Consider the following 144179-nt stretch of genomic DNA (forward strand, 5'->3'; position numbering starts at 1 on the left):
TCTCACCACAGGAACGCTCTTTCTCAGCCTCCGAGGCATCGAGACGGCCCACACAGAGAAAGAAGAAGAAAAAGCAGCGCCAAGGAGACGAATACAATGTACGTCCACACCACAAGAAACCATCGAGAGTTTTGTTTTCTAGCATTTTCTGTTTTTATACAAGTTTTCCAGCAGCTGCGGGATTTTGTTTTTATTTAATCATCAGCTTTACTTCCATTTTCTTTCTTCACTTCACCTTCCGTTCCCATCCGACTGCCTGGGACACGATCACTGTCCCGGAAAAGGGGGGAAGAGTGCATCACCTCTTAAACCGGTTCAGTAACAGTCAGGGGAGTGAAAGGCACATCCGGAGACTCCGGATATTTATAGAGAACAGACAGTCAGTCGGAATTTGGGAAGGGAAGGAAGAAGGCAACATCATTAATTCAACAATTTACTGACACACATCTCTCTGTCTCCCTTTCGATCCCTCGATCTGTTTCTGTCTCTTTCTGCTTTTCTCTCTCTTTGTCTCTCTCTGTCTCACACCCACTGTCACACTTCCTTTCTCAAAATCTTTGTCTCTCTCTGTCTTTTACTTTGAATCTGTCTACAGAGCACTAAATCTCTCTCTGTCCCTGACAACCTCTCTCTCTATCACTCTTTGCCTCCATTGGTGTCTCTCTCCCTCTCAATCTGTCTCTATCTCTCATTTCCCTCCATGTCTCTCTCTCTCTCTTTCTGTCTCTGTCCCTCTTTACCTCCATCTCCCTCTCTCTCTCTCTATTTCTCTATCTGGGCTGAATTTCTCTCTGGGTTCGGAGACATGTTTCAGTGTGTGAATGGCCACACTGCTTATTTTCTGAGGAAATCCGATTTTCCTCTGCATTCCCGAGCCCATGTCATTTTCCTCAGGTTTTTTTGTGGGTCAGGAACGCCGAGTGTGAAAAATACCGCCCCCCCCCCGCTCCCCGGCTGAGGTCAGTTTCCCCATTTAAAATGGGGGTGAAATCGGATTTCCGAACACTGTCAGGTGATTAATTTGCAGGATGGGGCAGGTTATAAAAGACCCCGGGACAAACATGCCCGCTCCACAGCCGGGAGCAGCTCAACTGGGGGCACAAATTTCAGAAAAGGAATTTTATTTTTTCAAGCGAAGAATTCACCCCCCGTTTGGGGCTGTCACACTCTCCCCCCCCCCACCATTCAAACCCTCGTAGTTTCATTTAATCCCCTTGGGAACCCCCTCAATCCCCTCCCCCACAATCCAATTACCTCAGGGGACACCCTCACTCCCCTCCCCCACAGCCCAGTCAGCTCCTGGGACCCCCTCACTCCCCTCCCCGACAGACCAATCACCTCCTGGGTTCCACTCACTCCCCTCCCCCACAGTCCAATCACCTCCTGGGTCCCCCTGCTTCCCCTCCCCCACAGTCCAATCACCTCCTGGGACCCCCTCACTCCCACCCCTGCTCAGTCATATGTCTGAGGTGAGACAAAGAGTGGCTCCATGGTTTAGTGATGCCTCCCTGCAGGTTCTCCTCCAGGCCGTCCGGGAACGGCAGGAGTTGCTCCGGGTGGAGGGAGGGTTGAGGCTGGCAGAGATGGGTGACCATTCTGAGGTGGCAATGGTTTACAGGTGATGGGGTGTGGCTCAGTTTGGTGCCTCATTTCTGCACAAGATGAGTCTCTGACATTCCTGGCACATCCCTCCATGGCCCTCACATCTTGGAAAGGTGCTGCAACATTCCTGGCCTCTTCCTCAGAATCCTCACCATCATCCTCACCTGAGTCAGAGAGCAGCTCCTCATGTCTTCATCTGGCAATTCCTCTCCTTCCTGCAATGCCACATTGTGCAATGCGCAGCCCTCGACTCACCCTCAGACACCATTAACCTGCCCTCCCTCAAGCTGCACCTGCCCTCCATCAAGCTTCAACTGCCCTCTCTGAGTGTGGATCTCCCCTGTGGGGTAATTGCCACCCAGGACACAATGACATCTGACAGGATGGACTCAACCCAGTATGCCAGACATTTGCTCCCCTCCCAATTCTTCACCCCTACCCACACCGTGCAACCCCCCAATGTCTTTCTGCTGCTCCCATTGATATCCCGACCCCACCTGCAATGCCCCCCTCTCCCCTCTTGCTGCTACTGACAGTACATGTCCGTGAACATTCTCCTCTCCCCCTCCTCTTTGCCTCAGAGTTCAGCAAAGAGAACCACTCACCGCTTGTCCAAATGGACCAGCTCACCTGGTGCATGCCACCTTTAACCAGCCCTAAATCAGGTGGCACAAGTTTCCCGTTCACCTCTGACTTAATCTTAATGGTCGGACTTAACGTGGAAAAGTTGTAATTTAATGAGTATTAGTGGGATGCTCATGTAGGGAAAAGAAGTTCCCGTCATCGGACACTGTGAATGCCGACCCACCACTGAAACGTCGCCAACTCAACCCATTAAACTCTTTTTTTTCATTCATTCATGGGATGTGGGCATCGCTGGCTGGGCCAGCATTTATTGCCCATCCCTAATTGCCCTTGTTCAGAGAGCATTAAGAGTCAGCCACATTGCTGTGGGTCTGGAGTCACATATAGGCCGACCAGGTAAGGACAGCAGATTTTCTTCCCTGAAGGACATTAGTGAACCAGATGGGTTTTTACAATAATCGACAATGGTTTTGGTGTCATCATCAGACTTTTAATTCCAGATTTTTATTGAATTCAAATTTCACCATCTGCCATGGTGGGATTTGAACCTGGGTTCCCAGAGCATTACCCTGGGTCTCGAGGATGCGAGTCCAGTGACAAATCCACGATGTCACCACCTTCTGCCATCGGGAAGATGAGATTTCGGTTCCTGCCAGATTAAGTCACTCCACCCACCATATTCCCACTCTCGATGGCCCCATTAAATTCTGCCCAATGTAAGAGAGAATGTGCAAGGTGACGGGGATAAGGCAGGGGAGTGGGACTAGGTGGAAAGCTCTTTCAGATAGCCAGTACAGGCTCGATGGGCCGAATGTCCACCTTCTGCACTCTAAAGATATTGTGATACTGTGAAACGTTTCAGCTCAATGACCCTTCAACTGTACAATTTTAATCCCGGTGATTCAGTTCTTTTCATCATTGAATTAATTGAACAATTAGATTTAATGGATATTTCAGCACATTCTTCAACTGTTCTCTGAACTTAGTCTGGGTCACGGTATAAATACAAGTGTTTGTGCAGCAACTCAGGAGCTGCAGCATGAAGCCTAACTCCTCTACAACTACATGAATATGTACAGACCTATACCGTAACAACCACATCCGGTACCACACAGAAAAAACCATTAACGTCGTCCATAACAGGATAAAATTTGCCGAGATAACAAACAGTAATATGATGGATTTCCTTCGACTCTCCATCTCTGGGTCTCTGGGACTCTCCCCACTGCTGTTAGCCCGGAGTCTCTTGCGGGCTCTGCTGCTCACTAAAATGTGTCTGACAGTGAAAACATTGAGCAGCAAAATCACAACAAATGGGATAAACGGGGTTATAATCTGATGCAGGAACTCAATTGATACCCAGACTGTAGAAAACCGAACAGACTCTGTTACGTAACAAAAGAAGGGGGAGTTGAAGAGCAAATACCGGCCTGTGCATATAAAATACCAGATAATATTCTTTAAACAGCTCAGAACAGTCACTGTTCCCAGAACCATAGCTGCCATTTTACTGGTGCAATATTTACTTTACAGCTTCTGTCCACAAATGGCCACGAAGCGATCAAAGGTGAAAGTGACGGTGAACCAGACAGAACAGTCAGTGGCTGCATGAAGCAGGATGCCATGGATATTACATATCAGCATGAACTTCAGGAAAAGAAACTGTTCCCAATAAACAATTGGAATGTGTCTCAATATCAGGTCCATGATAATTACCAGTAGATCTGCTGCTGCCATGGCCACCGGGTAGCATGTCACACATTTAGAGAGACCACATTTTCCCTTAGACAGCTTCACAATCGTCACTGAGTTAGCTGTGAGGAAGGGGAATAAATAGGAAAATTATTCTTCAGGGTTGGAACAAAGCTATCAGATTGATTCAAGAAATTGAGATTTTCAAAAGCACTGTGTCCAGGGATCTATTGCAATGATTCTACCTGAAAGATCAAACAAGCAATTTTATGATGTGGTGAAGGCAGGAGAGATTAATTGGCAAAAGCAATGACACTAAAATTAATAAACTAAATGTTGATCATGATCCTCCACTTCCTCCTTTCCCCCTCAAGACACTTCACAGGGGCAATATAAAACAAAATATGACACTGAGGCACATAAGGAGATATTAGGTCAAATGACTAAAAGCTTGGTCAAAGTGGTAAGTTTTATGGAGTGACTTTCAGGGAGCAAGGTGAGATTGAGAGGTGGAGATGTGTAGGGAGGGAATTCCAGAGCTTGATGGCCAGGCAGCCAACAATAATGGAGTGATTGAAGTGGTGATTCCATAATCAAAGGGAGAGAGAGAAAACCGATGGGGCAGGCGAACATTCCTCCTCTCAGCCTGAGTGAGGCGATGGTTCTCCTTATCTTGGGACCAGCTGTGACAGAGACTGGAGCATCCAGTGTCAGCGTGAGCATTTAGGGTAATGTTATGTTTCTGCCTTGACCCCTTCTTAACTCTCAGCTGCCCCTCATCCTGCTGTCTGGAATCATATCCAAGCTGCAGATAGTGGGACCATGGACCTTGTGCTTTCCATCCCACCCCAATTCCTCTCCCCAACATCCCTTTAAGGCAGCTAAACACGGTTTATCGAATAATTGCTGGAAACAGACTTACCAGGGACACCAACAATAGCGAGGATGGGGTAGTAACCTGCTTGAATAACCAGAAGTAGTCCATAAACTCGCCATGATAATGTCATATAATCAGAATTATTAGAAAGCCAGCCAAGCCCATCGGTTAAACTCCGATCCAGTGTTCTCAGATTCCGATCCATTGTTGTAACATTCCATTCCATTGTTCTCAGATTCCAATCCATTGTTGTAACATTCCAATCCATTGTTCTCTGAATCCGATCCATCCTCTCCCTCTCTCTGGAGCCGCTGATCCCTGTCAGTGCTGGTGGTGATGTTCCCGCTGACATTATGGGATAACACATTGAACGGATTCCCTTATTAACAGAAGAGGGAAACCCTCCAGTGACACAATTAGGATCCATGGAGAGTGACATTAATTACAGTCACTGAACAAACAAGTTCAGTTAACCCCTTCCAATCCAACACTTTTTGTACCACAATAAAGTAAAACATTTACCTGGTCTGGATGGGATGTGAGAGGGTCACTGAGGGAAGGAATGGTGGAAATATTGGGCTCACTGACCATAACCTTTCAACCCTCCTTGGATATGGGGGGTGATGCCAGAGAATTGGAGGGTTGTTAATGTTCCACCCGGTTTAAAAAAGGAGAGGGGGATAAACCCTGTAACTACAAACCAGCCAGTCTCACATCAGTGAAACATTGGGGGAAACTTCTAACTTCTAAAATCTGCAACAACTTAAAATGTGGCTTGGAAAACATGGGCTGAATTTTCCGTTCGGTGGGTGGGTGGAGCTGAAGCAATTGTGGGCAGCGCTGCCATTTTTCGCAGGGGGGCCAATTAAGGCCCACCCAGCGCATTTCACACTCTCGTGGAGAGCGGGACTTTTAAAATTGCTGCGGGCGTGTCCAGACCGCTGGTTCCAATGGGGAACCGGCAGTCTGTATAAAATAAGGCCAGGCAGCCTCCTTTAAGCTGATCACCATGGCCAGCTCCAGGTTGTACTGCAGGGGGTCTGCACAGCAGGCTGTGGTAGAGGGAAGGCCAGAGGAGGAGGGCAGGCTGCAGGGTGTGGGGCAGGAGCAGGGCAGGCTGCAGGGTGTGGGCCAGGAGCAGGGCAGGCTGCAGGGTGTGGGCCAGGAGCAGGGCAGGCTGCAGGGTGGGCCAGCAGGGGGCCAATGTGCCCCTCGCTTCTCTGATGACTGCCTTGCTGCCCTTGTTGAGGAGGTGGCAGCCCGGCGAGAGGTCGTGTTTCCCCAGGATGGGTGGAGGAGGGCCCCCCCACGTGATGAAGTGGGCCTGGCAGGAGGTGGCGGAGGTGGTCACTTCCAGGGATGTTGTGCAGTGAACATGGATCCAGTGTCACAAGCGCTTCAATGATTTGTTGAGCTTTGGAAGGGTGAGGACCATGTTGACCTTGGCCATTTAACCCAGCAGGTAGCCTTAGCCTTTGAGGGCCACCCCCCTCCATGTCTTAGTGTCGTTACTGCATTGGGCATTTGGCGTGAGCTGGGTGGTCAAGCAGATAGTGACCATGCTTACATCAGGCTTGGTAGTTGATGAGAAGATGGGTTCTCCCTGCACCATGTTCCTGTTCTGCTACCTTAACGGGCCTGCCCAGCAAGGTCCCTGTAATCATCCTTACTTTCCACGGTCCTACCATTTCTCCTGTATTCCCGTACCTTGTTTGTCCTGCCCAAGTGCATAACCTCAACACTTATCCACATAACATTCTATGTGGCATTCCTTAGGCCATCTGACCAGCCTGTCTGTATGCACCTGTAATGTTTGGGCCTCCGGGGAAAGGGATGAATTGTGTTTCTGACTGAACGCTAACTGACCCACTGTCCTTGTTAATTTCAGCATCATCAGAGCATGGCCGCAATGAGGATGTCCACATGCCCCCTTCCACACCTGAGGGGTATCAATTGTCACGAGCGTCACACCATTTCAGTGAGGCAGGCACCAGCGCAGCGACTACCACATCAGTGGGGAATGTAACATCGGCTAGTGTCCTGTAGCACTGTGGAGAGGGCACTACACAATCGCTGGAGGAGATGGCACAGACAGAGAGAGCCGATGGTGTCAGCAGCCGGAGGACTGCAGGGGACTAGGCACATGCTGAGTCCGGCAGTGATGATGTGCCTCTGGAGATGTCCGCCATGCAGCAGCTGCAGGACAAGTGGCCGGGTGCATGGGAACATCTGGGAGTGTTGCATGAGATTGTGCTTCACTTGTTCTCTGTGGTGGAGGAAACCAGGCAGAGTGTCAGTGATGGCATGAACCTCATGTCAGAGCGTCAGGCTTCTTACATGGAGAGATTGGCGACTCTCATGGAGAGGGGCTTCAAACAAATTGATCAGCTTCTGATGGGGTTACGCTCGGACCTGCAAGTCCTCACAACGCTACTGGCCACAGGTGGTCATTGGCAATGTGGAAGATGTTCTGGGCACCAACTGTCCCAGCACGGTGCCCATCCACCTGCGGTGAGCAGGGGGGTCCAAAGTGACCTCACATCAGCACAGCAGCTGCCTGTTGTCTGTGCGTGCTCCTCTCAGGGCGCTCCGGATGAGGGCAGCAGCTCTGCCCCTCTGCCAGTGACCGTTGCATCCGTTGAGGCTGCGACAACTGGGGAGGTGCCAGCTGTGGAACTGGCCACTCCCTCCCAGGCTGTGCCAGCACAGGCTCCACGGGCCAGAGGACGTCCGCCAAGGTCATCGAGGCCAACAGGACAGCAGAGTCAGCAGGCTGTCTCACAAGCCACTCCGAGCGATGGGGTGGGACCAAGACGTAGCACCCACAAACGTAAGCATAAGGCACGTTAGGCCCACGTCGGGTTTGTCACTGGTGCTTTTGTGTTGGCCCGAGATTAGGGAATTTCTATTTTTCAATGTTGGAGCAACATTTTGTTTTGATTTTTGCGGCACCATCTGATGGATGGAAATAAAGTCCACATGTGTTACCATGGCTGAGGGAGGCTCCTTTGTGCTGCATTTGTATGTTTCACAGACATATCATGAGTATTTGAGTGGACATTGATGTTTATGTAGGAAGGCCTTCGTTGCAGCTGATGAGGTGGAAGATGTAGCACCTAAGTGCCACTTATGGATGCGCCAGGCAATTCTGGTCCTGCAGATCCATGTGTGTGGAGCTAGCTGAAGGTTCGTTGGATTAAAGTCTCCCGGGTGTCCCTGCCTCCTTGGTGTAGTAGCGGGTTGGCGTGCTGCCCCTCATCATTGCCCTGTGCTTCCTCATCCTCTGAGGCACTGCTGGATTCATCGTGTGCAGCCTCATCCACTGCGTCAAGGTCTTCATCATCCACTGCATCCCCCCTTTCCAGTGCAAGATTGGGGCGAGTGCAGCATGCAACCACTATCACCAAGACACGATCTGGGGGGTACTGGAGTGTGGCCCCTGAGCGGTCCAGGCATCGGAAGCACATCTTGAGAAGACCGATGGCTCTCTCCGCCACAGCCCTTGAGGAGGCGTGGCTCCTATTGTAGCGCTGCTCAGCTTCTGTTCTTGGCTAGTGGAGAGGCAGCATGAGTCACCTTCTGAGGGGATAGCCCTTGTCACCCAGCAGCCATCCATCCAGCCGAGTCGGAGCACTGAAGAGCCCCGGCACCTGGGAGTGTCTGAGGGTGTAGGCGTCATGGGAGCTGCCTGGGTACCTTGCACAGACTTTCAGAATCAGCATCCTGTGATCACACACTATCTGCACGTTCATGGAGTGGAAGCCCTTCCTGTTGACAAAGGCACCGGGTTCACCTGCGGCGCCTTGATGGCCACATGTGTACAGTCTATAGCACCCTGGACGCGGGGGAAGCCAGCAATGGCCGCGAAGCCTTTGGTTATCTGTGTCTGACTTGCCTGGTCACAGCGGAAGTGGATGAAGGTCAATGCCCATCTGAACAGAGCGTGACAGAGTGTAACCTGCTTGACACAAGTGTGGACAGCTGATTGGGAGACACCACAAAGATCACCCACTGAGCCCTGGAAGGAGCCAGAGGCATAGAAGTAGAGGGCAACTGTGACCTTCAGAACCGCTGGCATGGGGTGTCCACCCACACAGTTAGGGGAGATCTCAGGGCCAAGCATCCGACAGATGCTGTTGACTGTTTCCTTTGACAGTCGGAGCCTCCTTCAGCACTGCACCTCAGTCATATTGAGGTAGCTGCTTCGCCGCCTGTATATCCTGGCAGTGGGATAGTGGCGTCTTCTGCGGCCCCTTCCACCTTGGACACCCTCTTGGACCTGCGCCTCTTGTGTCTGTGCCTGGCCTCCCAAAGGTGGCTCCCCTGGAGGCAGATTGCCCACTCCTGGCCTCCTCCTTATCCTATCCCTCCCTTCCTTCTCAGAGGAGCTGCCTCCAGTGGAGATGTCAGAACCCATACCCAGGCTGAATGGAGGCCTCTGGAAAGCTGCAGGCCCGATAAAGGTACCTGACTGGAGAGTGCTGAGCTGAAGCATCAAAGTACAGAGAATGCTGCTGGAATTCGTTCTGAGCTGCTACAGATCACACAGGCAAGTTTAAAAAACTTGCTGCAATAAATGCTTCACATAAAACACTGACAAACACACTGAGCCCACATATCCCGCCCGTGGATGAGTTTCATTAAAAAGTCACTTACCCGCCTGCCCGTTGAGCCCGTGCACCGAGCCGATGATCACACGGGCACCTCAAAATCAGCGTCAATTGCTGAGTTAAGGGGCTTAACAAGCCCTTTAATTAATGGCAGGTGAGTGTCACATTACATCGCGCGCCCGCCCAGCTAAATATCGCGATGGCGCGCGGTGACATCAGGACTCTCCCACGGCGTCACCGAGCGCCATTTTAAATGCTGATGTGTGGGGCCCGACCCCCCCGCTCGTCACCCAGAACATTCTGCCCCATGAGTTAATAAATGAGCAGCAGCACAGCTATGTTCATGGGAAATCGTGTCAGACCAACTTGGAGTTCTTTGAGGAAGTAATGGAGAGGGTTGATGAGCTCAGCCTGGTTCATGTTATGTATATGGACTTTCAATTGTCACATGTTAGGAAAGTGAAACCCATAGATTAAAGGGGCAGTGACATTGTGGATATGACACTGGCTATGGGACAGAAAGCAGACAGAAGTGGCGAATGGTGGCAAGATCGGCCGGGTGGTTAACAGTGAGGTCAAGTGTCTTGGGCTACAGGAAGATAGAGACGGGATGGTCAAATAGGCAGATAAGTGGCAGATGGAATTTAACCCTGAAAAGTGTGAGGTGATACACTTTGGAAGGAGTAATTTGACAAGGAAATATTCAATGAATAGCATGACACTAGGAAGTTGTGAGGAACAAAGGGACCTTGGTGTGTGTGTCCATAGATCTCTGAAGGCGGAGGGGCATGTTAGTGGGGTGGTGAAAAAGGCATATGGGACACTTGCCTTTATCAATCGAGACATAGATTACAAAAGTAGGGATTTCATGTTGGAATTGTATAGAACCTTGGTGAGGCCACAGCTGGAGTACTGTGTGCAGTTCTGATCGCCACATTATAGGAAGGATGTGATTGCACTGGATGGGGTACAGAGGAGATTCACCAGGATATTGCCTGGGATGAAACATTGAAGTTTTGAAGAGAGGTTGGATAGACTTGGGTTGTTTTCGTTGGAGCAGAGAAGACTGAGGGGCGACCTGATCGAGGTGTACAAGATTATGAGGGGCATGGACAGGATGGATAGGGAGCAGCTGTTCCCCATAGCTGAAAGGTCAGTCGTGAGGGAGAGGAGGTTTAGGGGGGATGTGAGGGAAAACTTTTTTACCCAGAGGGTTGTGACGGTCTGGAATTTGCTGCCTGGGAGGATGGTGGAGGCGGGTTACCTCACATCCTTTAAAATGAACCTGGATGGGCACTTTTATGGCCGTGACGGGGCCGAAATTTTCTGCCCATTGAGTTCAATCTTCAGCCTATTTGAGGCACCGTAAGAAGTTGTTTCGAACAACGGAGCCCAATATTCTGGAAAACCGTTCAAGGTGATGTGTGAAAAGTGGGGAGTTGACCATATTACCTCATCACCCACACTACCCCAGGCCCAATAGTATGGCGGAATGGATGGTCTGCACTGTAAAGTCTTTAATTATAAAATGTCAGCAAACTAAACAAGCTTTGCACATCGCAACAGGCACTATTTTAATATTAATCTGAGCTGTTACAGCTCTTTCTGAAATGCATTTTGAAATTTGAAATGTTTATTAATTAACTGTACAAATACCATACAAATTACTTGGTTTAGTTTAATCTAGTTTATTTTCTAAAATGGTTCCTATTAGCCAGTTGTCCATGTGCAGTGCAACCTGCAGAAACAGCTGCATTGTTTTCAGGAAAACGGATACAGCTCCACTGCCAATTCTGTTTTGTAGTGATTGAAATCACAACATCTGCCAGTTTCTGAGTGAGATCAGGGAGCCCATAAGCTGGAGGCAGAGGGCAGTGTCTGGCAGTAGAAAGTCCACCAGCTGACACAACCAGGAAGGGGGCAAAATGAAGAATTCGGCATCTTATTGAAAATGCTGCTCCAATCCACACTCGATAATCAAATAATCTGCTGTGTTTCACCATTAAAAATAAACCACCGAGCTCCTACAGAGGGAATGTGTCCAGGTTTAAAACTTAAACATGTACTTGATTCCCTGTTAATTTGATGGGATTGTTTCAGTTGGAAGTGTCTCTTATGATACAGACAGATTTGCTTTGTACAGGCAGTTTAAAACATTAACATCTCATAAAGTCCACCATTCACAAAAATACACAATCATGGTAAGCACTTACCCAATTTCTCAACATGCACTTTGAGCAGATGTGACTCCTCTCTGGGAATGTTCATCAGTAAAATATGATTGTTTATGTGTACAGAACTGTAGTGACTACACATTGAGCAGGGTGATGTTGCACAGACTGTTTCACCACTCCTCCAACTACCTTCCACATGATCCATCCAGCACCGGTGTCCAGTGTCAGGAGTGTGTGACATCTGCAACATGCAGTGCTGCCAAACCCCTCGGCTTCCCTGTGAACCCACAGCCTCTACCACCGAGAAGACAAATGCTTCAAGTGTAGTGGAGAAACCACACAAACATCCTTCCCTGGAACATACACGGCATCTTGACATGTGGGGAATCGTCTTTAGTCAGTGTCTAACAGTCGCGTGTGGATGACTGCCTTCAACACAGCACTCATGGCTGAAGTGCACCTGATAAACTCCATCTGATCTTTGAGTCTGATCACTGATGAACAAGAAATGCTGCAAGGAGCATCTCAATCCACAACCCTTGGTGTATTACAGCCTCATCTGAAGGTCTGGAGAAGGAAACAGCCTTCCACTGCTGGACATGCATGGGCACACCCTGGCTCCTGATGGTGTCAATGAGAGCTGGATTTCAGAATGCAGTCTTCAGTGCCAATGGTAAGGACCGCGTTCACTCTGTTAACATTCCCACCGAGGGTGCAAAAACAGACCTAAACATTCTTTGCAATAGATATGTGTGTTTACAGCTTGTGTAAGGGTGATGTTAATGAAGTGATTGAGGACAAGTTGCCTCAGAGGAGGTGGAGGAGGCTGCTCACCTCTCGTGCTGTACAGCATCGAGGAGTGTTGTGGCCTGTTACATCGAGCACGGACCCGTTACCCATTGGGGACTCATTCAGACTGCGGCCTCTGCATTTCCGCAGGGGCAGCCATTGTCACTGGGACAAGTACCGCGCATGAGTGCTCTGGTGGAGGGGCTGGGAGTTAGGAGAAGATGAGGGTCTGAGGTGCTCTCAGAACCTTCCCCTTCCTCACGAACCTCCACAGCCCTAGGTTGTCCTTCAGGTGGGTTAGGAGGAGCTGGCTGCTGGGGCGCAGCAGTCGCCCATTCCAGCAACCATTGTGCCACCAGTGTGAACATCCTGAGGAGGTCTGTAATAAGGTAGACAGAGGGGTTTAGATGGAGAAAAGCAAAAATACAGCTGAGGCTGGAAATCTGAAATAAAAACAGAAAGTGCTGGAAAAGTGCTGGTGTATAAGGGTGTTAGAGATATGGAATTCTAGAACGAACATATTAAGGTGCCACACAAAAGATTATTGGCAATAATAAGAGCAGATGGAATTGGAGGGAAGCTTTAGATGTGGGTTGGAAATTGGTTGTGAGGTAGGAAACAGAGAGTGGGGATACAGTGTCTGGTCTCAGATTGATGGGATGTGACAAGGGGTGTTTCACAGGAATCTGCACTGTGGCTCAACATACACCATTTTTATAGTGAGTTGCATCAGGATAGAGTTGTGTGTTCAGCTTGTACATGACACTGAATTAGGAGAATAGGAATTAGTGCAGATGGAGGCGGGGAGAGACATTGAAAGATGAAGTAAGAGAACAAAACCTTGGCAGATGGAGTTTGATGTGGGTGAGAGTGAGGTCATCCATTTTGGAATTGAAAAAATAAATTTCAAAATGTTCCAAATGGTTAGAAACCAGGAACTGGAGAGGAACAAAGTGGTTTGAGATTCCAAAGACACAAATCATTAAAAGCTGGTGGTCAGGTAAAGGTAGCAATAAAAAAACGATGAGTGGAATGTTGACTCTTACCTCAAGGAAGCTGGATTGTAAAAGGAATGAATTTCTGCTTCAGTTGTATTGAACCTTGGTCAAACCCCATCTGGATATTATATTCAGTTCTGGGCACCCAGCTCAGGAAGTGCCGGGTAGATTCACCAGAATGAAAACGGTGCTTCGAGGGTTAAATTATGAGGAGAGCTTGTATAAGCCTGGCTTGTATTCCATTGAGTTTAGAAGATTGAGCAATGATCAGATTGAGGTGTTTAGAATGTTAAAAGGATTGAAGAGGTCGATACGGAGAAACTATTTCCTCTGTTGGGGGAATGAAGAATGAGGGAACATATTGAGCTCAGTCATTTAGGAGGGAAATCAAGAAATAACTTTTCACACAAAGAAACCGGGAATTTACCCCCAAAAGGCTGTGGATGCTGGGACAACTGCAGATAACAAGACTGAGATTGAGAGATTTTTGGTGAGGAATGATTTCAAGGGATCTGGAGCTAAGGTGGGTAAATGGTGGTGAGGGACCAATCAGCTGTGATCTAACTGAATGGTGGGAGGGAAAACCACCTGCTCTTGTTCCAATGTTCCTAATCTTTATCAGTCCCTCCTCAGACAGGGGAAGCATTGCAGCAGAACGATGGTTTAACTTTGTTTTTCTATTAGTCAGGACTCATCAATTGACATGAAATGTTTCTCGATCACCCTTATCTCCTGAGGTTTTGTGGATAAGCACAGACATTAAAAACAAAATGAGGAAAAAGTTCAGATTTTCAAGTGGAAAATGCTGCGGACACCGATTTCCTTTACTTTCAATTTAGTATACGGTATTCACTGCTCCCGATGTGGTCTCCTCTACATTGGGGAGTTCAAATGCACACTGGGTGACCGCTTTGCAGACACCTCCGTTCAGTCCACAAGTATCACCCTGAGCTTCCTGTTGCTGGTCATTTCAATTCTCCACCTTGCTCCCACTCTGACCTTTCTGTCCTTGGCCTGCTACAGTTTTCCAATGAAGCTCAACACAAGCTCGAGGAACAGCACGTCATCTTTCGACTGGACACTCGACAGCCTTCTGGACTCAGCACTGAGGCTAACACTTTTAGATCAGACCCTCTGTCTTCATTTTGTTTTTTTTTGCTGGTTTGTTTGGGTCTCGTTTCTTTCTTTATTCCTTCATGTTACATTCAGACGGTAGCTATGCAGCCATTCACACCTCATCTGGACACCTTCTGTTTCTTTCCTTTACCCATTACCACTGCCTTTGGCTTTTATTCCATGAAACCTTTTATCCTTTAATCTCTCTTGCCCTCCTCCCTATCACACACCTTCCCTTCTGTTCTTCCACACCTCTCCCCGAACACTTGCTCAAAACCTATTACATTTCGAAACTTCCTGGGATTTATTAAAAGTTGTTGTTGTTGTTGTAGCAGTGTGAGAGTCTCCATTTCCCATCACTCCATTTATCAGTCTGCACGCCAAGCTCCCTGGGTCAGTGTGGGCAGTGCCCACCAGTCATCCTCATGGATCAATGAACAAAACCACGTGAGATGATTGGATTAATGGTGCCTTCAACATGAGAACTTGTGGAGCTGAATTCAGTCAGGTGACACCAGAGCAACTCAGAGTGATTCCCATTGGTCCAAATAAAATCGGCCCTCCTGGTAATAAACCCATGAGTTCTGTCATTGGTGGAGATTGTGGAGATTGGGGCTGGTTAATTGGTTCAACGTTGCTGCTTCTGGTCTCATTGGTGTCAGGTGAGTGCAGCTTGTGTGTATAAAAGGTGCTGCTCGGTGGCTGAAGGGATGGTTGAGTTGTTTGGTATCATGGGGGATTTTGTAGTGACGGCTTTGTTCCCAGTGCTGGTGCTAGTTGGAGCTGTTTGTGGCTCTGATACTGGGCAACAGTTTCTAGGCCAGAGTCAAAGCCACCCCTGTGACTCAGACAGTCTCTCCTCCTGGGCCTCCCTTTGGTTTCCATTTCCGTGTGTCTGAGGGTGGAAGTGTGTCTCCACTGCAGATTGTGATGGTGCCGTGTGGAGAGGACAAGCTGCTGCTCAGGGTCCAGCTGGATTTATTTGGAACCTGGCACCTGATCAAAGCTGCTGACCTGACCCCGGGGACAGCAGGTTGTTGGCCAACCAGGATCTACTCTCAGAACCACACTGTCCTCTTTGACTATGGACTCCATGAGTGTGGCAGCAGGTTGCAGGTAATGGGAATCCTCAGCTCTTGCTCTAAGCTTGGGCTGTAGGTTATTCCCCACTCTTCATTCCAACACTGGGTGAGATGTCAATGATATTGAGGAGATAGCTGTCTCCTGCTTTATAAAACTACAAATTAGCTTTCTAGACTGTTATGTACTTTACTTTAACTGGTTCCTGAGTCTCTCCAACGTATGACATCAGCCCCATTGGTCTTGAACTTTCTCTTTGGATCCTCCAAGCTTTTCCTTTTGTTGTTTTGAGGATTTTCATCTCTATTCCCCTCATTCAGATCAATTCAACTGGAGACTTCAGTTTCAGTCCAGTTTAATCCAATTTGATTGTCTCTTAAATGAAGAAAATGGAATAAGAATTAAGTCCTCTTTGACTGAAAAGTAACTCCACAATTCCCAGTTTCCCTGCCATTGGAATAAATGGGGCCCTGGCTTCAAACTGTTCTATTTCCATGCTCCATGTTATTGTCCACTTGTGGCTACTTTTACTGTTAACTGAAGCTGTCCTTTTGTTGAGAGACTTCCCGATTAATGGACCCTGATCTTGTGCGCATGATCTCTCTCCTTTGATAAGCACTGAGGTTACAAAGCAACAAATAACCAGATGAGGCCATACGGCCCCTCGAGCCTGTTCTCCAATCTCCCCACAACATATTCTTTGATGCCCCAAAGTAAATCCATCTGTCTAAAATATACTCAATAACTGAGCATTCACAGCTCTCTGGGGCAGTGAAGTCACAAAATGCATGACCTACAGGATGTTCTGGCAGTGTTACATGTGGGACTGAGCACACTACTGCCGACAGTGATTTAAGGCCCATGATCCAGACCCGGGGTCGGTTTGCTGCTGAACACAAATGTGGGTAGACCAAGCTGTACCTGTGAAAATAAATCAAACTGGGATAGAATTCCCAAGATTCTTTCCTTGCTGAATGAAGAAATTCCCTGTTACGTTAATCCTAAATGACTGGCGCCTGACCTGAACTGACAGCCCCTAATAGTAAACTCTCCAGTGATGGTGTAGCAGTCTCTTCACACTGACCCTGTCAATCCCCCTCAGAATTGTTTTCAGGGGATGGGATGACTTTATTGTTAACCCCTGTGTAGAACATTCTCATTTCAGAACAGCTCTTCATTCCTTAACCTGATTCTTTCAGATGATTGGAGATTTCCTCATCTACACCACCCACCTGAACCACACCCCAGAGTATCATGGATCTGTCATTGTGAGAACGAATGGAGCTGTCGTTGCCATTGAGTGTCGTTATTTGAGGTGAGAATCTTTATTCGCTTTGTCAATAAGATCTACAGCTGCTGGTGGTCTCTGAAGATGTCCTAAAATGACTCCCCTGCCTTTCCAGGAAGGGCAATGTGAGCAGTGACCCCATCAAGCCCACCTGGATCCCATTCAGCTCCACCAAGTCTGGAGAAGGGCATCTGTCATTCTCTCTGCGCCTAATGAATGGTATGTGATGGGTGGATGGGGAGTGATTTCCTGTAGTCACTCACTGGGAGTTACAGCCACTGTCTCTAACCCTTGTCCTCTTGTACTTCAGGTGACTGGCTTACAGAGCGCACTTCGACTGTCTACTACCTGGGTGAGCTCATTCACATTGAGGCCTCTGTTTCAATGACCAACCACATGCCCCTGAAGCTCTACATTGACCGCTGTGTAGCTACATTGAGCCCAGACAAGGACTCCACCCCGAGATACAGCTTCATTGACCACAATGGGTAAGGAGCTCTCTGCTTTCTCCAGCTGGTCCCATCTCAATGGCTTCACTTGATTCACTTCCTGTCCCTTTTTAATCTTTCTTCAGTTGCCTCCTGGACAGCAAAGCTGAAGACTCCTTTTCAACCTTTGTGTTGCCAAGAGACGAGCGGGAGCTGGACAAGCTCCGGTTTGACCTGGATGCGTTCCGTTTCCTTGGAGATGACCGTTCCTTGGTAAGAGGAAGCTGATCATTGGGGTCTCCATGTTGGGAGGGAGTCACTGAATCATGACTTGTGTTGAATGTGTCCCTCAGATTTTCATCACCTGTCACCTGAAAGTTGCTCCATTGGATCAGAGGGATTCCAGGAACAAAGCTTGTACTTTCCAGAAGGTGCAGAATGTGTCAGTTCCCCCTCTCTCCATCAGGGATTTGTTGTGTGGAGATGTGATGCACAACCTGGTTGATGGGCTCTTTCTCTTGTTTAGCTGGACCCCATTGGAGGAATCAAGCATTGACATTTGTGCCTGTTGCCATGTGGGTAACTGTGGTGCCACAAAGGAGTTGTGGTTTGGTCCCAGAGGAAGGAGAGATCTTGTACCTGAAGCTGGTGGGACATTGATCCTCTAGATGTTGGACGTCCCCCTTTCCCCTCTCTAACTGGAATGTTTGATGTTGCAGAGAGTGAAGCTGGATTAAAGTGGGAGGGTGAGGCCTCACTTGGAGCCCTGCTCATTCTGGATACTGATGTGACCAAGCTGGCAACAGAGTCCCTGAATGAGGCTGAGCGAAGGATGCAGGAGAGGTCTCCAGGTGGTGAGTTGGCCGACTGCTGGTTTCCATTTCCCCCTCAGTGTTTCCTTCACTAACCATTGGTTTCTCATTGCTTTGTAGGTGTGGAGTCTGAGGTGGTCCTGATCGTGGCCCTGACTGTGACAGCTGTCTCCCTGATCTCTGCTTCATTCTGGAGGTTATTAGCTATGAGGAGAGGTTGGAGAAACTCGGATTGTTCTCACTAGAGCGACGGAGATTGAGGGGCGACTTGATAGAAGTTTACAAAATTATGAGTGGCATGGACAGAGTAGATAGTCAGAAGCTTTTTCCCAGGGTGGAAGAGTCAATTACTTGGGGACATAGATTTAAGGTGAGAGGAGAAAACTATAGAGATGTGCGGGGCAAGTTTTTTTACACAGGGTAGTGAGTGTCTGGAATTCGCTGCCAGAGGAGGTGGTGGAAGCAGGTACGATAGTGGTGTTTAAGAGGCAGCTTGACAAATACATGAATAGGATGGGAATAGAGGGATACGGACCCCGGAAGTGCAAAATGTTTTAGTTGACGGGCAATATGATCGACGCAGGCTTGGAGGGCCGAAGGGCCTGTTCCTGTGCTGTACTTTTCTTTGTTCTTTTCTTTGTTCATTGCTGGCCTTGCTCCTGTACAGGAAACACAAGCAAACTCAGGTCAAACAGTGATCAAATGATCAATAAAGCAGAGACTCCTTCTACCTTGTGTCAGGGAGCTGAATGGTCTATGCATTCTCCTTGTTAATTAAATATCTCCATGGACCTAATGACTGGTGTTAGTCTATCCAAGCACAGAACTAGGCCTCCTGAATGATGGGTTTACGGAAGGTTGAGAGAAGCAGGAATTGCTCATTTTTTTTCTGGGTGCTTCAGACCCCAGGCTTGGTATCTATAGCCACCCAGTGTTGGGGAGGGGGTGTGAGCAGGCCTGGCATGTGGGGGAGGGGATGTGAGCAGATCTGGGGCCTCCTTGTGGACCTGTTCCTGAGCCTGGCTGGTGTTGGTGTTTACTCAGGCTGCCTCACTCTCTTCCATGGTGATGTTCACCCCCTGGAGAGGGGGCTCACTGTATTGGAGTGTTTGAGGTTTGCTGTCATCAGTGGTGCCAGAAGGACCGAGTGGATGATCCATCTCAGCCTCCTCCTGAGGTCTCCAGCATCAGATGCCAGTCTTCAGCCGAGTTGATTCACTCCTCATGATATCAAGAAATGGCTGAAGGCCCTGGATCTGCATCTGCACTGGCCCTTACAATATTCCAGCAATAGTACTGAAGGCTTGTGCTCCAGAACTTGCCGTTCCCCTGTTCAAGCTGTTCCAGTGCGGCTACAACACTGGCATCACCCAGCAAAGTGGAAAATTGCCCATATGTGACCTGTCCACAAAAAGCAGGACAAATCCAACCCAGCCAATTCCTGCCCCATCAGTCGACTCTCGATCATCAGCAAAGTGATGGAAGGGGTTGTAACAAGTGCTGCTTGATAGCACTGTTGCTGCTCACTAACACTCAGTTTGGGTTCTGCCAGGGCCACTCAGCTCCTGACCTCATTACAGCCTTGGTCCTCAGGGCGGTGTCCAAACCCCAACCATCTTCAGCTGCTTCATCAAAGACCTTCCCTTCATCATAAGGTCAAAAATGGGGATGTTCACTGATGATTGCACAATATTCAGCATCATTCAGGACTCCTCAGATACTGAAGCAGCCCATGTCCAAATGCAGCAAAACCTGGACAATATCCAGGCTTGGGCTGACAAGTGGCAAGTAACATTCGTGCCACATGAGTACCAGGCAATGAACACTTCCCACCAGAGAGAATCTAACCATCTCCCTTTGAAATTCAATGGCATTACCACCACTGAATTCCCCACTATCAACATCCTGTGGGTTACCATTGACCTGAAACTGAACTGGGCGAGCCACATAAATACTGTGGCTACAAGGGCAGGTCAGAAGCCATGAATCCTGCAGTGAGTATTTCACCTCCTGATTCCATTAAGCCTGTCCACCATCTACAAGTCAGGAGTGTGATGGAATAATCTCCCCTTGACTAGACAAGTACAGCTCCAACAACACTCGAGAAGCTTGACACCATCCAGGGCAAAGCAGCCCACTTGACTGGCACCCCATGCACAATCATTCGCTCCTTCCATCACCAATACACAGTGAACAAGATGCTCTGCAGAAACTCACCAAGGCTCCTAGAACAGCACCTTCAAAATCCACGACCACTACCATCTAGAAGGACAAGGCCAGCAGATAAATAGGAACACAACCAACTGGAAGTTCCCTGCTTAGCCACTCACCATCTGACTTGGAAATATATTGCCGTTCCTTCACTGTCACTGGGTCCAAATCCTGGAACTCCCTCCCTAACAGCAGTGTGGGTGTACCTACACCACAGGGACTGCAGTGGTTCAAGAGGGTAGCTTACCACCACCTTCACAAGGGCAATGAGGGACGGGCCATAAACGCTGGCTGAGCCAGTGATGCCCAAACCTCATGAATGAATAAAGTATTTTGTATCTGTTTTCATGGCAGACAACACGAACAACATCCCAATAATAGTGGAAGGTCAAGGGGCTACAGGGAGCAGGGATCTTAAAACAACCACTATCATGAAAGAAAGAGTAATGGGAATATTAATGGGACTTAAAGCTGACAAGTCCCCTGGACCTGATGGCCTGCATTCTAGGGTCCTATAAGAAGTGACTGCAGAGAGAGTTTATGCATGGGCTGTCATCTTACAAAATTCCACAGGTTCTGGAGATGTAATGAAGTCAGGAGCTGAGAGTCCCTGGCGAAATCCATACTGGGCATCAATGAGCAGGTTATTGCTCAGCAAGTGCTGCTTGATAGCACTGTTGATGACTCCTTCCATTGCTTTACTGATGATCGAGAGTAGACTGATGGGGCGGTAATTGGCTGGGTTGGATTGCCCTGCTTTTTGCGTACAGGACATACACGGGCAATTTTCCACATAGCCGGGTAGATGCCAGTGTTGAGCTGTACTGGAACAGCTTGGCTAGGGGTATGGCAAGTTCTGGAGCACAAGTCTTCAGTACTATTGCTGAAATATTGTCAGGGCCCATAGCCTTTGCAGTATCCAGGGTCTTCATCTGTTTCATCATATCATGTGGAGTGAATCGAATTGGCTGGAGACGGGCATCTGTGATGCTGGGGACTTCCGGAGGAGGCTGAGGTGGATCATCCACTCAGCACTTGTGGCTGAAAGTTGTTGCAAATGCTTCAGCCTTATCTTTTTCACTGATGTGCTGGGCTCCCCCATCATTGAGGATGGGGATATTTATGGAGCTGCCTCCTCCAGTGAGTTGTTTAATTGTCCACCACCATTCACAACTAGATGTGGCAGGACTGCAGAGCTTAGATCTCATCCGTTGGTTGTGGGATTGCTTAGCTCTGTCTATCACTTGTTGCTGATGCTGGTTGGTACGCAAGTAGTCCTGTGTTATAGCTTTACCAAGTTGACACCTCATTTTTAGGTATACCTGGTGTTGCTCCTGGCATGCCCTCCTGCACTCTTCATTGAACCAGGGTCAATCGCCTGGCTTGGTGATGATGGTAGAGTGGGGGATATGCAGGGCCATGAGGTTACAGGTTGTGTTCGAGTACAATTCTGCAGCTTCTGATGGCGCTCAGCGCCTTATGGAAGCCCAGTCTTGATTTGTTAGATCTGTTTGAAATCTATCCCATTTAGCACAGTGGTAGCGCCCCACAACACGATGGAGGGTATCCTTAATGTGAAGGCAGGACTTGGTCTCCACAATGATTGTGCAATGGTCACTCCTACCGATACTATCATGGACAGATGCATCTGCGACAGGCAGGTTGGTGAGGATGAGGTCAAGTATTTTTTTTTCCCCTTATTGGTTCCCTCACCACCTGCCGTAGACCCAGTCTAGCAGCTACGGCATTTAGGACTCAGCCAGAGGTGGTGCTAATGAGCCACTCTTGTGATGGACATGAAGGTCCCCCACCCAGAGTACATTCTGTGCCCTTGCCACCCTCCAGAGGTGCTCCCTCCATTTGGTGTTCGGTATGGAGGAGCACTGATTCTTCAGCCGAGGGAGGAGGGAACGTGGTAATCAGAAGGAGGTTTCCTTCATGTTTGACCTGATACCATGAGACTTCATGGGGTCCAGAGTCGACACTCCCTCCCGACTGTATACCACAGTGCCGCCACTTCTGCTGGGATGATGATGATGGTGGTGTCCGGGACCTAATCTGTAAGGTATGATTCCATTGCTTCACTAGCCCCCAGATGTTCGTTAGGAGGACTTTGCAGTGTTGACAAGGCTGAGTTTGCTGTTGTCATTTCCGGTGCCTAGGGGAATGCTGGGTGGCCCTTCCGGTTTCATTCCTTTGTTTGGTGCTTTGTTGTGGTTTGATACAACTGAGTCGCATGGAAGAGTCAACCACATTGTGCTCTGGAGTCACATGTCGGCCAGACCAGGTAAGGATAGCAGATCAGACGGGTTTTGACAACAATTGACAATGGCACCATGGTCATCGTTAGACTTTTAATTCCACATTTTTCATTGAATTCGAATTCCACCACCAACCATGGCAGGATTCAAACCCTGGTCCCCAGTGCATTACCCTGGGTCTCTGGGTTACTCGTCCAGTGACAATTCCACTACACCATCGCCTCTCCTCAACACTGAAACCCATTGTTAAGGAAGCAGGAGCAGAAAATTGAGAAAATCAGAATACAAATGGCAGATTAGTTTTGTGAAAAGGAAATTGTGTTGGACAAGTTCATGTGAGTTGTTTGAGGATGTAACAAGCAGGGTGGATAAAGGGGAACCAGTAGATGTAGTGTACTTGGATTTCCAGAAGATATTTGATAAGATGCCATATAAAAGGTTATTAGCCAAGGCAAGAGTTCCTGATGTTGGGAGTAATATATTTGGATGGATAGAGGTTTGGGTAACTAAAGGAAAGAGAGTCAGGAGAATTAGCTCATTTTCAAGTTGGCTAACGGTCACTAGAGGAGTGTCCCAGGGACCCGTGCTGGAATCTCAACTACTTACAATCCATATGAGCGACTTGGATGAAGGGACCGAGTGTATTATTGACAAATTTGCATCCAATACAAGGATAGGTGGGAAAGCAAATTGCCAGGACACACAGGTTGGGATTTTCCAGCACCACCTGTCACCAGGATCTTCCGGTCCCGCCAAAAGTTAATGGAACTTTGGCTGACCTGCCTGCCCCATCCCCTGAGATGGGCACTGCCACATGGGGCTGGAAAATCCCGGCAAAGGGATATCGATGGGTTAAGGGAGTCGGCCAATATTTCAGAGATGGATAAAAATGTGGGAAAACGTGAGGTTACCCACTTTGGCAGGAAGAACAGAAGAGCAGAATATTATTGAAATGCAGAGAGACTGCAGAATGCTGCAGTACAGAGGGAACTGGGTGTCCCTCATACATGAAACTCCAAAAGTTTGCATGCAAGTCCAGCCAGGAATTAGGAAGGCAAGTTGAATGCTGGGCTTCATTACAAGGGGGACAGAGTGTAAAAGTGGATTTCTTACCAGGAGGGCCGATTTCAATCCTTTTAACATTCTAAACACCTCAATCTGATCATTGCTCAATCTTCTAAACTCAATGGAATACAAGCCAGGCTTATACAACCTCTCCTCATAATTTAACCCTCGAAGCACCGTTTTCATTCTGGTGAATCTACCCGGCACTTCCTGAGCTGGGTGCCCAGAACTGAATATAATATCCAGATGGGGTTTGACCAAGGTTCAATACAACTGAAGCAGAAATTCATTCCTTTTACAATCCAGCTTCCTTGAGGTAAGAGTCAACATTCCACTCATCGTTTTTTTATTGCTACCTTTACCTGACCACCAGCTTTTAATGATTTGTGTCCTTGGAATCTCAAACCACTTTGTTCCTCTCCAGTTCCTGGTTTCTAACCATTTGGAACATTTTGAAATTTATTTTTTCAATTCCAAAATGGATGACCTCACTCTCACCCACATCAAACTCCATCTGCCAAGGTTTTGTTCTCTTACTTCATCTTTCAATGTCTCTTTACCACTCCCCGCCTCCATCTGCACTAATTCCTATTCTCCTAATTCAGTGTCATTTACAAGCTGAACACACAACTCTATCCTGATGCAACTCACTATAAAAATGGTGTATGTTGTGCCACAGTGCAGATTCCTGTGAAACACCCCTTGTCACATCCCATCAATCTGAGACCAGACACTGTATCCCCACTCTCTGTTTCCTACCTCACAACCAATTTCCAACCCACATCTAAAGCTTCCCTCCAATTCCATCTGCTCTTATTTTTGACAATAATCTTTTGTGTGGCACCTTAATATGTTCGTTCTAGAATTCCATATCTCTAACACCCATATACACCAGCACTTTTCCAGCATTTTCTGTTTTTATTTCAGATTTCCAGCCTCAGCTGTATTTTTGCTTTTCTCCATCTAAACCCCTCTGTCTACCTTATTACAGACCTCCTCAGGATGTTCACACTGGTGGCACAATGGTTGCTGGAATGGGCGACTGCTGCGCCCCAGCAGCCAGCTCCTCCTAACCCACCTGAAGGACAACCTAGGGCTGTGGAGGTTCGTGAGGAAGGGGAAGGTTCTGAGAGCACCTCAGACCCTCATCTTCTCATAACTCCCAGCCCCTCCACCAGAGCACTCATGCGCGGTACTTGTCCCAGTGACAATGGCTGCCCCTGCGGAAATGCAGAGTCCGCAGTCTGAATGGGTCCCCAAATCTGTAACGGGTCCATGTTCGATGTAACAGGCCACCACGCTCCTCGATGCTGTACAGCACGAGAGGTGAGCAGCCTCCTCCACCTCCTCTGAGGCAACTTGTCCTCAATCACTTCATTAACATCACACTTACACAAGTTGTAAACACACATATCTATTGCAAAGAATGTTTGGGTCTGTTTTTGCACCCTCAGTGAGAATGTTAACAGAGTGAACGCGGTCCTTACCATTGGCACTGAAGACTGCATTCTGAAATCCAGCTCTCATTGACGCCGTCAGGAGCCAGGGTGTGCCCATGCATGTCCAGCAGTGGAAGGCTGTTTCCTTCTCCAGAACTTCAGATAAGGCTGTAATACACCAAGGGTTGTGGATTGAGATGCTCCTTGCAGCATTTCTTGATCATCAATGATCAGACTCAAAGATCAGATGGAGTTTATCTGGTGCACTTCAATCATGAGTGCTGTGTTGAAGGCAGTCATCCACACGCGACTGTTAGACACTGACTAAAGACGATTCCCCACATGTCATGATGCCGTGTATGTTCCAGGGAAGGATGTTTGTGTGGTTTCTCCACTACACTTGAAGCCTTTGTCTTCTCGGTGGTAGAGGTTGTGGGTTCACAGGGAAGCCGAGGGGTTTGGCAGCACTGCATGTTGCAGATGTCACACACTCCTGACACTGGACACCGGTGCTGGATGGATCATGTGGAAGGTAGCTGGAGGAGTGGTGAAACAGTCTGTGCAACATCACCCTGCTCAATGTGTAGTCACTGCAGTTCTGTTCACATATACAATCATATTTTACTGATGAACATTCCCAGAGAGGAGTCACATCTGCTCAAAGTGCACGTTGAGAAATTGGGTAAGTGCTTACCATGATTGTGTATTTTTGTGAATGGTGGACTTTATGAGATGTTAATGTTTTAAACTGCCTGTACAAAGCAAATCTGTCTGTATCATAAGAGACGCTTCCAACTGAAACAATCCCATCAAATTAACAGGGAATCAAGTACATGTTTAAGTTTTAAACCTGGACACATTCCCTCTGTAGGAGCTCGTTGGTTTATTATTAATGGTGAAACACAGCAGATTATTTGATTATCGAGTGTGGATTGGAGCAGCATTTTCAATAAGATGCCGAATTCTTCATGCTGCCCCTTCCTGGTTGTGTCAGCTGGTGGACTTTCTGCTGCCAGACACTGCCCTCTGCCTCCAGCTTATGGGCTCCCTGATCTCACTCAGAAACAGGCAGATATTGTGATTTCAATCACTACAAAACAGAATTGGCAGTGGAGCTGTATCCGTTTTCCTGAAAACAATGCAGCTGTTTCTGCAGGTTGCACTGCACATGGACAACTGGCTAATGGGAACCATTTTAGAAAATAAACTAGATTAAACTAAACCAAGTAATTTGTATGGTATTTATACAGTTAATTAATAAACATTTCAAATTTCAAAATGCATTTCAGAAAGAGCTGTAACAGCTCAGCTTAATATTAAAATAGTGCCTGTTGCGATGTGCAAAGCTTGTTTAGTTTGCTGACATTTTATAATTAAAGACTTTACAGTGCAGACCATCCATTCCGCCATGCTGTTGGGCCTGGGGTAGTGTGGGTGATGAGGTAATATGGTCAACTCCCCACTTTTCACACATCACCTTGAACGGTTTTCCAGAATATTGGGCTCCGTTGTTCGAAACGACTTCTTACGGTGCCTCAAATAGTCTGAAGATTGAACTCAATGGGCAGAAAATTTCGGCCCTGTCACGGCCATAAAAGTGCCCATCCAGGTACTTTTTAAAGGATGTGAGGCAACCCGCCTCCACCATCCTCCCAGGCAGCAAATTCCAGACCGTCACCACCCTCTGGGTAAAAATGTTTTTCCTCACATCCCCCTAAACCTCCTCTCCCTCAATTTGAATTTGTGTCCCCTCATGACTGACCCTTCAGCTATGGGGAACAGCTGCTCCCTATCCACCCTGTCCATGCCCCTCTTGTACACCTCGATAGGTCGCCCCTCAGTCTTCTCTGCTCCAACAAACACAAACCAAGTCTATCCAACCTCTCTTCATAACTTAAATGTTTCATCCCAGGCAACATCCTGGTGAATCTCCTCTGTACCCCCTCCAGTGCAATCACATCCTTCCTATAATGTGGCGACCAGAACTGCACACAGTACTCCAGCTGTGGCCTCACCAAGGTTCTATACAATTACAACATGACCTCCCTACTTTTGTAATCTATGTCTCGATTGATAAAGGCAAGTGTCCCATATGCCTTTTTCACCACCCCACTAACATGCCCCTCCGCCTTCAGAGATCAATGGACACACACACCAAAGTCCCTTTGTTCCTCAGAACTTCCTAGTGTCATGCCGTTCATTGAATACTTCTTTGTCAAATTACTCCTTCCAAAGTGTATCACCTCACACTTTTCAGGGTTAAATTCCATCTGCCACTTATCTGCCTATTTGACCATCCCGTCTATATCTTCCTGTAGCCCAAGACACTTGACCTCACTGTTAACCACCCGGCCGATCTTGCCACCATTCGCCACTTCTGTCTGCTTTCTGTCCCATAGCCAGTGTCATATCCACAATGTCACTGCCCCTTTAATCTATGGGTTTCACTTTCCTAACATGTGACAATTGAAAGTCCATATACATAACATGAACCAGGCTGAGCTCATCAACCCTCTCCATTAATTCCTCAAAGAACTCCAAGTTGGTCAGACACGATTTCCCATGAACATAGCTGTGCTGCTGCTCATTTATTAACTCGTGGGGCAGAATTTTCTGGGTGACGAGCAGGGGGCTGGTCCCCACACATCAGCGTTTAAAATGGTGCTCGGTGACGCCGGGTGAGAGTCCCGATGTCACCACGCGCCATCGCGATATTTCGCTGGGTGGGCGCGCGATGAAGTGTGACACTCACCTGCCATTAATTAAAGGGCTTGTTAAGGCCCTTGACGCCGCTTTTGAGGTGCCCATGTGATCTTCGGCTCTGTGCACGGGCACAACGGGCAGGCGGGTAAGTGAATTTTTAATGAAACTCATCCACGGGCGGGATATGTGGGCTCAGTGGGTTTGTCAGTGTTTTATGTGAAGCATTTATTGCAGCAAGTTTTTTAAACTTGCCTGTGTGATCTGTAGCAGCTCAGAACGAATTCCAGCAGCTTTCTCTGTACTTTGACGCTTCAGCTCAGCACTCTTCAGTCAGGAACCTTTATCAGGCCTGCAGCTTTCCAGAGGCCTCCATTTAGCCTGGGTATGGGTTCTGACATCTCCACTGGAGGCAGCTACTCTGAGAAGGAAGGGAGGGATAGAATAAGGAGGAGGCCAGGAGTGGGCAATCAGCCTCCAGGGGAGCCACCTTTGGGAGGCCAGGCACAGGCACAAGGGGCGCAGGGCCAAGAGGGAGTCCATGGTGGAAGGGGCCGCAGAAGATGCCACTATCCCACTGCCAGGATATTCAGGCGGCGAAGCAGCTACCTCAATATGACTGAGGTGCATTGCTGAAGGAGGCTCCAACTGTCAAAGGAAACAGTCAACAGCATCTGTCAGATACTTGTCCCTGAGATCTCCCCTAACTGTGTGGGTGGACACCCCATGCCAGCGGTTCTGAAGGTCACAGTTGCCCTCTACTTCTATGCCTCTGGCTCCTTCCAGGGCTCGGTGGGTGATCTTTGTGGTGTCTCCCAATCAGCTGTCCACACTTGTGTCAAACAGGTTACAGACTCTCTGTTCAGATGGGCATTGACCTTCATCCACTTCCGCTGTGACCAGGCTAGTCACACACAGCGAGCCAGAGGCTTCGCGGCCATTGCTGGCTTCCCCCGCATCCAGGGTGATATAGACTGTACACATGTGGCAATCAAGGTGCCAGCAGGTGAACCCAGTGCCTTTGTCAACAGGAAGGGCTTCCACTCCATGAACGTGCAGATAGTGTATGATCACAGGATGCTGATTCTACAAGTCTGTGCAAGGTACCCAGGCAGCTTCCACGACGCCTACATCCTCAGACACTCCCAGGTGCCGGGACTCTTCAGTGCTCTGACTCGGCTGGATGGATGGCTGGTGGGTGACAAGGGCTATCCCCTCAGAAGGTGACTTATGACGCCTCTCCGCGATCCAAGAACAGAAGCTGAGCAGCGCTACAATAGGAGCCACGCCTCCTCAAGGGCTGTGGCGGAGAGAGCCATCGGTCTTCTCAAGATGCGCTTCCGATGCCTGGACCGCTCAGGGGTCACACTCCAGTACCCCCCCCAGATCGTGTCTTGGTGATAGTGGTTGCATGCTGCACTCTCCACAATCTTGCACTGGAAAGGGGGGATGCAGTGGACGATGAAGACCTTGACGCAGTGGATTCCGCTGCACACGATGAATCCAGCAGTGCCTCAGAGGATGAGGAAGCACAGGGCAATGATGAGGGGCAGCACGCCAACCCGCTACTACACCAAGGAGGCAGGGACACCCGGGAGACTTTAATCCAATGAACCTTCAGCTAGCTCCACACAAATGGATCGGCAGGACCAGAATTGCCTGGCACATCCATAAGCGGCACTTAGGTGCTACATCTTCCACCTCATCAGCTGCAACGAAGGGCTTCCTACATAAACATCAATGTCCACTCAAATACTCATGATATGTCTGTGAAACATACAAATGCAGCACAAAGGAGCCTCGCTCAGCCATGGAAACACATGTTGACTTTATTTCCATCCATCAGATGGTGCCATAAAAATCAAAACAAAATGTTGCTCCAACATTGAAAAATAGAAATTCCCTAATCTCGGGCCAACACAAAAGCACCAGTGACAAACCCGACGAGGGCCTAACGTGCCTTATGCTTACGTTTATGGGTGCTACGTCTTGGTGCTGCCCCATCGCTCGGAGTGGCTTGTGAGACAGCCTGCTGACTCTGCTGTCCTGTTGGCCTCGATGACCTTGGCGGACGTCCTCTGGCCCGTGGAGCCTCTGGTGGCACAGCCAGGGAGGGATTGGCCAGTTCCACAGCTGGCACCTCCCCAGTTGTCGCAGCCTCAATGAATGCAATGGTCACTGGCAGAGGGGCAGAGCTGCATCCCTCATCCGGAGCGCCCTGAGAGGAGCCCACACAGACAACAGGCAGCTGCTGTGCTGATGTGAGGTCACTTTGGACCTCCCTGCTCACCGCAGGTGGATGGGCACCACGCTGGGACAGTTGGTGCCCAGAACATCTTCCACATTGCCAATGACCACCTGTGGCCAGTAGCGCTGTGAGGACTTGCAGGTCCGAGCGTAACCCCATCAGAAGCTGATTAATTTGTTGGAAGCCCCTCTCCATGAGAGTCGCCAATCTCTCCATGGAGGAAGCCTGACGCTCTGACATGAGGTTCATGCCATCACTGACACTCTGCCTGGATTCCTCCACCACAGAGACCAAGTGAAGCACACTCTCATGCAACACTCCCAGATGCTCCCGCGCACCCGGCCGCTTGTCCTGCAGCTGCTGCATGGCGGACATCTCCAGAGGCACATCATCACTGCCAGACTCAGCATGTGCCTAGTCCCCTGCAGTCCTCTGGCTGCTGGCACCATCGGCTCTATCTGTCTGTGCATCTCCTCCAGCGATTGTGAAGTGCCCTCTCCACTGTGCTACGGGATACTAGCCGATGTTACATTCCCCACTGATGTGTTTGTCGCTGCGCTGGTGCCTGCCTCACTGAAATGGTGTGACGCTCGTGACAATTGATACCCCTCAGGTGTGGAAGGGGGCATCTGGACGTCCTCATTGCGGCCATGCTCTGATGATGCTGAAATTAACAAGGACAGTGGGTCAGTTAGCGTTCAGTCAGAAACACAACTCATCCCTTTCCCCCCCAAAGCTCATAATGCACTCAACCTTCAAGTACCAAAGGAGAGGAACATTGGTGGGGTGGTAAATAGTCAGGAGGAGGCCCAAACATTACAGGTGCATACAGACAGGCTGGTCAGATGGCCTAAGGAATGCCACATAGAATGTTATGTGGATAAGTGTGAGGTTATGCACTTGGGCAGGACAAACAAGGTACGGGAAAACAGGAGAAATGGTAGGACCTTGGAAAGTAAGGATGATTACAGGGACCTTGCTGGGCAGACCCGTTAAGGTAGCAGAACAGGAACATGGTGCAGGGAGAACCTGTCTTCTCATCAACCACTAAGCCTGATGTAAGCATGGTCACTATCTGCTTGACCATCCAGCTCACGCCAAATGCCCAATGTAGTAACGACACTAAGACATGGAGGGGGGTGGCCTCAAAGGCTAAGGCTACCTGCTGGGTTAAATGGCCAAGGTCAACATGGTCTGCACCCTTCCAAAGCGCAACAAATCATTGAAGCGCTTGTGACACTGGATCCATGTTCACTGCACAACATCCCTGGAAGTGACCACCTCCGCCACCTCCTGCCAGGCCCGCTTCATCACGTGGGGGGGGCCCTCCTCCTCCCATCCTGGGGAAACAGGACCTCTCGCCGGGCTGCCACCTCCTCAACAAGGGCAGCAAGGCACTCATCAGAGAAGCGAGGCGCACAGTGGCCCCCTGCTGGCCTACCCTGCAGCCTGCCCTGCTCCTGCCCCACACCCTGCAGCCTGCCCTGCTCCTGGCCCACACCCTGCAGCCTGCCCTGCTGCTGGCCCACACCCTGCAGCCTGCCCTGCTCCTGGCCCACACCCTGCAGCCTGCCCTCCTCCTCTGGCCTTCACTCTACCACAGCCTGCTTTGCAGACCCCCTGCAGTACAACCTGGAGCTGTCCATGGTGATCAGCTTAAAGGAGGCTGCCTGGCCTTATTTTATACAGACTGCCGGTTCCCCATTGGAACCAGCGGTCTGGACACGCCCGCAGCAATTTTAAAAGTCCCGCTCTCCACGAGAGTGTGAAATGCGCTGGGTGGGCCTTAATTGGCCCCCCCCGCGAAAAATGGCAGCGCTGCCCACAATTGCTTCAGCTCCACCCACCCACCGAACGGAAAATTCAGCCCATGTTTTCCAAGCCACATTTTAAGTTGTTGCAGATTTTAGAAGTTAGAAGTTTCCCCCAATGTTTCACTGATGTGGTTTGTAGTTACAGGGTTTATCCCCCTCTCCTTTTTTAAACCGGGTGGAACATTAACAACCCTCCAGTTCTCTGGCATCACCCCCATATCCAAGGAGGATTGAAAGGTCATGGTCAGTGTGCCCACTATTTCCACCATTCCTTCCCTCAGTGACCCTCTCACATCCCATCCAGACCAGGTAAATGTTTTACTTTATTGTGGTATAAAAAGTGTTGGATTGGAAGGGGTTAACTGAACTTGTTTGTTCAGTGACTGTAATTAATGTCACTCTCCATGGATCCTAATTGTGTCACTGGAGGGTTTCCCTCTTCTGTTTATAAGTGAATCCGTTCAATGTGTTATCCCATAATGTCAGCAGGAACATCACCACTGGCACTGACAGGGATCAGCGGGTCCAGAGAGAGGGAGAGGATGGATCGGAATCTGAGAACAATGGATTGGAATGTTACAACAATGGATCTGAATCTGAGAACAATGGATTGGAATGTTACAACAATGGATCGGAATCTGAGAACAATGGATCGGAGTTTAACCGATGGGCTTGGCTGGCTTTCTAATAATTCTGATTGGATGACATTATCATGGCGAGTTTATGGGCTACTTCTGGTTATTCAAGCAGGTTACTACCCCATCCTCGCTATTGTTGGTGTCCCTGGTAAGTCTCTGTTTCCAGCTATTAATTCAGTAAACCGTGTTTAGCTGCTTTAAAGGGATATTGGGGAGAGGGATTGGGGTGGGATGGAAAGCACAAGGTCCATGGTCCCACCATCTGCAGCTTGGACATGATTCCAGACAGCAGGATGAGGCGCAGCTCGGAGTTAAGAAGGGGTCAAGGCAGAAACATAACATCACCCTAAATGCTCGCGCTGACACTGGATGCTCCAGTCTCTGTCACAGCTGGTCCCATGATATGGAGAACCATCGCCTCAGTCAGGCTGAGAGGAGGAATGTTCGCCTGCCCCATCGGTTTTCTCTCTCTCCCTTTGATTATGGAATCACCACTTTAATCACTCCATTATTGTTGGCTGCCTGGCCATCAAGCTCTGGAATTCCCTCCCTTCACCTCTCCACCTCTCAATCTCACCTTGCTCCCCGAAAGCCACTCCATAAAACTTACCACTTTGACCAAGCTTTTAGTCATTCCTCATATCTCCTTATGTGCCTCAGTGTCATATTTTGTTTTATATTGCTCCTGTGAAGTGTCTTGAGGGGGAAAGGAGGAAGTGGAGGATCATGATCAACATTTAGTTTATTAATTTTAGTGTCATTGCTTTTGCCATTTAATCTCTCCTGCCTTCACCACATCATAAAATTCCTTGTTTGTTCTTTCAGGTAGAATCATTGCAATAGATCCCTGGACACAGTGCTTCTGAAAATCTCAATTTCCTGAATCAATCTGATAGCTTTGTTCCCACCCTGAAGAATAATTTTCTTATTTATTCCCCTTCCTCACAGCTAACTCAGTGACGATTGCGATCCTGTCTAAGGGAAAATGTGGTCTCTCTAAATGTGTGACATGCTACCCGGTGGCCATGGCAGCAGCAGATCTACTGGTAATTATCATCGACCTGATATTGAGACATATTCCAATTGTTTATTGGGAACAGTTTCTTTTCCTGAAGTTCATGCCGATATGCAATATCCATGGCATCCTGCTTTATGCAGCCACTGACTGTTCTGTCTGGTTCACCGTCACTTTCACCTTTGATCGCTTCGTGGCCATTTGTGGCCAGAAGCTGAAAAGTAAATATTGCACCAGTAAAATGGCAGCTATGGTTCTGGGAACAGTGACTGTTCTGAGCTGTTTAAAGAATATTATCTGGTATTTTATCTACACAGGTCAGTATTCGCTCTTCAACTCCCCCTTCTTTTGTTACGTAACAGAGTCTGTTCGGTTTTCTACAGTCTGGGTATCAATTGAGTTCCTGCATCAGATTATAACCCCGTTTATCCCATTTGTTGTGATTTTGCTGCTCAATGTTTTCACTGTCAGACACATTTTAGTGAGCAGCAGAGCCCGCAAGAGACTCCGGGCTAACAGCAGTGGGGAGAGTCCCAGAGACCCAGAGATGGAGAGTCGAAGGAAATCCATCATATTACTGTTTGTTATCTCGGCAAATTTTATCCTGTTATGGACGACGTTAATGGTTTTTTCTGTGTGGTACCGGATGTGGTTGTTACGGTAAAGGTCTGTACAGTTTCATTCAGTTGTACGGGAAATAGGCTTCATGCTGCAGCTCCTGAGTTGCTGCACAAACACTTGTATTTATGCCGTGACCCAGACTAAGTTCAGAGAGCAGTTGAAGAATGTGCTGAAATATCCTTTAAATCTAATTGTTCATTTAATTCAATGATGAAAAGAACTGAATCACCGGGATTAAAATTGTACAGTTGAAGGGTCGTTGAGCTGAAATGTTTCACAGTATCACAATATCTTTACAGTGCAGAAGGAGGACATTCGGCCCATGGAGCCTGTACTGGCTATCTGAAAGAGCTTTCCACCTAGTCCCACTCCCCTGCCTTATCCCCGTCACCTTGCACATTCTCTCCTACACTGGGCAGAATTTAATGGGGCCATCGAGAGTGGAAATGTGGTGGGCGGAGTGACTTAATCTGGCAGGAACCGAAATCTCATCTTCCCGATGGCGGAAGGTGGTGACATCGTGGATTTGTCACTGGACTCACATCCCCGCGTCCTAGGGTAATGCTCTGGGAACCCAGGTTCAAATCCCACCATGGCAGATGGTGAAATTTGAATTCAATAAAAATCTGGAATTAAAAGTCTGATGATGACAACAAAACCATTGTCGATTATTGTAAAAACCCATCTGGTTCACTAATGTCCTTCAGGGAAGAAAATCTGCTGTCCTTACCTGATCGCCCTACATGTGACTCCAGACCCACATCAACATGGCTGACTCTTAATGCCTTCTGAAAAGGGCAATTAGGGATGGGCAATAAATGCCGGCCCAGCCTGCGACACCCACATCCCATGAATGAATGAAAAAGAAGAGTTTAATGGGTTGAGTTGGCGACGTTTCAGTGGTGGGTCGGCATTCACAGTGTCCGATGACGGGAACTTCTTTTCCCTACTTGAGCATCCCATGAATACTCATTAAATTACAACTTTTCCACATTAAGTCCGACCATCAAGATTAAGTCAGCGGTGAACGGGAAACTTGTGCCACCTGATTTAGGGCTGGTTAAAGGTGGCATGCACCAGGTGAGCTGGTCCATTTGGACAAGTGGTGAGTGGTTCTCTTTGCTGAACTCTGAGGCAAATAGGAGGGGAACAGGAGAATGTTCACGGACATGGACTGTCAGTAGCAGCAAGAGCGGAGAGGGGGGTATTGCAGGTGGGGTCGGGGTATCAATGGGAGCAACAGAAAGACACTGGGGGTTTGGGCGTTGTGGGTAGGGGTGATGATTTGGGAGGGAAGCAAATGTCTGGCATACTGGGTTGAGACCATCCTGTCTGATGTCATTGCGTCCTGGGTGGCAGTTGTACCCCACAGGGAAGATCCACACTCAGAGAGGGCAGGTGCAGCTTGAGGGAGGGCAGGTGCAGCTTGAGGGAGGGCAGGTTAATGGTGTCTGAGGGTGGGTCGAGGGCTGCGCACTGCACAATGTGGCATTGCAGGGAGGAGAGGAATTGCCAGGTGAAGACATGAGGAGCTGCTCTATGACTCAGGTGAGGATGATGGTGAGTATTCTGAGGAAGAGGCCAGGAATGTTGCAGCACCTTTCCAAGATGTGAGGGTCATGGAGGGATGTGCCAGGAATGTCAGAGACAAATTGAGTTTGACTTGTGCAGGAATGAGGCACCGAACTGAGCCACACCCCATCACCTGTAAACCATTGCCACCTCAGAATAGTCACCCATCTCTGCCAGCCTCAACCCTCCCTCCACCCGGAGCAACTCCCGCTGTTCCCGGACGGCCTGGAGGAGAACCTGCAGGGAGGCATCATTAAACCATGGAGCCACTCTTTGTCTCACCTCAGACATATGATTGAGCAGGTATGGGAGTGAAGGGGTCCCAGGAGGTGATTTGACTGTGGGGGAGGGGAATGAGGGGGTCCCAGGAGCTGACTGGGCTGTGGGGGAGGGGAGTGAGGGGGTTTCCAAGGGGATTAAATGAAACTATGAGGGTTTGAATGGTGGGGGGTGGGGGGGAGAGTGTGACAGCCCCAAACGGGGGGTGAATTCTTCGCTTGAAGAAATAAAATTCCTTTTCTGAAATTTGTGCCCCCAGTTGAGCTGCTCCCGGCTGTGGAGCGGGCATGTTTGTCCCGGGGTCTTTTATAACCTGCCCCATCCTGCAAATTAATCACCTGACAGTGTTCGGGCATTTCCTGCCCACCCCCACCGCCCGATCAGACGTGCCCCCCGTGTGATCACACCTGCCCCACGTGCCCACCGTGTGATCACACCTGCCCCACGTGCCCACCGTGTGATCACACCTGCCCCACGTGCCCACCGTGTGATCACACCTGCCCCACGTGCCCACCGCTGGCTCTTTACATTTTAATTGGTCTGGTGTCCACGCCGGCTCTCGACACGCAAACGGAATTGGCCTCACTCCCACTCCCACCAACGGGACCCAGGCTTCGCGTATTAAATTCCGCCCAGTGTGTCTGACCGTCCGAGATGTGGAAAAGTTTTCCGTTTAGGACAAATGCAGCGAATCAAATATCCATCCCACCCCGAGAGAGGGAAAAACCAGAGAAAAGGACAGAAGGAGATCGAGACTCAGTTAAATAGAGAAAATGGAAATATTTCCCACCCTTAATGTCTCTCTATTCCAGTCCAATCTTCAGCGCTGGGGAAATACTTTCCGAGTAAATCAGGCAGCTCGAGAATCGAACCCAAATGGTGACACAAAGGAAAGGAGAAAAGTCCGGAATGAGCTCGGGGCCTTTCGATTTTCAGTCTAACCCCCTCCCAACTGAGCTCTGTAAGGGGCTATTCAACCAAGGGGTTTGGAAGTGGGTGAAGGGGCAGAGAGACGGTGGGAGTGAGAGGGACAGTGAGTTCGCCGTGGTCAATAGAAGGTCAGGAATGAAGGTCAGAGGAACAGAACAGGCTGGAAACATAGAAAAAGTGAGGAGCCGAGGCTGTGAGAAAGAGAGAGTAAAGGACAGGCTTGTTCAGTTGGTTGGGGTGTGGTGTTTATAATAACCGGGATCTGGGTTTGATCCTCTCCCAGCTCAGAGGGAATTGGACCAACATTCTGTCCGTACAATTATAGAATGATGCAAGGAAGCAGGAGGCCATTTGACATCTCACAGGCAATCTCCAACTTGGAATTCCTCAGCAGAGAGTTGAAGAAATGTTTGATCAAAATGAAATTCAACAACAGGATCAGACAGTCTCCCCTTGTTACCTCACAATAGCACCTCGCTGTTAAAGACTGAACTTTATTTCAGTTCATCTGTACTTGATGTACAATGCGGATCAGTGGGATTCCTGACCCATCCCTCCCTTCACAATCCATTAGTGTTGAGAAAGCAATTGGGGAATGTTATACACATGTTGTGTTCTATCAGTTTTTATAAACACTTGAATGTATTTCATGCCATGCCCAACACTGTGGGGTTTCCCCTGGTGTGTGAATGAAACTCAGTCAAGCATTGATAATGGCCACAGCTGTCCAAACAATTGACTGTTCTCTGGGAAGTAAGGGGGCAGGTGGTTAAATTTTTCTCAGGGGTAGTTTTTCTTTCATGTGTGTAAACCAATGTTTTCTTTTATCAGCCAGAGCCATTAAAATCACAGTAGAAAAGATGACAGCGTAGGCTGACAGGACATTTTGTAACACGTTTCACTGGATTATGGTACTTTCTCCTCTGGAAAAACACCATGATGCATGTGAACAAATTCACAAGGCTGGTCAATGTTAGGCTCAACTTACCTTTAAAAGACAGATCCTTATGATGAATCACTACATCCAAAATACATCGAAATTACAATGCAGCATCTAATAGGGATATTTAAAAGTGTGAAAAGACTTTATACTTCCCTTTCAGAATGTTCCAGACTCCTCAGCAGGCTTTCCATTTTCTTCACGAACTCACAAACCTGATGTGTTTTTAATGTGTTTCCAAAACCCCCGCCCCCCCCTGAATGGAAATGGTGTGTGGGCGGAAATCAGATTTCACCCCCATTTTAAATGGGGAAACTGACCTCAGCCGGGGTGGGGGGGGGGGTGTAGGGGTATTTTTCACACTCGGCGTTCCTGACCCACAAAAAAACCTGAGGAAAATGACATGGGCTCGGTGTGGAAGAATAAAATACATCTACAGGACAACTAAGGGTTAAACAGTTAAAACCATAGTGGAATACTACAGCACAGTTCCCTCTCTCGTTAGCACCATAGTGCAACACTACAGCACAGTTCCCTCTCTCGTTAGCACCATAGTGGAATACTACAGCACAGTTCCCTCTTTTGTTCTAGCAGGCACACCTGCAACTGCCAGCTAATTGAGCAGGAAAGGAGAAAAGGAGTATCTTAAACAAGCTTCCTAGAATCCTTGAGACAAGGCTAGGATGTCTGCCCCAAACACAAAGAGACAGGATCCAGCAATGATCATCTGTTCTCTAGAGTGTACACCCCCTAGCACTAAAGATAAGGTCAAGCATGGTTATCTATTCTCTGTCTCACTTTTTTATTACCAGATGGGCTTCCCCAATATCCTGTATAGTCATAAATTAGAATAGACTAATTGTGTGTTGCATGCCAAAGACAATGATTCTCAATGTAATTAATTATTGAAGGTTAGACAGTCTTATCACCTTCAAGCTCTTTGATATGTACAACTTTTACTATAAATATGTGTGTACTGTGATGCTTCCTCAGAGTGCCGGCTAGCTCCGTTGTATGCTGCTGGGCTCTCCATGATATCATGATTCAATAAAGACTTCCAAGACAAACCTCCTGGGTCTGAGTGCTCGCTCCGTTTTCCGCGACACTCGGGAATACAGAGGAAAATCGGATTTCCTCTGAAAATAAGCGGTGTGGCCATTCACACACTGAAACATGTTTCCGAACCCAGAGAGAAATTCAGCCCAGATAGAGAAATAGAGAGAGAGAGATGGAGCTAAAGAGGGACAGAGACAGATTGAGAGAGACAGAGAGAGAGAGAGAGAGAGAGACATGGGGGCAAAGAGGGACAGAGACAGAAAGAGAGAGAGAGAGACATGGAGGGAAATGAGGGATAGAGACAGATTTAGAGGGAGAGAGACAGACATGGAGGCAAAGAGGGATAGAGAGAGAGGTTGTCAGGGACAGACAGATTTAGTGCTCTGTAGACAGATTCAAAGTAAAAGACAGAGAGAGAAAAGGATTTTGAGAAAGGAAGTGTGACAGTGGGTGTGAGACAGAGAGAGACAAAGAGAGAGAAAAACAGAAAGAGACAGAAACAGATCGAGGGAGCAAAAGGGAGACAGAGAGATGTGTGTCAGTAAATTGTTGAATTAATGATGTTGCCTTCTTCCTTCCCTTCCCAAACTCCGACTGACTGTCTGTTCCCTATAAATATCCGGAGTCTATATCGGACACGACCTCATGGATGACCTTTGGCCTCTCTGTGGGGGGTTGGGATTTTGAGTTGCAGAGTTTACCAAAGTGTCCGTGTCTGTTCCAGGGGGAGCTTTGGACCCGACTGGCAGGACACTGATCTCTCCTGTGAGGGGTTCACACCGCAGCGCTGGCAAGGACACTCTGCTGGGCAGCTCAGGAATTGCTTTCCTTCTTTTTTGGAAAAATATATTTCATTCATAAAATATCTGGAAGAACATTACAAAACATTTCTAAATTGTCCTCACAAAAAGTACAATTAAATTCAACTTTTACACGTGGATCACGAGTTGCTTCAATACGATCAATGAATATTACAACCATTTCAATCTGGTCATTACAGACAATCAGACAATGGGATTGGAATTATCAACATCCAAATGACTTTGACAGTCTGCTCGGGGAACCATCCCACAGGATCCACCCTCTCCTTTTCCCTCAGGGCCTCTAAGACGTTACGTGCCGACCACTGCCTGGTGGATTGTGGTCAAAGCTGTTTCTCTGCATAAATTTTTCCACGAGGGACAGGTGGTACGGCACGGTCCAACTACTTGGAGCGTTCCCCGCGGCAGCGTGGCCAGACCCATCCTTCGCAACACCGGGGACAGGTAGAACCTCAGCACGTAGTGACACTCGGTGTTTGCGTACTGAGGGTCTACGCACAGCTTGATGCAGCCGCACACAAAGGTGGCCATCAGTATGAGGGCGATGTTGGGCACGTTTTTTCCTCATTTCTCTAGAGGCTGGTACATCGTGTCCCTGCAGACACGATCCATTTTCGACCTCCAGATAAAGCTAAAGATGGCTCAAGTGATCGCCACCACGCAGGAGTGTGGAATGGGCCAGACCTGTGCCACGTACAGCAACAGCGAGAGTGCCTCACACCTGATGACCAGGTTCTTACCCGCAATGGAGAGTTTTCTTTCCACCATAGACGCTCGCTCCTTCCAGTTTCTAACACATGACCCGGTCCCTCCGAACCATATCTCCAGCACCTTCAGGCCGTCAGCCCTGACGGTGAAGGGGACAAAGGATCGGTCAGCCCAGTTCCCGAAGAACACAGCTCGCTCTTCCCACGATTTACCTTGACTCCCGAGGCCAGTTCGAACTGGTCGCAGATGTGGATCAGTCTGTGCACCGACAGCGGATCTGAGCAGAAGACGGCGACATTGTCCATGTACAGGGAGGCTTTGACCTGAGTGCCTCCACTGCCTGGGATTATCACTCCTCTTATGCCCGGATCCTTCCTGATGGACTCAGCAAAGGATTCTATGCAACACACGAAAAGAACAGGCAAGAGAGGACAGCCCTGCCTGACTCCAGATTTAATAGGAAAGCTATCTGAGTCCCACCCATTGAATGAGACTGCACTACTGTTGTTAGTGTAGAGCAGTTGGATCCAATTGCGAATTCCATCACTTCAGGGAGTTTTACTCTTCTCGAAGGACTAAAGGGCCTTAGACAGTTCGTCAGGAGTTAGCGGTTTGTCCAGGCTCTCCCGCGTACTGTCGTCTAAGACCTCCGTGATAGAGGACAGGAAGGACTGGGAGGCCATGCTGTCTGTGGGCTTCACGTCATACAATCCGGCATAAAAGGATTTGCTGATCCTCAAAATGTCCAACTGCGATGACTTTACTGAGCCGTCTTCTTCCTTCAGGCTGCTGATCACAGAGCTCTCTCTGTGTACCTTTTGGAAAAAGAAACCTGAGCACGTCTCATCCTGCTCCACGGAGCGGACTCTGGAACGGAAGATGATCTTGGAGGCCTCCGAGGCAAAGAGCGAGGCTTGCTGGCTCTTCACCTCTTGGAGTTCCTCCTTGACATCGACCCCCATCGACTGCAGCCGGAGCAGATTCTGCATCTTTTTCTGGAGTCGGGACATTTCCCGCTGTTCTTTTCAAGCTTTCTGGGTGCCTTTGAGGATGAAAAACCTCTTGATGTTTCCCTTGATCGCTTCCCACCAGTGTGTCAGGGACTCAAAGAGGGGTTTCACGGTTCTCCAACTTTGTAATCCCTCTTGAGCTCCTCAATGTTCTCTGGGGTCAGCAGTTGCACATTTAGCTTCCATGCCCCCCTGCCCACCCTCTGGTCTTCCTCTAAGTGATAGTCAGCCAGTAGGAGGCAGTGGCTAGAGAAGAACACCGGCTTGAGGTTGGTGGATCTGACGCGAACGCACGGGACACAAACAGGAAGTCTATCCTGGAATGAATGGACCCGTCTGGCTGCGACCAGGCGTATCTACGCTGCGATCCGTCTGCAGGGTTGCTGAAGACGTCGTGCAGCTTGGCATCCTTTACTGTTTCCATCAGGGATCTGGACGTAGCGTCCAATCTGCTGTCGGCCCTGCCGGATCGTCCAGCCGCATCGATGATGCAGTTGAAGTCGCCGCCCAGAATGACCGGCCTGGAGGTCACCAGCAGCAGTGGGAGCTGATGAAAAACCTCCAGCCACTCGGCCTTTTGTGCCGGGGCGTACACGTTAATTAACCGGAGTGGAGCATTCTTGTACATTACATCTGCTACGAGGAGGCGCCCGCCCACCACCTCCTTAACCTCGGAGACGGTGAAGTTGCCTCCCTGCAGCAGAATACCCAGGCCGGAGGAATGAGAGTCGTTTCCTCCTGACCAGATTGATGGCCCATGGGACCACCATCGTGACCATTGCCTGTAGGAGCTGAGGTGCGGTATCGCACACTCCTGCAGAAACAACAGGTCAGCTTTGACCTTGGCAAGGTAGTCCAAGGTCGCAACACATCGCGTAGTAGATTTAATGCTATGCACATTTATGCATACAATCTTTACACTCATTTTAAAGCATTTAGTCTCTTACCAAACCTGTTGCCTCTGAGAATCCCAGACCTTTGGTCTGCTCCTGCATACCCATAGTGTTCACAAATTGCCTCACTTTGGATGGGCTGAGGAAACTGTCCTGAACCTCCCCATTGGAGATGTTCTGCTCAGGTGGCATCTGGGTGTTCTTGCAAGGGACGAGATTTGAATTGTGTCTGTTGCAGAAGTCTCACCAATCCTCTCCCCCTCTGGGGTGTTGCTGCTCCTGGCTTCCCGGAGCTGGGGTGCGCTGGCCTCTTCGGGTTGTGGGCAAAGTTGGGATGCGCTGGTCTCCTCAATGTCTCCAGTGTTCTGGAGCTCGGGTGTCTCGGCTTCCAAATCCCTCGAGCTTTGCCGCTTCTTCTGTAGGTGCCGCCCTTGCCTTTCTTTATCCAAAGAGCAGCTGCCCTTGTCATCTGCGTCGGTTGGGAGATGCCTCTTCCCACTTGTCTGGGAAGTGGCTTGGTCCCTTCTTAGCCCCTGCTTCCTTTTGGCTCTCTTCACCAGCTGCCCTCCCCCTGCTGATTTTCCGCTGCTTCCTCCTCCATTGATTCGCTCTCCTGAGGAGAGGGAGGTTCAGGGGTCAGTGCTGTTGATTGGCTGTCTGCTGCCTCAATCTTTTCCTCCACCTTGTCTCTCTCTGTGTCCTCCTTTTTTCTATTGTTCTCATTGGAGGCCTTGGTGTTTGGAGTGTTGCAAGTGTCCTTGGTAGTAGTGACACGAACCATTTCCTCTGCTTCCCCCTCGTTGGCTTTGGCTGCCTGTGCATAAGTGAGGCAGCGTTTGGGGCAGGTCCTGTAGAGGTGACCTGCCTCGTCACACAGGTTGCAGCACTTAGTCTGTTTGCAGTCCTTTGTCTGGTGCCCTTCCTGTTTGCAGTTCTTACAGACGGCGGCGCTGCAGTTGGCCGCCACATGACCAGACTTGCCGCATGAGCGACAAAGTTTGGGCTTCCCAGCGTAGACAAGGTCGCCACGGCTTCCCCCGATAGCGAAGCTGGAAGGAGGGTGGAAGATGGCTCCCTGACCATCGGTCCTGGGGGTGACCTTAACCTGGCGTTTGCTGGTCCAAATCCCAAAGGCGTCTCTAACCTCGGTGCAGGTCCCAACCTTGTCGACGTACCTGGCGAGGAAGGTGAACACGTCAGCGACAGCGACGTGGGGGTTGGAGAGATGCACCGTGACCACACGGTCCCGTTGCAACGGCAGAGCAAAGAGCGGCTCCACCGTCAGGATCTTCATCTCCGGCTGGTCTCTCTTCTCCTCAAACACCTTCAGGAACTTGACGCAGGCAGCAACATTCCTGAAGGTCACGTCGAAATATCCAGCCATGGGGAAGTCCTGCAGGGAGTAGATCTCCTCCGTTTCAAATCCACACGACTCCAAAAGGATTTGCTCAAAGAAGAAGGCCTGATCCATGGGTGCACCTCCTTCGCTGTCTGTCACCGCCACCCTAACGCTGTTACCTACCCCCTGGTTTGGGGCGTGACTGGTAGTAGCCATCACCTCTTTAAGTTCCCAATGTTCGGCACTGAATCCCCTTCAAAGGAGAAAAAACAGCCACAGAGGAGCCTCCAACACCAAAGAGCAAAAAGGCCAGAGCCTTTGCTGAAACCACCTTGTAAAAGAAATGATACCCACAAAAACAACCCTTACACACATGCAGAAGCAACCGTGATCATGGTCTCTCCCCTGCCAGGTAAGTATGGGATTGCTTACCCTGATTTGGATTGTCCCGGTGCCTTTGTGACTTTGATAAGCTGGACTGAGGGTTGTTTCTGCCCCATGTTGTATTCTCTCCCCTTAGGGTTGTCCTGTGTTTCTCGTGTGGCTCAGACAGTCTAACTATCCAGATTGCCTTGTCCAGGGTTAGATCATCTTTAGTTTGTTGGAGGTCAGAGTGGATCATCTGCAACACCCACCACGATTCTGTCTCTGATGAGTTCAGACTCCCAATCTCCATATTCACACCCGTCTGCCATCCTGTCGAGATCATTGATGGAATAATCGACAGGCTCCGCAGGCTGTCCCACTCTCTTGTTGAATTTAGCTCTCTGCAATTTTTTTTGGATTGCAAGTGGAAATAAACATAAAGGGATTTTAAAACCTCATCAAATTTGGCAAATAACTCATTAATATTCTGTCTGAAGATGATGTCATCTACAATTGGCCCTGTAGACTAAAGAAGTGTGTTACTTGCTCTTCCTCTGACTTTTTATTTAAACCAGAAGCGATGCTGCAGCTTAAAAAAGATTTCTCCAAATACCCTCATTCTGTGACTGGCCTGGGCCTTGGGTTAGTCCAAGTGGAGTTGGAAGTGTTGAATTGTGATCCATGTTAAAGATGTTTAAAGTGTGGGTATAGCTTTAAGAGCTTACAGGCTTCCAAGATGGCATCACCGTTCACTGTCATACAAAGGGTTGCCCACGCTTGCCGGGTTTGGTGGGCTATGCAACATGGTGGCAGCGTGCTTCTCAAAGGAAAATTTTTAACAATGGCTGCGTGGGTCAGCTGTTTGCGGACTTATTTTGTTCAGTGATTTACTGTTACGCGTCGTGAGGTGTTCAAATTCAATGCAGGCTTGCTGCTTTCCGAATCGGACAGTCGCCGCGTTCCCGAGAGGCTGAGTAATTTAATTTGCGCGGGCAAAACCAGTGGGCGGAAATCAGCGGGCACACGGGGGAGTCAGAGCAGCGCCCGCCAAAAATTAAAGGGCCAATTGACCCCGATTTTACGTTATCCGTGCAATTTTTCACTCATCGCAAGGGCAAAACCAGTGGGCGGAAATCACATTTTTATCATTTCCTCATCCACGGGCAGGATAAAAGGCCCCTGGAGCAGCAGCACTTTCTCTGTCATTGCCAGTCCTTTGCTGTGTGAGTCCAGAGTTTCCCCAGAGTTTCTTGGCATCTCGTTTGATTGTCAAGCCCACATTTCAGCATCGCAGGTCCTCATCTTCCCTGGAAGGTCCCCCTGAGTATTGCAGCACAGTTGCTCCTTCATTTTAAAGGCACTGCTCCTCTGCATCCCATCTAATGGGGACAGTGTATTCCACCGGTGGAACCACCCCTGAAGGGGAAGAGAGGGGCAGGAGGGAGCGGAGGCCAGGTGGGCATGGGCTCAGTTGGTGTAGGGCCAGCAGGGAGGCCAAGGTAGGAGGGCACGATGAAGACATCACTGCCCAGTGGCTAGAGTCTTCAGGCAGCGACCCAACTGCATCCTGGCAGCCTTCAGGGAGCTGCCTCTTCCGTTTTCGAATAGTCCGCCGGGTCCCCATTGGACCTGGTGCCTGATGAGTTCCCGCCCTCACACACAGAAAAAGCATCCGGCGATCCCGTTTTACACTGCGAGGGCCTTAATTGGCCACCAAGCGTAAGAGTGGGTTTTATATCCGGGAGCTGGATTTACATCCGCTTCGGCTATGCTGACTTCAGGCGCATCCTGAGAGTAAAATTCAGGTCTTAGTCTTTCCGCGTTTTAGTTAAGTTGAGGGTTTTTGATCCTGAGCTGCCACCTTGTTGGGATGGTGTTGGTCACACAATCTGTCTGTTCAAGAAATCTTCATAATCTTCTGAATATTAACAGCAAGTCTTTATTAACTACTTGTAATGATACACATATACGCAGTAAAGGGTACAGGCAAGGAGCTAACTCCATGTCCAGGTCTTAATACATCTCTTTTCAACACCACACTGACCCTAGGTCTGGGTCATGTGCCTTCCTACATCATTGTGTGGGTGGTACTGGGCTCAGTCCCACTTTAACCCTGTATGTGCCAAACCCTTCTACTACAGGAAGGAGTGATTAAACAACAGAATGGATGATGGTGTGAAGGGATTACCCATTTCAAACAGAGATGAGGGGGAATTTCTTCTCTCAGAGGATTGTGAATCTTTGGAATTCTCTACCCCAGAGAGCAGTGGAGACTGGCTCATTGAATATACTCGAGGCTGAGTTAGACTGAATCTCAAATGACAAGAGCATTAAGGGTTGTTGGGAACAGGATAGTAAGTGGAGTTGAGACCAGGATCTGATGAGTTATGATCTAATTGAATGACAGAGAAGCCTCGAGGGACTGGGTGCTCCTATTTCTTCTGTTAAATTGAGCAGCAAGATGACAAGTAACACCTGAAAAACACAACTACCAGGAGTGGGGTTCGAACCCACGCAGACACATGTCCATTGGATCTTAAGTCCAACGCCTTAACCACTCGGCCATCCTGGTATATGGGGAACATTGAATCAAATGAAATTGAATGTGATTAGGATGCCATCTGACTTTGTACAATTTCTCATTCTGACTGCTCGTCCTTCCGAAGCTAATGAATTGGAACAGACTGTGAACTGGAAAACAATCTATAAACACTGCAGTGTATTTAACTCCTTGTCCAACACTGTGAGACAGCTTTCAGTGTTTATAAAGAGTATAATTTATTGAGTGGTCTCTTGGATCAAACAGGGTAACAGAAGGGGGTTTGTGTACAGAGGATTTGGGGGTGAGCTCTGATTCCGAACCCTTTCTGGATTGTAAGGAATAAAGAATGAATGAGAGCGAGAGATGCAATGTGGGAGAAGGGATGATGGAAGAATTTGTCCATGAACCTGATTAAAAGTTGCTCAAGCATAAGATAATATTAAGATATCATGAGCGGAACATTAACATAATCTGAGCTCCAAGATCTGGTTGGGTCCCATTCCCCTGAAGTGAGGAACAAGCCGGTGGGGAAATTCCCCCGGAATTCTATTCCCTGTAAGAAGATTAGCTCACGGTGAGGTGGAAATAACTCCATTGGGACTGTGTCAGATTGAAGAACCATTGTTCACTCCCTGGTTTTGAGCGTTTTAATTTGGTTTCATCTCCATTTAAATTAGAGAGAATCCAAGGAGAGACTTTCCACTCCTGACCCCGTGTCTCTCAGACTAATGGGAGTGAAACCACATCTGACACCGAGCCTGAACAGGGAGGCCTGCTCTCCCCGTGTTTAAAGGGAATGAATCTGACCTTAACCTTGTCTTAATGTAACGTTGACTGTCTGGAAATGTCTGGTTGAGAATGTTTTCCTCTTATATTAATGGAGCGGATGAGCAGAAATGAGAGGCTGTTCAACCGAGAGGTTTGGAAGTGGGTGAAGGGGCGGAGAAACGGTGGGAGTGAGAGGGACAGTGAGTCGGCTGTGGTCAATAGAACGTCAGGAATGAAGGTCAGAGGAACAGAACAGGCTGGAAAGACAGAAAAAGTGAGGAGCAGAGGCTGTGAGAAAGAGTGAGTAAAGGACAGGCTTGTTCAGTTGGTTGGGGTGTGGTGTTTATAATAGCCGGGATCTGGGTTTGATCCTCTCCCAGCTCAAAGCGAATTGGACCAACATTCTGTCTGTACAATTATAGAATGATGCAAGGAAGCAGGAGGCCATTTGGCCCATCGTGTCTGTGCTGCCTTTTTGGTGAAACTCTACAATCAGTCCTAATTCCTGCTTTTACCCTAAAACCCCGGACATTTTTCTATTCCAGTGTTGATCCAAATCTCTTTTGAAAGTTACTATTGAATCTGCTTCCAGAAGCTGATCAGACAGAACATTCCAGATCACAGGAACTCACTGTGTAAAAAATGTTTCCTCATGTCACCTCTGCTTCTGTTGTCAATCACCTTAAATTTGTGTCCTCTGGTTATCAACCCGTCTGCCGTCAGAAACAGTTTCTCCCTATTGACCCGATCAAAACAGTTCAGGATTTTGAACGCCTCTGTCAAATTGCCTCTTCTCTGCTCCAAGGAGAACAACCCCAGCTTCTCCAGTCTCCCCACAAAACTGAAGTCCCTCACCCCTGGTATCATTCCAGTAAATCTCTTCTGTTCATTTCCTCCCTCTCGTCAATAATTGGGATGAAATGTTTTAGAGGAAAAGCACAAATGAAATAAAGAGTGAGAGAGAATTAAATGTTGATGAAAATGGGCATCAATGTTTGGAAAGAGCAAACGATTGAAGTTGAATTATTGATCAGTGAGGGGAATATATCACACTTTGAGGTTTCAGTGGGTGGATTTACTGATCAAGCTAGGAATTGAGGGGAAGCTGGTTCATGGTCTGTGGAACAAACTCCTCTCCGTGGGGCAGAGCCAACAGCTGTCTCTATCCAATAACAGGCAGGGAAGAGCCAGTGCCTCAGGATTGGCTCGGTCAGTCTGGAGGGTATTAGAGTTTGAATCTTCGGGTTGTGGATTCTTTCTGTAAGTTGGTTGCTTGTTCTGTTCCGTTTTTAGCTTGTTTTCACAGGCGATCTCCAGATCTCAGAATCACAGCGCAGAAGAGGCCCTTTGGCCCATCGAGTCTGCACCGACACGTGAAAAACACCTGACCTACCTACCTAATCCCATTTATCAGCACATGTTATGACATGCCAAGTGTTCGTCCATGTACTTTTTAAAGTATGTGAGGCAACCCGCCTCCAACACCCTCCCAGGCAGTGCATTCCAGACTGTCACCACACTCTGGGTAATACAATTTTTCCTCACATCCCCCCTAAACCTCCTGCCCCTCACCTTGAACTTATGCCCCCTTGTGACTGACATTTCAAAAAGGGGAACAGCTGCTCCCTATCCACCCTGTCCATGCCCCTCATAATCTTATACACCTCGATCAGGTCGCCCCTCAGTCTTCTCTGCTCCAACGAAAACAATACTTGTCTATCCAACCTCTCTTCATAGCTTAACTGTTTCATTCCAGGCACCATCCTGGTGAATCTCCTCAGTACCTCCTCCAGTGCAATCACATCCTTCCTATAATGTGGCGATCAGAACTGCACACAGTACTCCAGCTGTGGCCTCACCAAGGTTCTATACAACTCCAACATGACCTCCCTACTTTTGTAATCTATGCCTCGATTGATAAAGGCAAGTGTCCCATATGCCTTGTTCACTACCCCACTAACATGTCCCTCTGCCTTCAGAGATCTATGGACACACATGCCAAGGCCCCTTTGTTCCTCAGAACTTTCTAGTGTCAGGCCATTCACTGAAAACTTCCTTGTCAAATTACTCCTTCCAAAGTGTATCACCTCACACTTTTCAGAGTTTAATTCCATCTGCTACTTATCTGCCCATTTGACCATCCCGCCTATATCTCCCTGTAGCCCAAGACACTCAACCTCACTGTTAACCAACGGCCAATCTTTGTCATCCACAAACTTACTAATTCTACCCCCCCCCCCGACATAGTCATCTATATCGTTTATATAAATGACAAATAATAGGGTGAGCACAGATCCCTGTGGTATGCCACTGGATACTGGCTTCCAGTCACTGAAGCATTCTCTTGTCATCACCCTCTGCCTCCTACAAATAAGCCAATGTTGAATCCACCTTATCAAATTACCCTGTATCCCATGTGAATTTGCCTTCTTTATAAGCCTCCCATGTGGGACCTTGTCAAAGGCTTTGCTGAAATCCACATAAACTACATCAACGGCACTACCCTCATCTACACACCTGGTCACCTCCTCAAAAAATTCAATCAAATTTGTTAGACATGACCTTCCTCTGACAAAGCCATGCTGACTATCCCTGATCAAACCTTGCCTCACCAAGTGGAGATAGATTCTCTCCTTCAGAACTTTCTCCAATAGCTTGACGTGAGACTCACTGGCATGTAGTTCCCTGGCTTATCTCTACAACCCTTCTTAAATAGCGGAACTACATTAGCTGTTCTCCAGTCCTCTGGCACCATCCCCATGGCCAGAGAGGAATTAAAAATTTGGGTCAGAGACCATACAATCTCCTTCCTTGCCTCCCTCAGCAGTCTGAGACACAAATCATCTGGACCTGGAGATTTGTCCACTTTTAAGCCTACCAACACCTCCAATACCTTGTCACTCCCATATCAATTGGCTTAAGAACCTCGCAGTCTCTCTCCCCGAGTTCAATACCTTCATCCTCATTCTCTTGGGTGAAGACGGATGTGAAGTATTCATTCAACACTCTAGCAATGTCCTCTGGCTCCACCCATAGAATGCGCTCTTGGTCACTTATGGGCCCTACTCATTCCCAGGTTATCCTCTTCCCATTGATATGCTTATAGAATATCTTGGGATTTTCTCCGGATAGTCGGAGTCCGGATGTACCCCAGAAGATGCACCATGGGACATTATCGGAAGTGCCAACGCACTGACTCCACGGGAACTGCCAGGGAAGTTTGAACATCTGATGGGCAATTCACCTGCTCCCTGGGACCCTCCGCAAAAGTCTCCAACTTCAGACAGTTCCCGTGTACTTACCTGAATAGATACCCAGGAAATGTTAGACCGATGAAAACCTAGTCTAACTCCTGGGTAACTGCACAGCTGACTGACCAATCACTCACAATATCCTCCCACCTGACTGCCTCGTGACCCCCAACTACCCCCTGACCCCTGACTCCCCATTGACCTCCCGACACCCCCAACTCGACCTGACTAGCTGCTCCACCCGACTCCCCCAGCGCACCCCATTCCCCCGACTCAACCTGACTAGCCTTTGCCACCAGGACAGAGTTTGATGTTGGGAATGTTCCGGCAATAATAGTTTCCAGAAATAAATTCTCTTTCCTGTCAATTCTGATTTTCACACTCGGTTTTAATTTCATACACTTTTATATTGGAACAATCTTTCAGAAATGTGCTGTGTCCATTTTTTGTGTAACAGCTCTGTCACCCAGTGTGAGAAATAAAACACAAACCGTCCAGTGTGGGGCTCAAACCCACACCCAGCTCCGTCTGTGTGTCCGCTCAGTTCAGTTAGATCGAGCGCAGTGTAATAACACCAAGGTTACAGGGCTTTCACACAAGATAGAGAGGGAGTTAAAAAGGGAGCTGGGGTGGCCATTTCTGTTAGAGAAGCAATTCCATCTGTGAGAAGGATTGAAAGATTAGATGGATCATCAACTGAGGCCAGATTGATTGATTTTAGGATCAAAAAAGAGGCAGTCACACTGCTGGGAATGTACTATAGACCCCCAAACAGTCAGAGGAAGGTAAGAGAGAAAATATGGAGGCAAATCTCTGAGCAGTGCAAAAACAGTAGGGCAGTAATTGTAGGGGTTTTTTAACTACCCCAATATTAACTGGGATAGTTTCAGTGTGAGAGCAATGGAGGGAACAGAATTCTCTTGAAGCATTCAGGAGAACTTTTTTGGCCAGTATGTAGCAAGTCCAAGAAGAGAGGGCACAGTTCTGGACTTAGCTTTAAAAATTGAATCAGGTGGAAGGAGTCACAGTGGGGAGCATTTTTGTAGTAGTGATAATAGTTCAGTTAATTTTAACATCATTGTGGAAAAGGACAGTGATAGAACAGGAGTTAAACTTCTAAATTGGGGCACGGCCAATTTTATAAGCTGAGGAGTGATTTAGCAAAAGTGGATGGAAACAGTTACTTGAAGGTAAATCAGTGTCAGGGCGGTGAGAGGCAACCAACGAGGAGATTCAAGGGGTTCAGAGTAAACATGTTCCCACAAAGAAATGGGTGGGAGAGACAAATCTAGAGCCCTCTGGATATCAAGGAGCTTTCAAGGAAAGATAAGGCAGAAAAGGAAAGCTTATGTCAGACACTGAGAACTGAATATTACAGAAAGCTGAGAGAAGTAGGGAAAGCGGACGGGTGAAATCAAAAAGGAAGTTAGGAAAGTAAAGAGAGGGCATGAAAGAATATTGGCAAGCAAAATCAACACAAAGATGATTGATCAATACATTTAGAGTAAGAGGATAATGAAGGAAAGAGTGGAGCTCATAAAACACCGAAAAGGTAACCTGTGTGTGGAGGCGGAGGATGTGGGTATGGGTCTGAATGAATACTTTGCATCTGTCTTAACAAAAGAGGGGGAGGAGGCAGACATTGTAGTTCAGGAGGAGGAGTGTGAAGTATTGGATGTGATAAACGTAGGGAGAGAGGAAGTATCAAGGGGATTAGCATCGCCAGAAGTGGATAAATCACCAGGGCTGGATGAAATGTACCCCAGGAGGTGTCCGCTCCAGTCAACAAAGATCTGACTACACTAATCCCATTTTCCAGCGCTTGGCACATAGTCCTGGAGGCTATGGCAACACAAGTGAATATCTAAATACTTCTTAAATGTTACGAGAGTTTCTGACTCAACCATCCTTTCAGGCAGTGAGTTCTAGACTCCCACCACTCTCTGGGTGAAAAAATGTTTCCTCAACACCCCTCTCAGCCTTCTACCTCTTCCCTTAAATCGATGTCCCCTGCTTATTGACCCATCTACTAATGGAAAACGTGCCCTCCTATCCACCCTATCTATGCTCCTCATAATCTTATACACCTCTATCAGGTCCCCTCTCAACCTTCATTGCTCCAAGGAAAACAACCCCAGCCTATCCAATCTTTCCTCATGGCTCAGACCCTCCAGCCCAGGCAGCATCCTGGTAAATCTCCTCTGCAACATCTCCAGCGCATTCACATCCTTCCTATAATGTGGTGACCAGAACTGCACACAGTACTCCAGTTGTGGCCTAACCAGCGTTTTATACAGTTCCAGCATAACCTCCCTGCTCTTGTATTCTATGCTTCGGCTAATAAAGGCAAGTGTCCCACATGCCTTCTTAATCACCTTATCTAGCTGCCCTGCTACCTTCAGGGATCTTTGGATATGCTGACCAAGGTCCCTCTGATATTCAGTGCTTTTCAGGGTCCTACCATTCATAGTGTATTCCCTTGCCTTGTTAGCCATCCCCAAGTGCATTACCTCACACTTTTCCGGGTTGAATTCCATTTGCCACTGCTCTGCCCACCTGACCAGTCCATTGATATCCTCCTGCAGTTTACGGCTATCCTCCTCACTATTTACCACTCTACCAATTTTCCTCTTATCTGCAAACTTCTTAATCATACCCCCTACATTTAAATCTAAATCATTTATGTACACCACAAACAGCAAGGGCCCCAGCACCGAGCTCTGCGGAACCCCACTAGAAATAGACTTCCAGTCACAGAAACATCCCTCTACCATCACCCTCTGCTTCCTGCCTCTCAGCCAATTTTGGATCCAACATGCCACTTTGCCTTGGATCCCATGGGCTCTTACTTTCATGCCCAGTCTGCCATGAGGGACTTTATCAAAAGCCTTACTAAAGTCAAACGCATTACCCTCATCAACACTCCTGGTTACCTCCTCAAATAATACGATCAAACTTTTCAAACACGATCTTCCCTTAACAAACCCATGCTGACTGTCCCCGATTAATCCTTGTCTCTCCAAGGCCAGATATATTCTGTCCCTCAGAATTCTTTCTAGTAACTTCCCCACAACTGCGGTTAGACTGACTGGCCTGTAATTTCCTGGTCTATCCCTTCCTCCCTTTTTTAATAATGGGACAACGTTAGCAGTCCTCCAGTCCTCTGGCACCGCACCTGTGGCCAGAGAGGATTTGAAAATTGCCAGGGCCCCTGATATCTCTTCCCTTGGCTTCCACAACAGCCTGGGATACATCTCATCCGGGCCTGTGGATTTATCCATTTCTAAGGCCGCTAGACCTGCAAGTGCCCCCTCTCTCTCTATGTTAATTTCCTCTAATATTTCACAGTCCTCCATCCTGATATCTGTATCTGCGTCGTCCTTTTCCATTGTGAAGACCGACGTAAAGGATTCATTGAGGACTGCACCCATGTCTTCCGGGTCCACACACAGATTACCTCTATTATCCCAAATTGGCCCTACTCTTTCCCTAGTTATTCTCTTACTCTATATATATTTAAATAACCCCTTTGGGTTTTCCTTTATTCTACACACCAATGCTTTCTCATGCACTCTCTTAGCTTTCCTAATTTCCTTTTTAAGTTCCCCTCTACACTTTTTACACCCCTGTAAGGACTCAGCTGTATTGAGCCCTCGGTATCTGCCATAAACTTCTCTCGTTTTCTTCATCCTAACTTTTATGCACCTTGACATCCAGGGTTCTCCAGGATTGGTTCCCCCCACCCATTGTCTTTACGGGAACATATTTGCCCTGTGCTCTCACTATTTCCTCCTGGAAGACCCTCCACTGCTCTGGCACAGTTTTATCTGCAAGTAGCTGCTCCCAGTCCACTTGTGCCAAATCGCATCGCAACTTAGTAAAAAAGCCTTTCCCCAGTTTAGAACTTTTATTCCTGGCCCAACCTTATCCTTTTCCATAACTATCCGAAATCTAACTGAGTTATGGTCACTATCTCCAAAATGCTCCCCTACTGATATGCCTTCCACCTGCCCGGGCTCATTTCAGAATATTAGGTCCAGAACTGCCCCCTCCCTTGCTGGGCTTTCTACGCACTGTCTAAAAAAGTTCTCCTGGATGCAACTTCAGAATTTTGCTCCCTCCCTACCTTGCACAATAAAACTATCCAAGTTCATATTTGGGTAGTTAAAATCCCCTACCATTACTGCCCTATTATTCTTACACTTCTCTGAAATTTGTCTACATATTTGATCCTCTATCTCTCCCTGACTGTGTGGGGGCCTATAGTACACAGGTCATATCTGACTAATTAGATTGAAGTTTTTGAGGAAGTAACAAGTAGGATTGATGAGGGTGGTATAGTTGATGTGATACACATTGATTAAAACAAGGCTTTCGACAAGGTTCCACATGGCAGACTGCTTAAAAAAATAAAAGCCCATAGGATCCAGGGGAACATAGGAAGCTGGATACAAAATTGGCTCAGTGGCAGGAAACAAAGGATGGATGTTTTTGCGACTGGAAGGCTTTTTCCAGTCAGGTTCCGCAGGGCTCAGAACTGGGCCCCCTGCTTTTTGTGGTCTATATTAATGATTTGGGCATAAATGTAGAATGATCAAGAAGTTTACAGACAGCAGAAAAATTGGTTGATAGCGAGGAGAGTTGCTGTGGACTGGAGGAAGATATCAATAGACTGGTCAAGTGGGCAGAAAAGTGGCAAATGGAATTCAGCCCAGAGAAGTGAGGTGATGCATTTGGGGAGGTCAAACAAGGCAAAGGATTACACAATAAATGGGGGGGGACCGAGAGGTGTAGAGGAAGTGAGGGGTATTAGAGTGAATGTCCACAGATCCCAGAAGGTAGCAGGACAGGTTGAGAAGGTGGTTAAGAAGGCAGATGGAATCCTTTCATTTCTTAGCCGAGGTGTAGAATATAAGAACAGGGAGGTTATGCTGGAACTATATAAAACATTAGTTAGGCCACAACTTGAGTACTGTGTGCTGTTCTGGTCACCTCGTTACAGAAAGGATGTAATTGCATTCGAGAGGGAACAGAGGAGATTTACCAGGATGTTACCAGGGCTGGAAAATTGCAAATATGAGGAAAGATTGGAGAGGCTGGGGTTGTTCCCCTTGGAACAGAGGAGGCTGAGGGGAGATTTGATTGAGATGTACAAAATTGTGAAGGGCCTGGATAGACTGGATGGGAAGGGCCTATTTCCTTTAGCAGAGAGCTCATTGATGAGGGGATATAGATTTTAAGTGATTGATAGAAAGATTAGAGGGGAGATGAGGAAAACCTTTTCTCACCCAGAGGATTGTGTGGGTCTGGAACTCACTGCCTGAAAGGGGAGTAGAGGCCGGAACCCTCAACTCATTGAAAAGGTGTCTGGATATGCACCTCAACTGCCGGAACCTGCAGGGCTACGGACCAAGTGCTGGAAAGTGGGATTAGGCTGGGGGGGTTCGTTCTTCAGCTGGGGCAGACACGATGGGCCGAGTGGCCTCTTTCTGCGCTGTAAACATTCTACGATTCTACGTTACATTCAGACGGTTGCTATGCAGCCATTCACACCTCATCTGGACACATCTTTTGTTTCTTTATTTTACCCATTACCACTGCCTCTGGCTTTTGTACCATGAAACCTTTTATCCTTTAATCTCTCCTGCCATCCACCCTATCACACACCTTCCCTTTTGTTCATCGACATCTTTCCCCACCAGACCAACTCCTATTGGTCCAAATAAAATCGGCCTTCCTGGTAATAAATCCATGAGTTCTGTCATTGGTGGAGATTGTGGAGATTGGGGCTGGTTAATTGGTTCAATGTTGCTGCTTATGGTCTCATTGGTGTCAGTGAGTGCAGCTTGTGTGTATAAAAGGTGCTGCTCGGTGGCTGAAGGGATGGTTGAGTTGTTTGGTATCATGGGGGATTTTGTAGTGAGGGCTTTGTTCCCAGTGCTGATGCTAGTTGGAGCTCTTTGTGGCTCTGATACTTGGCAACAGTTTCTAGGCCAGAGGTTTCTATGGAGCAGAGTCAAAGCCACCCCTGTGCCTCAGACATTCTCTCCTCCTGGGCCTCCCTTTGGTTCCCATTTCCGTGTGTCTGAGGGTGGGAGTGTGTCTCCACTGCAGACTGTGATGGTGCAGTGTGGAGAGGACAAGCTGCTGCTCAGGGTCCAGCTGGATTTATTTGGAACCAGGCACCTGATCAAAGCTGCTGACCTGACCCTGGTGGACAGCAGGCTGTTGGCCAACCAGTATATACTCTCAGAACCACACTGTCCTCTTTGACTATGGACTCCATGAGTGTGGCAGCAGGTTGCAGGTAATGGGAATCCTCAGCTCTTGCTCTAAGCTTGGGCTGTAGGTTGTTCCCCACTCTTCATTCCAACACTGAGTGAGATGTCAATGATATTGAGGAGATATATCTCCTGCTTTATAAAACTACAAATTAGCTTTCTATCTTGTATTGTATTTTGCATTAACTGGTTCCTGAGTCTCTCCAACCTATGACATCAGCCCCATTGGTCTTGAACCTTCTCTTTGGATCCTCCAAGCTTTTCCTTTTGTTGTTTAGAGGATTTTCATCTCTATTCCCCTCATTCAGATCAATCCAACTGGAGGTTTCAGTCCAGTTTAATCCAACCAGGTTGTGCCTTAAATGAAGAAAATGGAATGAGAATGGAGATGTATTGGACTAAAGAGGAACTCCACACTTCCCACTTTTCCTGTCATTGGAATAACTGGTGCTCTGGCTTCAAACTCTTCTATTTCCATGCTCCATGTTACTGTCCACTTGTGGCTCCTTTTTACTGTTAACTGAAGCTGTCCTTTTGTTGAGTCACTTCCCTATTAATGGATCCTGGTCTTGTTCTGATGATCGCCCTCTTTGGATAAAGGGCTGAGGTTGCATTGCAGCCCATAATGAGGCCATTCGGCCCCTCGAGCCTGTTCCCCAATCATTAAGATCCTGACCAAACTTCTACACAACCGCCATGTTCCTGTCCTCTTAACAAGCTCTTTGATTCCTGTCATCAAAATATGATAAATATCCTAATATTGTGCTTTATTGTATTATTGGGGTTTGGATAATTTGTGTGGGGCTGAATTGGACAGTTGGTCTGGAGGCTTTGAGTCATCAAAAAGAATCGAGCTTTGAAATGCTAAATCCATAAACATGGCTGAAGTTTTAGAATGAGATGTGATGAAAATTTGCTTTTTCATATAACTTCGGATAGCTTGAATTTCCAAGCGATGGTGGGATGTTACACCCAGCTTTCAGAAACTAAGCTGAAGTGTTAATTTTTTCAAAAGGTTACTGATAAATTAGTACTCAAGTTTTATATTATGAAAAGTGAAGTTGCAACAAGATATGGGAACAATGCAATTTACCTGTCAAGGGGATGAGGCTGAGTCAGTGGTGAAGACATCCTAAGATCTTTCACAAATGTGAGAAGCCTCCAGCCTCTGCATCAAGTTCCTGTCTAAAGGAACCAAGGATGTGTTAACTCGTGTTGAATTCTCCTGTCCAGGTGGTGTTGCTTTGCCTGGGTCCATTCAAATTTTTTTTACTGTTGCCTTAATAAAGGTGTCACTGGGAGCCAGATTAATCAGAAGATTTTGGGAGTTCTTATAGTAATTTATAGACCTATGTATGTGCTTAATCTCTTTTTTAGTTCATGTTTACATTTTTATCTAAACCTCCTGAATTTGTGGCAGTCTTTGCTGTTCCTGAATTCCGGACACTGATCTCAAAATAAAATACTAATTGCAAAACAGTTGAGCGCATGATCAAGTTTCCCTCGTGGATTTGATCCACCTGACTAGCATCATCTGCCACATCATAACATTCCCTTAATGACACAAAATAAATCCATCTGTCTCAAACGTACTCCGTGACTGAGCATTCACAGCTCTCTGGGATAGAATCCCAAAGATTCACCACCTGCTGAATGAAGTAATTCCCTGTCACATTAATCTTAAGTGACCCCCTGACCTGAGAAGCCTACACCTAATAATCAACTCTCCTCCGGCTGGGAGGAAGCAGCCTCTTCACACTGACCTTGTCAATCCCCCTCAGAATTGTTTTCAGGGGATGGGATGACTTCATTGTTAACCCCTGTGGAGAACATTCTCATTTCAGATCAGTTCTTCATTCCTTCACCTGATTCTTTCAGATGATTGGAGATTTCCTCATCTACACCACCCACCTGAACCACACCCCAGAGTATCATGGATCTGTCATTGTGAGAACGAATGGAGCTGTCGTTCCCATTGAGTGTCGTTATTTGAGGTGAGAATCTTTACCCTCTTTGTCAATAAGATCTACAGCTGCTGGTGGTCTCTGAAGACGTCCTAAAATGACTCCCCTGCCTTTCCAGGAAGGGCAATGTGAGCAGTGACCCCATCAAGCCCACCTGGATCCCATTCAGCTCCACCAAGTCTGGAGAAGGGCATCTGTCATTCTCTCTGCGCCTAATGAATGGTATGTGATGGGTGGATGGGGAGTGATTTCCTGTAGTCACTCACTGGGAGTTACAGCCACTGTCTCGAACCCTTGTCCTCTTGTACTTCAGGTGACTGGCTTACAGAGCGCACTTCGACTATCTACTACCTGGGTGAGCTCATTCACATTGAGGCCTCTGTTTCAATGATCAACCACATGTCCCTGAAGCTCTACATTGACCGCTGTGTAGCTACATTGAGCCCAGACAAGGACTCCACCCCGAGATACAGCTTCATTGACCACAATGGGTAAGGAGCTCTCTGCTTTCTCCAGCTGGTCCCATCTCAATGGCTTCACTTGATTCACTTCCTGTCCCTTTTTAATCTTTCTTCAGTTGCCTCCTGGACAGCAAAGCTGAGGACTCCTTTTCAACCTTTGTGTTGCCAAGAGACGAGCAGGAGCTGGACAAGCTCCGGTTTGACCTGGATGCGTTCCGTTTCCTTGGAGATGACCGTTCCTTGGTAAGAGGAAGCTGATCATTGGGGTCTCCATGTTGGGAGGGAGTCACTGAATCATGACGTGTGTTGAATGTGTCCCTCAGATTTTCATCACCTGTCACCTGAAAGTTGCTCCATTGGATCAGAGGGATTCCAGGAACAAAGCTTGTACTTTCCAGAAGGTGCAGAATGTGTCAGTTCCCCCTCTCTCCATCAGGGACGTTGTGTGGGGATGTGATGCACAACCTGGTTGATGGGCTCTTTCTCTTGTTTAGCTTGACCCCATTGGAGGAATCGAGCATTGACATTTGTGCCTGTTGCCATGTGGGTAACTGTGGTGCCACAAGGGAGTTGTGGTTTGGTCCCAGAGGAAGGAGAGATCTTGTACCTGAAGGTGGTAGGACATTGATCCTCTAGATGTTGGACGTCCCCCTTTCCCCTCTCTAACTGGAATGTTTGATGTTGCAGAGAGTGAAGCTGGATTGAAGTGGGAGGGTGAGGCCTCACTTGGAGCCCTGCTCATTCTGGATACTGATGTGACCAAGCTGGCAACAGAGTCCCTGAATGAGGCTGAGCGAAGGATGCAGGAGAGGTCTCCAGGTGGTGAGTTGGCCAACTGCTGGTTTCCATTTTCCCCTCAGTGTTTCCTTCACTAACCATTGGTTTCTCATTGCTTTGTAGGTGTGCAGTCTGAGGTGGTCCTGATCGTGGCCCTGACTGTGACAGCTGTCTCTCTGATCTCTGCTTCATTGCCGGCCTTGTTCCTGTACAGGAGACACAAGCAAACTCTGGTCAACCAGTGATCAATAAAGCAGTGATTCCTTCTCCCTTGTGTCTGGGACCTGATTTCTCTGCATCCTCAACATGTTAGTTAAATGTCTCTGTGGAACTAATGGCTGGGGCTAGTCTATCCAAGCACAGAACTCGGCCTGATGATGATGGGTTTACTGAAGATAGAGAGAAGCAGTAACTAAATTTTTTTGTGCTTCAGACCCCAGGCTTGGTATCTATAGCCACCCAGTGTGGGGGAGGGGGTGTGAGCAGTTCTGGGTCCTCCTTGTGGACCTGCTCCTGAGCCTGGCTGCCTCATTCTCTTCCATGGTGATGTTCACCCCCTGGAGAGGGGGCTCACTGTATTGGAGTGTTTGAGGTTTGCTGTAATCAGTGGGTATGTATGGTCTGGTCTACACCGATCAAATAAACATCCTGTTTGCAATCATTTGTCTTTCATCTCTAACACCTGGTGAAATTGTACAATTGACTGGTCAACCAGTTAACAAAGGCCTGTCTATTGTGGGGAATAGTTAATCTGCAGCTCAAACAGAAGGTGATCTGAGAGACAGCATGGCTTTAAGTGGATGGGACTAAACTCTCAATTTTCATCGGAGCTCACTAATGAGGATGTTGTCCACTTGGACTTCCAGAAGGGATTCCAACTTTCACAGACATGGAGGGAAAATGAAGTGTTTGGGGATCTGGAGAACATCATCTGACTGTCAGGAATTGACATGTGGTGGTTGCCAGGGATCTGATCTGGTGCCTGAACTTCATTTATAATTTGTAGGGATATCCAAGCTTGCAGGTGGTAATTTTCATGCAGACAGGAGCAAAAGGGATTGAATGAGTGACTAAATGATTGTTCATGTTCTGTGATGGAGAGTGAGGTCATCCACCTTGAACAAAAACTAGAAAAATCATGCTGTTATCTGAAGGAACAAATTTGAGTCCAATACCTCATTTGTAAATGGTTAATTGGGGCTAATGGGATGTTGGCCTCTCTCAGATGTGATGCTTCAGTTTTCCAAACTCTGGGCACCCACACATCTGGATTTCTGAGGTTTGGACATCGAACAGCAAAGGAGCCATTGTGTTCTTAGTCTCGCTGCTGATTGGCCAGAATAAAGTTTGGGGGGAGGAGCAGTTTAACTCCTAGATAGAAGGTTGAGTCTGATCTAAGGTGTTTAAACTGTTGGGAGGATTTGGTAGGGTGGGTTTGGGGAATAATTTCCTCTCTGTAGGGAATTGAGAACAACAAACCTGAACTGACATTGAAGCAGGGCCATTGAGAGTGAAATTGAAGGGGAGGGGGAGAGTACCTGAGGAGAGGAAAGTATTAATATTAGCTCATGTCAGACCAGGAAGAGAAATTGTGTGCTCAACAGTTTAGTGGGAGTAAGGTTGAGGGTACATGAGATGAGGGGTCGGGAGCAAGATGAAGTTGGAGAGTGCCTGAGGGGAGATGGAGAAAGACATCAGTCCAGGCTAGGATAGGGAAGAGCCCGAGAGGAAGTTTGTCCTGATGGGTGAGGGGAAGGAAGGGAGGTGGCAGAAGCAGCTGATCTGAACCTTTGTCACAAAGTCCATGAACTGTTTGTTCTTGTTGGTGATGGGAAAGGGTTTTCAAAGATGCTTTGGAGTGGAGAAGATGGAGGGTTCCTAACATTGTAGCATGACCCTGGAATAGTGATGAGTTTTGGCATAGGACAGCGGGACACTGCTTCATGGGGTCCAGCCAGCTCTGGTGGTTATCACTAAACCAATTGTTCTCCCTGGGTATTCAAGACTGAATCACTTTGACTTAAGCAGAGATGATGGTTGGAGCAGGGAGAATGGTCTCCTGTGAGAGACCAATGGATTCATTGGGGACTGGGGGATCCAAGATGAAGTTGCATTATTAATTTTTCCAAGGATGATGATATTGCTGGCAAGGCCAGCATTAATTACCCCTCAGAAGGTGATGGTGAGCTGCTGCACTCCATGGGTATTCAGCTGCACACACTGCTGCAAGGGAGGCAGTTCCAGGATTTTGACCCTGTGACAATGAAGGAACGGTAGTTATAGTTCCACAACAAGATGGTGTGGTTTGGAGGGGAACTTGCAGGTGGTGTTCAAATGTAGCTGCTGCCCTTCTAGATGGTAGAGGCTGTGGGTTTGGAAGTTGCTGTCTAAGGAGCCTTGAGTTAGCGCAGTGCATGTTGTAGATGGTACACAGTTACCATTGTGCATTGGTGGTGCCCCAAGATGGCCGAGCAAGCTACTCAGTGGCAGCAAGTAAATGAAACTGGATGTATCCAGCATCCACCTAGGCACTGGAAGCAACAACGACAAATCCTGTCCTCCTTACAAACATATGGTGCTTTGAGCCAAAATTGGGAGAGCTGTCCCACAGACACCCCGAGCAGTAGCCTGACATCGTCATACGTATGAATCATCGCCGTCCCTGGGGATGTCCTGTTCCACTGGCAGGGCAGGCCCACCAGAGGTGGCAGCCCAGTGGTGTACAGGAGGGAGGGAGTTGCTCTGGGAGTTCTCAACATTGACTCTGGACCCCAGGAAGTCTCATGGCATCAGGTCAAACATGGACAAGGAACACTTCTGCTGACTACCACCTACTGCCCCCACCTCAGCTGATGAATCAACACTCCTCCTCCATGATAAACACCACATGGAAGAAGCACTGAGGGCAAGAAGGGTACAAATGTACTCTGGGTGGGGGACTTAAATGTTCATCACAGCTGCTGAGTCCTCAAGGACATAACTGCAAGACTGGGTCAGCAGCAGGTGGTGAGGGAGAAACCTACCTGACCTTGACTTCACCAATCTACCTGTTGCAGATGCCTCTGTCCATGACAGTATTGGTATGACAAAAACTGGGCATCTATGAGGCACTGTGGGCCATCAGCAGCAGCACAATTGTGTTCAGCCACAATCAGTAACCTTGCGGCCCAGCATATCCCCCACTCTACCGTTACAATCAAGCTGGGGTACCAACCCTGGTTCAATAAATAGTGCAGGAGGGCATGCCAGGAGCAGCACGAGGCAAACCTAAAAATGAGGGGTCAACCTGATTAAACAATAACACAGGATGACTTGAATGCAAAACAGTGGAAGCAGCAGCAATAGACAGAGCTACAAGCAATGGATCAGATCTAAGCCCTGCCACATCCAGTTGTGGATGGTGGTGGACAACTAAACAATTCACTGGAGAAGGGGACTCCTCAAATATCCCTATGCACAATGATGGGGGAGCCCAGCACATCAGTGCAAAAAGACAAGGCTGAAGTATTAGCATCAATCTTCAGCCAAAAGTGCCAAGTGGGTGATCCATCTCAGCCTCCTCCTGAGGTCTCCAGCACCACAGATGCCAGTCTTCAGCCAATTTGATTCACTCCACATAGAACCATAGAAAAGTTACAGCACAGAAGGAGGCCATTTGGCCCATCTTGTCCATGTCAGCCCGAGGACACCCAGGGTGCCCTTTCGAGTCCCACCTTCCTGCACCTGGCCCATAGCCCTGCAGCTTACAGCACTTAAGGTGCAGATCCAGGTCCTTTTTAAAAGAGTTTAGAATTTCTGCCTCTACCACCAACTTGGGCAGTGAATTCCAGACACCCACTACCCTCTGCGTAAAAAAGTTCTTCCTCATGACCCCCTACACCTTCTGCCACCTATCCCCTGGTTCAAGAATTCTCCACCAAGGAAAACAATTTTACCCTGTCCACTCTATCTATTCCCCTCATCATTTTGTACACCTCAATCAAGTCACCTCTCAGCCTTCTTTGTTCTAAGGAAAATAACCCAACCTATCCAATCTCTCCTCGTAGCTACACTTTTCTAAACCTGGCAACCTTCTTGTAAACCTCCTCTGCACTCTCCCCAGGGCTATTACGTCCATCCTGTAATGTGGTGATCAGAGCTGCACACAATACTCCAGTTGTGGCCTCACCAGTGTTTTATACAATTCCAACATTATATCCTCACTTTTATATCCTATACCTCTGCCAATATAGGAGAACCTTCCATATGCCTTCTTTACAACCTTGTCTACATGATATCAAGAAATGGCTGAAGGCCCTGGATCTGCATCTGCACTGGCCCCTACAATATTCCAGCAATAGTACTGAAGGCTTGTGCTCCAGAACTTGCCGTTCCCCTGTTCAAGCTGTTACAGTGTGGCTACAACACTGGCATCACCCAGCAAAGTGGAAAATTGCCCAGATGTGACCTGTCCACACAAAAAGCAGGACAAATCCAACCCGGCCAATTCCCGCCCCATCAGTCAACTCTCAATCATCAGCAAAGTGATGGAAGGGGTCGTCGCAAGTGCTGCTTGATAGCACTGTCACTGCTCACTAACACTCAGTTTGGGTTTTGCCAGGGCCACTCAGCTCCTGACCACATTACAGCCTTGGTCCTCAGGGCAGTGTCCAAACCCCAACCATCTTCAGCTGCTTCATCAAAGACCTTCCCTTCATCATAAGGTCAAAAATGGGGATGTTCACTGATGATTGCACAATATTCAGCTTCATTCAGGACTCCTCAGATACTGAAGCAGCCCATGTCCAAATGCAGCAAAAACTGGACTATATCCAGGCTTGGGCTGACAAGTTGCAGGTAACATTCATGCCACATGAGTACCAAGCAATGAACATTTCCAACAAGAGAGAATTTCCCTTTGACGTACAATGGCATTACCATCGCTGAATTCCCCACTATCAACATCCTGTGGGTTACCATTGACCAGAAACTGAACTGGAAGAGCCACATAAATACTGTGGCTAAAAGGGCAGATCAGAGGCTAGGAATCCTGCATTGAGTATTTCACCTCCTGATTCCCTTAAGCCTGTCCACCATCTACAAGGCACAAGTCAGGAGTGTGATGGAATAATTGCCCCTTGTCTAGACGAGTACAGCTCCAACAACACTCGAGAAGCTCGACACCACCCAGGGCAAATCAGCCCACTTGACTGGCACCCCATTCACAATCATTCACTCGCTGCATCACCAATGCACAGTGCACAAGATGCTCTGCAGAAACTCACCAAGGCTCCTATAACAGCACCTTGCAAATCCACGACCACTACCATCTAGAAGGACAAGGGCAGCAGATAAATAGGAACACAACCACCTGGAAGATCCTCTCCACGCCACTCACCATCTGACTTGGAAATATATCGCTGTTCCTTCACTGTCGCTGGGTCCAATTCCTGGACCTCCCTCCCTAACAGCAGTGTGGGTGTAACTACACCACAGGGACTGCAGTGGTTCAAGAAGGCAGCTCACCACCACCTTCACAAGGGCAATGAGGGACGGGCCATAAACGCTGGCTGAGCCAGTGATACCCAAACCTCATGAATGAACAAAAATTATTTTGAATCTGTTTTCATAGTAGACGACACGAACAACGTCCCAATAATAGTGGAAGGTCAAGGGGCTACAGGGAGCAAGGGTCTTAAAACAACCACTATCACGAGAGAAAGAGTAATGGGAATACTAATGGGACTTAAAGCTGACAAGTCCCCTGGACCTGATGGCCTGCATTCTAGGGTCCAAAAGAAGTGGCTGCAGAGAGAGTTTATGCATGGGCTGTCATCTTACAAAATTCCACAGGTTCTGGAGATGTAATGAAGTCAGGAGCTGAGAGTCCCTGGCGAAATCCATACTGGGCATCAATGAGCAGGTTATTGCTCAGCAAGTGCTGCTTGATAGCACTGTTGATGACTCCTTCCATTGCTTTACTGATGATCGAGAGTAGACTGATGGGGCGGTAATTGGCTGGGTTGGATTGCCCTGCTTTTTGCGTACAGGACATACACGGGCAATTTTCCACATAGCCGGGTAGATGCCAGTGTTGAGCTGTACTGGAACAGCTTGGCTGAGGGCGCGGCAAGTTCAGGAGCACAAGTCTTCAGTACTATTGCTGAAATATTGTCAGGGCCCATAGCCTTTGCAGTATCCAGGGTCTTCATCTGTTTCATGATATCACGTGGAGTGAATCGAATTGGCTGGAGACGGGCATCTGTGATGCTGGGGACTTCCGGAGGAGGCTGAGGTGGATCATCCACTCAGCACTTGTGGCTGAAAGTTGTTGCAAATGCTTCAGCCTTATCTTTTTCACTGATGTGCTGGGCTCCCCCATCATTGAGGATGGGGATATTTATGGAGCTGCCTCCTCCAGTGAGTTGTTTAATTGTCCACCACCATTCACAACTAGATGTGGCAGGACTGCAGAGCTTAGATCTCATCCGTTGGTTGTGGGATTGCTTAGCTCTGTCTATCACTTGCTGCTGATGCTGGTTGGTACGCAAGTAGTCCTGTGTTATAGCTTTACCAAGTTGACACCTCATTTTTAGGTATACCTGGTGTTGCTCCTGGCATGCCCTCCTGCACTCTTCATTGAACCAGGGTCAATCGCCTGGCTTGGTGATGATGGTAGAGTGGGGGATATGCAGGGCCATGAGGTTACAGGTTGTGTTCGAGTACAATTCTGCAGCTTCTGATGGCTCACAGCGCCTCATGGAAGCCCAGTCTTGATTTGTTAGATCTGTTTGAAATCTATCCCATTTAGCACAGTGGTAGCGCCACACACCACGATGGAGGGTATCCTTAATGTGAAGGCAGGACTTGGTCTCCACAATGACTGTGCAATGGTCACTCCTACCGATACTGTCCTGGACAGATGCATCTGCGACAGGCAGGTGGGTGAGGATGCAGTCAATCATTTTTTTTTCCCTCACCACCTGCCCCAGACCCAGTCTAGAAGCTATGTCAATTAGGACTCAGCCAGCTCAGTCAGTGGTTGTGCAACCGAGCCACTCTTAGTGATGGACATTGAAGTCCCTACCCAGAGTACATTCTGCGCCCTTGTCACCCTTAGTGCTTCCGTCAATTGGTGTTCGGTATGGAGGAGCGCTAATTCTTCAGCTGAGGGAGGACGGTACGTGGTAATCAGAAGGAGGTTTCCTTCTTGTTTGACCTGATACCATGAGACTTCATGGGGTCCAGAGTTGACACTCCCTCCCGACAGTATAGCACTGTGCGGCCACCTTTGCTGGGATGATGACGGTGGTTTCTGGGACCTGATCTGTGAGGTATGATTCCATTGCTTCACTAGTCTGTGAGACAGCTTTTGGCACTAGCCCCCAGATGATAGTTAGGAGGACTTTGCAGTGTTGACAAGGCTGAGTTTGCCGTTGTCTTTTCCGGTGCCATGGAGAATGCTGGGTGGTCAGCAGAATTAGTTCATTTTCAAGTTGGCTAACGGTCACTAGAGGAGTGTCCCAGGGACCCGTGCTGGAATCTCAACTACTTACAATCCATATGAGCAACTTGGATGAAGGGACCGAGATTATTGACAAATTTGCATCCAATACAAGGATAGGTGGGAAAGCAAATTGCCAGGACACACAGGTCGGGATTTTCCAGCACCACCTGTCACCAGGATCTTCCGGTCCCGCCAAAAGTTAATGGAACTTTGGCTGACCTGCCCCATCCCCTGTGATGGGCACTGCCACATGGGGCCGGAAAATCACGGCAAAGGGATATCGATGGGTTAAGGGAGTCGGCCAATATTTCAGAGATGGATAAAAATGTGGGAAAATGTGAGGTTATCCACTTTTGCAGGAAGAACAGAATAGCAGAATATTATTGAAATGCAGAGAGACTGCAGAATGCTGCAGTACAGAGGGAACTGGGTGTCCCTCATACATGAAACTCCAAAAGTTAGCATGCAAGTCCAGGCAGGAATTAGGAAGGCAAGTTGAATGCTGGGCTTCATTACAAGGGGGACAGAGTGTAAAAGTAGGGACGTCTTGTTACAATTGTACAGGGCTTTGGTGAGACCACTCCGACTGCACCGCGGACAGATTTAGGCACCTTACTCAATGACAAATACACTTACATTGGAGCCAATTCAGAGAAGGTTCACCAGGTTGACCCCTGGGGTGAAGGGGATTGTTTATAAGAAAAGTTTGGGCAGATTGAGGGTATAAACATTGAAGTTTTGAAGAATGTGAGCTGACCGCATTGAAACATATAAGATACTGAGGAAGATTGACAGGGTAAATATTGAGCAGTTGTTTCCCCTGGCTGGGAAATCTTGAAACATGGGGGCACTGACTCAGGATAAGGGGCCCATCATTTACAACTGAAATATGGAGACATTTCTTCACTGAGAGTTGTGAATCTGTGGAATTCTCTACCCCAGAGGGGGAGTGGATGCTCCATCATTGAATATAGTTAACGCTGAGAAAGAACAGATTTTGGATCTCAGGGAATCGGGGGATATGTGGAGTGAGAGCAGCAAAGAGCTCCCAGAATGAGAGCTGCTGAAACATAGGATTGAACCAGGGAGCTTCAGATCCTCAATCTAACACTGTCCCAACTGAGCTATTTCAGCCACCATTTTGCTGTGTTTTTGTGCCATTCTTTTAGAAGAAAATATAACCCCACCTGCTGGAATTCTCCCTCCTGCTCATTCCTCATTTCGTGGCACTGCAACCTGACCAGGGCGTTTCATCTCTCCTCTCTTACACCCAATCACACACCTTCCCTTTTCTTCATTTTATCACCCTCCCCTCGCCTAAAGCCCATCACATTTCAAACTTTTCCCACTCCTCATCAAAACTTATCTGCCTGAAACTGCAACTCTCTTTCTCTCTACACACCCGCTGTCACACCCGCTGAGCATTTCCAACATCTTCTCTCTTCATTAAAAACAATTCTCTCTTACTCCATATCAGAAACACAATGGACATTATGCAAAATAAGTTCCCTCTCACATTCCCTCTCAACTTGTTTGCTTTAAAACTTTGCATTTTTATTCTTCTGAAATTGTCTCAAATTAAACACACAAACTCCTGACATGGACCCATGCATCCATTTAGCACGGATGGACGATCAGTTCACAGACATTTCACTATTAATCTGCTGCTGTTAATTGTTGCCATGGGCCTTTAAATTAGGCAGAGGGTGATGACATCATACAGACACACTTGGCCACCATATCAGAAAGCTCCCAGAGTGTAATCTCCGATCTAGCGCTTTGAAAGGTTGGAATTATTGATGTAAACTTGGAAATGTTTGACTTCACAGGCTGGGATTGCCTCAATCTCTCCCTACACTAGTCTTCCTCCCGAGCTGTTTGTGTTTGAGCTATCCCACTCGATTTGGGGCAGGATAGTGGGGGAAATCCAGGCCCAGGACAAAGAGACAAAACCTGAAAATCAGAGCCAGGTCATTGAGGAGAGAAGTTAGGAAACACTTCATCACACAAAGGGTGGGAGAAGGGTAGAACTCGATCCCACTATACAATCACAGAGACAAGCTCAATTAATCATTTAAAACCTGAGATTGAAGGAGCTTTGGTGGACCAGGGAACTCAGGGAGATGGGGACAAGGCAGGTAAATAGTGTTAGGATTCACATCAGCCATAATCTCATTGAATAGTGAAACTCATGTTGCTACGTTTCAATGTTTTTCCTGTAGCTTTGATGTGGATCATTTCGAAATAATGGACTCTTCTGATGTCATACAGTCCTCGTGTTATGATGTCATGAAGATAAATAAATTACAGCAGAGCCTTGGTAGCGGAGAGAGTTTTGTTTGAGACGGCAGCAAGCCCTTTGCTTAAGGATTTGTAATTGAAATACAGGACAGGGCATTGGTGAGACCACATCTCGAATACTGTGTGCAGTTTTGGTCTCCTTATTTAAGGAAGAATTAAGTATGTTGGAGGTGTTTCAGAGGAGGTTTACTAGATTGATACCTGGAATGAGCAGATTGTCTTATGAGGATAGGTTGGACAGGCTGGGCTTGTTTCCACTGGAGTTTAGAGGAGTGAGGGGTGACCTGATTGAAGTCTATAAGATCCTGAATGGTCTTGACAAGATGGAATTAGAAAGCATGTTTCCTCTAGTGGGTGAGTCAGAACTAGCGGCAACTGTTTTAAAATGAGGGGTCACCCTTATCAGACAGAGATGAGAGTTGTGCGACTTTGGAACTCTGCGTCAGAAAGTGGTGGAAGTGGGGTCATTGAATATTTTTAAGAAAGATTCTTGTCAGGCAACAGAATCAAAGGTTATCAGCGGTAGGTGGGAACGTAGAAGTCGAAACACAAACAGATCAGCCCTACTGTTATTGAACGGCAGAGCAGACTCGAGGGGCCGAATGGCCTACATCTGCTCCTATTTCGTATGTTCATAAGTCAGCAATGGAAAAGAAAGCTAGACAGCATATGAACATCAGGAATAGTGTTGTAAATGATGATGATGAACAATGTCTACACTACCGGCTCAGTATGGTGCACCAAATATCCTATCCTGCCTCATTGGACGAACAATGGAAGAAGTCAGGGAAATTGTACACCACAGAGACAAAGAAACTTTTATACATCCCGAGGCGTCCCACTCAAACCAGACCCAAGTCCTGTCTCCAGTTCCGGTTGCTAAGAAACAACAGAAAGATTCAGCTGCTGGAGACGGTAACAGAGAAAAGGCACCAGTTACCAGATCGGTGGAACTTGGACCGAACACCAAGGTTGGCACAAAAAACAAACCCAACTGGCGGCTGTGAAGAAGAAGGTGAGAGGGAGGTGAAGGGTGAACTGAGGAGGCAAGGGTCACAGTGTCAGGAGGAGGTGGTCACTCAGTGGGATCGGAGGTCAAGATCCAGTGTATAGACCGTCCACTCTCTTTCACTCCTCAAACTCTTCCACTAGGTATTAGTTCCGGAGCAGCATTCACAGAAACCTTGAGAACAAGCCACTTGTCATCGTGACTAGGATTTGCCATTTGATCATTGTCCAGACTGCCATTGACACTCACTCCTTAAGAAATGCACACTTAACCCGTTCACACTCTCTCTGCAGCTGCTGCCCAATCTCCAGATTTTTCTCCAATCTTGGAAGATATTGCTGTCTCTCACCTATGCTGTCACCCCTCCCACTGATCCTTATTTGAAACCCTCTAATCTCCCGCCCTGTCTCTCACAGCACCGGGACCCCATTCATCAAAGTCACAGAGAACAGCTAGTGTGACAGCAACAATTACTGACATCAGAACCTGGATGTGTGAGAACTTTCTCCAAACCGTCCTCGGTTAAATTAAAGACAGCCTGTTTGGTTCCTGCCAGGACTCGTGTTTCTGGTTTTCACCCATCAGCCTCTCTGACTGCCGGGCCTGACTGCTTGGAATTATGCACCTACCTGAAGCAGAGCTCTGTTTCCTGTTGTGTATCCACAGTTACTTTTAATAATGAAATGTGTCCATCTGCAGGAACGACTGGATCAGGTAAGTGAGGAAAACCAAAGGCTGAAGACAGCGATCACCAGAACGACTGAAGAACTGAACCAGATCAGGACGAAGCTTCAGGAAGAAGTTTTGGGAACCTGAAAATTCAATTTTAGCCTCGTTTAAAAGTTGCCTCATTAACTTTGTCTCCAGATTGTTTCGAAATTCTAAATTGTATATTCACCAAGACTCGGGAACTCCAACCAAGTCACAGCCCGAGCTCCCTCCGTTTGATTTCACTGAGTAGTGAGGTTTATGGTGTGTCATTGGTGAAAGAATTTGTTTTGTAATTTCAAATCTCTCACTCTCATAAGATTGTTCTGGAGAAAATGTTCCAGCGAATACATTTCAAGACAAGAAGCACAAAGAAATTCTGGGGTTAGCTATTTCGTGACTTTTAGTTTAAATGATTTTTACACAGCAACAAGAACTGGAACTGCCCAGCTCTTTCCAATCTGAACTACATGCAAAGAAGGAGGTGTCTCAGAAGGTGGGCGATTTGCAGGGGGGCGTCGCTGACTTGAAAGAAAAGGTATAAATCCCACCCAAAGTGCAACAATGTCCAGTGATTTCCACTGGCCTTATATTGTGTGCTTCTTAACCTCGTAGTAGTTTCATTTGAGGGATCATCATCCCAAATGGCTGCTATAAGCAGGGAGCTTGTATTAATATTACACTCTGCCCCTATTCCTTTTATTCAGGAGTCTTGTCCATCTTTTCAGGTGTCCTCAGTCTTTGCATCTTGGAGTGAATGTGGTACAATGGAGTATGTTAGACTCAGTCCCATAAAGGGTTAACTGTAATAGTCTGTGATGTCAGAGAAGGAAGTGACTTTCTCATGTGATGTGAGATTCTGGGACAATCTGAAGTGAAAGGAAAGCAAGTATGGTCAGAAGCTTGTAAGAATGTTCTCCTTAATCTGTGAATATGTGAAAATAAATGTTAGCGTCTTTATAGCTAGCAGTCTTCAGAATTCACTGAAACTGCTCCAGCCCAACAGCACAATCATATAGTGCACAGTTTGTCTTTGATGATGTGGAACTGGAGCATGTTCTTTGTAACAAGCTGAACATTCCCTGGAATGTCGGACTGGCTGGTTAATGTACACTGTGCAGCTGAACATTCCCAGTAATGTCGGACTGGCTGGTTAATGTACACTGTGCAGCTGAACAGTCCCTGTAATGTCAGACTGGCTGGTTAATGGACACTGTGCAGCTGAACAGTCCCTGTAATGTCAGACTGGCTGGTTAATGTACACTGTGCAGCTGAACAGTCCCTGTAATGTCAGACTGGCTGGTTAATGTATACTGTGCAGCTGAACATTCCCTGTAATGTCAGACTGGCTGGTTAATGTACACTGTGCAGCTGAACATTTCCTGTAATGTCGGACTGGCTGGTTAATGTACACTGTGCAGCTGAACATTCCCTGTAATGTCGGACTGGCTGGTTAATCTACACTGTGCAGCTGAACAGTCCCTGTAATGTCGGACTGACTATTTTTTGGAAAAATATACTTTATTCATAAAATATCTGGAACAACATTTCAAACCACTTCAAAATCACCATCACAAAGGTACAATCAGATTCAGCTTTTACAACATGTATCACCAGGTGCATAAGTACAAACAATGAATATTACAATCATTTGCAGACATTCATTTGAGCTGTACAGCCCGAGGGGATTTAAACATTTCCCAGTCCCTCGGTGCCCTGGCAGAAAGGTCTTAGACAGTGACCCTTCCCCATTGCGCCTTTGCGGCAGCTGCCCCAAGCTTTAGTGCGTCCCTCAGCACGTAGTCCTGGACTTTGGAATGTGCCAGTCTGCAACACTCGGTCGGGGACAACTCTTTGCGCTGGAAGACCAACAAGTTTCGGGCAGACCAAAGAGCGTCATTCACCGAGTTGATGATCCTCCAGCTGCAGTTGATGTTTGTCTCAGTGTGTCCCCCTGGGAACAGCCCGTAGAGCACAGAGTCCTGTGTCACAGAACTGCTCAGGACGAACCTCGACAGCAACCACTGCATCTCTCTCCAGACCTTCTTTGCAAAGGCACAATCTACAAGGAGGTGAACAACGGTCTCTTCCCCACCACAGCCACCTCGAGGGCAACGTGCAGAGTGGGTGAGACTCCTGGCGTGTAGGAAGGATCTGACGGGGAGGGCCTTTCTCACCACCAGCCAAGTCACGTCTTGGTGCTTGTTGGAAAGTTCTGGCGTTGAGGCATTCTGCCAAATAACAGTCTGCTCGGGAAACCATCCCACAGGGTCCACCCTCTCCTTTTCCCGCAGGGCCTCTAAGACGTTACGTGCCGACCACTGCCTGATGGATTTGTGGTCATAGGTGTTTCTCTGCATAAATTTTTCCACCAGGGACAGGTGGTACGGCACGGTCCAACTACTTGGAGCGTTCCGCGGCAGCGTGGCCAGACCCATCCTTCGCAACACCGGGGACAGGTAGAACCTCAGCACGTAGTGACACTTGGTGTTTGCGTACTGACGGTCTACGCACCGCTTGATGCAGCCACACACAAAGTTGGCCATCAGTATGAGGGCGATGTTAGGCACGTTTTTTCCCCCTTTATCTAGAGGCTTGTACATCGCGTCCTTGCAGACACGATCCATTTTCGACCTCCAGATAAAGTTAAAGGTGGCTCGGGTGATCGCCATCGTGCAGGTGTCTGGAATGGGCCAGACCTGTGCCACGTACAGCAACAGCGAGAGTGCCTCACACCTGATGACCAGGTCCTTACCCGCAATGGAGAGGGAGCGTCGCTCCCACATGCCCAGTTTTCATTTCACCATAGACACTCGTACCTTCCAGTTTCTAACGCATGCCCCGGTCCCTCCGAACCATATCCCCAGCACCTTCAAGCTGTCAGCCCTGACGGTGTAGGGGACAAAGGATCGGTCAGCCCAGTTCCCAAAGAACATGGCCACGCTCTTCCCACGATTTACCTTGGCTTCCGAGGCCAATTCGAACTGGTCGCAGATGTGGATCAGTCTGCGCACCGACAGCGGATCCGAGCAGAAGACGGCGACATCGTCCATGTACAGGGAGGCTTTGATCTGAGTGCCTCCACTGCCTGGGATCATCACTCCTCTTATGCCCGGATCCTTCCTGATGGACTCGGCAAAGGGTTCTATGCAACACACAAACAGGACAGGGGAGAGAGGACAGCCCTGCCTGACTCCAGATTTAATCGGAAAACGATCTGTTTCCCACCCATTGATTGAGACTGCGCTACTGATGTTAGTGTAGAGCAGTTGGATCCAATTTCAAATTCCCTCCCCAAACTACAGTTTGGAGAGCACATCCACCATGTAGGTGTGCGATATTCTGTCAAAGGCCTTCTCCTGATCCAAGACCTCCGTGATAGAGGACAGGAAGGACTGGGAGGCCATGCTGTCTGTGGGCTTCACGTCATACAATCTGGCATAAAAGGATTTGCTGATCCTCAAAATGTCGGACTGCGATGACTTTACTGAGCTGTCTTCTCCCTTCAGGCTGCTGATCACAGAGCGCTCTCTGTGTACCTTTTGGAAGAAGAAACGTGAGCACGTCTCATCCTGCTCCACGGAGCGGACTCTGGAACGGAAGATGATCTTGGAGGCCTCCGAGGCAAAGAGCGAGGCTTGCTGGCTCTTCACCTCTTGGAGTTCCTCCTTGACATCGACCCCCATCGACTGCAGCCGGAGCAGATTCTGCATGTTTTTCTGGAGTCGAGACATTTCCCTCTGTTCCTTTCTAGCTTTCTGGGTGCCTTTGAGGATGAAAAACCTCTTGATGTTTCCCTTGATCACTTCCCACCAGTGTGTCAGGGACTCAAAGAGGGGTTTCACGGTTCTCCAACCTTTGAAAACCCTCTTGAGCTCCTCAATGTTCTCTGGGGTCAGCAGTTGCACGTTTAGCTTCCATGCCCCCCTGCCCACCCTCTGGTCTTCCTTTAAGTGACAGTCAGCCAGTAGGAGGCAGTGGTCAGAGAAGAACACTGGCTTGACATCGGTGGATCTGACTGCGAACGCTCGGGACACAAACAGCAAATATATCCTGGAACGGATGGACCCGTCTGGCCGCGACCAGGTGTACCTACGCTGCGCTCCGTCTGCAGGGTTGCTGAAGACGTTGTGCAGCTTGGCATCCTTAACTGTTTCCATCAGGGATCTGGACGTAGCGTCCAATCTGCTGTCGGCCCTGCTGGATCGTCCAGCCACATCGATGATGCAGTTGAAGTCACCGCCCAGAATGACCGGCCTGGAGGTCGCCAGCAGCAGTGGGACTTGCTGAAAAACCTCCAGCCGCTCGGCCTTTTGTGCCGGGGTGTACACGTTAATTAACCGGAGTGGAGCATTCTTGTACATGACGTCTGCTACGAGGAGGCGCCCGCCCACCACCTCCTTAACCTCGGAGACGGTGAAGTTGCCTCCCCGCAGCAGAATACCCAGGCCGGAGGAACGAGAGTCGTTTCCTCCCGACCAGCTGCTACTTCCCCCTGCTGATTTTCCACTGCTTCCTCCTCCTCCATTGATTTGCTCTCCTGAGGAGTGGGAGGTTCAGGGGGCAGTGCTGTTGATCGGCTGTCTGTTGCCTCAATCTTTTCCTCCACCTTGTCTCTCTCTGTGTCCTCCTTTGTCCCGTTGTTCTCACTGGGGGCCATGGTGGTTGGAGTGTTGCAAGTGTCCTTGGTAGTAGTGACATGAAGCATTTCCCTGCTTCCCCCTCGTTGGCTTTGGCTGCCCGTGCATAAGTGAGGCAGCATTTGGGGCAGGTCCTGTAGAGTTGAGCTGCCTCGCCACACAGGTTGCAGCATTTAGTCTGTTTGCAGTCCTTTGTCTGGTGCCCTTCCTGTTTGCAGTTCTTGCAGAGGGAGGCGCTGCAGTTGGCCGCTGCATGAGCAGACTTGCCACATGAGCAACAAAGTTTGGGTTGCCCAGCGTAGACAAGGTAACCACGGCTTCCCCCGATAGCAAATCTGGAAGGAGGGTGGAAGGTGGCTCCCTGACCATCGGTCTTGAGCGTGACCTTAAACTGGCGTTTGCCTGTCCAGATCCCCAAATCGTCTCTAACCTCGGTGCAGCTCCCCACCTTGTCGAAGTACCTGGTGAGGAAGGTGAGCACGTCGATGACAGGGACGTGGGGGTTGTAGAGATGCACCGTCACCACACGGTCCCGTTGCAACGGCAGAGCAAAGAGCGGCTCCACCGTCAGGATCTTCATCTCCGGCTGGTCTCTCTTCTCCTCAAACACCTTCAGGAACTTGACGCAGGCAGCAACATTCCTGAAGCTCACGTCGAAATATCCAGCGCTGGGGAAGTGCTGCAGGGAGTAGATCTCCGCAGCTTCAAATCCACACGCCTTCAACAGGATCCTCCTGGCGAAGAAGGCCCGATTCATAGGTTCTCCTCCTTCGCTGTCCTTCACCGTGACTCAGACGGTGTTTGATACCCCATGGTATGGGGTTCGATTGGTTATAGCATTTGCTTCACGACCTTGCCCTGGCAGAACCACGATCATGGTCTCTCCCCTGCCAGGTAAGTAAGGGTTATGTTGGGCACGTTTTTCCCCCCTCATCTAGAGGCTTGTACATCGCGTCCCTGTGAACATGATCCATTTTGTAGTGCATTTCCACAGCACATCACTTCAGATTCAGGCTAGTGGTGAAAATCTGAAGAGTTTCATGCATTGCTAATTACAGAGACGCCTAATAGGTCACAATGTTCTGTAACTGCTCCCAGACATGCTACACCACAACGTAGCAATTTAAAGCCTTTTATTCTGCACTGGTAAACTGAAAGGAAGCAGAAATATCCAGATGCCAACTATGGCACATGGCCAATAAGACGTAAAGCTCCATCAAGCACTCACTTTGATTAGACAAGTACAAGAGGGCAAGAGAACAGGCTGCACTCCATTAGCTGCACTGTTCACTTCTGAACATTTAATTCAGTGTCTTAATTAGTTTCATTCATATTCAGGTATCACAGTTTAAGCAACTCCCTCTGTGCACTACAGAAAACTCCAGATTAAGCGTTCTGTTACCCTACATGGTGTAAGAAATCTAAAGCCTCTCTCTGCAATCCTACCCCCAAAAAAGTGATCTGTACACGCAACACGCCTACCTTCAACTTTCATCCCCTTCCTGTTTTAGATAAAATTCAAAACAACCTGACCACGTGTTAAATCCTGCCAGGATTGGGTGCTGAGTGATTACTCTCCCCATTGGGTAACCATGTGATCCTGCTGGCTTCTGCAGCCAATGCTCGTTTAACCAAAGTGGACCCGGCCAAGGGGGCCACGTGCGCGAGAGACTGAGCGAAGGGGGAGTGTGGACCTGCCATGGTGCATTCCACAAAGCAGCGGGGAGTGACGTCACAGGACAGCAAGGCACTTCCTTAAACTCGGAGTCAGGAAACGACCAATTTCAATCGGGGTGCGTGCAACAGTCACAATAATAATCCAAGCATTGGCACAGAGCAGGTCTAGAGGCATTCATTAAAGTTAATGACTTAAACATTTTACTCAATAGATTGTAAAAGAGGTAATCGAGGATTTTTTCTTCAGTCATGGATGGGCAGCTGAGAGCTGCTGCTTACAATCCCTGCGCGGTGTGGGAACTTCAGGACATGATTCTTGGGGGGGCCACGGGTGGAGGAGGAGTTCCAGCTGCTTGAGCTCGAGCCCAGGTTTTCCAAGCTTGAGGGGCTGCAGTCACTGCGGACCATGAGGGAGGATGAGAATTCCCAGGATCATACGTTCCAGGAGGTGATCACGACACAGGCAGTGAGAGATCAGGACTGGAGACGGGCGGCCATCAGGAAGAGGCAGGAAGTGGAGACTTCGGGGTGTGCGCCGCTCTCAAACTGGGACTTGGGATTGGAGACTGCTGGGAGTGACGATACCTTAAAGAGGTGCAGTCAGATCATGGCACCAGAGGGCAAGGGACAGCAAAGTGTAGAAATGCAGTTGTCATAGGAGATTCTATAGTTAGGGGGACAGACCAGGTTTCGTCATCATGAGTTCCACATGCTGTGCCGTCTCCCTGGTGCCAGGGAAAAGTACATCACAGAGAGGAGACAGAACACTCTGCAAAGGGAAGGGAGGGAGTCACAAGTTGTGGCACATATCAGTGTCACCAAGTAGAGGGGGCAGATATTGAGGTTCTATGGTCAGATTTTCAGAAGCTAGGGAAGATGTTGGAAAGTATGACCCTGAGGGTACCATCACAGAATTAATCTCTGGATTGCTCCCAGTGCCAGGCGCTGGTGACAGTAGAGATAGGAAGATAGGGAGGATCAGTACGTGGCTTGAAGCATGGTGCAGGAGGGACGGCTTGGGACATTGGGACCGGTACTGGGGCAGGAGGAACCTAGTCAAAAAGGGACAGGTGCACCTCAACAGGACTGGGACCATTGCCCTGATGGGAAGTTCACTCGTGTGGTTGGGGAGGATTTAAACTAAATTGGCAGGTGGATGGGCACCAGCGTATAGAAACAGAAAAGATGAATAAGGTGCATAAATGGAGTGTTGGACTGTACCAGAGAATGGGGTATTTCCCTATTAGGAGAGCACGATGAAGCAGGAATACAAAGACAGGTTTGCGATGCATGTATGTAAATGCACAAAGTTGAGATATTTTGGTGAATAAGGTTGGTGAGCTACAAGCACAAACAGCCGTGTAGGAATATGATGTGGTGGCAACAAGAGAAACATGGCTCAAAAATGCTGAGGACTGGGCACTCAATATACATGGATATAAAATGCTCAGGAAAGACAGGGAAGGAAAACAAGGGAGGTGGAGCAGTACTGATTATGGAAGACATTGTAGAATTAGAAAGAAAGGATATCCTTCACAGGGCAAGGGCAGAACCGATTTGATTCAAGTTGAGAAGCAACAAGGGTACAGATCACGCTACTGGGGCTATTCTGAAGGCGCCCAAAAAGAGAGAGAGATAGAGGATTAAATCTGCAGGGAAATCACAGAGATATACATGAACTATCGTGTAGTGATACTAGGGAGCTTCAATTACCCAAATATCAACTGGGATAATGCTGGAGTAAAGGGTAAAGAGGGGAAGGAATTTCTGACATGTGAACAGGAGAACTTCCTTGGCCAGTATGTTCTTGGCCTGACCAGGATGGTTGCAGGGGAGGCGATGGCGCAGTGGTATAGTCGTCGGACTAACAATCCGGAGACCCAGGTCAGTGCTCTGGGGACCCAGGTTCGAATCCCGCCACAGCATACGGGATTCAATAAAAATGTCTAACGATGACCATCAAACCCATCTGATTCACTAATCATCGCCCTCCCTTAGCTTAGTTGAACACCACTTGGAGGAAGCACTGAGGGCGGCATGGGCCAGAATGTACTCTGGGTGGGGGAATTCAATTTCCATTACCAAGTGTGGCTGACCAAGCCTTAAAGGACATGGGTGCTAGACTGCGTCTTCTGCAGGTGGTGAAGGAACCAACAAGAGGGAAAAACATACTTGATCTCATCCTCACCAACCTGCCTGCCGCAGATGCATCTGTCCATGACAGTGTCGGTAGGAGTGACTACTGCACAGTCGACGTCCCATCTCCATCATGTTGTGTGGCACTGTCACTGTGCTAAATGGGATAGGTTTCGAACAGATCTAGCTGGGCATCCATGAGAGGCTGTGGGCTACCAGCAGCAACAGAATTGTACTCAACCACAATCCATAACCTCATTGCTTGACATATCCCCCACTCTACCATTGCCATCAAGAACATCATTCAATGAAGAGTGCAGGAGGGCATGCCAGGAGCAGCAACAGGCAGACCTAAAAATGAGGTGTTGACCTGGTGAAGCTATAACACAGGACTACCTGCATGCCAAGCAGCAAGTGATAGCTAAATGATCCCATAACCAACAGATCTAAGCTCTGCAGGCCTGCCACAACCAGAATGATGGGGGACAATTAAACAACTCACTGGAGGCAGCAGCTCCACAAATATCCCATCCTCAATGATGGGGGAGCTCAGTCACACCAGTGCAAAAGATAAGCTTGTGGCCGTCAGCCAGAACTGCCGAGTGGATGGTCCATCTCAGCCTCCTCCAGAGGTCCCCAGCATCACAGATGCCAGTCTTCAGCCAATTTGAATCACTCCATATGATATCAAGAAATGGCTGAAGGCACTGGATACTGCAAAGACTATGGGCCCTGACAATATTTCAGCAATAGTACTGAAGACGTGTGCTCCAGAACTTGCCGCACCCCTAGCCAAGCTTTTCCAGTACAGCTACAACACCGGCATCTAACCGGCTATGTGGAAAATTGCCCAGGTATGGCCTGTACACAAAAAGCAGGACAAAGCCAACCCGGCCAATTATCGCCCCATCAGTCTACTCTCCATCATCAGTAAAGTAATGAAAGGGGTCATCAAAAGTGCAATCAAGCGGCACTTGTTTAACAATAACCTGCTCACTGACACCACTCAGCTCCTGACCTCATTACAGCCTTGGTTCAAACATGGACAAAAGAGCTGAACTCCCGAGGTGAGGTGAGAGTGACTGCCCTTGACATCAAGGCCACATTTGACCGAGTGTGGCATCAAGGAGCACTAGCAAAACTCGAGTCAGTGGGAATCAGGGGAAAACTCTCCACTGGTTGGAGTCATACCTAGCATAAAGGAAGATGGTTGAGGTTGTTGGAGGTCAATCATCTCAGCTCCAGGACATCACTGCAGGAGTTCCTCAGGGTAGTGTCCTCAGCCCAACCATGTTCAGCTACTTTATCAATGATCTTCCTTCCATCATAAGATCAGAAGTGGGGATATTCGCTGAAGATTGCACAATGTTCAGCACCATTCGTGACTCCTCAGATACTGAAGCACTCCATGTCCAAATGCAGCAAGACCTGAACAATATCCAGGCTTGGGTTGACAAGTGGCAAGTAACATTTGTGCCACACAAGTGCCAGGAAATGACCATCTCCAACGAGAGAGAGTCTAACCATCGCCCCTTGATGTTCAATGGCATTACCATCACTGAATCCCCCAATTTCAACATCCTGGGGGGGGTTACCATTGACCAGAAACTGAACTGTTCTAGCCATATAAATACTGTGGCTACAAGAGCAGGTTAGAGGCTAGGAATCCTGCAGTGAGTAACTCACCTCATGACTCCTCAAAGCCTGTTCACCATCCACAGGGCACAAGTCAGGAGTGTGATGGAATACTCCCCACTTGCCTGGATGAGTGCAAGCTGCAAAACACTCGAGAAGCTTGACACCATCCAGGACAAAGCATCCTGCTTGATTGGCACCATATCCACAAACATTCACTCCGTCCACCACGACACACAGTAGCGCCACTGCGTACCATCTACAAGATACACTGCAGGAATTCACCAAGGCTCCTTAGACAGTACCTTCCAAGCTCACAATCACTGCCGTCTAGAAGGACAAGGGCAGCAGATAGATGGGAACACCATCACCTGGAAGTTCCCCTCCAAGTCACTCACTATCCTGACTTGGAAATATATCGCCGTTCCTTCACTGTCGCTGGGACAAAATCCTGGAACTCCCTCCCTAACAGCACTGTGGGTGTACCTACACCACATGGACTGCAGCAGTTCAAGAAGGCAGCTCACTACCACCTTCTCAAGGGCAACTAGGGATAGGCAATAAATGCTGGCCCAGCTAGCGAAGCCCACATCCCGTGAATTAATTTTTAAAAAAAAATCTGGTGCTGGGAAACGAGGCAGGCCAAGTGGACTAAATGTCTCTGGGGGAACACTTGAGCAAGAGTGATCATCATATCGTAAGATTTAGACTAGTAATGCAAAAGACCAAGAAGCAATGTAAGGTAGAACATCTAAATTGAAAGAGGCTATTTTCAATGGGATCAGAAGGGATTCAGCCAAGGCAAAATGGAACCAAAGAAAGACAGAAAGAACTGTAACAGAACGATGGGTGATCTTTCAGCAAGAGATGCTTCAGGCACAGACTTTGTACATTCCAACAGGAGGGAAAGGCACAGGAACCAAAACCCAGGCTCCTTGGAAGACAAGAGATATAGAGAAAACGAAGAAACAAAAAAGGAAGGAGGGTGTATGATGCATGTCAAGTGAATTCTTCAAGCAAGAAACAGATCAAATACAATAGGTTAAGGGGAAGTGAAGAGGAAAATATGACTGACAAAGAGAGAGTATGAGAACAGAATGGCAGTCAACGTAAAAGGAACCCAAAAATCTTCCAGTAGCACATAAATAGTCACCGGGTAGGAGATGGAGTGGGTCCGAAAGGCACTAAGGGTGATGTATGCTCAGAGGCACAGGGTAAGGCTAGAATACTTAATGAGTACTTTGCATTAGTGTTTATGAAAGAAGAGGAAGCTGACAAAATATTGGTAGAGGTAACGAATGGGGTGAAAATTGAGAGACAGGAGGTATCGCATAGGCTGACTACATTTTGAGTCGATAAGTCATCTGATCTGGACGGCTTGCACCCCAGGTTGCTAAAGGAAGTGGAGGTGGAGATAGAGAAAGGGCTTGCCATAATTTTCCAATCATCCCTTAATATGGGTGAGGTGCCAGAGAATTGGAGTGTGGCAAATGTGACACCCTTAGTGGAGAAAGGCAAGGTCAGTCCTGACAACTGCAGGCCAGTCAATTCAACATCAGTTATGAGGAGGGTTTTAGTGACTGAAGGCACTTGGAGATGTTTGGGTTAATTAAGTTCCAGCACAGATTTGCAAAAGGCAGATTGTGCTCGACAAACTAACGGAATTCTTTGAAGTAACAGAGATGGTTGATGAAGGGAATGCAATGGTTTGTCAGCTATATGGGTTTTAAGAAAACCTTTGACAAAAGTACCAGATAAAAGACTGGTTAACAAAATTGTGATGCATGGAATAAGAGGGTCAGTGTCTAATTGGATAAAAAGTGTCTTAAGGTCAGAAAAAACTGATCCTTATTAGCTGATAGTGCAAGGACTAGGGGGCACAGGTTTAAGGTTTTGGCTAAGATATGCGGGGAAACGAGAGGAAGAGCTTTTGTACACAGTGAGTGGTCATGACCTAGAAAACTCTGCTCACAAGTGTGGTTAAAACAGGGACAATGAACTATTTCAAAAAGGAAATTGGACGAGCATTTGAAGGAAAAAAACTTGCAGGGTTTGGGGAATAGAGCGGGGGAATGGGACTGAGTGCTCCACGGACAGTCAGCATAGACTAGATGGGCCAAATTAACTCCTCCTGTGCCGTAAATTGACTCTATGGCTCTTGTAAATAACTGGGAGTTATCAATTCAGTCTTGTAATCCTACCCTGCTGCGGGCTTGAAAGGATAAATTTGTTAGGAAGAAAACAGAAGTCAATTGCCCCGTACATCCATTCTGTGGTGCACCGCATTACAGTAATTTTACATCTAATCTCATTTAGGAGTTCAGATTTCTAACATAGCTTGCAATCACTTCCAGGCATTCATTATTCATTATTTCCTCCTACTAAACATTGGCAAGACTGAAGCCATTGTTTCTGGTCCATGCTCCAAACTCCATCCCTCACCCTGGCAACAGTCTCAGAATAAGCCAGTCTTGTTCACAGCTTTGGTGTCACATGCAGTGAACTTCCAGCCTCTCATTCCTGCATCACTAAGACCACCTATCTCCACCTCTGCAACATTGCCCGACTTCACCCCCAACTCAGCTCATCTGCTTTGGAAAGCCTCATTGATGCCTTCACTAACTCTAGAATTGACTATCCCAACCCACTCCTGGCTGCTCTCCCATGTTCCACCCACCGTAAACTTGAGGTCATCTAAAATTCTGCTGCCTGCCTCTCAACTCACGCCAAGTCCCGTTTCCCTATCACCCCTGTCCTCGCTGACCTGAACCTTGACTGTAAAATTCTCACCCTTCGTGGTCTCGTCCCTCTCTACCTCTGCAATGTCTTCCAACCCCACAGCCCTCAGATATCTGTCTTCATCTAATTCCCTTGTGCGTTCCTGATTTTAATGCTCTGCCGTTGGTGGCCAGACCTTCAGTTGCCTCAGCTCCAAGTTCTGGAATTCCCTCTTTACACTTCGCTGCTTCTGAACTTGGCTTTCCTCCTTTAAAATGCTACTTGAAAAATACCTCCAAGCTTTTGTGAGTGAGCAAGGATTGCTCAGTTTACTCCAAGTGTTTCTCTCTCAATTCTCTCGAATGCAACGCCTGGCTTTGTAGGAATCAGCTGGTTACCTGTATTAAGTACTCAAACTGGTAGATGCAGAGTCCCAGCTCTGCCATACTGGGTTTGAAGAGCTCCCGCAATCGATATTCTTGCATCAAACGCACAAACACACAAAAGGCTTCTTCCTCGGGCATCTATAAAAGGAAAGAGAAATTTGCTGCAGGCGAGGCACCGGGAAAACGTGCAAACAATTTCATTTCTGCACAGGCTCAAATTAAACCATAAGGCTATTGGCTAAAGAGCAGCGATTATTGAGGAAGATTTCATTGTCAAAGAAGCAAATACAGAAGGTGTAAAAGAAGCTTCCAGCTCTTTACACAATCCCTTGGAAGAGCTGTGGGAAATAGTTATGGCGAGAATAAAATGTGGGTTTTAAATTCTTCCCCTGAGGCTATTCTGTTACTCTATTTGAAATGGGATTACTAGGTCTACAAGATTGGTATAACATTTAACAGAATAAACACCTGGAGCACTCACAGGGCTCCTAGAATGAGATTTTTAAAAGATCCACATAAAACTGGTTGTTACATCCTGACAATGTCAATGAATAAATATTCGACTACTCTTTGACAGCATTTCAGTTTTATGATGGTGTAGTTCAGGCAGCATCTTTCACAGGATGCCTGCTGTGAATAATAATGCCCTAAAATTAGGCTGACTACCTGGCAAGTTTCTGATTGTTTGTTTAATCTCAATGGGCTAGATGGATTACACACTCTACACACTGCTTTCATACAGGAGCATCAGTCAAGGCCTGTTCACTGGGTTAATACTGCACAAAGCAAGTTCCATCCTGTGTGCAGAACACCTGGTTATGTGAATCACAGAGCAGAAAAGACCCTTCGGCCCATCGAGTCTGCACCAACACATGAGAAACACCTGACCTTTCTACCTAATCGCATTTACCAGCACTTGGCCCATAGCCATGAATGTTATGACATGCCAAGTGCTCATCCAGGTACTTTTTAAAGGATGTGAGGCAACCCACCTCCACCACCCTCCCAGGCAGTGCATTCCAGACCGTCACCACCCTCTGGGTAAAACATTTTTCCTCACATCCCCCCAAACCTCCTGCCCCTCACCTTGAACTTATGTCCCCTCGTAACTGACCCTTCAACTAAGGGGAACAGCTGCTCCCTATCCACCCTGTCCATGCCTCTCATAATCTTATACACCTCGATCAGGTCACCCCTCAGTCTTCTCTGTTCCAACGAAAACAACCCAAGTCTATCCAACCTCTCTTCATAACTTAAATGTTTCATCCCAGGCAACATCCTGGTGAATCACCTCTGTACCCCCTCCAGTGAAATCACATCCTTCCTATAATGTGGCGACCAGAACTGCACACAGCACTCCAGCTGTGGCCTCACCAAGGTTCTATACAACTCCAACATGACCCCCTTACTTTTGTAATCTATGCCTCAATTGATAAAGGCAGGTGTCCCATATACCTTTTTCACCACCCCACTAACATGCCCCTCTGCCTTCAGAGATCTATGGACACACACGGCAAGGTCCCTTTGTTCCTCAGAACTTCCTAGTGTCATGCCGTTCATTGAATACTTCCTTGTCAAATTACTCCTTCCAAAGTGTATCACCTCACACTTTTCAGGGTTAAATTCCATCTGCCACTTACCTGCCCATTTGACCATCCCATCTGTATCTTCCTGTAGCCCAAGACACTCAACCTCACCGTTAACCACCCGGCCAATCTTTGTGTTATCCGCAAACCTACTAATCCTACCTCCCACATAGTCATCTATGTCATTTATATAAATGACAAATAATAGGGTGAGCACAGATCCCTGTGGTACGCCACTGGACACTGGCTTCCAGTCACTAAAGCATCCTTCTCTCATCACACTCTGTCTCCTGCAACTAAGCCAATTTTGAATCCACCTTATCAAATTACCCTGTATCCCATGCACATTTGCCTTCTTTATAAGTCTCCCATGTGGGACCTTGTCAAAGGCTTTGCTGAAATCCATATGGATCAAATATCTGAAATAAAAGATTGCTCTAACAAAGCTGATCCTTGAAACACCAGGGAAAGGGTCGAGACCTTACACTAAGATACTTAGACACAAGCGCCATACCATTACAATGTTCAGCAGGAATTGCTGACCCTGGTACATCACTGGAGAAATTATTCACACTAACCTGCATGAGGAGCAGCCCCACAATGAATGCACTTCCTTGGCAATATCCAACTTCATGGTCAACTAGAGAGTATGCCTGTAACAAAGCAACTGAATGCAGTCTCAAACCTGGGAGAAAATTCAGATACTTACACCACGTGGTGACTCAGCAGCACAGTGATGGTTAATAGACAGTTATATTGCTGCTTAACAATAATGGGAATATTGGAAGCTCTGTCTGTCAAACTAACAAGGGCCTATAGAACCAACCTATCCAAGGTCTTGTTCAATTATTTGCACTACCTGGTATACATGAACGAGATTGCACTATAATGGATCTTAAGAGTACAGCTTAGTAAATGTTAAGTTTTCACCTTGCAGGTTATGACGATGCAAAACCCTCCATGGGTTATTCCTTGACAATTGTCAATGTGACTATTATCCGTGTGCTAATAATAAAGTGATAATGAGTCAGACATACCTCCATTGCCCATAGCCCATTGTCGCAGTATGTAACATGTCAGTCAGGCTGCTCAGTCACACGTGACAGAATCTAGGGAAAAGGCCATCCCTTGGTACACTGAGTTCCTTGGGTACATTAACCATTGTATATTTTCTGGAATACCGTCAACCCGTGAGGGTGCACAGGTAAGAGTTACACACACCAGCTTTTAAGCTTAAATTTACTGCTTTTGATTCAAATTCATTGAATTCGACTTCTTTCAGTGCTAACTTCTCTATTTGGTGTTGTCGATGTAATTCAAATCGAGTATAAAAGTACACGGGGAAGTAAAAGTGAAATGAATTATGGCTTGAACGGCTCAAGTTCAAGAATTGGTGAACAGCTGCTTTCTCTGCTGCAAGTTAAATGACTCTAGTCTTGTTTGTCTAGTGTTTACTCTAAGGGTGAAATTTGTTTAATTTGAAATGACATTGCAGCCCTCAATGAGATCCCAACATCGAATTCACTTCCCCGTATCCATCATTCCATTTCCCAGCACTGAGTCGATAATTTAAAGATGTGCTGTATTATTCCAATCCCAAGCCACTTGAAGAAGTACGAGGCTAGACACTAATACTTTTCTTGATAATAGGTTTATTTACAGAATGCAGCATTCCATCCGTCTGCTTCCTATCTACTGTAGGCCTGAGGACAGCAGCCACTAATTGTTGCAATTTTGTATTTTTGCATTTTATTTCTGCTTTGCTCTTGATTTTAAGTCTAGGTTGAATATTTAAAGTTATTTTGTATTGAATCATACTTTGGAGACATTGATCTAAACCTAGCTGTGATTATTATTGATTAGTTAATCAAAGCACAAATCAGTAGGGACGTGTTTTCCCAAGACCTTGTTTTCCATGTTGGGCCATCCACAGCTCTTGTTTGGTTTACGACTCTGTTATTTTAGTAATCTAATGGGGAAAAAGTTATTTTTTTATTCATCAGAAGTCCCTTTACTTACTGTATTCGATGATCCTTGAACTACAACCAGGACAATGATTAGGCTTACATGGGGCGGTCAACTATGGTGTGGAATCAGGAGATGAAGTTTGATTGATGGACATGCAGCCTGACTGATGGCAGTTCAAAGGATGTGTAAACAACTTGAATAGGCAAATTTGTTGAGAGCCTGCAGTGCCTGTGAGGAGAATTGATAAGGACATGTGTTTACCAGGCCTGTTTTGAGAAGATCTGAACAAGGTCGCGAAAGACTGGAGTGGAGCAAGAAATCTGGCTTAAAAGGGACGCTGCTTCCAGGATTCAGTGCTGCAGCCAGAGTGGGATAGTCAACCACTGGAGGCTGCTGGGGGAATGGCCAGGAACAGAGTGACTGACTGCAGTACCCATCCACTGTGAGGTTATTTGGAGACTTTGAGATGTATGAACCAAAGGGAATTTTACCGAATTAGGTTCCTGTCGTGGGACAGACTAATTTGCAGTTATCCATTCTGGGGAGTTGTTGTAAGCAGACCAGTTTGAGGTTAACATTCGTAAAATAATAAATATATATAATATATAAATAATATATATGCCTGTAATATAGTATTATTAGAGTTGCCTTTCTTCCTTTTAATATATAAAGTGCTTTCTCCTTTCAATAAAGTTATCTTTATTTTTACTTTTTTTTTAAATCAATTATAATTGTTATATCACTATCATTATCTTAATTTTCATTATTCAATAATCATTCATTATTCAATAAAATTGTTGTTTTAACACGTTACTTGGCATTGTCACTCATTCCTGTTATGTCTGGAGTACAGCTCCGAACCCAAGTGAGACTCCGTAGGGATACTTTCATCCCCCTTACACAACCAACCAAGTGTCCCAGCAGTCTCTCTTTATAAGTGTTCTAAGTACTTAATTAAACAATGCCCTTCATCAGTGCATCTTAATATAATTAGAACTTCATTTACATGCCGTGGCATAGCACATAACCCTTTGTAGCCCACGGTGTAAGCATGAGTCCCCATATGATAAGTTACCATTTTAGAGCAGCCTTTAGGGAGCTATCTAACAGAAAGGTAGATGTTCCTTGCACACAGAGGCAAGACAACATTGAGGGGGTGTCAGTGATGGCCTCTTCAGTGTTGGGAAATGTAGTTCACTTTCCAGTATCCGTTATTTCAGGTTGGGATCGAATTGAGGAATGCAAAGTCTTGTGACTTTTTTTAAAAAGTAGGATATCCTGAGAAATTGCAGACCTGTCTGAATTAGGACTGATGTGGTTCTAATCGGATCTGTGTCTTAACTTCATTTATCCACCTTTGTTCCAAACACGAACCTTACCTGACAAAAATCTATCAATCTCAGTTCTGAATAGCCACAGTGGCCTCAACAGCTTTTTGGGGGAGAATGTTCCAGATTTCCACCATTGTGTGTGAACAAGGCCTTCCTGATATCACCCCTGAATGCAAAATGCTGCAGATGCTGGAAATCAGAATTATGAACAGAAAATGCTCAGCAGGTCCGGCAGCATCTGTGGAGAGAGAAATCAAGTTAATATTTCAGGTTGATGGCCTTTCTGAGCCAGTTCTTGTGAAAGGTCATCAATCTAAAATGTTACCTGTTTCTCCCTCCACAGATGCTACCTGACCTGCTGAGTATTTCCAGCACTGTTTTATATCACTCCTAGTGGCCCAACTCTAATCTTAAAGTTGTGGGCCCTTGTTCCAGAGTCCCCCACCAGAGGAAATAATCCTCCACAGTTCCCAGTTTCTCGCCTTTAGTAAATAATCCGATTTAACTTTTTCAGGTCCAAAGTGGATGACCTCGCACCCACCCCACACTGAACTCCATCTGCCACAGATTTTCCCCACTTCCTTAATCAATCAATGTCCCTTCACAACTTCTGCTCCCATTTACTCTATTACTGTTTCACCACGGGAGAGATTCTCTTGGTGAATTTATAGAGCAAATCTAAACCACACATCCTTTTTGGCCAAAATGTTGTAACTGGGGAAGTTACAAAGGTCACAAAGTGAAGCTTCACTCAACATCCAGGCCAAGCAGCTGCTGTACCTGGAAACAGGCTTCAGGGTGTGCATGCCTGCTCGTTGTGAGGTGTACTTTTAGAAATTCAATCAATCCAACATGAATAATTTACAAGACACTGGACTCCCCAACAAAATGTTTCCATAACCCAGCAACTTGCCTTCAAAAGCTTGCATCTATATAGTAAACCCAGGAGAGATCGGAGAACCAGAGGGGTTTAGGGAGGGAATTCCAGAGCTTAGGGCCAAGACAACTGAAGACACAGACAACAGTTGTGAGATGGAGGAAGTGGAGGATGGACAAGAGCCTGAATTGAAGGAGTGCACAGCTCTCAAAGGGTTGTTGGGGCTGGAGGAGGATATGGAGATAGGGAGGAGCGAGGCCATTAAGGGGTTGGAACATAAGATGAGAATTTTAAATTTGGGGTGCTGCTGGACCCATGAGACGATTTAAGTCGGTGACCACTGGGGTGATGGATGAATGAGACTTGATGTGAATTCAGATATGGGCAGAGCTTTAGATGAGCTTAAGTTTACAGGGGGCTAAAACTGAGAGGCCAGCCAGAGGAGAATAGGAATAATCAAGGTTGGAGTAAACAAGTCTTCAGCAAAGGGATGAGGAAATCATAACTGGGTTGGAGTTAAGTCTCATCTCTCACCTTCATGACATTGAACAGCACCTCTTGTCCGAGACTGTCTTGTCCTTTAAAGAATTCATGCTCTGGGTACGTGCGAGCAATGTCTCTCCGGATCAACTTCTCACAGGGAGAGGTCATCTTTAGCAACTCTGAATACTGATTTTTCACCGGCATGTCAGTCGCATTGCATAGTAACTGCCAGACAATCCCCCGGAAATGGTGCGGAATTCCTTTCCGAATAAGCTCCTGAAAAGAAGAGACATTTCTTTCATTTCTTCCCCCTCTTATCCAATTTCCCTTCTACCACCTGAAAAGGCACTGGGCTAATGTTTCCTGTGCAGCGAAACCCTGCAGCCCTTTGCCCAAGTAACTACTCTACACAGAAGCCCAAACACCGAGCAAATCAACCACATTGAGCAACTCCAGCAGAGGTTACTGGACAGCTTTAAGGAGAAGACCTGGCCATTTTCCCCTCCTTAGCTTAGAGCCACTGAGGACAGCTACAGCATCAGTATCCAGAGAAAGGGTTATTGCTATTGGCTTCAGTATGCCAACCCAGAACCCTTCCATTCTGTAATTACCCATTAAGACAAAAAGAAAGGCCTACAGAGAATGACATATTGTTTATCAGATATGAACACAATGTTCAAATCACAACCAACCATGCAGTCAGCAAAATCCTTCAGAGCTGCCCACGGGGTGGGAGAATAGCATGTGCTCATTAACCCCTCCAGCTTTTCCCTCCCGCATAGTGCTCAGCACCTTACTAACCTGGCAAGATCACCTCTACACTTTCTAGATTTGACCTTCAACCAGAAATAAAATGAAGTGACGTTTTGAACTGAAGCTCATTAAGTCTTTCTATTATCGGCGTGGTGGGGGAACTTTGGAGCATGAGCATCCGCAGGCAACAGTCAGGTTAGTAACTTGCTCAAGAATCTTTCACTGCAGTCCTGAGTACCCCAATGACAACATCATCTTTCCCTTGTGCATGATACTCGAGCTCTGGTTGGCACTTTCTTACAGCAGGGGCCACCGAAGATTGATAACTCCAGAGTTGGTAAGAATTGAAACTGTATCCCTCACTGTTACACAGTCTGATGGTTCTCAAACTCACTGTGTAACACTTTACTCCAAACCCTTCCCATCCCGACTCACCCCACCACCCTCTTGGGTGCATTAGGAATAAGAGTTATTTCATCTCAAGTCTATCCCCTCTCCCACACACCATAATACTGTTGTTAGGGCAAGGGAGAGTGGGGAAATTAAACTCCTTTATTTTTCTCGCCCTATGTCCTAAGCAGAGGTGTTTTAATTTTTGAAATAGGCTTTGGCGTGTTTCCCCAGACTTCTGTTTGTGAAGTTAATTTAAAAGTGACTCGCAGCAAACTCTCTTTAGGGTTAAATCAGAAGTATTGTTTATTCATGCATTCAAACACAGGGGAGATTGTCGCAACTGCATACACAGGAGATAGGAAAGAAAAGAGTTTTACAATTAGGAATAACTTAAAACAAAAAAAACAAAGATGTGGATATTAATTCACATGAATGTCAAGAGTCCAGAATGTCAGAGTCCACTGAGGGTTCCTTCACCTTAGGAGTTAAAGTTCAGGTGGGTTTAGCTAGCTGAAAGCAGGAGTTGCAGAATTCCTTTAAAGTTGGTGCTGACGCAGCAAGTTGGGGTTGGTATCCAGAGACTTGGTCCACTCTACAGGCAATGGCAGGAATCTTCCAGAGAACAAGGTTTTGACTTGAGACAGGCTTTGTTGTCAGCCTGGAGTCCTGCTTTGATGTTGACAGGTTGGATGTTAATAGCAGACTGCCCTTGGAGTTCAGGAATGTAACATTAAAACTTTCCAAAGGCTAAAGAAGTTTAGGTCATGTGATGTTGCCCATTGATGAGACATTTTCAGGGTAACAATCAGTTTCTATGCCTCTGGTCAAAATCTATCATTCACCTTAGGAGATAGATGGTGGTTATTAGCACCTCCACACATATAGCAAGTTTCGATGGCTCTCTCTTGTTATAAGTCCAGGCTGGGCAGACAGAACATATGCTGCTGCCTTATTTCATTGACTCTAATGGGTTCACACAATGATAGGTGAGAGATTCCATGAGGATGAGGGTTGAGCTTTGTCCTCTAATTGCTGCTGGAAGCTTCCAGAACTGTAGCCACCGTACAAATCATGTGACCTGCAGCAGCCATGTTTTTGCTCCAGCAAAGTCCATTATTAAATGTGCAGAAAGTACAATTTGATTCAGTTTAGGATCTCTTTCATGTCTTATGGACATGACACTGTCTTTATCAAAGATCTCTGTATGGTCATTCAGTGACTAACTCTGTTAGGGTAGGGTGGATGTGTGATGTGTGTCAGTGTTGGGGCAGGTGACTAAGAGCTGTGAGCCGACTGTAAGTATGTTTTAGCAAACAGATCTCTGCACAAGGTGCTAAAGCTTTAGGTCATGTACTCATCAGGACAAACACAAGGATGTCAAATTTCAAATGATCACGAGGAGAAAAGGATGCTGATTGGTTGGTAAATTGAGAAAATTTAAACAACAGGTTAAGGAAGCCATTTTATACTGTTACTATGCCACAGCTACGTATTTTCCACGAACAGAATACTGCCGTCAGTCCAAAAAGACATTCTGCCTGCCACACAATTGAGCAACATCGTGTCAGAATTTCAGTGCTGGTGCAACACAAGCCTTTCATCCCAGCGATTAGCTGATCGAATCACACAGCACCTTCCTTCAGTTGTTCATAGTAGCCAGTGCACAGGCTGTAATGTCGAGCTCGCAATATGGCTCATTTACACTTGTGAGAAGCAACATATATTTCATAAGCAGGGACCCATTGTCTGCAAACAAAGCAAATATGTTCAAGCCTTGTGCCATTTTTCAATTACCCAGGAGCTTTGGGAGCCTATAGTTCCCTGTTACTTTCTCCACAGCAATGCCTTGGCCAATCAGAGTTGACTTACCAACCAATCAGCACCCTCTTCTCCTGTAGTTTACAATGTTGTGATCATTTGAAATTTGGCATTCTTGTGTTTGTCCTGATGAGTGCAGGGTGAAAAGCTTCTGCTCTCTTTTCAGCAATATTCAAGCTCTGCACTACAAAGCAACTGCTAGCTACTGTTGTACACGCAGAAGACTATAGTGTGGTAATGCTGACAGACCCTGGAATTTCAGCCTCATGCGAGAACATTAAAAGGATCCCCTCCGCTGAACGTCATCCCAAGTGGTTAACAAATTCAGAATTTTTCTGAGGAATACACAAATGAAAGGTTAAAGTAAACTATTGTGTTTTGGACAACAGCTGTAGGATTCCTGGATATCTGATTTTGAAAGAGATTTTCTCTCCCTCTCTCGCTATATCCCCAAAGCCAGCAATCCACCCTTCATATTCGCCACCCCCCACCCAGCCCCGATGCCACTCGAGCCAGTCTCCAGGAGGCAAGTGACAGCAGGTAGTTTCCATTCTCAGTGCGTAAAGCCAGGTGCTGCTTCCTGTAATACCACAGGATATAAAATACAGACAAACACCCGGATACAAACAGCTGCATCTCTGAGCAAAAAACTCACTACAAAAAAAAACATTTAGAGCTAGATTCCCACCCATGCAATTGCTGGACTTCCAATTCCCAATCTGCACATTAACAGCAAATGGGTTATTCAAGGAGCAGTGGGGCTGAGTAGGGATGAAAATGGAGATCAACTGGTGGACGCAGAATGCATGGTTGAGGTGTTTTCCAAGAAAGAGGACTTTGCCAAAGCTAGTTTAACTAAGACGGGTCTTGTGGTGCAGTGGGTAGTGTCCCTACCTTTGGGCCTGAAGCTCCAGGTTCAAGTCTCACTCCAGACTTGATGGCCACAGAAGGCATGTTCATAACATAGCCAGATTATCAGCTTGTAAATCCTTCCAATACACCTGATGGCAGGCTGTAAGAGTGGGAGTGTTTCCTGGTCAGCCATACTGCAGGAGGCAACAGTAAACCACTGCAGTTATTTGCCAAGCACAGTCATGGACCAATCCAATGGGAGTCCATTGTCATCAACGCCCTCTTAGAGCATGGTACCCGAAAGAGTAGGAGATTGCCAGGATATTGGGTGAGATGAAACAAAGGGGAAGCATCAAAATGGCTGGCAGCACTCACTGAATAAGTCACCTCACCCAAACAGGATGCATCATAGGTTCCAGAGGAAGACCAGGGTAGAAATTGCAGAGGCGCTGGCCAAAATTTTTGAATCTTCCTTAGAATGTGGTGCCAGAGGGCAGCAGGACTTGTTCAAAAAGGTGGAGGAGGAGAAACCTGACAATTACAGGTCAGTCACTTTAATATCAGTGGCTGGGGAAGCTTTTTAGAAACAATAATCCAGGAGAAAATTAACAGCCATTTGGATAAGCATGGATTAATAAAGAGGAGCCAGGACAGATTTATTAAGGATAAATTATGTTTGACTAGCTTGATTAAAGTTTTTAATGAGGTAACAGAGTGGATGATGAGACTTTAGCTCACGGTTTAAATATGAACTTCCAAAAGGCAATTTATCAAATGCCACAAATTAGGCTCGTTAGCAAATTAAATCCATGGGATAAAAGCGACAGCAGCAGCAGCACGGACACAAAATTAGCTGTGGGATAGAAAACAGTTGTAGTGAATCAGACTGGAGGGTAAGTGTATAATGTTCAGTATGAAGGCCGCTGCTGTTTCTAATATACCTCAGTGACTTGTACTTGGAGGTACAAGGCCTAATTTCAAAATTTGTAGTTGACATAAAACCTGGAAGTGTAGTGAACAGCAAGAAAGACAATAATAAACTTCAAGATGACACAGACAGGCTGATGGAATAGGCAAACCCATGGCGGATGAAAGTCAATATAGAAAAGTGAGGAGTGGTAAGTCTTGGTGGGAAGAATGAGGAGAAACATTCAATCCTAAATGAAGTCTAAAAGGCGGCACACCTGGCCAGGGTGAGTGTGTTTGTGGACAAATCTTTGAGGGCAGCAGGACAGGTTAACTAGGCAATTACTAAGGCACGTGGGATCCCGAGTTTTAGAAATAGAAGCATACAGTACAAATGCCAGGAAGTTACCACCTAGAAGGACAAGGACAGCAAGTAGATGGGAATACCACTACCTGGAAGTTCCCCTCCAAGCCACACATTATCCTTACTTGGAAACATATCGCTGTTCCTTCACTGTCGCTGGGTCAAAATCCTGGAACTCCCTCCCTAACAGCACTGTGGGTGTACCTACACCACAGGGACTGCAGCGGTTCAAGAAGGCAGCTCATCACCACCTTCTCAAAGGCAATTAGGGATGGGCAATAAATGCTGGCCCAGCCAATGACACCCACATCCCATAAAAAAAGTTATGCCAGACCTTCAACACAAGTTCACCAGTCCAATTCTGAACACCACACTTTGGGAAGGCTTTGGAGAGGGTATAGAGGAGATGAACTAGATTGGATCCAGGGATAAGGGATTACAATTACATGGTTAGGCTGGAGAAGCTGCGTTTTTTAAAATTTATTCTTTAATGGGATGTGGGTGTCACTGGCAAGGCCGGCATTTGTTACCCATCCCTGATTGCCCTTGAACTGAATGGCTTGCTAGGCCATTTAGAAGGCATTTAAGAGTCAAGTCTGGAGTCACATGTATGGCAGACCAGGTAAGGACAGGTTTCCTTCCCTAAGGGGCATTAGTGAATAAGACGGTTCCAGTTTCATGGTCTTCAATACTGAGACTAGCTTTATATTCCAGATTTTATTAATTGAATTTAAATTCCACTGGTGGTGGGATTCGAAACCCCACCCCAGAGGATTAGCTTTAGCCTCTGGATTAGTAGTCCAATGGCATTACCTCTACACCACCATCTCCCCTTAACCTGGAGCTGTTCTCCTTAGAGCAGAGAAAGGCAAGAGGAGATTTGATAGAACTGGTCAAAATCATAAAGGCCTTAGATTGTTTATCTTGATTTGCTGTCTCTCCAATGGCCGATGGGAATAATCAGGGACACGGATTTGAGGTGAATGGCAAAAGACCGGGACCAACATAAGGACATATATTTTTACACAAGTGGCTAGGGTTTCGAAAACTCTGCCTGACAGCGGTGGACAAAGCAGCCTTCAAAAGAGGATTGGGTAAACGCTTGGAGAAAAAAGGGGTGTGGAGGAGTGGCACAAACTGCATTGGTCCTTCAAACAGCCAGGGCAGGTTTGATGGGCTGAAGGTCTCCTGTTCTGTTATACTCTATGAACAGTCTTTCAACTCTATAACCATTTAATGCAATGATATGGAATATAATGAAGTTTGTAATTTCTTCAAATTTCCCAAGTTGATCAATTGAAACCAGATTGGAAGGGAGGGTGCTGAGCAGGAGTTAAGTCCCACTGCAAAGTAACGGGGACTTTATGGTTTATGGGGTCTGATAGGCTGAAGGAAAAAAATGAACGTTGGAAAGCCATGATAAGAAACTGAAAACATCTGGAATGTAAAGCAAGCCAGTTAGCTTCTGGAGGAGGATGAGGTAACATTTTGATGGGCTCCACCAAACTTTCAACTACTTCTCCCTTCTTTTAGCTGCCTGATATATTGGCCCAGCATTTTCTGCTCTCATAAAACTGCCAGGCCCTTGACCTGATTGATACCAGCAAGATCTGGAGGCTGATTATCTGCTTTACCATTTTGGAAACGGTAAAATTACATGGTGGTTCTGGCAGCAGGCTGGTGAACAGGAATTGCCACAGGCCTTTCATCAATAATATTGGCAAAATAACAAGCCGCACCCCCCGTGTCACTCACCCGCAGCAGTTTCTCTTTCTTTTTGCGCACTTCCTCCCATTCGTTGATCAGCCGGCCCCACAGGATCCATGTGTCTTCCTCCAAGTGGCTCAAGTTGCTCGAAGCTGGGGAGCTGGAGACCAGTGAGCCGCTGCTGTTCCGTCGCGACCCATTCACCGACCGTAATGACTTACTGTCGGCCTCCAGCAACCTAGCAAAAGTCGAGAGAGACAATTCCAGTGGGGGTTTCTGGACTCGTAATGGGATATTACTGTTTTGTAAAATGCACACCACGTCTCAGTAATTCCCCTCACACTAGAAACTGGTGCAGCAGTCACAACGGCCAGTCCTTCAATGAGAATGCTGTGTCGCATTAATGACAGGAATCGGCAGTCAACGTAAAAGTTGAAGGAAACCACAATAGTGAGTGCCAGTAATAGGGAACAACCTGCGGCTCCTATCTCACCTGCATGCCCACTCAAACATATCCCAAACAAAATCCTCTGACAACTTGCGCAGCTTCAGCTGAACCCAGTATCAGCTATTTCATGGCTCACCATGGAGGCGAGGCTTATAGGTGCTCCCAATAATGTTTGGGTCTATATTATCCGGCTCAGAAATATGTCAACGCACTGGCTCACGGAGAATAGATCAAAAATGAAACCGCCCAGGTACAGTATGTTTTACACTGAAGCAGTACTGGATTTCTGTCACCAGAGGGCCCCTGTCAGCTAAAACGCGAGAGGGGTCAAAAGATGGGCACTGCAGCATTTTAATTCCAGGGAGGGGCAGGATTAGGGGAACACTGCACACTCTAGATGGACAGTCTTAAATAATACCTCCCAATGTCTGCTGCCTCAACATCTACCCAAATCTTCCTCGGGTTTTCCTGCAGTATCAGCCTCCCTGGGACGTTCACTCTATGCTTTCACCAGCCTCTGCGTAAAATTTATCAAGGTGTGTGTGTGCAGCACTCTCCAGGTTTGAAGCAATGCAATACAATAATGCACACCCAGGGTCAGATTTTCAATTCCTTCCCCAATAGCAATGCATTTTGGAAGGAAAAATTAGGAAACGTAATATAAACTAAAGGATAGTTTTAAAGGGAGAAATGGACTGCGTAGGGGGAAAATCACATACGCAACTGTTCATGCACAACAAGTTAGTGAGGCTGTTAAAGATCTTTGCCTTTATCAATAGAGCAAAACAAGTTGCGATAAACTTTTATAAATCACCGAATCATCCCGAGCTGGAGGATGGAGTTTAAATTCTGGGCACCGTGCTTTAAGGAACTTTGTCAAGGCCTTAAAGAGGGAACAGAGCAGATTTACTGGAAAGGTACCAGGGGATGAGGAACTTCAGATACTGCATGTCAAAAGACTAGAGCTGAAGTTATTCTCTTTAGGGCAGAGGTGGTCAGTGGAAGGCTTAGACATTCAAAGTTACTAAAGGGGTTTATTAGAGCAGGCGGCTGCCACAAGGAGGGTCAGCAACCAGAGGGCACGGATTTCAGAAAATTAGCTGAAGGATTAGAGGAGCAAAGAGGATTTTTTTTTAAAAAAATGTCGCGAGTTATGATGATCTGGAACGCACTGCCTGGAAGGATGGTGGAAGCAAATTCAACAGGAACCTTCAAACAGAATTGGTAAATGATTGCAAAGGGAAGATTGGCAGCACTGTGGAGAAGCAGCAGGGGAGTGCAACTAATTGGACAGCTCTTTCAAAGAGCCAGCAAGGCAGGCACAGGGAGCTAAATGGCCTCCATCTATGCTATATGATTCTATCATCGCCACACTGCACAGATTTCCCAATCTATCCCACATAAATCGAGCCTACCAAAACATCTGGTGCTTAAATTGATGATAAAGTTCATGGCTAGGTGCTCCTCCTGACCTCCTGACTTACAGCGGGTACTCTAGATTCCTTCCCATCAATGTCTCCCATCTTTATTCACAAAGCTTTGTATTTGTTTTCTTCAAACTCAATAACCCAATCCAACCATCCGCGATGAAGTCAATATCCTGTACTGGCCGCTCGCCATACAACTGTGAAACAATAAACGAGGTGTACGATGGTCAGATGGTACTTAGCAACATGTCTCAGTTCATGACATAAGAATGATTATGAGGTAAACTCTCCTTTGGGGTATAAGGCGGGAAAATGTGAACTTGTCCACTTTGGCATGAAGGAGCAGCATATTATTTAAATGGAGGGAGATTGCACAACTCTGCAATGCAGAGGGGATCTGGGTGTCCTGCTACATGAATCACAAGTAGTTAGCATGCAAGTACAGCAAGTGATTAAGAAGGCAAATGGAATGTTGTTTATTGCAAGGGGAATGGAATATAAAAGTGTGAATTATTTTGCTAGAGCTGTACAGGGCATTCATGTGACCATATCTAGAGTACTGTGTACAGTTTTGGTTTACTTATTTAAGAAAGGACATAAATGCATTAGACGCAGCTCAGAGAAGGCTCACTCGACTGAGTGGGATGGGGGAGGCTACCTTATGAGGAATAGTCGGACAGGCTGGACGTATCCATTGGAGTTCAGAAGAACAAGAGGTGATCTTATTAAAACACCAGGTCCTGAGAGGACTTGACAGAGTGGATGCTGAAAGGATGTTTTCCCTTGTGGGAGAGACTAAAACTAGGGGACACAGTTTAAAAATAAGGAGTCGCCCCTTATAAGATGGAGGTGAGAAGAGCTTTTTTTTCTTTCAGGGGGGTCATGAGTCTTTGGAACTCTTCCCCAGAGACCAGCGGAGGCACAGTCATTGAATATGTTTAAGGCAGAAGTAGATTGACTCCCTTGCTAGTCAGTAACTAAGGCTATCGGGAGGTAGGTGTAACATAGAGTTGAGGCCACAATCAGATCAGCCATGATCTTGTTGAATGGCAGAGCAGGCTTGAGGGGTCGAATGGCCTACTCCTGCTCCTAATCCGTGTGCTCGTATGTTCCTGTTGCACAAACAGTGTACAGTGCATCTCCAGGACACACACTGTACCGAGCTCAGGAGGATTCTTTTCCTGACTGTCTTATGGAGAATAATTTAATTTAGGATAATATCAGACTTTCACACTAAGAATTGCAAAACAAAGTGCCAAAATAAAGTCCTTGACATTTCATGACTGTAAAGCAACATTAAATGTTGCAAATTGTACTTCACCGCTAGAAAATAATCAGCGAACAGAATCACAATAGAAATCACAGAATGGAGACAGCGGAAGCCGTTACTGCAGGTTACCCCGGACAGTCACCCTCACTGGCATAATAAACCTTGAAGGAAATGCACCAAAAATTATGAACAGGAAAGATACTGCAATCGTAGCTCACATATCATTCTGATGAAGAAAATCTTTCAGCACACAAGCTAATAGGGCTACCACAGGGGATAGCAAAACACCTACCGTGGCAAAGAAACAATCCTCAGAATCTCCGGAGCGACCAGACTGCCCTTTTATTCCATGCTTTTTAATCAAGAACGGGCTTAGAAGAAATAAAGATTCAAGCCACAGGCTTGACCCAAATAGTGAGCCCAGCTTAGTTCTAATTCAGAAAACACAGCTCTGGTTAAATTGCAGCATTGGAAGCTTCCTTGCTACAATGTCACCCACCTTGTGTTCTCCTACAAACAACCCTCACCTGTTTTGCTCCTCCAACTTCGCCAGTAGTTCCAGCTCATCTGGACTGAGGTTATCAGAGGAGGAAGAATCAGGACTGACTGCCGGGCTCGCCATGGGAACAAGGCTTTGCAGTGTTAGGGTCTTCATCCATCAGAAGGTAAAGCACTGTTTCCTGGCAAAATTTATATCATCTAGGAGAGATGGAGAATAGAGAGCTTAACATTGACAACCATCAGATAATCTCTGGTATATACTAGGTGCAGCCAGTTTACCCCAAAGTAAAAGAGATGCACTCCACACCAAAATTAGTCAAGTTAACAGATTTCTTTCCTCAACTAGACCAGGCAAGTAAATAAAAAAGACCTACATTTATATAATGCCTTGCACAACCTCAGGACAATCAAGTGTTTTACATCCATTGAAAGTACTTGTGAACTGTAGTCAATGTTATAACGCAGGGAAGGCAGCAGCCAATTTGTACATGGCAAGGTCTCAAACAGCAGTTAATGGCCAGGTCATCGGCTTTGCCTCGGATGCGGTATAAATATTGGCTCCTGACACCTGTTCTTCTTTGAATACTGCCATGGGTTCTTTCACGTCCATCTGAGAGGGCAGAGCCTCGGGTTAACATCTCATCTGAAAGACAGCACCTCTGACTGTGCAGCACTCCCTCAGTACTGCCCCAAAGGGTCATCCTGGATTATATGCTCAAGTCCTAGAGTGGGGTTTAAAAGCACAGCTTTCTGACTCACTCACACAGGCAGGAGTGTGATCACGGAGCCTTGGCCACCATTTAAAGCCTCATTTTCCCTTATCCATGACTGCAAAAGAGTCCCCTGAATTGGTGCGGTTACTATTACTGCTGGGTACCAGCACACGTGGTTTTGAAAATAGCCATGTGGGGGTGAACTATTTTGAAGTCTTTCATAACAAGTGCAAAGTGAACCAATTTTAAATATTAATGCACTGAAGCTTGCAGCTTTCATAGAATAAAGTGCTGAACATTTTTCAGCACTTTCATTGCACAAGTAGTACAGCCATTGCCTTCAGGCATTCTTGCAATATTGATGTGGCCTAGTCTATTTGTATCAACAAGGCCCACACTACCCATTCCATTGCTGGTTAAGTGATGTATTTTTGTTACTTCCAGTCCAAGTTTTTTTTTGCCCAGATTACACTTGGTCCTATTTCCAGCCCTGACTCCATTTGCTGGAAGGTTACACCCAGGAAAAAAGGTAGCCAGCTGACAACAGAATTACAGCAAGTTTAGCAAATGGACTTAAACCGTTACATCTCAAATCGCATGTTGAGCTGGCACAAGGCAAGAGTACAATGTATTGAGCCACTGTGGCAAAAGATAGACTTATAGCGAGAGCCAGAGCCACACAGCCAGAGTTCCTGGCCACAGAAACACCATCAAAGGGACCAGGCAATAATTGTTCCAAAACATGGAGCCTGATTAGAGAAGCCATTCCTATATAAGGCAGTATCTATGGATGGTAGAGACTAAAATTGGATTGTTTTCTTAATGACTTGAGAACAGGAACTGTGTGCAAGCAAAGGGATTTTGGCGTGTATGAATACAAGTCACTAAAAACTACAGCATGAGAACAAAAAGCAATCAAAATGGCCAATGGCGTATTGGCCTCTTTCTCGAGAGGGTGGTAATATAAAGTGGTGGATTGAGGAGTGATTGAAGTCCCATTGGGAATCCACATTCTGTCAGCAACATACTTCAGGAAGGGGCGCAGCACAGATTCAGTACAATGGCATAGGGGCTTAATGGGTTAAGTTAAGAGAACTGGTTGTATGATCTTGGGGAAATCTCACCGAGACATTTCAAATGATAAAAGCATGCGATAGGGCAGAATGGTGAAATTATTTCCTCTGGTGAGGGAGTCCAGAACAAGGAGGCACAACATTAAAATTATAGCAGTCAGGAGTGAAATCAGGAAGCACTTCCTTCCTTTCCCCCATAAATGTCAGTGGAAATCTGGAACCCTCTCCTCAAAAGGCTGGGGATTCTGGGGCTCAAATGAAATTTTGAAGACAGCAATCGTTAGAGGTGTTTAGGTCAGAGTATCAGGGGCAGGTACATGGAGATTAAGTACAGAGCAGGCATGATCTAACTTAATAGTGGAATAGGCTCGAGGGGAGGGGTGAATGACTGACTTTGGTTCTTTAATTCACGTTCTGATAGCTGCATCAATCACTTTGAACCAATTCTTTGACCAGCGGAGCTGCGGTTCAGGAGCAGAGAGAAAGGAAGAGCAGGTACTGAAAAAACGTCCATTCATTTGGAGTATTTAAAAGAGGGGGCATTCAGGCAAAGTAGCCGATCGGGAATAGAACCTTTGACTGTTAACTGCACCGTTCCAAGAAATTCAGGCCACAGAAAACATACCTTAATTTATTTCTGACGGGGTTTAAAGCTCATCATGTGGGAAGAAAGTAAATTGCCAGCAGATCTGAAGACTGCAAGCTGCTCCCAAGGCAGGTCCTTCACACAAATTAAACATTCACTCTCCATTTTTGTACAAGTCAGGTCAGGAAGCAATAGTCTGCACACTGAAAGCACGGCTGCACGGGTGATTGCACTGGTCACAGGTACGTGCTGCATCACAAAGCCTGGACAATCCACAGGACAGAGGTCAGTGTAAGATGCAAGGCTGGGTTTAGCACCCCCTGCCTTTTCTGCTGTATTTGGTTCGTCCCCACATTATGTGGAATGTTCTTTGGTGGCACATCATATTAATCTTAGCGTGAAGACTAGAACTAGAAGAATAGCCCTTTGATCTGTTCTGAAAGAATGTGATGCACTATGCACAGAGAGGAATAACTAGGGAGCGGGTTGCAGATCAAAACCAGCTGCAGGATTCAGTGCCATGAAAAGACTGACTTGCGTTTATACAGCACTATCCAGGACCAGCAGAACTCTCAAAGTGCTTTGCAGCCAATGAAGTGTTTTGAAGTGCGGTCACTGTTATGATGCAGGAAACACAGCAGCTAATTTGTACACAGCAACGGGATAATCACCAGGTAAACTGTTCCAGTGATGTCGCCTGAAGGATAATTAATAGTTAGGGAAGGACTTCTCTTGTCATCTTCAAAATAATCCCATGCAATCATTGGCTCAAACCTGGGCCAACTCCCTCGTCAGCAGGGATAGGGAGTGTGGTGTACACACCCCTCCCTAGCAGCGGTTGGACAGGATTGTACACACACCCACATCCCCCACCAGCAAGTTTTAGGCAGGAGAAACTATCTGCCGTGCTTGTGCTACACACATATGCAACATGTTTGACTACCTGGTTACGTAACTACACTGAGTATGGTGGGAAGAAACTGCACAGGTAGTTAGGCTAAATAATTATCCAGTTATTTAAAAGAAAACAACATTTGATTGTTGCTAATCACTTTGCGCCATGTTTATTCAGAGCCTTCGATGAAGCTAGTCCTATCAGTATCCATGCTATTTTGGTCTCATCCATTTACACCACAATATTTTTGAGCCGTTTGGCTCACTTGTATACGCTACAAGCTACATATTCACACAAAGGGCCTTGTCCTTTGCAAACAGAACGAGCATGGTCACGTATTACGCCTTTTTAACCTAAAGGAAAGCTTGGGGGACAGCCATTCCCTTGTTCATTCCTCTTGGCAATGCCTTGACCAGAGTCGACCTGCCTGGTTTGAATTTAAACAAAAGCTTAGCAGTTAACTGGTCTCTGGTGCATTCTCCATGACAATGCCTCCCTCACTCAGTCCACTTGCTAAACAATCAGCACTCTCTTCTCATGTCCCATTACATTGTTGATCCTGTGAGATTTGGTATTCTAGCAAACCTGTCCTGATGAGTGCAGGACGCAAAGCTTCAACAGCACGTCTTTTTTCAGCAATACTCAAGCTCTGTACTGCCAAGCGACTATATATACTCTCAGCGAAAGAGAAATAAAGTATCAGCAACAGCGGGGGCAGGATGTTGCAGGAAATCTCGCAGTGTGTGTCAGTAAAGATTCCTGTCAGCTTGAAGCTAAGTTACTGGAAGTGTGAGGGCAGTGGGGCACCTGGGATCTCAGTGAACAAGCAGACTATTAATCTATTTCCTTAACCAGTGAGAGTTAAAGATTAGGTAACAGGGGAACAGAAAAGAGAGTGAATGAGAATCAAATCTGGAAAAGGAATGAAAAATGAAAGTAAAAGGGGAAACGAAAGACTGATGAATAGAGAGTGTAAAATGGACCAAAAGGGAAAAATAAATTTCAGAACGACTTCAGCATTTTCAAAAGGCGTTTGATAAAATGCTACATGTTGGACTTCTGGCAAAATTGAAGCTCAGGTGATGAAGTTGACAATAGCAGCATGGATACAATAGATACACCTGGTCGCGGCCAGACGGGTCCATCCGTTCCAGGATAGGCTTCCTGTTTGTGTCCCGTGCGTTCGCTGTCAGATCCACCGACGTCAAGCCAGTGTTCTTCTCTGACCACTGCCTCCTACTGGCTGACTGTCACTTAGAGGAAGACCAGAGGGTTGGCCAGGGGACATGGAAGCTGAACATGCAAATGCTGACCCCAAAGAACATTGAGGAGCTCAAGAGGGATTACAAAGGTTGGAGAACCGTGAAACCCCTCTTTGAGTCCCTGACACACTGGTGGGAAGCGACCAAAGGAAATATCAAGAAGTTTTTCATCCTCAAAGGTGTCCAGAAAGCTAGAAAGGAACAGAGGGAAATGTCCCAAATCCAGAAAAACATGCAGAACCTGCTGCGGCTGCAGTCGATGGGGGGTCGATGTCAAGGAGCAACTCCAAGAGGTGAAGAGCCAGCAAGCCTCGCTCTTTCCCTCGGAGGCCTCCAAGATCATCTTCCGTTCCAGAGTCCGCTCCGTGGAGCAGGATGAGACGTGCTCATGTTTCTTCTTCCAAAAGGTACACAGAGAGAGCTCTGTGATCAGCAGCCTGAAGGAAGAAGACGGCTCAGTAAAGTCATCGCAGTCCGACATTTTGAGGATCAGCAAATCCTTTTATGCTGGATTGTATGACGTGAAGCCCACAGACAGCATGGCCTCCCAGTCCTTTATCACGGAGGTCTTAGATGACAGTACACGGGAGAGCCTGGACAAACCGCTAACTCCTGACGAACTGACTAAGGCCCTTGAGTCCTTCGAGAAGAGTAAAACTCCCGGAAGCGACGGCTTGCCGGCGGAGTTGTATTCGGCTCTGTGGGACTGGATGGGCCCAGACCTGCTGGAAGTGTACGAGAGTATGCTCCTGGCTGGCAGCATGTCAGAATCCATGAGGAAAAGCATCGTCGCCCACATCTACAAGCACAAGGGGCCAAGGCAGATGCAGGGATATAGATAAAGAGGTGAGTGGGCCTCACTGGATTGCCTCTTCGAAAAAGCCAGCGTAGAATTAATGTGCTGAAACTCTTTCGAGTTATCAACAGTCACAGATTGCAACTCTTTCGAGTACAATCACAGTTCTTGGTTTCCGGGAGTGGGACATGAACCCACAACCCTCTGATTCAGAGGCGAGGGTGCTATGAACTGAGCCACAGCAGCTCACCCTGTGCTCTACTGGACATGGTTACATGCAGGAATGCGACTCAACAATTTAAATTGCTGCCTTTCAGGTCTGGGGTGTGAATTGCATTAACAATCATCAGGTCATTAAAAGGGTACTTACACTCTGAGCCCTAACTTTTGGCGGTGAGTTTAGTGGGCAACCAACATGCCAATTTAGCAAGTTCTTAAAGATAACAGGGGGGGCCAAGGGCAAGATGCCGTTTACAGGAGGCAAAATGGCAGAACAGCTTAAATCTATTAGTAAGTTATAGAGATTGAACTCAAGATTTCTCTCTTCACCCCCTCAACCGAATTGCACAGTAATAATGGTGTGGACAGGAACTCACTGATATTTTTCCAGCCAGATTTGGCAAATTGTTTCCATTCTTTAGCTGTCAAGTTAAGAGTGAAAGGAAGTTTCCAACAATATAGCAGTGACTACACTTTGCAAGTACTTCATTGGCTGTAAAGCACTTTGAGGCATCCAGTGGTTGTGAAAAGCTCTAAATATAAATGCAAATTTCTCTTTTTCTTTTAAGCTGATGTTGAGCCTGACCGATAAATACAGGAAAGGCCAACAGCCCCTCATCCTGCAAAAATGAAGCTCATTCACAAACAGAGGTGGAGTTAAAATAAAGTTGCTGTGTGACTTTCTGACCTGTGGCTACTTTGATGATCAGCTGCACAGTGAACCTGCTTTGGTCACAGTGACCTATTCTGCAAAGTCTGAAAACGACACCTGTCAGGCAATTGTACTGCACCCCATCAGCAAGGGTTAGAAAGGCAGCAGTCAGTAAGGCCGCAAGTTCCATACCTCGAGTCCTGGGCTCCCTCACTGTACGCATTGTTAAGGGAAGTGATTTTTTACAAGGTCCTTCATTCAATACTCAGTACAGTATACTCAGGACGAAATATACACATCTCAAAACCATATTAAGGAACAATGGGGGAAATAACAAGGCATTAGCTCCACATGGAGAAACAACGCCCCTTCCAGACCAGCGCTGCAAGCTTTACCTATCAGGATGCTCAGCCTTTGCTCGGAGCCCCACATCTTTGTTGAAAATTTCCTTTATAATTCAAGCAAACAATCTGATAACTGGGTGCAGAGATCAATTAACTTCCTAGTTCCAAAACTCAGCCCAAGATCATTTTAAATATAAATATCAGCTTCCTCCCTTGAAATGTGGTCCCTTATCCACTTTCAATTTGGTTAATCGAATAATAAAATCATTTGAAAGTTCCAGCCAGGCTGAATAATATTTCACTGCCACCTGCACATATTCTACAGTATCTAAGCTGTAAACACAATACTTACCACAATGATAACGACATAAATATTTAAAAGCCATGTCCAGAAAACGCACATTACACAAAGCAGCATGACACAAACTACAACCATCAGGTTTGGGATCAGCACAGTCATCATACAGTCCAGCATTTCTTTAAATCTCGAGTTGGATTTCTGTATGTACTGTAAGATCACAATTTGATATCAGTGAGCAAAGGGTTAAAAAAGGTCAACACCTACAACAGTGATGTCCAGCCAAATGCCAGTTTGGTTCAGTTTGCTGTACTCTGGCTATAGTCACCAGGTTTCACAAAGAGTTCATCTAAGCTGATAATCCAGTGCAGGCCTGAAGGCCGAGTGCTACATCGCCAGAGGTTCCACTAAAACCTCAACTGCTAAAAACGGGTGGGTATGGGTCAGGAGAGAGGATATTAGGTTAAAAATCTGAAACACAAACCCAACCTGCCACTTCCCCGCCCACATCCAGTTTTAGCAAAGGTGAACGAAAGGCAGGCAACAGAACTGTTTCTCAGGAGACGGTTCACTCATTTAAATCCTCCGAGGAGGCTTTGTGCTTTCATTTGAACAGTGCTTCTGTTTCCAAGCTCCCAGGGCCGGGTGTCCCAGGCCTCAGGAAGCCTGGCAGATAAAAGGAGGTGAGAAAGTTGGAATCCAGAAGGTAAGTTCCTTTACAGAACTGCTTGCAGACCAAGAGCAGGAATGCTTCCTGCAGGTCCAGCAACCAAATCTGTAAACCCACCCCCCACCCCCTCCAGCCCTAATTCAACAATCTCCTTCCTACACCCCAAAAACGTCCCCCCCTCCACCACCCCATTACCCACAAACCCAATGGTCGCTGGCCCTCAGCAACTCCAACTTTCACCTCAACCTCAAATTCACCTCCAATCCCCGAACATCCCCTTCCCCCATAAACACCTCGTCCCCCTTCCACCATGCACCTTCTCCCCGCACCCCATCACCCCTCCAAAAAAAACTGATCCTGGGCTGCACCCTTTTCTGAAGGCTTCCCCACCCAAGACACAGGCAAGCTCATCAATCTAGCCGCTTCCTCACAAAGAAAGCCCTTTTGTTTTTGCATTTAGGACGGTCAGACTTCTGGTTCCCTCTATAACTCCTCTCCCCCGTGCCCAGTAAATCAAGGCCCAAAAGGTCTGGTCCAGTCATTCATGTTAAAGATCCCATGACAACATTGACAGAGCAAGGGCACTTCCTGGTGTCCTGGCAAACAATCCTCTTTCAACCAGCACTAACAAAAATATATATATTGACACTGTGTTTTCAGATGTTTTCGACAAGGGGCATCTCATATCTTTGTGGATACTACGCTAACAGAGTGAAGATTCTGTGATCCATTATCTATTAATGAAAGGCCAACAGACATTCAAAACGTTCTAAGCTCAGTGAGGGAATCTGATAACATTTTTTTTTTAAAACACAAGAGCAAAGCTCAGCTCCATCAATATTTAAGCCCTTCAACTGAATATATTCCCAGGCAAAGACAAATCAATACACTCAGTGTCGATGCGCTGAAACCTAGGAGACAGCTGAGTGGAATGAAACAACTGAGGGAGCTTTGGCTTGAAGGGAAACAGTTTTAGGTGGGAACCGCCAAGCTTACTATTGATTTTAAACCTTGTGGAAAGCATATGACCTAGTTAATAGCAGAAAACAGGTTCACCAAATACAAGTATGTGATTCATGTAATAACATTGCTTTTCTCACCATATACACGGTTTCTCTTCCTGAGTCATGTTTGCATAGGTGGTTGATTGTTCAATAATTTGATCAATTTACATGTTGACAATTCACGTGAGTTCATTAGTTTATATGGTTTCACTGCTTAATTTATAACAATTAAAATATGAAGTAGAAATAATGAACTTTCATTGACAGAAAGCCTCTCACATCTTCATGTCACCTCAAATGCCAATGAAATACGTTTGATGTGGTCACTGTTGTACTGTAGGCAAACACAGCCATGGCAGTCAATCTGCACCAAGCAGAATTTCACAAAATGTAATGATAATAGGCAGATGATCAATTCTAGGTTCTCTGTGAGGCACAGGGTACAAACGCAAAGTTATAATGAACCTTCATAAAACTCTTCCTTGGTCTCAACTGGAGTAGTGTTCCCAACTCTGGGCACTGCACTTCAGGAATAATGTGAGGTTTGAGAGTGCACATGAACTAGGTCACTAATGAAAGAGAGCTTGGAAATAACTATTATTGTAGTCCTGTCTTTTGAGATAAAGGTCAGCCAAAGCATAACTGAATGGTTTGAGGAGCTGAGTGCCTTTCCTCTATGTGATGACTGTATTTTCTTTTTGTGTCATAGTCCCTTAAAGACCAAGGTGAAATGGGGAGTATACCGAAAAACAGGGCAAATTGTTTTCCTGATTATGATAATTAGGTTCCAAGAAATGCTCATTTGACCCAAGGTTGCCATGGAAATGAAAAGCTAAAAGGCAAAGGATAAATAAAAAGCTAATTGTAGTGGTGTTGGTACAAACTTCAGCTTGTGTTTTGGTTTGGCACTTCAGAACACACCCAGAATTTGAGGGGGGAAACAAGCAAGGATCTCTCCAATTCAATCAGTTTTCTGTTTGGCAGTTCAGAACAGATCCAAAAGAACTGAAGAAAGGAAGAGCAAGGAATTGTGGATTGGACAGACCCATTGCTGCCGTTTCGATGTTGCTCGAGCCCACTAGACTGTTTAAAGGGGTTGGAAAGGGGGGTCTCTTGGGGTCCTGTGCCATTAAGACTGTTGTGACCCAAATGAGAGGGGCTTTGTAGTTGAGCACCTTGTCGGTGTTAGCCATTTCTGGTGACTTCTGATAGAATACAGCTGTGGATGAATGCAACACAAAGGCTGAAATGATTGCGTGGGAACTGCCAGATCCTATATAATGAAGGCACAGTTGTAAAGACTAAGATTGCACATGGTACCACATTTACATGCAAAGTAACACAAGTGTTTGTAACTTAGTGAAGCGTATTTTTGTCATATCAGCTATTGGAAGTGAAATTTACTTCATTTTTAAATATCCTTCACTTGCTAATTTATGTTTGAATTATGTTGATTTTAGTTGGCTTGTCACAGTAAAAGCTTTAAAAGGTGAAATCTTGTCCCGTGGTTTTCTTTCCATTGACGTGAAGGGGATTCCTTTTTTAAAAATATTTATTAGTCTCTACGGGAGTCATAACATCTTCTTCCTATGTTCCTAACATCATAGGAATAGTGTCATTATCAAATTCCTGTATATTAAGTGTTTGCACACTATTACAGCAACAATTTCAAGCTGAGCATTTTGGAAGGAGTACTTCAGAGGCACAACTTAAGGAAAAAATACTGTCAGTTAAAAAAAAAATCAGATGGCCAAATCAGGTGGGGGGTGATCTGCAAGAGTGAGCACAACAGTGTAGTAAAGACAGCAAAATATCTCCAGGTTATATGAATATTTCTTACAGGTGTCAACTGTAAAGGATAAAAGCAACTCACCAATTTCTGTAGCATACAGAGCATCCTAAAGGATTTCATAGTCCGTGACCCCCGATAAATTGGGGTGGGGCCGGCTTAGGGTTAACTTGGATATGGATCAACAGATACAGATCAAAGGGTGAACAGCATATGCCTTAAGGAGGAGACAACCAGGGAGGAAACCAGCAACTCTAAAGGAACATTCAGTTAGCTCTGGGGTGAGGGTGGCAGGGTCAGAAATAGTCAAAATACACCCATATTGAAAAAGACCTGCAACACCAATCCAGGCAACAATAGGTCACAAACAGGTCAGTTACAAGTAAAATGATGCCCTTTATTCAGAGGGACAAGCTGGGGGGATACTTGGGGAAGCAGTCAGTGGGGACCTGGAAGGGGAACATCCTGCTTGGGAAATCTCCCTAGCTTCTGTAACTGGATATGAAACTAGTTGAAATAAGGAACAGAACATTTAAGAGTTAATAGATCAAACAGGAAGAGGAAGACAGGAGAGTCCCATGGGGTTTTGTGCTTCCAATCCTATTGTTTTCAACCTGCAGAACTGGCCTAGAAACCAAAACAAATAAGAAGCTGGTCAGAATTTGCTGTTGCCACAAAAATTAATAAAGAATAAAGCAATTTAGATAGTGAGGTAATTGATGAAAGATACAAGTGAATTAGATCAGTTATGGAACTGGGAAGGCACACGGCAACACCATTTATATCGCATTTTTAACACAAAAACATCTCAAGCCACTTCAAAGAAGTGTCATCAAAGAAAATTTGACACTGAGCCACAAAGATCTTACAGCAGATGCTCAAAAGCTTGGTCAAAGAGGTAGGTTTTAGACAGCATCTTAAGAGTAGGAAAGACAGGTGGAGGCAGAGAGAATCCAGGAGGGAATTCCAGAGTTAAGCAATTCCGCAACTGAAGGCATGGAGCAATTAATATGGGGGCTGCTCAAGATGTCAGGGCTAGGAGAGCGCTGATGTCTCAGGTTGTAGGCTGGAGGAGATTAGACAGAGGGAGGGTGAAGCCATGCAGGGATCTGAAAACAAGGATGGGAAATCAAGTCATTGCTTAACTGGAAACCAGTGTAGGGCAGCAAACACAGAGGTGGTGGCCGAATAGGGCTTAGTGCAAGCTAGGACACGGGCAGCAGAGTTTTGGATAACCTCAAGTTTCCAAAGGTAAAAGTAGGAGGTCGACTAGGAATGCATTAGCAGCATTCAAGTCTAGCGATAAAACAATAGCATGAATGAAGTTTCAGCAGCAAATGAACTGAGGCAGGACAGAATCGCACAACCTTACAGAGGTGGAATCAGGCAGTTTTAGTGACAATGTGGATGTGCGGTCGGAAGTTCATCTCGGGGTCAAAAATGACTCCAATTGCAAATAATCTGGTTTCGCCTCAGTCAGTTGCCAGGGAGAGGAACGGAATCAGTGGATAGTGAACTGAGCTGGTGCTGAGGACCTGGAGGCAATGACTTGAGTCTAACTCTAACCTAACATCTAGAGGAAATTTCTGCACTCAATGTTGGACAAGCAGTCTGACAATTTCAAATCAGCAGATATTGATAAATGGATAGTTGAGAAGTCAATAATATAAGTAACAAACTGGATTAACGCAGACAGACCTTGAAGTACTACAGGCATCACTTTAACGTACAGACAACGTCAATGTGCCTGATAGGATGGTAAATACAAATTCAATAATAGCCTTCCAAAGCAATTTGGATAAATGCTTGAAGGAGAAAGAATTGCAGAGGTATGGGGAGAGAGTGGGACTAACTGTGTTGCGCTTGGAATGAGCCTCTGCAGGCAATATATAAAACATGCATCATTCTATATTTATCCATCTATAAATATAGATGAGGAAGCCAATGCGCTAACTGTGCCACTGGGCAGACCCCATATAGACTGGTTGCCGCTTAATAAGAGCGCTACGCAGTTGAAAAACAGCCACTAGAAACTATACTCAGAAAAGCAAGACAAGTCCTGAAATGCTAACAGGGTGAGCTAAGAGATTGGGTAAACTTGAGCTCTGGAAGGATGAGGTGGGGTGTGGGCCAGGGCAGAGGGAAACCTTTCCCCAAATCTATAAAACCTAAAAACTGCACAGATAAAATAAACCCTGAATATCAGAGTAAGCTGAGAAGGAGAGCGAGAGAACATGGAAATGTTCACTGATCTATCCCCATTGTCTGGGAAATAGCATATCCCAGGATATCAGTCATGCCCCTTTGTCAAATGTTTCTCCAGGGACTCGATCAAGTTTTCACATTGTTGGGTAGATGCCAGTGTTGTAGCTATACTGAAACAGCTTGGTTAAAGGCATGGTTAGTTCTGGGACACAGGTTTTCAGTACTGCAGCCAGGATGCTGTCAGGGCCCAGAGTCTTTGTTGTATCCAGTGCCCTCAGCCATTTTTGATATCATGTGGAATGAATCAAATTGTCTGAAGATTGGCATCAGTAATACAGGGGACCTTGGGAGGAGGCTGAAATGGATTATCCACTTGGCAGTTCCAGCTGAAGATTTTTCTAAATTCTCCAGCCTTGTCTTTTGCACTGAGGTGCTGCCTCTACCATCAATGAGGATCACCTCACTCCCAAGACTTAATGGGCACTTGGATAAATGAAGTTGTTGAAATTACACACAAAGCACTACAGGAATAAAAGAGCAACACCAGATATATCTAGTTTGAGTGCTTTTTTGTATCTGAGCTACTTTACTGCCTATGAGCATATTCGAATCTGCAAGTTTCAATGTGTTCAGGCATTTGGGCCTGTGATCTATGTAGGATTGGACACAGACAGACACACAGACAGACACACAGACAGACACACAGACAGACACACAGACAGACACACAGACAGACACACAGACAGACACACAGACAGACACACAGACAGACACACAGACAGACACACAGACAGACACACAGACAGACACACAGACAGACACACAGACAGACACACTGACGCCCCCTGAGAAATACAGTCACACTCGAATGGAAATCGCAAGTTCAAACAAATCCCACAAAGCACTGAGCTTGCTAGTCAGTGCTCCTTGCTTTGTGAATATAACTATTTATAGACTCAGTAACTTCCCGCCAGCATTCATACGCATCACTGTCTCCTCTCACCTTGTTCAATATGGTTCTCTCAGTTCAACATCTCGTTTAGTGACACTCATACTGCAGGAAATTGTGGTGACAAGTGAAGGAACTATCCAAACATTTGCCACTGTCTGGACAGTCAAACGACATGTTCAGAATCACAGCAGAGTAAGCTGGGCCCATGGAGAAGTAGGAACAATTTCGGTGCCAAAGCGATGAAGCCAGTGCTTTCGCTTGCATTCATCCTGTTTAACTTAAATTAGGTGGAAGTACGATCACAGCGCCATGTTCACCTATGAAAACCAGCATCTCCATTAACCTACCCAAGCAGATGCAACTGCTCGTGCAATGCTAGCCTCACAGGAAACAGCTTCTAAAGCTAGGAGTCCATTTCCATCTCCCAATTTTCCAAATGAAATGACATTTTCTTGGATAGCTTGGCAGGGCCGAACCCAAAGTCAAAACACCGCAAGTACAGTGAAGGCTGAAAATTCATAGGAGCTGTCCAATCAGCACCAGCTCAAAGATGCAGGTCAGTTTTAAAGGTCTTCAGAAATCTGCCACACTCAATCAAGTCTCTCTCCCCCCACCGCCACCCCCACAACAAACTGCCAGTTTATATTCAAAGTGGCCTCTCAACTCACCAAAATCCATAGCACCGATATAAATGCTGCACTGAGTCAAAGACAGAATTGTATGAAATGCCACTGTTACTGTACCAAAAGCAACATTCAATAAAGCTCCAGTAATCAGGCTGCATTTTCTTACAAACCAACTGGGATGACGACAGCTAGTAATACACAGAGAAAAAGATACTGCAGCCCCATTTTAATCAACACCTATAAAACTTCAGTTTCCTCATTTCAGGGACTAAGCAATAGGCTTGTTAATTCACTCACAGGCAGATTTCATATTGCAGTTCAGAATAACCACCTTTTGAGAGTCTGTCACTTTCAGGTTGGCAAACATGAAGCAGCAAAACTCCTCCACATATCCAGCTAACACAAGCTGAAGAACAGCTGCTTTGGAGTGTGATCTATGTAGGACACTGTACCCATGATATCAGGTTGTGAAACACTGAAGCGCAAGCAATTCATGCGCAGTCTAGGCAGGAGTGACACTGTCTCACAGCAGTGAATTAAAATCAGTTTTGTACCATCACAGGCGTGGATGTTCTTTTATTGCAGAGCTTTTCTTAGTGCTGCTTCCTCCATATTTCCACCATTTCACACCCAATTGGGTTCAAAGTCTGAATGTGTAACACAGCTTCTGTTAAGTGATTAATGCTGTCACAAAGAGAGAGCAAACCAGTTCATTCCAACAACTCCAACACACTGAGCTCCTGATTTCAGCCAAAAGTCAATTTAAATAGATTCACAATAAATTATCTTTAAACATGCAGGGGGGCTGGAATCTCAGCCAGCACAATGACAGAGGCACAACATTTTCTGCAGTCCCCAGATTTGGGAGGGCACGACCCACCTGCTATAAAGGTGGATAGGAGCCTCAACCATATCATCTTTAGCAATGAAGCACCTCTTCCCTCGCACACCAGTCCTGCAATAGCTTGCAGACATTGACTGCAAGGGTTCACCAGAGTGAGTAACTGCTGTGTGGGTGAGATAACCGAGGGCAATCAGCATCTATGGATCAGTATACCAGCAAGAAGTGAACACCTCGAGCGAAGGAGAAAGAGCAGAAAACTTCCAAATCAAAAGTGTCACCTTCACTTCAGCAAACATGCCTAGAGAAAGTGGATGTGGGGGAGGGGGAAAGGGGGATCTTCCAATTCTGGATTACAATGATGGTGTGGTCAGTCTGACTGAATCCAAACGGCTGAATGGTGACAGCTCAAGAGACCAATGGTTTCTGCCTCTTCTGCCTTTTCCCCAGAATGACTGCACCTGCAGATTGAATTATTCAGAACAGGAGTGAGCCAAAAACAAATCAATACATTTACTCCAGATTGGATAGGAAAGGAACTTCCAAGCTGATGTTAAAATTACACTGCATTGCAATTTTAAAAGGCTGAAATGATAACAAATCCATAGTGTCTCTCAGTTGAAATCAAACAGTCTGTCCTAAAAAGTTCACTTTGAATTCTTGGAGATATCAGTGACTTATTTTTAACTGGACAGTTGTTTTGAAGTTCTCCCATTAATTAATCATCTGCCCATTCTGAATTACCAAAAAAAAAACACTCAGAACACAAATATAAGCTTTGATCCAAAGCATTACCTAGCACACTTCCCTTTGGACACAGGACAATCCAGGAAAGGAATGCTTCTAATTACTCATCATTTAAGGATGCCCACTGGAGTACTATAAGCACATTAGGCAAAAATTGTACCCTATGAACCGGAGTGTACTTTGACCTGCTCAATAACTAGATAAATGTGGTGAAACACAGGGGTCAGACAGAGAACCCTTACACTATATTCAGCTTACTGAAACATATCACATGCTGCCATTTGATAATATATATTTATCTGTATCAGTCCAAGGCATATAAACCGACAGGGATTAAACTGGACCTCAAGTGCACTGGAGTAAACCAAGTATTTTTAAATTAATTCAAACTTTTACTATGCTCCTTTAAATGTCAAAACTACACTAACCAATGAAACAAAGGGTTCACCTAAGACAGTGAAACCTGAACTGAGGCCTTTGATTTAGTTAGTGCAGAGTTCCTGCTGCTTATAAACTGATTGTATAATGTTAGCCACAAATGTACCATTCAACTTGTTTTGAAGACACAGAGAAACAACAAGCATTACATAAATATATCCATCCACATCAGATTAACAGCCACTCAATGGAAGATAAATGCATTGTTTGTCTATGCTGTAAATCTCCAAGATATCTCGATGCCAATATGTAAATGAACAAATCGAATAACTAGAGATAAATTCCATCAAGTTATACTTTTATACCTTTGACTAAAAAAAATGACAATTCTAACACCCAATAACCTTCCCCCACCCCACCCCTGCCCACCCTTACCTCACAGAACCTAATTTACAACGTTATGGACATTGCAAGCAGCAGATTAGAGAATATTAAAAAATCTAACAAAGACAAAATGATTCATTATCACTGTGTACTCTCCAAGTTAGAAATAGGTTGATTGTACAGGACCAGATGTTGTATATCCACTGGGGTCAGTCAGTCAGGTACTGGTTGGAAAAACTTACACAACTTCAGTCAGATACTGCCAGGTTTAGTTTCTGTCCAAACACTCTTGCTGCTCAACTAAATCTAAACAATTCTTCATCGTAGTCATATTCTCCTAGTCTTAAAATTTAAGCCAAAGAAAGACCCTTCCCCCACATCAAATTCACCACCATGAAATCCATCTCCACTACTTGACTTGTACTTTGACAAGCTTCAATCCAACTCCTTACTACATAACTACATTTCTTTGATCTACGACTGGTCAATATCAACAGCCCCAACTCCTCAAACATTGCCACACTCATCTCAAAAGCTGCTGTTATCATCCCCTCTTCAAAACAGCCTCACCTCTCCATCCTCTTGACCTATTAACATTCCCCATTCCTTCTTAAGGTCCTTAAATGCATTCTCATCCCCCATCCAAACCTCACCTCTTCATTATTCCTGTTCAAATCAGAGTCACAGAATTGTTACGGTGTCAGCGGCCATTCAGCCCATCGTGTCTGCACCAGCTGTCTGAGCATTTTAACTTAGTGCCAATCTCCTGCCTTTCCCCCATAACCCTGCACATTATTTAAATAGAAACAATCTTCCAATGCCCTCTTGAATACCTCAGTTGAACCTGCCTCCACCACACTTCCAGGCAGTGCATTCCAAACCCTAACTACTCACTGTGTGAAAAAGTTTTTTCTCACCTTGCATTTGCTCCTTTTGCAAAACACTTCAAAACTGTGCCCTCTGGTTCTCGATCCATTTACGAGTGAGAACAGTTTCTCCCTATCTACTCTGTCCAGGCCCCACATGATTTTGAAAACTTCCACCAAGTCTTCTCTTAGCCGTCTCCTCTCCAAGGAAAACAGTCCCAACTTCTCCAATCTTTCCTCATAATTGAAGTGTCTCAACCCTAGAACCACTCTCATAAACCTCTTCTGCACTTTTTCCAATGGGTTCACATCCTTCCTATGGTGTGGTGCCCAGAACTGTACACAACACTCCAGCTCAGGTCTAACCAGTGTTCATCTAAGAATTCATGCTTAGTGTTCATATTCATATTCAGTACCCTATATAAGTTCATAACTTTTCTGCTCTTGTACACTATGCTTCTATTAATGAAGCCTAGAATACTGTATGCTTTAGAAACACCTCTCTACCTGTCCTGTCACTTTTTTGTTTATTCATTCACAGGATGTGGGCTTCGCAGGCTGGGCCAGCATTTATTGCCCATCCCCAGTTGCCCTTGAGAAGGTGGTGGTGAGCTGCCTTCTTAACCGCTGCAGTCCATGTGGAGTAGGTACACCCACAGTGTTGTTAGAGAGGGGTTTCCAGGGTTTTGACCCAGCAAAAGTGAAGGAACAGCGATATATTTGCAAGTCGGGATGGTAAGTTACTTGGAGGGGAACCTCCAGGTGGTGGTGTTCCCATCTATCTGCTGCCCTTGTTCTTCTAGGTGGTAGTGATCGTAGGTTTGGGAGGTGCTGTCTAAGGAGCCTTGGTGAATTCCTGCTGTGCATCTTGTAGATGGTACACACTGCTACTACTGTGCGTTGGTGGTGGAGGGAGCGAATGTTTGTGGATGGGGTGCCAATCAAGCAGACTGATTTGTCCTGGACGGTGTCCAGCTTCTTCAGTGTTGTGGGAGCTGCACTTATCTAGGTAAGTGGAGAGTATTCCATCACACTCCTGACTTGTGCCTTGTAGATGGTGGACAGTCTTTGGGGGAGTCAGGAGGTGAATTACTCGTCGCACGATTCCTAGCCTCTGACTTGCTCTTGTAGCCACAGTATTTATAAGACTAGTCCAGTTTCTGGTCAATGGTAACCCCCAGGATGTTGATAGTAGGGAATTCAGTGATGGTAATGCCATTGAACATCAAGGGGCGATGGTTGGATTCTCTCTCGTTGGAGATGGTCATTGCCTGGCGCAAATGTTACTTGCCACTTGTCAGCCCAAGCCTGGATATTGCCCAGGTCTTGCTGCATTTGGACAGGGACTGCTTCAGTATCTGAGTCGTCGCGAATGGTGCTGAACATTGTGCAATCAGCGAACATCCCTACTTCTGACCTTACGATGGAAGGAAGGTCATTGATGTAGCAGCTGAAGATGGTTGGGCCTAGGTCACTACCCTGCGGAACTCCTGCAGTGATGTCTTGGAGCTGAGATGACTGACCTCCAACAACCACAGCCATCTTCCTTTGTGCTAGATATGACTCCAACCAGCAAAGAGTTTTCCCCGATTCCCATTGACTCCAGTTTTCCGAGGGCTCCTTGATGCCACACTCGGTCAAATGCTGCCTTGATGTCAAGGGCAGTCACTCTCACCTCACCTTGAGAGTTCAGCTCTTTTGTCCATAGTGACTTATGTACATATACACTCAGGTCTCTCCGCTCCTGCACATCCTTTAGAATAGTATCCTTTATTTTATACTGTCTCATCATGTTCTTTGTACCACAAGTGTATCACCTCACACTTCTCAGCATTGAACTTCATCTGCCACTTATCTGCCCACTCCACCAATGTGTTAATGTCCTTCTGAAGTTCTACACTGTCGTCCTCACAGTTTACAATTCTCCCAAGTTTTGTGTCATCTGCAAACTTTGACACTGTCCCCTGCATACCAAGATCTAGATCATTCATATATATCGGGAAAAGCAAGGGTCCCAATACCAACCCCTGGGGAACTCCACTATAAACCTTCTTCCAGCCCGAAAAATACCCATTAACCATTACTGTTTCCGACCCCTCAGCCAATTTTGTATCCATGTTCTACTGTCCCTTTTATTCCATGACCTATAACTTTCCTCAAGTCGAAACGCCTTGCTCACAATAACTTGCTCAAGCAGCCGATAAGGTAGGCACTCTTCCATCATTCAGCTTCTCTCTATTCACCAACCCACAGCGAATCCAATATGCCGAGACTCGAGATCTGACCCAGGCTTGTGCCAATGGTGCATAAGGAATCAACCAGGAAAAATTTTGTGACGTTATTAAAACTAACTGTGATCTACACTACACTCAGCACTGAGAATACAGCAATAGGGGTCAGCCATAGCACAGTTTGAGCATGCTTCCCTTCAAGTCAAAAGGCCACTTAAAGAGAGAGTTCTAAATTTCCAACAACTTTGTATGAAAACCTGGGGGCTGGATTTTCATCCTCGAGGCAGGTAACAGGATTCAGGAAATTTCCCGGCTCGGCCCGGCTGCCTTGGGAGAAAATGCCTGCAAAGGCAGGATTTCTGTCCGGGGTGGGAATGAAGAGGGGGGTGGTGTTGGGAGTCAGACCCACTTCCATTTGGATGAACTGCTTTAAAGGCCCATGTCAGTGCTCTTGGACTTCACCCCAATTGTAATAAAAACAATAAAGCAGAAAACAACCCTCTAGCCCACACACCGCCTCACACTCCCCATGCAGCCGCCATGCCAACTTACGCCCCTCCACCCATCCCCCATGGCCCCTCACCCTCCATGCCAAGTTATGCCCCTCTAAGCATTCCCATGGCAACCTATGCCCCTTCACCTACCCAAGGCCCCTTGTACCCTCCATGCCAATCTACAGCACTTCCGTGCCCATTCACCCAATACACACGCTGTACAGAACCAGAGAGCCCCGTGAAGTGTGAAAAAGCTTTAAAAGTCATTCATTCGTAACTTTCTTAAAAACAATTATTTTTACTACAGCCCTGTAAAAGTGTCAATCAACCAGACCTTTAAAGTATCAATAGTAGGAACTGCAAGCACTTGACACCTCTATCTTGTGTAAATAAACACTGAGCAATAGACTTAAGAGAAAAAGTTGTCAATCAAGTAATGTTTTCCCTTAGGCGCAACTGCTTCAACAGACTAACGGATGTCTGGGCTATCAGCTAAGCCTCATTATGCAGAAACTTTCCTCTGGTGGGGAGTCCAGAACAAAGAGGTACAATTTTAAAATAAGAGAGTTAGGCTGTTCAGAGGTGATGCCAGGAATCATGAGCTGGATTTTCAGATTCGGAAAGACTCTGTCAACCTTTAGAAATGGCAGCTGGGACCCAATTCCAGGAATGTTTTTCTCAACTAACCCATTTAGTCATCTGAAACACCTCATTTAGATCACTCCTACATCTTCAACATTCAAGAAATCATAAGCCTGATCTACACAACCTTTTAGTCCAAGTTCTGGTGAATCTGGCCTGGCCAATATACACTTCCTGAGGTGCAGTGCCAAGAAACCTAGGATGCAGTTACTACATTTATTATGTTTTTAAACTTGGAATCATATTTTCAATTTGCAAATTTAAATATTATATTAACCTTTTTCACTGTTCACCAGCTCAATGATTTCTGTACCTGGATCCTTCTCAGCTCATACACAGTTCTTAGCTTCTAACCATTTAGAAAATACTCTGTTCTATCTTTCTTAGATAGAAAATGAATAACCTCACAGCTTCCCACCTTGAATTTGATCCGCCACAGTTTTGTCCAGTTCCTTAATCTATTAATGGCCCTTTGCAATTCTGCTCCCAGCTACACTGTTTATTGTGCCACCAGCAAACTTGGATATATAGCTCTATGTTTTCATGTCACATCCAGACAATTGGAGTGCACAGATATAAACATCGAGTCAGGTTTTACAGTCGGTGGGGATGGAATTACCCACCGAAAATGACCGCAATAGACCAGTACAGAAATTCTGAATTTGTGGTTTGTGACTCAGGGCCGAGGCTGATATAGGCTGACTTTGGAAGCAAATCGGCAGCAGTTCTGAACCATCACGTAGTCTTGCTGCTTCAAGAGAGCCTATAAAACACTAACCCTAACTACAGCAATCGACACTGACATATTATCAGGTATGCATCGTAAAGGTAGCAGGCTTTCTGCATCCTCACCACGCACTAGTGTACGGAGTACAGACAATCAACATGGTGGCAACATACCAGTAAAGGACATTAAACATGGAGCCAGCACTGGCTGGTGTATCAATACTATCAGACATAAAATATCTCTATACTAACAGGGGCTTGAGAGAAGGAACAGAACTGCAAACCCAGACTTGTAGCTGAGACTACGTAAGGAGGTGCACTAATTTATAAAATAGCTACATTGGACTGGTCTTCACAGGATGAGGATAAAGTACGGGAAAATTAAAGATCAAGGGAAGGGACTACATAGATGAATTCAAGTTAAAATGGTAATGCAGAAATCAATGACATTAAAAATAGACACATCTCCAGAAACCCAATGGCTCCAACCTCGGCACATTAAAATAGGCAAGACATTGCTGATGAGTCAGTTAAAATCTTCCAAAACACTCTTGGCTCAGAAACTTGTCTCCATGGATTGTAAATCTGCCAATGTCACTCAGCAACAGTGACCACGAAAGTACCAGATTATTGTAAAAACCCATCTGGTTCACTCATTCCCTTTAGGGAAGAAAATCTGCCATCCTTACCCAGTCTGTACTACATGCAACTCCAGACCCACATAATGTGGTTGGACTCTTAGTTGCCCTCTGAAATGGCCACGCAAGCCATTCTGTTGTATCAAACTGCTACAGAAAAGTCAAAGAAGAATAAAACCAGATAGGCCATCTGGCACCAACCTAGGCACCAGAAATAACAAATGCACACCCTGGCCAATCAACCCTGGCCAATCAACCCCACTCACTCCGGGGGCTCGTGCCAAAATTGGAAGGTCTGTCCCACAGACGAATCAAGCAACAGCCTAACAAGGTTGCACTCTCAGAATCATACCTGAAAGTCAATGTTGCAGACTCCTCCATCACCATCCCCGGGCATGTACTGTTCCGCCAGCAGGACAGACCCAGCAGAGGCAGTGGCACAGTGGTGTAGTGTGTCCCTGGATGTCCGGCACAGTGGTGTAGTGTGTCCCTGGATGTCCGGCACAGTGGTGTAGTGTGTCCCTGGATGTCCGGCACAGTGGTGTAGTGTGTCCCTGGATGTCCGGCACAGTGGTATACAGTCAGGAGAGTGTGTCCCTGGGAGTCCTCAACATATACCCAGGAGCCCCATCAACCGTGGTTCAATGAGGAGTGCAAAGGACAAGGGTCAAGCCACAAGGACGACAAATCCAACTCAGCCAATTACTGCCCCATCAGTCTGCTCTCGATCATCAAAGTGATGGAAGGGATCGCCGACAGTGCTACAAAGTAGCACTTATTTAGCAATAACCTGCTCACTGACACTCAGTTTGGGTTCCACTAGGGCCAACAGACTCCAGGCCTCATTACAGCCTTGGCCCAAAAATGGACGAAAGAGCTGAATTCAGGAGGTGAGGTGAGAGCAACTACCATTGGCATCAAGGCAGCATCTGACTGAGTGTGGCACCGAGGAGCCCCCAAAATAGGTAAGTCAATTGGAATCAGGGGGAAACTCTTCACTGACTGGAGTCATACCTAGCACAAAAGATGACGACTATTGTCATTGGAGCTCAATCATCTTAACTCCAGAACATTGCTGCAGGAGTTCCTCAGGATAGTGTCCTAGGCCCAACCATCTTCAGCTGCTTCATCAATGACCTTCCCTCCATCATAAGGTCAGAAGTGGGGAGTTTGCTGAAGATTGCACAACTTTCAGTACCATTTACGACTCCTCTGATACAGAAGTAGTCAGTATCCAAATGCATCAAGACCTGGACAATATTCAAGTTTGGACTGAAATGACAAATAACAGGCGTGCTACACAGGCGCCAGACAATACAACTATAGAGAATCAAACCATCTCCCCATGACATTCATACCATTGCTGAAGGTCCACCATCAACATCCTGGAAGTTACAATTGACCAGAAAGTGGACTGGACTATAAATACCGTGGCTACAAGAACAAGTCGAAGGCTGGGAATTCTGCATTCCGCAGCAAGTAACTGACTCCTCAAAGTCCACCATCCATCTACAAGGCACGTGTCAGAAGCATGAAGGAATACTCTCCACCTGCCTGGATAAGCACAGCTCCAACAACAGTCAAGAAGCTCAGCACCATGCAAGTTAAAGCAACCTGCTAGATCAGCACCCCGTTAACTACCAGCAGAGTGATTTCAGTCTGTACTATCCACAAGATACACTGCAGCAACTCATCAAGGCTCCTTCAACAGCACCTTCCAAACCTGCAAGCTCTACCAGCTAGAAGGACAAGGGCAGCAGGTGCATGGAAACACCACCACCTTCAAGTTCCCCACCAAGCCACTCACCACAGTGTCACTGGTCAAAATCCTGGAACACTCTCTTCCTAACAGCACTGTGGGTGTAGCTTCTCCAGATGGACTGCAGTGGTTCAATGTGGCAGCTCACCACTACCTCAGAGGGCAATTAGGGATGGCAACACATGCTGGCCTTGCCAGTGACTCACACATCCCATGAACATAAAACAAAATTTAAAGATAAGAAAGATACATGCAAAAATGCAAGCCTATTAGTCCAATGTCAGTTTAAGGAAGTTACTAGAATCTGGTATTAGAGACAGAGTGACTGAGCATGTGGATAAATATAAACTGATCAGAGTGAACTAGCATGAACTTGGGTAAGTCAAACCAAATGAAATGAGTCAAAATTTTTAGGTAACAAACCTGGTATATCAGAGTGTGTCTATGGATGTTATTTATCTGGATTTCCAGAAGGCACTTGATAAGTTGCCACATAGCAGGCTTAAAAATGAGAACACTTGGAATTGAAGGCAATCCATTGGCTTACATTGGAAATTGGTTAGGAGCAATGCTCCCCTGTAACTCCCTGCGCTGTGCAAGCCCTTCTGTTGCACTGTGCAGTCCCTTTAAGATTGCTGCTCAGTCACTCCATCTTAAAGGGACCACTGCTTGTGCTCAGCCTGTTTGTCCCGAGTGACTCATTCCCGAGTACTGTGTGGGAGGCAGGAGACAGAGAGTAAGGAGATTCTCCATCTCAAGTTGACAGAATATATACAGAATATATAATGGTATACCCCAGGGATATGTACTGGGGCCTGAGGTTTTAAACATATTTGTAAATGACTGCGGGGTAATTTGTAAATGACAACTTTAGGCTGATTAATTGTTAGGCCAAGGTATTAACGGTTACAGGGCTGAGGAGGGCAGGTGGAGATAATAAACAGGTCAGCCATGATCGAATAGTTTCAGCAACTTAAAACTTGCATTTATATAGCACCTTTCATGACCAGACATATCAAAGCACTTTACAGCCAATGAAGTGCTTTTGAAGTGTAATCACTGTTGTAATATAGGAAACTTGGCAGCCAATTTGCACATAGCAAGTTGTGATTGAGGGATAAATATTGGCCAGGACACTGGGAAAAATTCTGCTGCTCTTTTTCAAAACAGTGCCATGGAATCTTTTATGTCCACCTTAGGAGACAGATGAGGCCTCGATTTAACAGCTTATCTAAAAGAAAACTTCACTCTCAGCAGAGCACTGGTATGTCAACATTGACTTTTTTTGTGCTCAGGTCCTGGAGTGGTAACCCAAAAAACTTGACTCAAAGGCAAGCCTGCTACCGACTGCGCCACAGTTACTACATGTGGGAATCCTTAAAGCAGTGATAACTGTCTGCAAATAATTAGAACATTCCATCCCTATTCACTCTTATGGTGTTCGTAAAAATTCAAGTCAGGAATACCACGACCACGTTACTGACTACGTCACCTCGAATAATGTTGGGATTTGCAAGAAAAGCCAAAATGGGCCAAATGGCCTCCTCCTGTGTGGGAATGACTATAAAATGAGGGATTTCAATCAAGGGTCAAGCATTCTAATCATCAGAACAAAAATAATTTTGCAATTGTATCAATTTACAATACAACTATTACAACCATCTCACGCAATAAATACCACCATTGTAAGCAGTCTGAAAGAAGCCATTATTCTGCAATTCTCTGCAAGCAGTCTGTTACTAATGCATGTGTGCTTTCTACACCAGGAGACGAATATGCATCAGCCCCATAAATAGCCACCAGAAGTCAAGTAAAGATTATGGTGCCTGGAACACAGTAACAGCAGAATTGATGGGGTAAAGCAACCGAGCACATGCACAGGAACTGCAAATCTGTATTAAAAAAGTAGTTTTAAATCATGAGTGTGTAAAGCCCATTAAGCGGCACATCCATACAGTATTAATTGAACTAAACAGTAGCTTCTATTTACTTTTACAAAGAAGGTGCAACACAATGTTACATTAACTCTGATGTATATACAAAACCTGCATGAACCACAAACTTATAGAGCCCCAGATTGTTGGCTGAATGGGGCACGAACTGTAGGAGACACACAAATTACCTACCAATATTCACTATAAGCCCACTGACTTCCACAGCTACCTTCACTACATGCTCTGCCACCAGGCTTCCCTTAAGAATCCTGTTCCATTCTCCAAGTTCCTCTGCCTCCGTCACATATGGTCTGATGATTCAACCTTCCATACTAGTGCTTCTGATGTCTTCCTTTTTCCTCAACCAAGGATTTCTCCCCACTGTGGTTAACAGCCCCAGACTCTGTCCATCCCATTTCCTGCGCTTCTGCTCTGACCCCTTCCCAAAATCATGATAGGGTTTCCTTTGTCCACACCTTGCACAACACCAGCCTCCATATTCAACTGATGATCCTCTGCCACCACCAAACACATTTCCCCTCCATATCCCTTTCACCATTCTGAAGGGGCCATTCCCTCCTCGACACCCTGGCCCCTCTCCTCAGTCCCCTCCAATACCCCCTCCCTTTCCCATGGCACTTTGCTATGCAAGCATTGCAAGGAGAGGCAATGCCTGCTCTGTAATCTCCTCCAATATGCCCCATAGCCCCAAACACTCCAAGCTGAAATACTGATTTGCTAGAACTTATTTCAATCTAGTCTACTGTATTTGCTGCTCACAATATGGTCTCCTCTGCACTGGGGGGGACCAAACCACCCAGGTTGGGTGACTTTAATTCTTCACTTTGCTCTCACTCTGGCCTTTCTGGAACACTGCAGGAGAGCGAGAACAATGAAGCTGGAGGAACAGCACCTCATCTTTCGACTGGACACTTCACAGCCTTCTGGACTCAACACAGAGTTTGACAATGTTGAATCATAGCCTTTGCTCCCCTTTTTGTTTCCCTTTTCTCTGCTGGATCAGTTTCGCTCTCACTCATTTCGCTTTTTCTTTTACTCTGTTTTGCTTTCAGATGGTAGTTGCCCATGATCCTGACATTCACACCTCCTCTCGGCACATCTTTTGTCTCTTTACTTGTCCCATTACAAATTTTTTTTTTGTAAAAATGTACTTTATTCAAAAAATATCTGGAAGAACATTACAAAACATTTCTAAATCGCCATCACAAAAAGTGCAATCAGATTCAATTTTGCCACGTGGATCATGAAGTGCTTTAATACAATCAATGAATATTACAATCATTTCAATATGGTCATAACAGACAATCAGACAATGATACTGGAGTTATCAACATACATCATGTTGCTCTCTGAGGTGCTTCAATACATTTATAATACAATTAGTATTCAATGCAGACATTCATTGTGAGCTGGACAGCCCGAGGGATGTAAACAGTTCCCAGTCTCTCGGTGCGCTGTGGCAGAAAGGTCTAAGACAGCGACCCTTCACCATTGCGCCTTTGTGGCGGCTGCCCCAAGCTTTAGTGCGTCCCTCAGCACGTAGTCCTGGACCTTGGAATGTGCCAGTCCGCAACACTCAGTCAGCTACAACTCTTTGTGCTGGAAGACCAACAAGTTTCGGGCAGACCAAAGAGCGTCTTTCACCGAGTTGATGATCCTCCAGCTGCAGTTGATGTTTGTCTCGGTGTGTGTCCCTGGGAACAGCCCATAGAGCACAGAGTCCTGTGTCACAGAACTGCTCGGGATGAACCTCGACAGAAACCACTGCATCTCTCTCCAGCCCTTCTTTGCAAAGGAACAATACACAAGGTGAACAATGGTCTCTTCCTCACCACAGCCACCTCGAGGGCAACGTGCAGAGGGGGTGAGACTCCTGGCGTGTAGGAAGGATCTGACGGGGAGGGCCTTTCTCACCACCAGCCAAACTACATCTTGGTGCTTGTTAGAAAGTTCTGGCGATGAGGCATTCTGCCAAATGACTTTGACAGTCTGCTCGGGGAACCATCCCACAGGATCCACCCTCTCCTTTTCCCTCAGGGCCTCTAAGACGTTATGTGCCAACCACTGCCTGATGGACTTGTGGTCAAAGCTGTTTCTCTGCATAAATGTTTCCACCAGGGAAAAGTAGTACGGCACGGTCCAACTACTTGGAGCGTTCCGCGGCAGCGTGGCCAGACCCATCCTTCACAACACCGGGGACAGGTAGAACCTCAGCACATAGTGACACTTGGTGTTTGCGTACTGAGGGTCTACGCACCGCTTGATGCAGCCACACACAAAGGTGGCCATCAGTATGAGGGCGACGTTGGGCACGTTTTTCCCCCCTTTATCTAGAGGCTTGTCCATCGCGTCCCTGCGGACACGATCCATTTTCGACCTCCCGATGAAGCAAAAGATGGCTCGGGTGATCGCCATCGCGCAGGAGTCTGGAATGGGCCAGACCTGCACCACATACCGCAACAGCGAGAGTGCCTCACACCTGATGACCAGGTTCTTACCCGCAATGGAGAGGGAGCGTCGCTCCCACATGCCCAGTTTCCTTTGCACCATAGACACTCGCTCCTTCCAGTTTCTAACGCATGCCCCGGTCCCTCCGAACCATATCCCCAGCTTGCCCCATTACCACTGCCTTTGGCCATGAACCCTTGCATCGTTTAATCTCTCGTGCCCTGTACCCTATCACAAACATCACTTCAGTTATTTTTCCCATCTTTTCAGTTACTAAAACCTATTATACTAACTTTTCCCTGTTCTGATAAAAGGTCACGCATCTGAAACATTAACTGTTTTTCCCTTTCCACAGATGCTGCCAGACCTGCTGAGTATTTCCAGCATTTTCTGTTTTCATTTTAGATTTGCAGCATCCATGGTATTTTGCTTTTACAAAAATCATAGGTCCCTGGATTACACTCCCTCACCCAGTAACTTTTCTACCCAGAACTCAAAACAAATGATGAATTGCACGGTACCTAACTATAACCCAATATGCACCTACAAGAGCAGAGTCAAGAGAGCAGATAATAAGCGAACTGATTTGTCATTTGGAAAACAAGAGATAAGAGTAAAGTGAGTGTGAATCAGCATTTTCCTGGTAAACACACATTTCCATAAACATAAAAGCATGAGATGTGCAGCATGAGCAACAGAGAATCACACAGAAGCAAGCAAGATGGACTCCAATCATTGCAACTGTTTAATTGGCCTCAAACAATCCTAATTCCATCTGTTTGGTGTAAATTCAACATTTCTGGATAAAAAGGCAACAGTTCACTCCGATCCAGCTCTGGGTGTCTTTTACAGTCAGCTTGGTAATAATGTTTGCTTTAACTTCACTTACCTGTTTCATTAACTACTTCAGTTAACACCCGTCCAACACTTGGTCAGAGTCGGAGTCCTCGGTTCACATTAATTAAGGTGAGATAACAGATCGTGGCGGAGTTGCAGCTGCTGAGGCTTGGCACACCTACCGCTCCAACTGGGGTGCTGGCACCCAGCTGCCAACACTGCACCTCGCCACTCTGGTGCCAGCTTTTAAACAACGCAAACAAAAAAGTGGAAAATATCTCAACACTAATTAATTTAAGCGTAACTTAATGACTTAAGAATACATGGTGGCGATAAGGTGCAAAAGCTGCCCAATTCGCAATAAGGCCGTACTTCCCCCCTCCCACCCAGGCAAGATCACTCGCCATTTAGGATTTTGAATTGTATACTGATGACAAGTTAGTTGCCAATGAGCTACAATGTGTGTGTGTGTGTGTGTGTGTGTGTGTGTGTGTGAGAGAGAGAGAGAGAGAGAGAGAGAGAGAGAGAGAGTGAGAGAGAGAGAGGATGGTGCAAGACATTGTGTGACATACCATATGGCAGATCTCCTGGTCGGAGTAGCTACAAGCAGCAGCAGCTGATAATTCTACAGCGTCCTTTATACACGGAAGGATCTTTCTTGGGGTTCTTTACAAGATAGGTAACAAAATAAAAATGCAACAAAAAGAGTGGAAGACACAAAAGCATGCTCAAAGCAAACTTTGTAAGGTAGCTTTTGAGAAAAGGAGGAAATTGTGACAGATCAAGGAGGGAGTAGTGATAGAATGGGGGTGGTTAAGGCAGGGGGGGGCATCCCTAGCAGGGGGCAGTAACAGTAAGAACTGCCAGTGATGGAAGTAAACTGTTGTTAGAGCAGGTGGTGCTTGCAGGCCACGTGCTTGGTGGAAAGGAGATTGTCCCTAGTAGGATGGGGAGTCCACATGGAGGCAAAGGAGAGAACAGAGGCTTTAACATCAATTCACTGGGACACAGAGGACTTGGATGTTGCGAGTACAGTGCTTTTGTAGACATGAGAATATGTGGCAGTGCGCTACAAATAGGCTGCAATTTGTGCATGGTGGAAACCAGCAAGGGGAGCATTCTTGAGTCGAACTTTGAAGCGATACAAGAGAGGACAGGGTTTCTGCAGGGGCGGGGAGAGTGGTGGAGCCCGTGACAGGTGATACTTCAGAGGTGAAGGAAGGTAGTCTTAGTATTGGATCACTCTTGGAAAAGAAACTGGGCTCAGAGAAATAATTGGAAATAATGGGAGAGTTGAGGGTGACTCTACAGAGGAGACTGAAAGGATGTAGGGATAGAGAACCATGTTAACTTTGCAAAACACAGGATGAGGAACTTAGTCAGGTGCTCAGATGCAGTAGGGGGGCAGAGGTGGGAGGGGGCAGGTAATTGTAAAGAATGGCAAAGAAATGGAGGAGAAACTACAGAGAAAGACACTGTGAAGGCAGAATCAAGAGGAGGGCTGTGGGGATTGGAGTGGGGAGGCATCTAGATACAGTAGTTTTAATTGTGAATACTCAAATCTACATGGTCCTAACATTTGATTTCCAAAATACAGGTGAGGGTATCCAATTTAGCATCTATTCTTTCCTCTTGTCTGATAAATCGAGTCAACCACTAATTATTCCCCTCTCTTGCCTCTTTCCCCCAGAAATAGCACATTTAATTGCAGCATCGTGCTTCACTCAGCGATGGGCCTACCACTCAAATAAAAGCAGAAAATGCTGGAAGTACTCAACAGCTCCAGCAGCATCAGTTCTGCAGAAAGCCAAGCGAGCTGAAACACAAACTGTTTCTCTCTCCGCAGATGCTGCCAGGCCTGCGGAATACTTCCAGCATTTTCTGTTCCTATTCCAGGTTTCCAACACTCAGAAAGCTTCTCTGCTTTGTCTCAAGAATCTCAGCCCCTCCAGACATATCACGGGTAACCAAGACACAACGTGCGTTCATATTCAACACCTCTCACATGGGATGCTTGCCATTTGATTTAAACGTACTGTTACATAAGCCTAAAATACAGTCTCGAGAGTGTCATTCCAAATTAATTCCTTGCTCCATTCTACACCACTCAATCTATTCATTCAGAAAGAGGATTTCAAGCTGACTGTAAATCTGAACCGAATCCAATTGAACAAGTCTAATAGTTTAATGCTCACATTAAGTTAAAATGTAAATAGTTTATAAAATGGGCATCTAACAGCCCATTAACTCATTAAAAAAGACAAAAGGCCAGAATTCTAATTGGAGAAAACCAGCCGTGTGGAAGTGTCTCGCAACAAATGGAGGCAGATAAATGCTAACGTGCAGTGAAACTCAAAGGGCAGAGGAACTCAACCAGTTCAGCTCCCAGGTGCTGTGCGCCATTCCTGAACACTTAGCCTGAAGGATCTGCCGCCAGATAAACATTTGTAACAAGAAAGGTGAACCAAAGAGCAAAGTCCCCAGAACCTAGGAACTAATTTTTAACCCACCACTTTGGAAAATTATAAGATGACCCCGCTCACTCATTTTTAAACTTTGCAAAATTATTTTCTACCCTTTTTAAAGAGATCACTACACCGTGCACCTGATCCAAGCAAGATAAGTTAACAACCTTTACCCAAATCTATAGCCTTTTTAAAAGGCAGTACAATCTGTAACTAGATACACAGCCATTAGAATTTAGGCTCATTTCTCATACTTCCTTACTTATTGAAGAAAATGCCCCTGTGGTCTACAGCTTAACCTTATGTTTCATAAATAGGGTGCAGCACACCACAGGTTAAACACTCCCCACCCTTTTACTGTAAATTTGTTACTGGGGTACGACACAGAATTCTATCATGTCTCATGTGACTTAAAATAACTCAGCCAATCACAAATTCAGAAATAAATTTTACAGTAGCAAGTAATGTAGGTGAGATAGCAAAGTGTGATACAACACTAGGTGTCTAGAGATGAGCAATTTGCATTTGTATCATAATTAGGCCACATTCGTGCACAGTTCTGGTCTCCATAAGATAAAAAGGATACAGAGACACTGCAGAAGGTGCAAAAAAGATTCACAGGGCTGATACCAGAGCTGAGAGGATACACTAATCCCCTCTGAGCCAGAAGGTTGTGGGTTGAAGTCCCACTCCAGGGCTTGAGCACAAAAATCAAGACTGACACCCCAATGCAATACTAACGGGGTGCTGCGCTGTCAGAGATGCCGTCTTTTGGATGAGATGTTAAACCTGTAAAAAGATTCCATGGCATTATTTCACAGGGGTATGTCAAAATGTTGTGCGCCCTTCAAACAGGACCTGAAAGCTACATAAATCCAATATTTTGTCTCAAAGTAAATACACTGAATTAAAGATGTGATCTCTATTTTGGGTGTGGGGTTTAAAACACAGAAAGCCAAGTGAAAACAAGGGAAACTATGACCAAAAGTATCATTTTTGGCATGACGGAACACAGTGGTGAATGCACAGATTTCATTTTAACAGATGTCTGAATTGAAATGTTGAAGGAACTGCAGAGCAAGGGTTGCTGTTGACATGCTTGGAAGCAGCTAGTGAGCTAGTTAATGTGGGGCAGCTGAATAAGCATCAAAATATGGTACAATGGACATGTTCTCTCCTCGTCACAGCAGCAAACAGCAGTCTCTCTCTCTACTGCTCTTGGAGCATTTCACACATTTAAAATAGGCAAAACCTTCTAAATGATTCACACCCCATCGGCTCCTTGTAACAAAATTCAAGAAATAAAAATGGGAATGGGTTAGAAGTGGATCAGAACATGGTCGTTTCAGGTCTGGCGTATTGACTCAACAGCCACCCCGACAAATGGGCTGATGATCTTCTGTCTACTGCAATATTCCTGCAGAGCTGAGAACACAGATAAGCCCCTGATCGAGCTCCATTTCCACAGCTTCATAATTGCTGCCTCAGGAACAATGCCAAGTGTCAACACTTCATCAGCACTTTATCTACAGAATTATGCAGATTCAGGCTAAAAGCTGTTTTAAAGCAGGCAATATTAAACAGAAAACAGTTTGTGGCTTCCTGTTGATTTTTTTTTCTGTACTTTTAGAAGAAAGACTAAATGTCAACATGCTGGGGAGCCCCTGAAAACCATAAACTCTTCTTTTAAATGTCTCTTTGGAAACGTTCTCACTGCTGAAGCGCACCCCACCCCCCTCCCCTCCTTCTCTATAGCTGAAGCAGCAACAGGCAACTGAAACTCGGGTGCGGTGCTCAAACGCTGCCAAGCCTCATCTCCTTTCCAGACACCCACAGGCTTCCCAGCAGGGCGCTGGATGTAAAATCAGCAACTGGAATCCTTCCGATTGTTGAGGCAACGGGGATAGTCGGTGAGGGTAACGCAACTGATGCGGTGGATACAGATTTCCAAAAGGAGTTTGATAAAGTGCCGCACAATAGGCTTGTCGCAAAGTTGAATACCATGGAATAAAAGGGACAGACAGTGGCAGCAATGGGTACAAAGTTGGCTGAATGACAGGAAACAATGGCGAACAGTTGCTTTCCAGGTCGGAGGAAAATAGTTAGCGGGATTCCCCAGGGGCCAGAACCAGGGCCTCTACTTCTCTTGTTCTAATCTTAATGGCCTGGACTTGGGTGGACCAGGCAGAGTTTCAAAACTTGCAGATGACATGAACCTTGGAGATTGTGATGAGCTTCAGGAGGACATGCTGGTGGAATGGGTGGACATGCGACATGTAAAAAATTATGCAGAGAAGTGTGAAGTGATACGTTGTGGTAGGAAGAGCAAGATGAAGCAGGCGATAAGAAATAAAGGTTACAATTCTAAAGGGGGTCTAGGAACAGAGACAGCTGAGGGTATGCGTGCACAAAATCATTGAAGATGGCAGAACAGGCTGAAAAATGGTTAAAAGGGCATACAGGATTGCTGGACTTCATAAATAGAGGCAAAGGATAGAGATAGGAGGCGAAAAGCAAGGAGGGCATGAGGAACCTCTACAAACACTGGTTTAGCCTCAACTGGAGCACTGTGTCCAAATTCTGGGCATTGCACTTCAGGAAGGATGTGAAGGCATTAAAGGAGGTGAAGAAAAGATTCACAAGAATAATTCTGTGTTCCGTGGATAGATTGGAGAAGCTGGGGCTGTTCTCCTTGGAGTAGTGAAAATTGAGAGGAGGCTTAACAGGTGTTTAAAATCATGAGGGGTTTGGACAGAGCAGATAGGGAGAAACTACTCCCATTGGTGGAAAAGGCCAGAACCAGAGGGCACCAATTTAAAGTAATTTGTAAAAAGAAGCAATGGCGACATGAGTAAAAACTTTTTTATGCAGCAAGTGGAAAGCACCGCCCAGTATGTGGTGGTGGCAGATTCATCGAAGCTTTCAAAAGGGAACTGGATAATTATCTGAAGAGAAAGAATGTGCAAGGCTACGGGGAAAAGCCAGGGCAGTGGGACTCAGCGAGCTGCTCTCGCAGAGGCTTAGCAGGGGCTCAATGGGTTAAATGACAACCTTTTATGCTGTAACCATTCTATGATTCTATTATTGTGAACAAATAATGAGGTAAACTAACACCAGCAGCAGAATCTAAAGATTTCGACAGTACGGGAGCAGAATTCCAGAGAGGTGGCTGTCCTTCATGGTTTTACAGAACATTGTTATTTCCTACAATGCAGTTTTGAGGAATTCACATGCATAACAAAAAGAAAATGAAAAGGTAAGTCACCTGAGCAACCTGCTGTATTGGCTTTGACCAATAGGAAGTTTCTCTCTCATAAAAGGCACACTGCACTGAACAGAGGCCGATTGAGTAAAGGAAGCTAACTCGAAACAAGGTCAAAGCTTGGGCAAAATGTAAAGGTGCAGCTGAGACCTACACAATTTCACCTGCTCCACATGGAAATATACGTGTTTAAACTCATCCTATTGGCCTTTTTCTTTGCAAAGTGATGAGATTTTGCAGATTAAACACACATTCTTTATGTACTGTCCCTTACACCAGCCAAAGCTGACATTCATCCTACACATATATTTGACAGTACAATTCTCCCTACCCAATCACAGACCAAACAAAGGGATCTGGAGAGAAAAAAAGATATCAGAACCTTTGATGTAAATCATCAGTTTATTTACATTAACTGCAGTCCACCTAATTATGTGACATCGCTACTCCAAACCAATTAGCTTTCATTTAGATCCTGAAACAAGCACAAATAAAGATTGCCTGAGGATTGGGAGGTGAAATAAGAGTGACTCTTTCATATCTGCAATCTACGATTAATTCAACTGGTGGGATAGGAGAGACATTGCTGTGACAGGGTAGAGGGAGCTTTAATACTGTAAAGAATAGTGCATGCAATAGTGCTCTAAACTGGAGGCTAAAAGAACATCTAATCTCAGATGTTCCGTCCCCTGCGCCAAGAGTCCTCTCCTCCATTCATTATCCATTCCCCAGGACTCATATTGCAAAGCAGCATCATGTACACAGGGCTCAGCGAATGTCTGTTCAGAATGCATGTTCATTTCAATGGTGTATAAATTCATCTGAGAAACTGAAGCAAGCGTAATGAACATACATATACCTGGACTAGGAGAAGCAGCTTGTTCAATAAGTTTATCTAGCTTTCTACTATTACTTTTTAGCGATACGTTCCCCCTTTTCAATCTGGTAAACCTGATTATTAATATGGTTCCATATTCTATCTTTATTAATAACTTCTGTTATGGTGCACAGTTATGATATTACAAATTTTTAGAAAAACTGTTTTAAAAGTTAAATTAAAACCTTGGACTGAGTTTAAAGACTGTTTCAAAATGGCTTCAAGCTACCAGACAGAATTGTACATTCCAGGCTGGGTCTCCTCTTCTGAGAAAATAAAAGACAATCCTCAATTTAACTATCGTTCACTGCGGTCTCGTCCAGCAGATAAAGTTTCATTGACACCTCATTGTAAGAATGTAAATTGTGCCTTGGTCAGGACAACAGCTAAGAACCGCTCTGAAGAAGGGTAATATGGACTCTCTTTCTCTCCCCACAGATGCTGTCAGACCTGCTGAGTTTCCCCAGTATTTTGTTTTTGTTTCAGATTTCCAGCATCCTCAGTATTTTGCTTTTAGCCAAGAATCACAGGTGGGAGAAAGGTCATTTGAAGTGTCAATGCCTTATTCAGGAGATGACTTGGCATTTTGTACAAGTCATATCATAGCAGCAGCCAGCTTAGCTCCAGCAAAAGGCACTGAAAAGGGCACGAAGCTCAAAGACAAAAAACATCATCAGAGAAGCAGACAAGAGCTTCAACGCGGGGAGAGTGTGACCAATAAGAACAGCCAAACTGCTGGAATCAGCTAGGCTAAAAAAAGGGCCACACTGCAGTTCCTTGAAAGAGAACTAAAGGAACCCCTCTCTCCCCCACCTGGTTCCACTTATTAAGCTGTTAAAGCAACCTCTGGCAATTCAACAGTGGAAGCCATCGCAGCTGCAGAGACAACTCTGCAACCTCAAGACCTTCACTTCAGACAACACAGCACCTCTACTTTTAACAAACCAGGCCTACGCCGAATATGGACTAATCTCGATTTACGTTTAAGTATCATTTTATCTTCATTTTTAACTAATCTCTGTTTGTAACTTGACCTTTTAAATAACTTCAGAGCAGTAGAGTGAAATAAACTAACTTTTTAAGTAAAAAGGCTTTGCTGCTGGGTTATTTTTACATTGAATTAATCACTCCGAGGGTAAAAGATGCACACTCACACAAATACACAGTTCACAGCTACTTTGAAAAACACCTTTTAAAGCGTCCATGACACCTGATGAAGAGACCAACTATATTCTATCAGCAACAAATTTGGCTACAAAGATAGGTAGGAAAGCGAGTTGTGAGGAGGGTACAAAGGGTCTGCAGAGGGATACCGATAGGTTAAGTGAGCAGGCAGAAATTTGGCAAGTGGAGTATAATATGGGAAAATGTGAGGCTGACCACTGACAGGAAAAGCAAAAAACAGAATATTATTTAAATAGAGAGAGACTACAGAATGCAGCAGTACAGAGGGATCTGGGTGTCCCTGCACATGAAGCACAAAAAAGTTAGTGTGCAGGAACAGCAAGTAATCAGGAAGACAAATGGAATGTTGGCCTTTATTGCAAGGGAGATGAAGTAAGGAACCACTACTGCTAAAACTACACAGCGTATTGGTGAGACCTCATTTGGAGGACTGTGCACAGTTTCGGCCTCCTCATTTAAGGAGGGACATGCTTGCATTGGGAGCAATTCAGAGAATGTCCACTAGGCTGATCCCTGGGATGAAGGGGTTGTTTTATGAGGAAAGATTGAGCAGGTTAGGCCTATACACATTGGAGTTTGGAAGAATGATAGGTGATCTTAGTGAAACATAAGATTCTGAGGGGGTTTGACAGGGTGGATGCTGGGAGGATAAACAAAATACTGCAGATGCTGGAGGTCTGAAATCTGGGTCCTGAAGAGGAGTCATATTTGACCGGAAATGTTAATTCTGTTGCTCTCTTTCCACAGATGCTGCCAGAGTTCGTGTGGAATAGAGCCAGATGTGAAATAGAGCCAGCTGTCGCTGGTCATCTGTAAAAGGAAGAGCAGTAAAGCCTTCTGTGGGAGGCCCATAACTAAGATTTTTCAGTGCGTGGTAGCTTCATGATTTTGGACAGTGTGACTAAGTTATTTTAAAACATACTACTATTGTAAGTATTTCAGCTAAAGCCAAGGGCAGTGCTGAGTCCAGTAGTAGGAAATAAAGAACAGAAAGTATGAGGAGAGGTATATAAAAGTTAAATTCATGAAGCTCAGTGATGGGTGGCTACAATCTGTCATGTGCTTAGAAATTTTATCCAACCAAGGAACGAAACCTGCAAAACTGAAGTGATATCTCACTACGAGGCATCAGAACATAAAGGTAAATTGATAAAGACTTGAATGAATGAAAGAAAGCAATAGTCATCAGTAAATCTAATTCAGAAAAGGCCCTGAAAGCATCCTTTCTAAAGTGCTTCAGATTGCTCAAAGCAAGAAAGCCCGTACAATCGGGAAGGGCCAATTTTGCCAGCTGGTGTAAAAATCTGCAAAGTGATGGGTCACGAAGATGCAGCATAAAAGCTGGAGGCCATCCCACTTTCTAACAACACGGCTAGTCGATGAATCGAGGAACTTTCCAGAGATATGAGATGCCAATCAACAGAAAGGCTTCACAAATGCGAGCAGTTTGCTATTCAGGTCAATGAGACGACAGACGTTGGTAGGGCGGTGCAATTATTCGTTTATGGTTCATTACATTTGTTTGGGAGAAATTTTCTTAGAAACATAGAAAATAGGAGTAGGCCATTCGGCCCTTCGAGCTGGCTCCGCTATTCAATACGATCATGGCTGATCCTCTATCTCAATGCCATGCTGCCGCTCTCTCCCCATACCCCTTGACACCTTTAGAGTCCAGAAATCCATCTATTTCCTTCTTAAATATATTCAGTGGCTTGGCCTCCACATTCCTCTGTGGTAGAGAATTCCACAGGTTCACCACCCTCCGAGTGAAGAGGTTTCTCCTCATCTCAGTCCTAAATGGCCCATATCCTGAGACTGTTACCCCCTTGCTCTAGGCCCCCTAATCAGGGGGAAACATCATCCCTGCATCCAGTCTGTTCAGCCCGCCAGAATTTTATACGTTTCAATGAGATTTCGCGCCCCCCCCCCCCACCCCCCACCCCCATCATTCTTCTAAACTCCAGTGAATACAGGCCTAGTCGGCTCAATCTCTCCTCATACGACAATCCTGCCAACCCAGGAATCAGTCTGGTGAACTCCCTCCATTCAAAGTATATCCTTTCTTAGGTAAGGAGACCAGATCGGCACACAATACTCCAGGTGTGGTCTCACCAAGGCCCCGTACAGCTGGTATTAAGACAACCTTGCTCCTATACTCAAGTCTTCTAGCAATGAAGGCCAACATATCATTTGCCTTCTTAACTACTTACTGCACCTGCATGCTTGCTTTCAGTGACTGGTGTACAAGGACACCCAGGTCCCTTTGTACATCAACATTTCCCAATCTATCACCATTTAAATAATACTCTGCCATTCTGTTTTTTCCTACCGAAGTGGATAACTTCACACTTTACCACGTTACACTGCATCTGCCATGTATTTGCCCACCCACTCAACCTGTCTAAATTGTCTTGGAGCCTCTTAACACCCTCCTCATCGCTCACAGTCCAGAGTGAGTAGCAGGTGAAGAAATATTCAAGTTATTGCGATTTCATGGAATCAGAATCACTTAGGTAGGAGAACAGTGTTCTGGTTTGTACAGACAGTGCTGCCACTGACTGGTGTTATTACAAGAGCCATAAACCCACAGGTAATCATCACAAATTGTATGTTGCATCACTACGCCCATAATTTAAAAAGAATGGAAGCTAAATTACATGCTGTGCTAAATACAGCTGTGAAAGCTTTCACAATTTGTGTCCCCACATGGGAGACTGACCGGAAATATAAGAGCTCATGGGAACCAAGGGAAAGTAGCAGGTTGGCACTAAATGTGGCTCAGTGACAGGAAGCAAAGGGTAATGGTCAATGGGAGCTTTAGTGACTGGACAGCTGTTTCTAATGGGATACCACAGGGCTCAGGACTGGATTCCTTGCTTTTTCTGATATAGACAAATGTAGGAGGCTCAACTAAGAACAACACAGATGATACGGAGGGGCATGTTAGTGGGGTGGTGAAAAAGGCATATGAGACACTTGCCTTTATCAATCGAGGCATAGATTACAAAAGTAGGAGGTCATGTTGAAGTTGTATAGAACCTTGGTGAGGCTACAGCTGGAGTACTGTGTGCAGTTCTGGTCGCCACATTATAGGAAGGATGTGATTGCACTGGAGGGGGTGCAGAGAAGATTCACCAGGATGTTGCCTGGGATGAAACATTTAAGTTATGAAGAGAGGTTGGATAGAATTGGGTTGTTTTCGTTGAAACAGAGAAGACTGAGGGGCGACCTGATCAAGGTGTACAAGATTATGAGGGGCATGGACAGGGTGGATAGGAAGCAGCTGTTCCCCTTAGTTGAAGGGTCAGTCACGAGGGGACATAAGTTCAAGGTGAGGGGGCAGGAGGTTTTGGGGGGGGGGAAGAATGTGAGGAAAAACTTTTTTTACCCAGAGGGTGGTGATGGTCTGGAATGCACTGCTTGGGAGGGTGGTGGAGGCGGGTTGCCTCACATCCTTTAAAAAGTACCTGGATGAGCACTTGGCACATCATAACATTCAAGGCTATGGGCCAAGTGCTGGTAAATGGGATTAGGGAGGTAGGTCAGGTGTTTCTCACGTGTCGGTGCAGACTCGATGGGCCGAAGGATCTCTTCTGCGCTGTGATTCTGTGATACAAAAAAGGCTGCATGGTTGATTGTGAGGAAGAAAGCTGTAAACTACAGGAAGATAGCAATGGACCGGTCAGGAGGGCAGAAGTGGCAAATGGAGTTCAGTCCAGAGGAGTGAGAGGTTGGGGAAAGACAAACAAGGTAAAGGAATACACAATAAATGGTCAGATATTGAGAAGTGTAGAGGAACAGAGGGACATTTAAAGTGCATGTCCAAGAGATCCCTGGAGGTCACAGAACAGGTAGACAAGGTGATTAAGAAATATGAGGTACTTTTCTTTATTCGCCAAGACATCAGCAGGGTAGCTATGTTAGAACTGCAGAAAATACTAGTTTGGCTTCAGCTGGAATACTGCGTATCGTTCTGGTCACCACATTATAGGAAGAATACAATAACATTAGAAACACAAGTTCTGTAGGCAAGACTGGAGAATTGAGTTCTGAGGGAAGATTGGATAGGTTGGGACTGTATTCTTTGGAACAGAGAAAGGCTGAGGGGTGATTTAAATTGAGATGGATTAAATTATGAGGGGCACAGAGTGGATAGGAAGGACCTATTTTCCTCAGCAGAGAGAAGTCATATATTTAAATTAATTAGTAGAAGAATCAGAGGGTAGTAAGGATCCAGAACTCTGCCTGAAAGAGCAGTCAAGGCAGAAACCCTTGTTACATTTTTTTTTTTAAGTACTTGATTAAGCAGTTAAAGAGCTGTTACCTACAGGGCTACGGAGAAAGAGCTGAAAAATGGGATTAGTTTCTTTTCTGGTTGGCACAGACATAATGGGTATCCTACTATTTATCGTGTAATCCCTTGCCTTGTTTATCCTCCCAAAATACATTACGTCACACATCTCTGGATTGAATTCCATTTGCCTTTTTTTATCTACCCACCTGACCAGTCCACAGATATCTCTTTGCATCATCCTACAGCTTTCTTCCTCACTAGCACTGCCACTTCCTTTGTGCTGTAAAGTCTCTAAGTTCTGTCCAACTACAGACCTGTGATTTCAAGCCTGTTCTCAAAGCAGTGTTCAGAGATGGGTGCATGATCTGAAAAATGGTTTCACGCTGAAGTATTTTGGTTAACTCGTGGCAGGCCTCTTGGGAAGAAGTTTTTTGAGCTTCAGAGGAAGCTGGTGACTTTTCATTGTGCATAATCCTGCATTCATCGAAAACGTCCCTAATTGTGGATAAAGGGAGTTGCGTAACTTGTCGACATTATTAATCTGTGAAATACACAATCTGTCAATGCAAGGGAGCAATGCAACCATTCTTGAAGCAAGTGACAAAAGTGCCACATTTCGGAAGAAAATTGAGGTTTGGCAAACTGGGCTGAGCAACGGAGTTTCAGATCTGTTCCTGCGACTGACTGAGCTTTTGAATGCAAACACAATGACGGTCGAATGTGTGAAAGGAAGGGTCATTGCTCAGCTTCCAACTTTAGCAGAGCGTCTCAGTGTTTGCTTTACAAATAGAAACACAGTTAAATACGACCTGATTCAGCATTCAACACTTGTGCCATCTTGTTGCCCAAGTGCAGAAACAGGAGAGGAGCGGATAGAATTGTCCTGTGAGGAATTGTCCTCACTGAGAATTAAATTTTAGGAGCAAACACCTTCTGGTTTTAACCATCTCCTGCTGTGAAGGATCTAGAACGGTCATTTCTTTTTCTTTCGTGGGATGTGGGCATCACGGGCAAGGCTGGCATTTGTTGCCCATCTCTAATTGCCCTTGAACGGAGTGGCTTGCTAGGCCATTTCAGGGGGCAGTTAAGAGTCAAGCATGTGGGTCTGGGCTTTCATGTAGGCCAGACCAGGTAAGGATGGCAGATTTCCTTCCCTAAAAAGGACATTAGTGAACCAGATGGGTTTTTGCGACAATCGATGATAAAGGTCACCATTACGGAGACTAGCTTTCAGTTCCAGATTTATTAGTTAATTGAATTTAAATTCCAGCAAATTCGGTGGTGGGATTTGAATCCATCTCCCAAGAACACTAGACTGGGCCTCTGGATTACTAGTCCAGTGACATTACCACAACACCACTGCCTCCCCTAAAAGAAACAATGCAAAGTAAAAGAAGCAATGGTAATATTGTGACCTTTCCCAACAACATACATTTGTGAAACATCATTTTCTGCCATGAGAGAAACAAAGACAGGCAGAGATCCTGCCTGGAGGTGGAGAAGGATTTACAGGGGTCATTGTCAGACAAACATTACACCGACGATAGACAGATTCTGCAGTGAAGAAACAGGCACACCCATTTCAGGCATTTGTATATAAATACTAGTTTTCTTAAACGCATTGTTAAAAACTCTTTACAGCACTTTTACATTATGAGTATTGTA

The 144179-nt window shown here is 46.3% G+C and overlaps 1 protein-coding gene and 1 non-coding gene across 2 annotated transcripts; both read right to left on the reverse strand.

The window, feature by feature from the left end:
- Positions 1-18693: 18693 nt before the first annotated feature.
- On the reverse strand, positions 18694-101601 carry LOC144674719 (EVI5-like protein). The gene is made up of 7 exons (XM_078535941.1): positions 101428-101601; positions 97804-97993; positions 91014-91238; positions 86882-86956; positions 84730-84855; positions 71447-71629; positions 18694-18710 (listed from the first exon to the last, which is right to left on the reverse strand). The coding sequence occupies exons 1-6, from the start codon at positions 101553-101555 to the stop codon at positions 71609-71611; spliced, it is 765 nt and encodes a 254-aa protein (XP_078392067.1). The 5' UTR covers positions 101556-101601; the 3' UTR covers positions 18694-18710; positions 71447-71608.
- On the reverse strand, positions 46467-46549 carry trnal-uaa (transfer RNA leucine (anticodon UAA)). Its single transcript has one exon. It is a non-coding gene; the product is annotated as a tRNA-Leu (tRNA).
- Positions 101602-144179: the final 42578 nt, after the last annotated feature.

The sequence above is a fragment of the Cetorhinus maximus genome, unplaced genomic scaffold (genome assembly GCF_964194155.1).
Source record: "Cetorhinus maximus unplaced genomic scaffold, sCetMax3.hap1.1 HAP1_SCAFFOLD_768, whole genome shotgun sequence".
NCBI classification, from domain to species: domain Eukaryota; kingdom Metazoa; phylum Chordata; class Chondrichthyes; order Lamniformes; family Cetorhinidae; genus Cetorhinus; species Cetorhinus maximus.

Bases quoted from the DNA above. Each gene is read 5' to 3' on its own strand.
- LOC144674719 (XM_078535941.1), bottom strand. From the start codon at position 101,555: ATGAAGACCCTAACACTGCAAAGCCTTGTTCCCATGGCGAGCCCGGCA. The intron at 97,994-101,427 runs GTGAGGGTTGTT...GACTTTTGCTAG, and splicing joins AAGTTGGAGGAGCAAAACAG to GTTGCTGGAGGCCGACAGTA. The intron at 91,239-97,803 runs GTGAGTGACACG...TCTTCTTTTCAG, and splicing joins AGAAAGAGAAACTGCTGCGG to GAGCTTATTCGGAAAGGAAT.